The 120525-nt window shown below is 37.1% G+C and overlaps 4 protein-coding genes and 1 non-coding gene across 7 annotated transcripts in view; 2 read left to right on the top strand and 3 right to left on the bottom strand.

Annotated features, from left to right (window-relative positions):
* Positions 1-20013: 20013 nt before the first annotated feature.
* On the bottom strand, positions 20014-20876 carry LOC131435005 (chromatin accessibility complex protein 1). The gene is made up of 2 exons (XM_058602445.1): positions 20615-20876; positions 20014-20552 (listed from the first exon to the last, which is right to left on the bottom strand). Exons 1-2 carry the CDS (start codon positions 20729-20731, stop codon positions 20142-20144), a joined length of 528 nt encoding a protein of 175 aa, XP_058458428.1. The 5' UTR covers positions 20732-20876; the 3' UTR covers positions 20014-20141.
* Positions 20877-27252: 6376 nt separating this feature from the next.
* LOC131437559 (RINT1-like protein) lies at positions 27253-29851 on the top strand. Its single transcript, XM_058606985.1, has 4 exons — positions 27253-28383; positions 28436-28773; positions 28838-29524; positions 29582-29851. The coding sequence occupies exons 1-4, from the start codon at positions 27433-27435 to the stop codon at positions 29766-29768; spliced, it is 2163 nt and encodes a 720-aa protein (XP_058462968.1). The 5' UTR covers positions 27253-27432; the 3' UTR covers positions 29769-29851.
* A 24810-nt stretch (positions 29852-54661) lies between these two features.
* On the bottom strand, positions 54662-66520 carry LOC131434510 (protein kinase 4). The gene is made up of 4 exons (XM_058601259.1): positions 65081-66520; positions 58337-58435; positions 58191-58261; positions 54662-58118 (listed from the first exon to the last, which is right to left on the bottom strand). The coding sequence occupies exons 1-4, from the start codon at positions 65486-65488 to the stop codon at positions 56885-56887; spliced, it is 1812 nt and encodes a 603-aa protein (XP_058457242.1). The 5' UTR covers positions 65489-66520; the 3' UTR covers positions 54662-56884.
* A 17992-nt stretch (positions 66521-84512) lies between these two features.
* The window catches only part of LOC131439313 (mucin-5AC), a 309210-nt gene continuing 273197 nt past the window's right edge, over positions 84513-120525 (top strand). For all 3 annotated transcript variants that reach the window (XM_058610194.1, XM_058610193.1, XM_058610192.1), the window contains exons 1-2: positions 84513-84828; positions 97523-98658. The gene's annotated coding sequence lies outside the window, so the exon portion shown is untranslated. The remainder of the gene's footprint in view (positions 84829-97522; positions 98659-120525) is intronic.
* Trnat-ugu (transfer RNA threonine (anticodon UGU)) lies at positions 102675-102747 on the bottom strand. The gene has a single exon. It is a non-coding gene; the product is annotated as a tRNA-Thr (tRNA).

The following is a 120525-nucleotide window of genomic DNA, read 5'->3' as shown; positions in this document are numbered from 1 at the left end:
CCAAAATGTATGATTTGCTTGGTAGACACACCTTTGCAATTACTTTGATGCTTAGTAATTACTTTGATGCTTAGGTTCATGAATCAATCTTTATTCAAGAGCACAATAATTAATCTTTTTTCAAGAATTACAATTGTAGGTCAACAAAACGGGCGTTATCGTATTATCATCAGGGCTTGTATTGTGAATCCTCAATCGAACGAAGCAACAGCTATGTTCTTTAAATTAATATTCATCGGAACTAAAAGTTATTAATCTAGTTTCTTCATAGGCATCTTCAATATGAGAAACATTCATCAAATGCTAACCTGGTGAAGCATAGGTCTCAGATAGCGGGCATGTTCATGAACTAATGAACGAACGAAGCAGCTTTCCTAGTTTGGGTTGCGCTGTGAATTCTACCTGACATACGAATGTGTGTGAATAGCACAGATGGTGAAACCGACGACACGACCTGCCACTCGTCTATTAAAACTGTATCGTAAATTTAACTACTACTCAGTATTTTGTAATGTCAAAACTAAAATCCCATGAAAATGTCTAAAACTAGCAACCCAGATTGGTAAATTGTTTATGTTTGGACAATAGTTACTACAGTCTTGGTTACGTTTTCTTTTCAAATGAAAAATGTAAATAAAGCAAATCAATTATGTGAGTAGAGCGATAGAAGAAAGAGTAAATAATTAAAAATAACCTTTTTATATGAAAAAGGCCAAAGGTAAATCTTATAATTTCTTCTTATATCGAAATGATTATTTTGTTTTCTTAGACTACGGTCAACCTGAAACCTACTCAAGAAAATGAAACGGCTACGGACAAACGTGGACCGAATTGCCAAGCTGCTTATTACTGAGTCTTAATTTATGTAAGGACCATGGACATTTCTGATGAATTTCAATTCATCTACCATTGCGGTAGTCGAGTCAAGAATATCATATCTACGGTTCTACCGCTGAGTGCAAACGAGGACGTGCCGTCGTTTTACAAAGTGTGTATTTTACCGGATCAGATTTTATCATCTGAAAATTATAAATCATAAACAATGTATAATAGTTGTGTTTTATTATGAAGGGATTAAATTTAAGAGTATTATTGCCATTCAAATCATACTTCTAGTCCAAAAATCTAATTTAAATTAAAACTTAGATCCAGTCTGGAAGATGATAAATTTGGCGTGTTAGATTCTGCTGTACCCACAAACAGAACACAGGTTTCGCTATGATGCGTTTTTTCCTTGGCAAAGTTTTGGAATGGAAGACATCGGCCACAATGACCACTTTTTTGATGTTTTTGTCAAGTTACTTAACTGTCGAAAATGTTCATTCATTTCGGTTGAGTTGATACAACTGATCTTCAGCTGAAATAGTTAAAATTTTTAGATTTTCCTAGAAATACATTAAAATTTGAAGTATTATTTGAGTTAGGTTTGTTGGTTTGCTTCTAACGAAAGAACAATTTATTTGTTATTTGCATTGTTGAGGTCTCTAGGTAACTAGTTTGTAGCAACCAGGACAGTGTTACTCGAGAATTTATTTTATCATATTACCAAGGGGTTATCCAATGTTATGGTAACTGGTGGTGATTCGCTCAAGTACACATTTTGTTCCGATTTTTATTCGGTGAATCCCTTTTGTTAATATTCGTTGCTTCAATTTGCAAGCCCTGATTATCATTCATTTGTGTTTATTTTAAATCAATCCCAATTATAATATTAGGAGAATTGCCGGAATCGGCGAAATGGCCCTTTCGGCGAAATGACTTTCGGCGAAATGGCTTTCGGCGAAATGACATTCGGTGAAATGTCATTCGACGAAATGACCCTTTCGGCGAAATGACTTTCGGCGAAATGACTCTGACCCCTGCTATGGTTATTGTAATTATATCGACTTTCTTTGCAGAACACTATTATGAACATAGGGGACGGGTATAGCGTGATGGGATAGTCGATGCCTTTCACGTAGCCCACCTGGGTTCGATTCCCAATCCAACCCCCGCATATAAGGTCAGAAAACTTTTCTGGCCCGAAGAGGCGAATGACCTTAAGGTTTAAAACCTCTATAATTGAAACAAAAGAAAAACTATTATGAACATTGCGCCTTTTCTTATTCGTTAACGTTTATTCGAATTTGCCGTTTAATTATTATTTGAACAATGATTCTTTATGAAGTATACTTCACCGATTTACTGCTACCGCTCACTCATCGTACATGTAATGTTCGATTGTTCGCTCGATGTAACGTCTTCATGGGATAAGCCTTAACATTTTATGACAACGTTAAAAATGTTTTCAAATGTCGAACACGCAAATCATTTTTTGAAACAAACGAAAAGAGGGAAACTTGTCCATCAAACCAGGGTTCACAGTCGAATTTGTTAAGTTGATCAGCATCAACACCAAATTTTTTATTCCAGCCTGAAATATTTCTGGTCACCAGACAGTTTGTGTAAAATAAAAAAAGATATAAACCCCGCTGAATCGGTGGCTTTCCGGTTTCGTTAAACGAGCTGGCTTCTCCGTTCTGCTGCTGTTAGTTTCATCACTAAATAGCATGTAACAATTGTTAACAAGTTGTAAATTTGAGAACTCAGCAGCACTACCAGTTTAACATCTTTTTTGCCAGTTCAATGGAGGACCATGATGTGCATCAAAAAAGATCGTCAGTTTCTAGTCTATATATTCGTTTATGGTAAAACGTTGATGACTTCATAATGAAAAACATGTTTTAATAATCCGCTTATCGGAGTGATGACGCCTTTCTCATGTTACTCATATTTAATCAGGAATTAGGAATTATAATTATTGGCTCTAGAGGCATGTTCCCGTAGTTATTTGGAGATTTGTGCCTTGCCGTGGCTTCTCATCATTTTTCTGATGATGAGAATGGAAAGATAAAGTAAACATGAAAGAGAATTGTGAAGTGGGTTAGGTGAAAAAAACAGCACAAAACAGAAAGAAATAAATCATTTTGCATCTAACAGATCGGCTGAAAAGTTCGTATCGTTTCTATGAGAGGGCGCCACTAGAATTAAATCCATACCATTTTCAGTTAGTACCAACCTTCAAAAGATACGTGTATAAATTTGACAGCTGTCTGATTATTAGTTTGTGAGATATTGCATTTTGAGTGAAGCTAGTTTTGTTATTGTGAAAAAAAAAATGGAAAAAAAGGAATTTCGTGTGTTGATGAAACACTACTTTTTGATGAAAAAAAGTGCCGCCGATACCAAAAAATGGCTTGATGAGTGTTATCCAGACTCTGCACCGGGCGAAGCAACAATTCGTAATGGGTTTGCAAAATTTCGTACTGGTCATATGAGCACCGAAGACGATGAACGCAGTCGACGTCCAAAAGAGGCTATTACCGATGAAAACGTGAAAAAAATCCACAACATGATTTTCAATGACCTTAAAGTGAAGTTGATCGAGATAGCTGACACCCTAAAGATATCAAAGGAGCGTGTTGGACATATTATTCACGAATATTTGGATATGAGAAAGCTTTGTGCAAAATGGGTGCCGCGTGAGCTCACAATCGATCAAAAACAACAACGAATTAATGATTCTGAGCAGTGTTTGGAGCTGGTATATCGAAATAAAACCGATTTTTTTCGTCGATATATAACAATGGACGAAACATGGCTCCATCACTTCACTCCGGAGTCCAATCGACAGTCAGCTGAGTGGACTGCACGCGATGAACTGAACCCAAAGCGTGGAAAGACTCAACAATCGGCCGGTAAGGTTATGGCGTCTGTATTTTGGGATTCGCATGGTATAATTTTCATCGACTACCTTGAAAAGGGAAAAATTATCAACAGTGACTATTATATAGCGTTATTAGAGCGTTTGAAGGACGAAATTTAAAAAAAACGGCCTCATTTGAAGAAGAAAAAAGTTTTGTTTCATCAAGACAATGCACCGTGTCACAAGTCGATGAAAACCATGCTGAAATTGAACGAATTGGGCTTCGAATTGCTCCCTCATCCACCGTATTCTCCAGATTTGGCCGCCAGTGACTTTTTCCTGTTCTCAGACCTCAAGAGAATGCTCGCTGGTAAAAAATTTAGAAGCAATGAAGAGGTAATCGCTGAAACTGAGGCCTATTTCGAGGCAAAGGACAAATCGTACTACAAAAATGGTATCGAAAAGTTGGAAGATCGCTATAATCGCTGTATCGCCTCTGATGGCAATTATGTTGAATAATAAAAACGAATTTTGGCAAAAAAAATGTGTGTTTCTATTAAACGATACGAACTTTTCAGCCGAACTGTTACGAAAGGATCCTGAATGAACTACAGGTTCCAAAATACACATTTATGTCGTTTTCGCTTGATGCCAAACCTAACCCAGTTTCCATCCTAATAGTTCCGAACCTAGTTTCAACGTTGTTGAACTGAAAATCGAGTCAGTTTCGAACCTGGCTAAATCATCACAGTTTTGTGAAAAGTGTTTGTTTGGTGGAACTATCCTGGGTCAGTTTCAGTTTTCTCAAGCGAAAACGACATTAATAAAAGCTTCTACCTCCGAGAGAGATTTTAGAAAAGCGAAACCATTCTGCAATCCAGGAAGAATGCAGAACGATTCGCAGTATGTAAGAGTAGAAGTGAATCCGGCACCCCATAAAGGATGCAAAACAATTTGTTAAAACCTTTTATGGTCAATACTGAAAGGATTCATGCAGTCCAGGAAGAACGTAGAATCCCTATAACTATAGCTCCTTACCACATTAGGCGAGAAACGATAGAATATCCTTCAATTATAGCTACCCGTACACGGTATGGTCATATCTGTATGGAGAACCAAAAATCCGGAGACGTAGTTGTGTCAATGTGGAACAGTGGATGTACTCAGAATACTGCAATGATGCAATAGACACGTTGACATTTTCAGATTCAAATTTGGTAAAAATGCTGTTGGCTGAGCGCAAGTTTGCAAACTGCACCAGTGGCTGATATGTTTAGATGCATCTAGTTGACAGTTATGAAGCTGGATCTTTGATTTGTGGTACCAGCTCTAGTCAGCTAGTCTGAGATAGTTGATGATTGACAATTTTCAGCATCCGAATTTTCAATGGCCAATGAAATCCCAAATGCATCATATGTCTTATGAGTTCCTGTCTCATAGTCTTACCAAAATCGTTATAGTCGGTGTTCAAGAAAGATATGAAAGATAATGTAGGATATCACACTACGCTTGGCGTATGAAGAATATGAATCGGCGAAGACAAATAGAGTTAAATTCAACTTGTTGAAGAATCTGCCTGACACCGCCAAAAGGAGCTTGCTGAATTTATTCAACGTGTTTTTGAGGGTAATGTAGTCCCACTGGAGATGGCCGATTGGTATGCTTTTCCGTATCCGGAAATTGTTCGGAAAAATGATTCTCTTTCGTCTAGACAATTAGTTCGAGACTAATGGCTTACTTTCAGATACACAATTTGGTTTCCGTAGGGGCAAAGGCACCTGGGGATGTCACATTAGGTATCAGGTTGTACCAAACAGCGATATTGTCCGTGATGGAATACGTTAGGTTAGGTTGCATCCAGTTTGCATTTCCAGGTTGCATGAGTCTCGTAGTGGGATCTCTCATATCGATTGCTAATCAGATGCGATATCTTCTTCGTTTGTTCCCAACCGTGCTCATTTCTTGGATACTTCTAATTCTACTGTGTTTTTCGACACATCCATGAAAGAAGAAATTCGTGGAATTTCGAATCACGTACGCCCCCAAATAATCCCTAATATTTTTTATAATAAATTTAGAACAGTCAACTGTGAAAAGATGTTTTACACTGACGGATCAAACATCAACGACTCCATAGGCTTCGGCACCTTCAATCAAAACATCACCGCTTCAGACAAACTCAGTGATCTGGCTTCAGTTTACGCCACAGAGTTAGCTGCTATTCAGTACACTCTTGAAATCATTGCAACCTTGCCCAAAAATCATTACTTCATTGTTACTGACAGACTAAGTTCAATAGTAAACTCGCCTATCAATGAAGCCCCCCATATTTCCTGATTAATATTCACCGTGATAAGTTCCAACCCACCAACCATTGCCAAATACCATCTGGGGGCAGTATTTCCCAGAGTAGATCACCGTTACCCCAATGCGACATCACCACAACAGTTGAAATTATACTAATTTCAAGTGAATAGATGTTCAAAACTAGAAAATGTCCTCGGCATCTTAGAGTTTAAGCATACTTATAGTATTAAATAAATAAAGTATGAATTTAAAATAATAATTTGACATTCGCTAATTTGACATTTTCATATATTTCTTTTCTAGCACTTGTCAAAGATCGATCCATCACGATGACAACCACTTTCGGATCCAAATTTATCACTCATCAGATAATGAAGTTCTCGAGTCCACATCGGATGCAAACAACTGTCGATTGGTCAGCGTGTAGCGTCTAAAACGTATTTTTTTTGCAACGAAAACAAATTATATTTAGCTTTTAAAGGTATTTTCATAGGAACATGTTTTGAACGTTTTTTGTTGTGATTTTGTTAATTACTCTTTTTTCGCGTGTATTTTTGTTGTTGTAATTATGTTGTTCATATTTGATTCGTTTGTGCTTTCAATCGATTACGTTATAAAAAATATGCAGTTTGTTGAATTTGTAGCTATATATAAAATAAAAAAAGACGACAATAAAGTGTATTTATTTCTTATCGAAAAGTGTCAGTAAAACAATCGCATAAAAAATTGCTTGAATAAAACCTCAGTGTAGTATTTCTCGAAGAACCCTCACACGAATAATGTATTTAGGATAAATCGTTTATAGTGAGCATTACATTATAAGAAAATTTCCTGAGAAAAGGTGGGGGAATGATACATTCTCAAGATTAGCTTGCTGGCATAGTAATTTCTTAGGAAAACTGGTTGTACAGGGTTCGCCAAGTAACTTTTTTGTTTAAACCTGCAATAAAACTGTTACACCCCTGCAAACGTCAATCTATAACATAACGCATGTGTAACACACGTAAGATAAGAAATATACGACTAAGCAAAAGCGGGCACTTTTGCATGTGAACTCCTAAGTGATAGACGTACATCTCTAATCCGAAATCATCAAGAACATAACAGTGACGAACGAGGATTGAATTATATTGGGTTTATATCCTGTTGAACAATCGTTACGGAACTATCCGGTACAACGAGGAAGACTTCAACCCGGAGTGAAATTGATTTTATCCAGGTGAAAAGTGGAGGTTGAAGGTAAAGTTTAGAGAACAAAGTAATTTATTGTTCGCCATTTTATTTTCTCTTTTATATTCTTTTATTGTTGGCCACCATTGAATCAAAGAGAAAGGAGAACAAAAGTTCACAGACAATAGAGTGTACAGACAATTGACAATACTATTTTTTTCTATCGATTGTAAGATTCATTACTAAGAGAGTTTCATTTCTATTTTACAATTAGGAACCATTTTATTATTTCGAAGCAAAGTGGTCGCTGATTGGTGACAACGGATTGGGCAAATTCCCTCCGGAATGCTGTAAAAATAAATATTGTCCACAGTTTTTAAAGCGGTTGTGCTTTGATGCCACTGTCAGCGTTGAATGGTAAAGCAGTTTAATTCGGTAAGCGTTTTCATTTTTATTCCAATTTTTGTTGCTTATAATTATCTATAAAAGATTGTGATAAATGGCTCAGTCTAGTTTGATGACTTCTATTGAACCCTATCGAAGGGGCACTTCCTTTGCCGATTGGGTTGATAGATTGGGTTATGTTTTTGTTGCTAATAATATAACTGACGCCGCAAAAAAAGCACATTTTATTACACTTAGCGGCCCGGCGGTGTACACTGAGTTGAAACTTTTATATCCAAATGAAAACCTTTCTGAAGTAGCATACGCCGATATGATTGGTCGATTAAAGTCAAGATTAGATAAAACAGAATCTGATCTAATTCAGAGATTTAAATTCTATAACAGGGTTCAACAACCCGATGAATCCCTTGAGGATTTTGTTCTTTCGGTGAAACTGCAGGCTGAGTTCTGCTCTTTCGGCACTTTTAAAATAGAAGCTATTAGAGATCGTATTGTTGGTGGTGTTAGAGAAAAGGCCCTCCAACAACGACTCTTAAATGAGGATAATTTATCATTAGAAGCAGCAGAAAAGATTTTAACAACATGGGAGATGGCTAGTAGTAATGCTAAAACATTGAATAACACTTCCAAAGTGGAACATTTTGATACTCAATTTGGGTTTCCTAATAATTCGATTCAAGGGAAAGGTGGAAATGCTTTGGATAAGCTTATAGCAACGGTAGAGTTGGCAAGAAAACAAAATAGCGGGCGTATGCCGATAAAAAGTCGTTTAGGTTTTAGGCCTTACAGACAGGATTACGATAGAAATGGGGGTAGTTATGGGGATGCCCATTCAGCAAAATGGAGGAAAAATCAATATGGACAGCGATCAAGTTATGAGGATCGTGTATGCAGTTATTGTGGGGTCAAAGGTCATCTCAGAAGGAAGTGTTTCAAGTTGAAAAATAATCAAAGGGATTCAGTAAAATTTATTTCACCAGGAGAGAGCGATCAACCTAGCAGCGGTTTGTCGGAGCTGTTAAATCGTATGAAGACGAAGGATTCGGATAGCGAGGATGATCAGGAAATGGAAGGTGATTTACAATGCATGTTTGTGTCGTCAATAAACAAAATAAGTAATCCCTGTTTACTTGATATTATTGTTGAAAACAAACCAATTAAGATGGAAGTAGATTGTGGAGCATCTGTCTCTGTAATAAGTAAAAGCCAATATTTTTCTAGTTTTTCCAAATCATTAGTCAAATGCAATAAAAGATTGATTGTAATCAATGGTTCTAAATTACAAATTGAGGGAGAGGTTGATGTAACGGTCAAAATTGGTTCCAAAGAAGCAATTTTAAAACTTTTAGTGCTAACTGGTGATAATAATTTTATTCCCTTGATGGGTCGTCCTTGGTTGGATGTTTTTTATCCCAGCTGGAGACTGTTCTTTCAAAATTCTTTGAATGTAAATAGATTACTTGAACAAAATGTTAGTGACGTGCTAAATGAGATAAAGCGAAAATTTTCTTCTATTTTTATACAAGATTTCTCATCTCCCATTCGGGGCTATGAGGCTGATTTGGTCTTAAAAGATGAAGTACCTGTATTCAAAAGAGCGTATGAAGTCCCTTATCGGTTAAAAGATAGAGTTATTAAATATTTGGAGAGGTTGGAGCGTGAGAAGGTTATAACTCCAATCAAAACGAGCGAGTGGGCATCACCGGTGGTAGTCGTTATAAAAAAGAATAATGATATCCGTTTAGTTATAGATTGCAAAGTTTCAATAAACAAATCAATTATCCCTCATACTTACCCTTTGCCAATAGCAAGTGATTTATTCGCTAGGCTGGCGGGCTGTAAATATTTTTGTGCGCTAGATTTACAGGGTGCGTATACGCAATTGTCGTTATCTGACAAATCACGAAAATTTGTGGTCATTAACACGATTAAAGGGCTTTTTACATATAATAGACTTCCGCAGGGGGCGTCTTCAAGCGCTGCCATTTTTCAACAAGTCATGGACAAAATTTTAGAAAATATCGAAAATGTTTTCGTATATCTAGATGATGTTCTTATTGCTGGGTGCAGTTTAGAGGATTGTAAACAAAAGCTCTATATTGTTTTGGAACGGTTGGTAGAAGCTAACATAAGGGTAAATTTAGAAAAATGTATATTTTTTGTAAAAGAATTACCTTATCTGGGGCATATCATTAGTGAAGAGGGGTTGCGTCCCTGTCCCGATAAAATCTCCACAATATATAATGCCAAAGCGCCCAAGAACGTAACAGAATTAAAATCGTTTTTAGGTTTATTAAATTATTATAATCGTTTCATACCGCATTTATCTTCTAAACTGTTTTCATTGTATAAATTATTAAGAAAGAACGAAAAATTTGTGTGGAGTGACGTTTGCCAAAGGGCATTTGAAGAGAGTAAAAATTCATTATTAACGGCTAAGTTGCTTGAGTTTTACGACCCTAATAAGCCGCTCGTAGTAATTTCAGATGCTTCTGGCACTGGGTTGGGTGGAGTTTTAGCTCACATTTTAGATGGAGAAGAAAAACCTATCAGTTTCACATCCTTTTCGCTTAACAATGCTCAAAGAGCCTATCCTATCTTACATTTGGAGGCATTGGCCTTAGTGTGCACGATAAAGAAATTTCATAAATATTTATATTGAAAAAAACTTTATCTATATCTGATGAATGTCGATTTAGAACTACTATACACAATGATGGATGAAATTGTTTTCAAATTAAATTTTATTTAATTCAAGTCATATATTTGTTAAATTGATTTAAACAATAACCGATGAAATTGTTTTCGAATGAATTTGAATTGCTTTAGGAGTATGAGTAGATTTTTGAACTTAAATTGTCTGATTTTTGTCAGCTTTCGAACTAAAACTTTATCAGTTATATAGTAATAAGTTAAGGGGGAAGAACTGTTACACCCCTGCAAACGTCAATCTATAACATAACGCATGTGTAACACACGTAAGATAAGAAATATACGACTAAGCAAAAGCGGGCACTTTTGCATGTGAACTCCTAAGTGATAGACGTACATCTCTAATCCGAAATCATCAAGAACATAACAAAAACAAAAACGTTTCATCCGATTTCAAAATTTATTTTTTCATATTAAAGTATAACTTCAGGTTAATCGTGGAATATAATTTCATTCAAATGGCTACCTCGGCTGGCCTTGCAGTACGCCATACGGTCGGTCCAGTTTTTTAGTACATTTTCGATTGTATGCAGCTTTATTTCAGCTATGGCTGCACGAATGTTGTCCTTCGAGGCTTGAATTGTCTCTGGCTTGTCCACATAACACTTATCTTTGACAGCCCCCCAAAGATAATATTCTAACGGCGTCAAATCACAGCTTCGAGGCGGCCAAACGACATCCGAATTCCGACTGATAATTCGATCTTCGAAGACTGTGCACAGAAGATCGATCGTAGCGTTGGCTGTGTGGCACGGAGCGCCGTCTTGATGGAACCAAATGGTGTCCAAGTCTTTCTCTTCAAGTAACGGAAGAACCAATCGCTAATCATGGCGCGGTAGCGCTCGCCATTGACCGTGGCGCCGGCTCCTGCCTTATTTCCGAGAAAAATGGCCCAATGATGTCGCCGGGAGCGGGTCATTTCGCCGAAAGCCATTTCACCGAAAGTCGTTTCGCCGAATGCCATTTCGCCGAAAGTCGTTTCGCCGAATAGGTCATTTCGCCGAAAGTCGTTTCGACGAAAGGGTAATTTCGCCGTAAGGGTCATATCTCCTGCATGTTATGTCTCCTGTATAACTGATGTGGCGCAGCCACATAACCGAAGCCAAGATGGCTCGGCGGCACAAAGCCGCCGACCCGCCGTCGGAAGCGGCGGCCTCTTGCATACAAACCTGTAACCGCCTCGTTTGCCCGGTCTACTCAAAGCTAGGTTTCTTTGCTTTAGTTAGCACATGAACTAAAACGATGTGGCGTAGCCGCATTAGTATTTTTTTCATTTTCACTTAATAAACGGAAAATACCACCTACATTTGCCTGGTAGATACACCTATGCAATCGCTTTGATGCTTACTAGCTCATAGTCAACAAGTTTTCTTGGGAACTACTTTCTGAGGTTCATGAATCAATCGTTATTCAAGAGTACAATGGTAAGTTAACAAAACGGGCGTTAATGCTATCATCTTTCGTTTGTCTGTAATTTAAATCAATTCTAATTACGATTTCAAGACTATTTCAGGATTCGGCGAAATGGCATTCAGCGAAGTGACCCTGATCCGATGTCGCCAGACCAAAATCCGCACCAAATCGTCACTCTCTGAGGATGCATCGGCTTTTTCATGATAACGTACGGGTTTTCCGTCCCCCAGATGCGACAATTTTGCTTATTAACATACCCGCCGAGATGAAAATGTGCCTCATCCAAGAAGATGATTTTTTGGTAAAAATCGGCGTCTTCTTCAAAGTAAAACTGCACTATTTTCACGCGTTCCTCAAGCGTATACAACCATTTTCGTTCAGCGGAAGAATAAAACTGTTTCTGTCGAATCAGAAGTGACATTAAGGTTTTTTTTTCTCACGTTTATTTCATAGGCAATATACATAAGTTTTTCTTCGCCGTGGCATCCACAATACATAGTACTTTAAACCTAATACATGTCGAATATCATATTAGTATGTTGGTATTCATTAGTTAATCCAAACACTATTGTTATCAAGCGAGTTGCTATTATAAATTACAACAAATAAAATACATTTATTTTGTTCATAATCTTATAATTATTTCAGGTTTGTTTGTATCAGTTCGTCTCTTTTATTCAATATCATATAGTTGGCTATTGGTTGAACTCAATGAAGAGAAAACAGTCTAACATAAAATAAAATTTAACTCCAATGGGTTTAATGAAATGGTAAAGAAGTTTCATGTATGTAAGGTCACGACAAGGAAGAATGTCGCGAACTGGGACATTTGATAGTCTACCTTGGGTACGCAAGGAATTTATTAATTGAGATCTGACATCACGATACTCCACGCATGTCCAAACGACATGATCAATATCGCGATAGCCTTCGCCACAAGCACAATGATTAGTTTCGGAAAGTCCAATTCAAAGGAGATGTGCATCTAACGTGTAGTGATTGGACATGAGTCTGGACATCACACGAATGAAATCCCTACTCAGATCCAGTCCCTTGAACCATGCCTTTGTCGATATTTTAGGAATAATTGAGTGCATCCACCGTCCCAGATCATCTCTATCCCAAGAAGCTTGCCAGCTGGCAAGTGTTCTTTGGCGAGTCGTGCTATAGAATTCGTTGAAAGCAATCGGTCTCTCATAAATTTCACCCTCAATAGCACCACGTTTGGCTAAAATATTGGCTCTTTCATTGCCTGGAATGGAGCAATGAGCCGGGACCCAAACTATTGTGATTTGATAATTATTATTCAATATGACGTTCAGGAACTGTTTAATTTTGCCCAAGAAAAACGGTTCATTTTTGCCAGCAGCATTTGAGCGAATGGCTTCAATTGCACTCAAACTATCTGTGAAAAGAAAATAATGGTTTGGAGATAATGTGACGATTACACTCAAACTATAATCAACTGCTGCTAACTCTGCTATACAAACAGATGCAGGTTCTTGAAGCCTAAATGAAACCGAAACATTATTGTTGAATATACTAAACCCAGTAGCCTCTTCAATTCGTGATCCGTCCGTGAAAAACATTTTCTCAGAGTCTTACTTGAAATTTTTTTTTTAATTTCCATCGAGAGTAGGTGTTCCGGGATTCCACGCACTTCGCGCTGCATAGATGTGTCGAAAAATAAAGTTGAGTCAGGGGCATTTAGGAGGCTGAGGCTGGAGACACGGGGAGCGTGCCATTTGAGCCAATTTGTTCTGATTCCTGATTCGGATGAACCAGGGGATTCAGTACCTCACATCTTATTAGTAGTCGCGATGAAAGCTCCCAAAAACGATCTTTCAATGGAAGAACTCCCGCCAGAACTTCAAGACTCATTGTATGTGTCGAATGCATGCAGCCTAAGGCAATTCGCAAACAACAATACTGAATTCGCTCAAGTTTGATAATATGAGAGTTTGCAGCGGAACGAAAGCAAACGCATCCATATTCCATCACTGAAAGTATCGTTGTCTGATACAATTTTATTAGATCTTACGGATGAGCACCCCACCAAGACCCTGTTATTGTTCGAAGAAAATTTACTCTTCGTTGGCATTTCGTTATCAGATATATAATGTGTCCTCCTCACCTGTATTTGGAATCAAACCACACCCCGAGGTATTTGAAAGTCAAAACCTGCGCGATCATTCTTCCCATCATATGGAGCTGGAGTTGCGTGGGATCATGCTTTCTTGAAAAGACGGCCAGCTCTGTTTTCTCCGCAGAGAATTCGATCCCCAGATGAACAGCCCAAACGGACAAGTTATCTAAGGTATCTTGCAATGGTTTTTGCAGATCAATAGCTTTGGGTCCAGTAACTGAAACCACGCCATCATCTGCCAATATTCTTAGGCTGTGTACCATTTCGTGGTAAATTTTAACTTTTGGTTGAAATCTGACACTCGAGTGGTTATTTTGATGTTGTCAAAAATAACCCTGCTCGAAAGCGTGGTTATTTTTGACAGATCAATGGTTATTTTACGACACTGAAAAAAATCGTGCAAAGAAAATTCTAATATCAATTCTTTAGCTTAAATTATTTTCAGTGCAGAATAAACCCAAATAACTTGCCATCCGTCAAATTTTGAAATGGGCTGCAGTTTTAGTTAAATTTAACTATTTGACACAAATAACCACTCAAGTGTCAGATTTCAACCAAAAGTTAAAATTAACCGCGAAATGGTTCACAGGCTTAGTGTACATGGGGTTATGAGACAGCTGTCAATGTCGTGTACATAGAAATTATACAGGAGCGGACTGAGGCATGAGCCTTGCGGGACACCCATTTAGCTAATTCTGATTGTTGCCAAATCGCCATGTGAAAAATACATGCACTTCTCTGACAAAAGGTTGTGCAAATAATTAATTATAACCGTTGGAAGTCCATGTTGGTGGAGCTTGTCTGAAAGAACATCAATGGAAACTGAATCAAATCCTCCTTTGATGTCTAAAAATACAGAGGCCATTTGTTGATTTTGAGCGAAGGCAATTTGGATGTCAGACGAAAGTAATGCAAGGCAATCATTCGTCCCTTTATTTTTCGGAAGCCAAACTGAGTATCTGACAACGAACCTTTCGTCTCGACCCAAGTGTCGAGACGTCGAAGAATAATTTTTCGAACAATTTTCTGATGCAGAACAACATTGCAATGGGTCTATATGAGTTGTGATTGGAAGCTGGTTTCCCCGGCTTTTGAAACGTGCCCGACCTCGCAAGGGCAGATTCTTCACCAAATTGAATTTAATTCTGTCCAACCCAGGAGCGTTATTGTTACTAGACATGAGTGCTATGGAAATTTCCATCATTGAAAAGGGGCTATCAATGGAACCATTGTTTGGAGAAGACTCCCTAATAATGCTATGCGTAGGAACAGAATTGGACAAACTTTCCTCGCAAAATCAAATATCCATCGGTTCGAGTATTCCTCACTCTCATTTCCTACGTCACGATTCCTCATTCGTCTGGCCGTATTCCAAAGAGTGCTCATTGAGGTTTCTCTTGACAAACTTTCCACAAAATGTCTCCAATAGCTGCATTTCTTGACCCGAAGTACGTTCTTGTACTTGGTTTCTAAAACCAAGAATTTTTAAAATTCTGAGGAGTTCCTCCTCCTCTCCTTAAAAATGTCTTGAAAGCATTTTGTTTCGCGTGTTTAGCATCTGAGCAATCTTTGTCCCACCAAGGATTTGGAGGTCTTCTGTTAGACGATGGACCTAGAAATCGTTTGGTTTGGGCTTGTTCTGCGGACTCCAGAATCGAACATACGAGGAAGTCATATTTTTCAAGTGGGGGGAGCTCTTCCATTGAAGTTAAGACACTTGAAATATTACTTTGGTATTTAATCCAGTCAATATTTTCTGTCAAATCATATGGAATATCAATTGAATTAGCAATGCCTTTGTTACTGCTAATTGAGATGATGATTGGTAAATGATCACTACCGTGTAAATCAGGAAATATTTTCCAGGTGCTATCTAGTCGAATTGAAGTCGAGCAGAGATAAATCTAATGCACTTGGACTAGAGATGGTCGGGTATCGGGTATTTTACCCGAAACCCGACCCGTACCCGTACCCGACGGGTTTTTGGTCGGGTTCGGGTAAAAATTTTTATTTTCAAACGGGTACGGGTCGGGTACGGGTAAAAAAAATTTACTGCTTACTCGGGTACGGGTCGGGTCGGGTAAAATAATTTACTGCTTACTCGGGTACGGGTCGGGTACGGGTAAATTTTTTTTTCTGATCGATTACCCGACCATTTGTACTTCACATAAATATGTTTACACGTTGACGAGAATTTTTTATTGCAAAACAGTTGTTCCGAAAAATAAACAATTTGATCCAAGGGGTTTTTAAATTCGCGCCTAGGACCAGACCTGAAAACTGGCATCATTTAAAAAAAAAACGATCAATCATAGTTACGTGAAAAGTTAAGTGAATATTTTACACCCTACTTTTTTATAACATATTTAATAAGACACACTGCCTTAGCTCTAAGATGTTGCGGTCAGACCCTACTTTTCACATAGGTTTAATGGACTGCCATTTTAAAGCTGTTTAATGCACAATCCAGTTAAAATTATTTGATTAATATATAAAATGTAGTGTAGTACTCATATCACATTCAGATACCAGAAAACTGTTATTTTAAATATTGGTTGGAGATTTTCAAAATTGACATATAAATCATTATTATTCTAACCATAAAAACATGAACATTTATTTCAGAAAATCTGCATAGAAGTTCTTCTTATTCTTCATTTCTGGGTGGTGTCACCTCACTTGAAATGACACCGATTGATGGCACAGCAAGTTGAACTATATTGCCAGTTCGATGTCAACATTTCATAAGGGCACATAAACCAATGAGAGTTTCTCTTTGTTTACTTTCTCTTTTGTGAATATCTCCTTAAATTTCACGTGTACCTACAAAGTATTCGTGTAGAATTAAAGACAATATCCCCATGTTTCCAACATTACCAAATATGTAACGAACGTTTGTATAATAACGCAGATATAGTCGAAAAAGAAAGTAAACAAAGAAAATCTGTCAATTGTAAATTAACTCGACGTCAACATTTCAAAAGGGCCTAATTTTGAAATGTTGACGTCGATGTATTTTACGTTCCTTTTCACTGAAAATCTCGATGCGTGACAGTCGCAAAAGTACGAGTGAAAATCTTTTCACGCGAAATGCTCAAATTTTAACCGTGTTCACTTGTTGAGGGTTCCAAGGGAGGTGGAAAAGAAGTTTAATGGCTGTAAAAACCACCAGCTCCCGTTAACATCGTTGGTGTGGGTTTGTGAGGCTTACAAAACGGGCATATTTGACAGATTAATTTAAATCAAAATCATAATTCATTTCGCTTTGTAGTAAAAAAAATGTAACCAAAAAAAATTTCTCACAAATGTTCAAACTACTTACACTTGAAGGACTCACAGTTCACCATTTTCAAAATTGAATTTTTCACACCGGGAATACACGTACATTATTTAATGTTTGGTCAATTCACGTAAACGAATCGATGATACTCTATTCATTTTAGGGGATGTTCGTGATTTTTCAAGTGATTCTAATGTGATTTTTATTTGTGTGTCAAGATAATCAAAAGTCGCACTGTTTCGTAAAAACCATACCTACCCAAAATTGAATACAACGGGTATTACGACATTTTGGATAAATATGCTTCTCGAAAAACTTGAGTAGATATTACTCTCTTTTGTTGACATTTGTAAATGAGTATAAAGTACCAAAGACATTGGAAATCTATTCATGCTTCACAGTGTATTTATATGTTTAAATGTAAACAAGCATTTTAATGTATTTTACTTACAAACTAGAGCCTGATACGGCTCGCTATCTAAAACACTTTATTTTTTCCATCCTAAATTTCGGTAAATTTTTTTACTACTCATTCGGGTCGGGTACGGGTACAGGTAATTTTTAATCGGGTACGGGTCGGGTACGGGTAAAATTTTTTATTTTTTATCGGGTACGGGTCGGGTACGGGTAATTTTTTTTTATTATTGATCGGGTACGGGTCGGGTACGGGTAATATTTTGAATTTTTAATCGGGTACGGGTCGGGTACGGGTAATTTTTTTTGCTGATCACTCGGGTACGGGTCGGGTTCGGGTATAAGAATTTCTATACCCGACCATCTCTAACTTGGACGTGCAGGAGGTTTTGGAAACCGTGTCATGTTACCCATATTCAATACTGTCATGTTGAAATTGTCGCAAATATTATATATTAAAGATGATCTGCTATCATTGTAAACGGAACCCCACATCATTCCGTGCGAATTGAAATCTCCTAAAATCAATGACATTAAGGTTACCAATGTCGAATTAACCGTTAGTTAAAAAAAAAGTTAGATACGCCTCTGTCCTGACCCATCCATTGAAGCATGCGTCGTATCAAAATTCTAGACACATATACCTACTCTACAGTTTGCGATATCAGTCTGTTATTTGGTGTCATCGTACGTGGAAAGAACCATGATTGAGTTGTATGTCGCTCTAGGCGTTTTGTGTGTTTGCCTGTTTTTCAAATGGTCCTGTAGTTACTGGCGCCGGGTAGGCAATATTGACGGTCCCCAACCGTTACCACTGTTCGGCAATGTCTTCGAACAAGTCACGGGCGGAAAACATTTCGGTGAGATTTATGAGGAAGTTTACCGGTAAGCACTTTGCTAAACCATCCAAATGTTTGATTTCGATTTACTGGAAAACTTTTTCTTTTTCAATCGTAGAACCTATCCAACTGCGACATGGGTTGGAGTTTATGAGCTCCTCAACAAACCCGCCATCGTGGTGCGGGATTTTGAATTGGTAAAGGATATTCTAGTCAGCAATGTTCGTCATTTCCACAGGAATTTATTCGACATCGATGAAACATTAGATCCTTTATTCGCTATGAATCCGTTCACTCAAACGGGCGAAAAGTGGAAGCAAACACGGTCTCAAGTGGCACCAATTTTTTCGACAACGAAAGTACGAGCGACGTTTCCTTATATTAAAAGTGTAGCGCAGAATTTATTGGACTACGTCGAGAAAACCCGAGAAACTTCGCCGGATTTTGAGGCTAAACAGGTAATTTCCTTTTCAACATGGAATGAGGCAAATAAATTGTTTTTTTTTCGGATGATTTTAGCTTTGCGCTATGTACACGATAGACGTGGTAGCTTGCTGTGTGTTTGGAATTAACGCCGAGTCCATTACGAATCCGGATTCTGAGTTTCGTCGTATGTGTCTGGAGGTGTTAAACCCGAGTTGGATGCGATATCTGTTTACTATATTCGCACCGAAATTAGCGCATCTTTTAAAAATAGCGTAAGTATTTCAAATTTCAAGTCGTGTTTTGGTTTAACCGTCATCGTTTTCAGCTTCGTTCCCAAGAATATCGATCAGTGGTTCCGGGGAGTCATCAACGAGGTCATGCGTCAACGGAAGGAAGATAAAAGTAAACGAGAAGATCTTTTTCAAGCAATGTACGATTCCTTGTCTAAAAACGGCACCGTTACGGTCCAGGATAATGAAATGGTCGGTCATTCTGTTACTTTTCTCACGGAAGGTTTCGAAACGTCTAGCATATTAATGAGCTACTTTCTGTATGAGGTAATAACAAACAACTGGTCACGTCAATTAACTGACTCAACCGCAAATATATTCTAGCTAGCTTCAAACCAATCCATTCAGGATCGAGTTTTGAATGAAATTGATTGCGTCCTGAAAGAGACGGACGGGGAAATCACCGACGAGGCCGTGCAGAAGCTCAACTACATGGAAAGAGCTATGCACGAAACGTTGAGAATGCATTCGGCAGTTTTCACTTTGTCGAAGATATGCACCACAGAATTCGAACTGCCGCCTCAGTATTCCACCGATAGGAAAAGTGTGTCGATCAAACCCGGAATGACAGCCATAATTCCCGTAAGTGCCATTCATTACGATCCGGAAATATTTCCCGATCCATACCGCTTTGAACCGGATCGCTTTTTGGAGGTAAACAAATCGACTCGCCATCGCTATTCGTTCCTAGGTTTCGGCGAAGGTCCGAGAATTTGTCTGGGTATGAAATTCGCATTGAGCCAAAGTAAGATTGGTCTCGCAACCTTGCTCGCTAAGTATCGAGTCGAATTGTCTGATAAACAACAACTACCGCTTGAGTTTGAGCGGAAATCATTTATGTTGACCCCAAAGTGCGGCATATGGATTAAATTTTCTGAACGCATGAATATAACTTCGGATGGAAACTAAAATGAGCACAGCCAACATTCAAGTTGTAATACGTTTTTGATAATCGAAACAACGTTCCTAAAACTAACTGGAAATATAAAGTCAATTTCTGGCAGAGTGAGGGTTAATGTTATTACACCGTACAAATATTACAAACACTCTAGAACTAAGGCGAATCTCCCGTCTTATGCTTCATCGGTGATTTTTTGTTGCTAATATTTTTCAAATTTTCCTTTTCATCCGAACTGGACGAATCGACCGAGATGACACTGGCACTGTCGTCGACGACTTCCGGTTCCTCCTCATCTTCTTCGGCGGCAGAGGACGAACCGGAAGCTGCACTAGCTTCATCGTCGGTTTCTTCGCCGCTATCTTCATCACTGTCGTCATCGTCGTCTGTGTCCTTTTTGTCCTCCATAATCATTTTGTATTCTTTGACGGTGATTTTCTTCGGTAAAATCTGCACCAGGAATTCCAGTGCTTCCTCCGATTCGACGTATGAGGCCAGGTGTTTGTAATCCAGATTCTTCATGCCCTTTTTGTGCGAGTTTTTAGCGACGTGTTCAATGAACATTTCCTGGAAAAGTTTGAAGAAGTTGACAATTCGGAAGGCATTTTAATGTTTCTGAAATAACTTACCGCAGCACGGCACATGAGAAACAGAGCATCCGGATTAATGGACCCAATGGAAGGAGAAGTTTTCATTACTGTTCGTATCCGACTAATAGGCAATTGTGTTAATTTTTCGTGATCCATTTTGATTCTTCGGGATTATTTGCTGCTAATACAATTATCAAACTAAAGTCTAATTGTTTATTTTCCTAAGATATGCAGCAGTTCAAATTTTAAAACTAAAAAAGGTACAAGTCCAAGCTAGCAAGCGTCCGGCTATGGCGCATTATTTACGTTAGCATTGAAAGAAACGTCAACGCGGTTGGTTTGTTTTGATTGGCAGTGCGTGACATAACGTTAGCAATTTCAATTGAAAAAAATGTACACTGATACAAATTTGCACTGTCGATTGATATGTAACTAGCACTTCAATTTAATATGCTCTTTCATTTCAATACATAACCAAAGCGATTGGTTTGAGGATTTCATGTAAAAATTCACTAAAATATAAGATTAGATTATTTTTCACTTAGCTTTGATGTGTTTTTCCTTTTTGATGTGATGTGTTTTGCTATTGAATCGAACTACATGTGTTAAACTCTTCATTTTATAGTGGAAATGAGTACAGCACAAATGTATGCGCAAAACACTTGATTCGGTCAACAGTTTTTCAATTGAAATCTATAAGGAAAATAATTTGTCATTCATATGAAATTCATATAGAATCTACAGGTTACGATACATCTTATCGTTTCCATGTGCATATCAGATAAATGTAGCATGATTTCCACTATCAACAGTTTTTACTCTCATTTGATGAGTTAAGTGTGAACTGAAACCGAATTTCAGAACTTGATTCTAAGTCGGGATTGGGAACCAAATTCTGGATGTAAGATCAGAAGCTTGATTCTAGATCTGGATTTGAATTTTGAAACTGAATTTTGGAACTGAAATCGAGCTTCAGATCAAAATTCAGCTCGAAAAGTCCTGTCCGAAATTTAAAAAAGTTTCAGAATTCTGAACCAGAAGTATCCAGGAACAGAGCTCAGATCCAAAATTATGTTGTATTTACAGAATTCAGTTCTAAACTGCATTCCAGAGTCCATGTTCTCAGTTCTAGACCTTGCATTCTGATCTAGAATTTGGTTCCAAAATTGAGTTCTACAATTCTAGAAATGTAACTAGATATTGAAGATTTTTGGATAATTTTTCGGACCTGGATTCTAGAACAAAGTTTCTTAGCTGAATTCTGGATAAAAACTAAAAGATCCTGGACCGGAATTCAGTTGCGGATCAGATTTCAGGTCCAGAGTTCAGTGCCGAACAAGAATCCGGATCTGGTATTCAGCTCCAAAATACAGGTTCAGTGATTAGATTAACAATTTAGAATTCAGTTTCAGAATCCAGTTACAGATGAGGGCACTCACCCCGGGCGCAACGTTTTAGGGAGGCGGCAAACCAATCCGCAGAACCTTTATTTTACTCGTCCAGGTCATCTTGGAGATGGAGTTGAATTTTTTTGTGCTCACTAAGTCAACGATTGGGGCCGCAAATGTTATTTTACCCCGGGCACCAAATTTTCTCGGTACGCCTCTATATAACATTTTAGATCCATGCACAAGCTATATGTTTCGCCCATAACCTTCAAATGATAAAACTCATACTTGGAGTTTAAGTGATGGAAGGCATTCTGCTAGCGATGTGATGGAAGACATTCTGCTAGCTGACTTGGATTTTGTGCATTCTTTGTTGGATTTGTTTGATCGTAAGTGTACTTTCTGTTGTGTATAGATGTTAGTTTTTGTGCAATCTTTTAGTTCAGTGTATAATTTGAAATTAGTTCACTTTCAAGAACTGTCAAAAGAGCTAAAATAAAGTTAGAAGATTTCGGATGCTGGGCATTCTCAGTTTGACCGTTAAACCGTATAGTTTAGTTTTTCCATCAAAATGTTCATTCCGAAAGCCTGCTGGAATACTTACCCCTTACCTGTTGCTGGACCTGTTGGAAGTTCTCGCTGGTATACTTACCTAACCCGCTCTTGGACCTTTGATGTTTCCTCCGGTTGAAAGCTGAATTTGAAAGATAAAGTTTTGTAAAGGTGAGTTGAAATCTTAAGAAACTAAAATAGATATTTAACAATGGCGACGAGGAAAAGCGAGTTCATTTGATAAAGCTTTTCTCTCTTTTACGGCCTCAGTTGCAAAAAAGAGTGTTGAAAAGTTACCGTTGTGGTATCGATTTTTCTCACTATTAAGCAAATGCTTTGAATCCAGGTTATCTGCAAATCATACGTTAAAGAGTAAAAAAATATACGTAAGTAGAGTAATACATTTTACAAATTGTTTTCGGGATAATAAAATATTTCGCCATTTTGTTCAGTGGCGTTGGTTTTGCATTGTTCTTTTATTTCAATAATTTGCATGACAATGGAACTATTGTAAAAACGATCATATTAAGAGTGTTTTTTTGTAGGTTTTGGATTTCGACAGTTCACATATATTTAAGAACGCCAAAGGGTGAATCAAATAACGGATCGACGATTGTCGAAGATACAAGAAAAGAGGAAATTTATATACATAATACGACGGCTAATTGGCTGGCGGCTGACAGCAGAAGGAAGTTTGGAAATGCAGCTGAAGTCACAATGGTAAGGGCACATCATACCACTCTATGGGTTGCCAACAGAGATGAATTCATGGGGCCGAACTTGGATCTGACGATTAAACTCTCAACTGGGAGTAGTGATGCAGAAGGCGATGAACGATTGTATGGATTCACGAACAAAACCATGGTGCTAATTAGGAAAATCGGACTTCGTTCTAAGGAGTCGGCGATTGTCGAACCAAGACGATCAATACCTTAGAATACGGCAAGGGCTGTAATCGGTAAGCTGATTTTAAAATATTCTTGGCAAAGGCAAATTTCATTTTTATAAAAGTAATTGATTTTTTCCGTGATAACAACTCGTTCTGAATTTGAGTTGTTAAAATAATTTTTCTTCTAAAAGGGGAAGAGCTGTTGTGTATAGATGTTAGTTTTTGTGCAATCTTTTAGTTCAGTGTATAATTTGAAATTAGTTCACTTTCAAGAACTGTCAAAAGAGCTAAAATAAAGTTAGAAGATTTCGGATGCTGGGCATTCTCAGTTTGACCGTTAAACCGTATAGTTTAGTTTTTCCATCAAAATGTTCATTCCGAAAGCCTGCTGGAATACTTACCCCTTACCTGTTGCTGGACCTGTTGGAAGTTCTCGCTGGTATACTTACCTAACCCGCTCTTGGACCTTTGATGTTTCCTCCGGTTGAAAGCTGAATTTGAAAGATAAAGTTTTGTAAAGGTGAGTTGAAATCTTAAGAAACTAAAATAGATATTTAACACTTTCAATACTCTTGTTATATTTACAATGAACCAATTTCTGTTGCAAATTGACATTGTTTAGTTGAAACTTTAAACTGTAGGGGATATTCAGGAACATTTCGAGCACTCTCGAGTAGTTCTTAAACTCTCAGAGAATAAAAGAATGTGTAGAAGATCAATGTCAACTAAGCTTCAATACCGAAACGGTGATTTATTCAATATTGGGAATACTAATGTGTGTGCCGATTATCAAAAGGATTGCGATTCAAACGTTATCAGCTAAGGTGAGATCATTTGATAATATTGACCTAATTTGATATTCAGTTCAATCGAGACACGGCCTTCCACTCGTCTATTAAAACTGTATCGCAAATTTAACTGCCCCTCACTGGTGATGTCAGAAAGAAAAATTCTCTCAATACTGGAAATAAAAGAAAATTTTTTTCCACAAGGAATAGTTTTTTAAGTACTTGAATCAGCCAGGCAATATACCAAACATTTTTGAGTCTTCTATTGGTCTGAAACAACTCATGCAGGAATATTTCTCTATAATGCTTCTAATCCTACGAGTATGATGATGTCCATGAACAGTACTCCACCTGTATCTAGCAAACTTCAACGTATTATTGATGGCCAAAACAGCACCGTATAACAAATTAAAACCTAAAAAACGTCAGTCGTGATAACATTAAACAACATTTGCATTTTATTATAACAAATCGAGGCATTTGAAGTGATTTTTCGATGATCAATCCTTAATTTAATACTTTTCGAATTATTACCGCCTATCCATTATGCTTCCTAAAAAAAGATTATTGCCTCTGTAACTCCCACCTTAATACAAAGAAATGTAATACGTATCTAGACATCTATAAGTCAATCAAATAAGGATGGATAGCGGTCAGGAATAGTTATATAAAATGCATAAAAACATTACTACAATGACTATTTTATACAAATCTTAATTTATTAACTCAACAACAAATACAATTTTTACAACTTATCGTATTTTAGAATCTTTTAAGCCATTTCCCAATTCATATACTTTATATGTTTGTCGAGTTCGAATTAGGTACGGGTCGAGTTCCGGTTCAAAAATTCGGATTTCAAGTATTCTAACCCGACTGTTCGATTTTATCTAGTTCGGGTTTGGAAGAAAAATTATTCTTCGGGTCGGGTACGGGTAAAACCTTTTTACTTTCGATTGGGAATGTTGGGGGAAGGGGAGGGGTCCAAGATCAAGAGAGTGCTACTCGACCATCTTTAATTTGCACCTGATAAGTCGTCAATATACACCTATTAATATGTTGGTCAACAAGAATGCTTTATTGGCCCGTTTTTTTAACCTGCACTTACGATATAATTTATCATTAGCAATCATCAAAATTAAACGAACGACTACCCAAATTGTTTGTTTATTTATATTGCGGTTCCTTAGCAACTAGTTCATAGCAACTAAACAGTGTTGCTCGAACAATAATGTTTTCATCATTAACGAGGGATCGCTCAATTTGTGGTAACTGATGGTAAATCGTTAACCGACATTTTTCAAGCCGATTCTCCTTCAGAGTGCCTGGTCGTATCGTCGCTTTCATTGTGTTCTAAAAGCATTCTACATAATTTATCTTCTAACGGGATGCTTAATGCTCACTCAGCAACCATGAAAATATTAAGTGACTTTCCAATGCATACACGGAGAAAAAACTATGGTACTATGGTAGGTTACTTCAACCGAATTTCTACATTGAAATTTGCACAAACATGTTTTTGATTTACTTTGACTGACTATGAACTTCGAAATAAACTGAAATACAAGGTTGTTTTTAGCTCCGATTTTAAGGTATTTTCAACAAATATTCGTTTGGAACAGCTATAATGGTGGTTGTTCCAGTTTAACAGTTGAAAACTCTTAGGTAAATTCAACCATACTTCACAACTTATTTCAAACAAAGTTTGGATTACACATACTGAGATTTTTTTCTAAAATGACCAACAAAATAGTGAGTGCAATCATCACTTCTTGTTGATTCAAAGAAAAAATTTGTTGTTCGAAGGAAATGAGAAGTTTTGAGGTAGAACGCTCTATTTTTGGTTAAGGGGAATGAAATGAATTTTATTTTTACGTTTATATTTTACACATAAATACATAGATCCAAGTTTTGTAATTACATAGTCGTAAATAAGAGGTCCCTTCTAAATTATGTAGATCTATAACATTACTATTATTATTTCATTCATTTGGCTTCTCCAATATATGTTTCCGCTCAGTCATTGCAATAACTGAACTTAGTTATGGCGACTTTACGTCAAACAACTAAAATGAATAAATCGTTATTACTATTATTGTATTCAATGTTACTTACTACTACTGATCTAGCTGTAGTGCTTATTTCACACGATTGCAAGTGTTTTTATTTTATATTTCTCGCAGAGCAGCAGAAGCGCATTATCGTCATTGAAAAATATTTCCGTTATTTTGAAAATATCAATGGTATCACTGCATATTGTACTACTTTCAAAAAACAATTCCCTGATTGATAAACACATTTGCACAGTTCAACTAACACTTTTTACAATATAAAATCACTTCAAAAACAATGGAAACTGAGATGACACGAAAACTAAACACAACCGAGAAGAAGCAAGCTAATGATAAAAGCAACCGAAGCAAACTGAAAAACTATTTTGTTTTGACTTAATCGTCAGGTTGGTATTCACCTAATCAAAAATTTAGGTTATTTATACTCAACACATATGTTGATTCAAAGTGATATATTATATTGAACTGATGTGATATGTGCATCATCCAACAAGCTGAATTTTGTTTGGGACAACTTCGAATATGATATAAAATAACCAATTTTTTTGGTGTAATCAAACATTTTCAATCTTACAACAATAATATTAAATGAGTTGAAATTTATTGTAATAATTATTTGGATCAATATGAATCTTTGGTTTGAAACAGATAATTTTTAATTTGACTCAATAAACATTCGACATTTAATGTCAACAATACAATTAGTTGTTTCAAACTAGGCCAATTCCTCTCTGTGTAGAATGATGTTCACGTCATTAAACCATTACGACAATATCAGTTAATAGTTATATGAGAATCACGTAGCTTCCACCTGACAAGAAATATTAATTTAAGTATTAAGTAAAATGCATGATATATGAACAATCCTATTCATTCAGTGGATGAAAATCATGTTTTCAGGTAAGATTACCACGATTTTTTTTAGTGTGCCTTAAAAAAAATTGAGTAACGCTCTACTGTCAGATGTTATCTGTCAATTCCAGATGTTCGTCAGCAACAGAAGTTATGAGGTGTTTACCTGAAAAGTATCAACGAAAGTTTCGCTTTCCTTCGGGTACAATTTTTTAACCGGAATTACAATTATGTTCATGTAGATATTGTCGGCCAATTTAAGTGTTTAGGTAACTCGTTGGTATAAAATTTCTCGCCAGACACCGCCAGCTTAAAAATGACGATCGAAGATCGAGTGATTGAACGCCTGAATAAGGAACTAGGTTCCGATATCGGAGCGCTAGCCAAAAGTGGCGACTTGGTACAGAGTTTGCGAACAGATTTGGATCGCTTTTCCAGGCGACTAACCCTGACGGATGAACAGTGTGCTCCGGAGCTGAAAAATGCACTGCAGTCCTGTTCGCAAAGATACACGGAACTGGAAGAAGCGGCAGACCATCTGGATTCGTTTGAAAAAACATTATCAGAAAAAATTACACGCCATCAGAAACTACTGGAGCAAATTGATGATAAGTTGGAACGGATAAACAAATTGCAAAATATGAAAGAGTATTTTATGATTTTGTTAGATATTCAAAACATTAGCCAAGGGTTGACGTCATCCATCAACGGAAAGGATGAAAACAAAATGATTAGTTTGTACGTTGCATTGAGTGGAAATTTGTCCAACAGCATACTGGATCGGTTGAGTGAGGTGGATGCTCCACATCTAAAAATGTTTGCAAGAAAAACTGCATTTTACTGGCATGATATATTGAAGGATAAATTCTCGAAAGAATTTGAAGCCGTTCTCAAAACGATAAAGTGGCCTAATCTGAATCAAACACTTGAATTGTTCAATCCCTCTAAGGAGAACCTAAACAAACTTGCTGTTCTAGGAGAATATTTGTTCGTTGTAAAGATTCCCGGCGATCAGAACTTGTTGAGCACAAAAATAACACCGTCGATCATCTGTCCTCCGTTTACTTCCCCGGTAGAACTTTTGGTGAAACCGTTTCGATTGCGTTTCATATTTCATTTCACCGGAAACAAGCAAACCAATCGTCTGGATAAACCGGAATGGTACCTGACGCAGATTCTATCCTGGGCCAAAGAGAATCATGTTTTTGTCGGTCAAAATTTTCAAACAGCAGCCCTCAAAGCCGGTGTTACAAATCACAACGTTCGGGTGAGAGTTCGTGTATCGCGTGGGTGTTTATAAAATTCTGCTTCGTTTTCAGTTGGAATTCGTTCGAGGGTTGGTACAGCTGGCTATCGAAAAGTTGGTGGATGACATCGATAGTATTTGTCAGGAGGAAGCTTTGTTCGCACATTTGATCGACGAAGTGCTCTCGTTCGAGCAGGAATTGAAAACCACCTTAGGCTATCCGGGTAGTTTTCCGAATGTCGTAGCAGTTTTGATTCAACCTAAATACCTAGTCAAGTGGATGGCCATCGAGAAGAAATTTACCACGGACAAGATGGACACAATGTTGAAAAGTGAGGACTCTTGGCAGTTTCTGGATCCGGCAAATTTGGACGATATGAAAATTCCCAGATGTGCAGATCAATTCATTCGGTAAAATTGAGCTCTGATTCATGGTTTTCATATTATAATTTGAGATGTTGTTTTTTTCTGGTAGGCTTCTGGATGCCATCAAAGAACGATACTGTGCCCTACCTCAACCTGGTCAGCAGTTGCAATTTTTGGACCTTCAGCTGGAGCTGATCGATAACTTTCGTCGTCGATTGGTTCAACTGCACAACAGTCCCGGTGCGGACAATGTGAGCTCCACCAAGATCCTAAACGCAATCAATTATATCACATCGGTTCTTCGAGAATGGGGTGAAAATGTACACTACCTTCATTTGCATGCCGCCTTGTACGGTCCCAATGCGGACGAGATTAGCTCTGTGTTCGATAAAATCATTGAAGAACTCGAGCATTGGCAGCGATCGTTGGTGAAGGATCTATCGGGGAGGGTAGTTGACGATGTAAAGTCGAAATCTCGCCCGTATCGGCATGACCAGTGGCCAACGATGAACCAGTTGGACACAAAGGAAACATTTATGCTTTCCGCAACGGCCAGCGGAATGTTCCAACAGTTGGTGAATAATTTGCACCAACTCGAGAGTCAACTGTCGGCGAATGTGTTCTCGATTGTGGTCCGATTGATTGCGTTGCAGTTGGATGAGTGGATGATTGACAATATGGTTATGAATACGAAGTTTTCCACCGGTGGCGCCTTGCAGTTTCAGTTCGACATGACGCGAAACATGTTTGCACTGTTCGGTCAGTATGCGCGGAAGCCCAGCTTGTTATTCAAAAGGTAGTGTGTACTTCTATAACCCTGTGATATCGTCAGCATTGACTAGAGTCCTTTCAGAATAAATGATGCTTGCTCGCTGTTGACGCTACCTCTTGGTTCGGCTATGCTTCTCCACGAGACACTGACGAAGGAGCAGTCCGACGAAGTGATTGCCAACATCACGAAGGAGTTGGGTCTGATGATACTGGGAAAATCTTCAACAATTTCGATACTGGAACGACGAAACGATATAGTTAATGTTTAGGTGTGTGTTCTTTGGGGGAATGTGCGGGATGTGATGCTTTAAGATTAAGGTCTATGTTAAAGATCGCAGTTTTTATTAACCGATTGAGCACAAAATTCGAACTGATCTTGGAAAGAAATTGCCTTTGTGTCCGTTTAAAGTTCTATCGTTCTCCGGCACTGGCATTTTGTGAAAAACGGTCTGTTGTTGAATATGTTGTTCTATTTGATTGGGAACGAAGATTCAAACGAAAGCGGCCGGGTAATGTTACAGACATCACTGGAGGATGTGAATACGAATGAAACTAGTATGCTTCTTCTTTTTTTCCGAATATAGATAATCGTTCGTCGTATAAGTTGATTGCGTGAATTTTACTACTTCTACGGCTTCGCTGCCTGAATTTTACTTATTGACGCGTGTAAAGTTTCATCCAAATCGTTACAAGTCTATTTTGACAAGGGACGCACGCAGCTGCCTGGGTTCGATTCCCAATCTCGCACATAGGATCAGAAAGTTGAATGTGCTTGAGGTTAAAAACTTTATAATCTTATATAAACTAAGATTTATCCGATGTTTACAACTGATGAGTACTTTTTATCACCAATTTATCTACATCAGAGCCTGAATTTCGACCATTCAAGAACTGAAACTAACTGCGAAGTCAGTTGCAAAAAGCAGAATCGTAATCCAGATCAAGAAATGTCTAAATATCTATGAATTTAGTTTAGTAGAATTCTCATTTCCGGATTCCTGGCTCTTATTTTAATTCTATACCTGCATAAAAATTCCGAACTTAAATAAGGGCATTAAATTCAGTTCCGAAATCTAGTTAAGAAACCTGTTCCAAACCGTTGTCCGTGTGCGAAAAAGGCAAGCATACACACTGAATTTTCCTCATTGTTTACAAAAGTTTGAGAAAACTAAATTTTTGAGTTATGTATGGTTATATAACACTGTTGAAAGTTTAACCAAAAATTGTTGATCATATTCCTGATGGCATGGAAAAAGAATTACTAAACAGATATTCAGGTGTTTTTGTTAAGACAATATTATTTTTTATTGTTAGATCTCGTTGTCACCCTTCTTCTAGGGGAAGAGGAGCTTTCATTTCCTTCTAGCGAAGATTGGAGGTCACTTTGTCCGTGGCTCATATCATTCATTGCTACATCGTTGGAGTTGTGAGTGGTTTCCGTTTCCTTGTTTTCATTGTTGATCGCAGTCTTGGGTTCATTGCTAGTTGCTCTAGATGCGCTTTGTACATTGTTTGCAGTTGATAGTTGGTGTGATGGTGAAAATGTTTTTGAAACAGAAGCACTGCATTCACTAGTTTCCGTTGTTGAGCGGTTGTACTTGTTTTTGTTTAAAGATATCATTTTCGCTGTTTCAGTGCAAGGTTTGCCGTAGTGTGCAGGTTGTTCACAAAACTGACATGTAACCAGTTGATTTCCACAAGTAATCAGCGTTTTACACGGATGTATCCCGTCTTGATCACAAATGATGTAAGATGGAATTGCTTTACGTAGTTGCATACGTACCACTCGCACGCCATTCCGGATACTCGGGAAAAAAACCGGCATACTTCCCTTTCGATGGAAAGAACTTCACCGTACTGTGACATGTTTTCCCGAACGAACCCATCGCTGGTCTGCGGGGGAAGGTCATGCACGCGTACTTCTATTGCATTGTCCACCATGTAAATAAGGAATTTTCTATTTAACACTAGCTGAATTACCCGGCGTTGCTCGGAAATGTTTCGTGAAGGCAAGGTCGAAGTTGTCCTGCTATACTCCGTTCATGTTCAGATTGCGAATGATCAGTGTCCGATCTCAGATCTCCAAATAATCATAATTTCCATGGTATTCTCCACAAATTGGGTCAGTTTTATATTTGAACGCTTTTGTTAGAAACATTTGAAACACCTTTCTCTCTATAAATACGTTCTTAGTAACCTTCGAGTTTCATATGTATATGTGCTTGTAACGTACTTCCGTACTTCCTCGTCACATTCGATCTACAATACCTTTGGCTTCCATGGCTATGAACACTTGCTACTCCCTCCTCTTTATAAAAATTTTTATGACATCATTAATTGCACAAAATTTTCCATCTGATAATGATTATTTTATAACGAAAGGCTGTTTAACATCATAACTACATTCGTACTATAGAATAACGTTTTTATATAGTTTATTTTACCAAGGCTTTAACCATTTTGGCTGTTCATCGGGGAGGTAAACTTATGGAATAACGATTCAGTTAATACAAATGTTTCTCAATTTACATGAAAAATGCACATTGATTGTGTGATTTCGTCAATTCAGATCAATGTTGAGAATACTTACTCTCCCTCCCTCTTGTGAATATTTTTGTGAATCTCACTTAGTTGCTAGACATGTTCGGGGCACTTATTCCACTCTCTCACCCTCAAAATAACCTTATCATATATTTTGATTTAGCTTCTTTTTTGTCAGTGAACTTACTACAGATTTCCTTCGTGATTACCCTGAGTAGTGTAGAAAGTATCTGTGCTTTTCAAAAAATATCGATTCCCACCTTTGGTACACGTGCCAAACTTGGTGGCGATTCGTTTAGTTTATTCGTAGTTATGCTGAGACTTAAATACACTCGCGTTCATAGGCAGAAAAGTTTATTTTCCCTTAGTTCTTTGAGTTTCCCGGCAAAATGGAACCAGATGCTTTGAAATTATTCAAAGAAAAATACGACCTTGAAATTGTTGCCACTCTCTTGTTTTATAAAAAATGGGAGATTAAATTTTATTTTTAAAAACCCCTCCTTCTAGTCTAAATCTCGATTCTCTTCAAATTTCGTCATCGACCCTCAGGACACTTGCTACACACTCTTCCCCCTGAAAATAAAGAGCAATGAGTATCTGTGCCAAATTTGATAGCAATCCGCTCAGTAGTTCCGGAGTAGCGCCGTTACAAACATTACACTCCATTTTTAGAGGCACTTACTACACCCTCTCTCCACAGAAAAAGTATCTTCAAAAAGTATCGATTCTCGTCAAATTAGATAGTTTTAATGACCACATTTGTTAAGGACACTTACTACGCTCCCTCCCCTCATGGAAATATCTCTGAAGAGAAAAAAGTACATGTACCAGGTTTAATAGCAATAGCTTAAGTAGTTTTGAAGTTATGCCATTACAAACATTACACCCCCCTTTTAAGGGCACTTGCTACATCCACCCCCCATATAGTCATATCTAAGGTATGCAAAATGGTTATACGGTCTTCAAAACGTATCGATTCTTGTCAAGTTATATGGATTTTTCCATGACCCCCCCCCCCCCCCCCTTGTTTATGACACTTGCTACGCTCCCTCCCATATAAATATACTCCCTGAACCATCTCTGAAATACAAGAAGTACCTGTGCCAAGTTTGGTGGTAATCCGTTCAGTAGTTCCGAAGTTATCGCGTTACAAACATACAAACTTACATCCGTTTTTATATATATAGATATAGATATAGACTAGCTGACCCGTCGAACTTCGTCTCTCCCAAAAATTATTTGTTCGAATTTATGTTTTCGGACAACAGAATTATCAAATGACTAAGTAGTTACCGTTTATCTCCATTATTTTTCTGATTACTTATCCCACAATCAACGGAATTCGACACACATTCGCTTTAGCTGAAAATAGCAATATTACCAAAAATTAATGTGAATATGTGAAATACTTCTGTTAAGAAAAAATTGAGCAAATGGACAGATTGTCATCCCATCCTTTGAGTCAATAAAGAATATCTCTCTAATGGCTTCAACAAAATAGATATAAGGTGTCACGCTTCCTCTTGCAGATATGATTCTTGGTTTCGGTAATGGATAAAAAAGCTCACTAACCAGAATTTTGTGTTGATAAACTTAACACATACATACAAATCATTCTGAACAGTCCGTTTTAAGGAATTACTCATACTTTAATGTTCACCCGACGCAACAGAATAAGCTTTGAAGCAGTTCCTTGTACAGTTTTTAAGCAGTGAGAAAGTTTTCTCAGAACTTGTTCTGTATATTCAAGTTGCCTAAAAGTGCCACGCGTACTTTAGGGCACTAATAAAGTGGATATTGTTCAGGTACCAGCCCCGTGCAAAGGGGGGGGGGGGCTAGGGGTTTTAACATCTACCCCCCCTCCCCCTCCCCTCTCTGCCCAATGGAAAATTTTTTAACATTAGGTTCCATGAAAAATAGAGTACCTATTATATAAAAGTGCAAATAACTTGACTTTTCCTTCGAATTTGTGCGTTTTCCCCACCCTTGAATCTCCACCCTCCTTGAACCTCCCCCCCTCTTGAACATGTGCCCCCCTTCTTTTGAACCCTCCCTTGAACCCTCTTTTGAAACCCCACACGGGCCTGTCAGGTACAGTGGAACTTTTGGTTGATTAGAGAGACGTCGCTTAAATTTTAATTTGATTTTGAACTTGCCAAATTGAACATTCTTCTCAGAACTTGAAATATTAAATGGCAGTATAAATCCATCATGATAATCATATTGAACATTCTATCTATATCTAATGGCCACTTATTATGTGCGCTAAATCATTAGAAAGCAAGAAAAATGTGTCAGTTTGACATTAGCGCTTCTATAGAACAATCTTTCCATTGATTTAATCAAACATTTTCTGATTTGCGCTCAAGATGACCAATATTATTTATCTAACTCCATTACATACAAGCAATAAACTGGTAAACGATATCAGGACTTTTTCTCCTGTCTGCAGCGGTTTTCTAGAACAGTCATATGCATTCCGTTATTGTGTCATTTGGCAAGCAATAATTTTGATATCCAATTAAGCACGTGGCTCGAAATGACAAATAACATGAATCAAGTAGGCATGTGATATCTCCACACAAAACATCTCGTTGCGCGCCAAACAATTTGTTCAACGATCTAGTATTCTTTTCTACGACGGCCTAACACTTATGCAACACGTTGCGCGCCAAACATCAATCGTAGATCTAGCAATCATTGACGACTTTTTCAGTGGAAAATTCCATTGTCCATTCAAACCAACTTTATGGATTTTTCCCAATTTTCCGGCAAATTTTCCAATTTTTTTTGATGTACGAACCCGGTAGGGGGAGGACGGGTATAGCGTGATGGGATAGTCGATGCCTTTCACGCAGCCCGCCTGGGTTCGATTCCCAACCCCGCACATAGGGTCAGAAAGATTTTCTGGTCCGAAGAGGCGAATGATCAAGATGTTAAAGCCTCTATAATTAAAACAAAAAACAAAAAAAAAACCCGGTAGGGGTAGAAACTGATCAAACAAAAAAAAAAAGAATCATGTAAAACCGTCCATCCGTTCTTATATATATATATATATATATATATATATATATATATATATATATATATATATATATATATATATATATATATATATATATATATATATATAATTTAAAATATCTACCCTCGCAAAGGGGTTTTTAAAAAGAGAGAACACTTTTCACTTCTAAGGTTAAACTGAAACTAAACTTTATTTTTGTTCTAACTTTACTCTAAGCCTAACCTAGCTAGCTGCCGATCGTGAGAACCCTGTCGATTTACTATTCCCTAGCGCCGGTAACGCGATACAAGATTTGTTTACCGTGTACGTGACTGATGCTGGGGCGACGATTGTTGTTGATGCTGCGGTCTTCATTCTGTGGGAATCTCGATCGTCTGCTATTGGTGACGTTCTTGGGAAACGCTGGCTGTTAACTCCTCCATCCCTTAAAGAAGCACGACCCGTGCGTTCGACTAATGCTGTTGAAGATATTTTGGTTTTATGATAAACGATGCCTAGAATTGTTGTAATCAGGATAACTGCGCATATGAAGGAACCAATTGATAAATGTTGTTTCAATTCCAAAGATTGAAGGTTCTTCCTGTTTTCGATATGTAGGTCATGTAACTGGGTTATGTTGACGTATTTTTCCAAATGTGTTTCTGCGATTTGGTTTGACCTTAGAGGTGCGATAATAGGGTGACGGAATTGAATTTCATAGTTTTCGAATAATTTGTTTCCAATAATGATGGTACAATTGTGGAATGAGACGAGAAAAATGCCTTTCAATTCTTTTTGATTAATTCCACACGTGCTGCTCAATGTAATTTTGTTGGTGAGCGCTTTGACTATTATGGTACCAGGTGCGGGTAATTCATATTCGATGGTTTGTGGCAATTCTGAGAAGGGACATTTTCCGTTCAAACCTCTAATCAATGGTGCGATGCAATCATCTGCACTGATGTTTGTCAATAGTTCTCGTTTACAGATAGTAATTTTGGGCGTTTCTTGGCATCCTGTAGAAACGGCTAACGTCTCGTTTACATGTTTGAAGATTACTTTGTGGTCAATGTTCACTGTTTTGTTGTTCACAGGTAGCGGTAATAAAAGCATTTTGTCAAACACAATAGGCTGTACGTTAGGGATATTGATGCTGATAATGATGTTATCTCCTTGATAAAACGCTGTAGTTGTCAGGTACACGCAAACTTCGTCTAAACTATCAATCTTGAATCCTTGCTTGGTTAGCTTTGCTGCTATGACCTCTAGTTCACTATTTGATAAAATTTGTTTGTTTATTATGTTGACCTTGACGAGTGATAAGCTATTTTCTATAGAATGTAATGAGTTTAAGAGCATATCTAATTGAAATAAGATTGAAATTTTAGTGGATTCAGTTATGATATAATCTTCTTTAAGTAAAATTTTAGCTAAACTGTTCTCATGATCCTTGATCTGATTGTTTACAATATTAATTCGTTCTTGAAAATTTGCATTGATAGATATTTGTTTGTTATTTTCATTTAATAAGCTATTTTCATTGTTTTTCAGTGCATATAGATCTGCATTAATATTTCTCAAATCCTGGGCATCTAAATTTCCGGTGATTAGTTTGATAGTGCTTCCTAACACTTCTATTGATCTTTTTACCTTTCTGTTTCTTGGGAGAAGGCTCATGAATGTATCATTTATCATTGAAAGCTTTAATTCGATTAAATTTGAAAAATCTCCTGTTTTATTGTTGATTCGATTCAACACATTTTTAATTGTAGTAATTGAATTCTGGAACTGGTTTAATTCTATAATGTGCAAAACCTTATCATAGCCTAAACTAATTCTTCCTTCTCCAACTTTCATAATTAACGCACCCGGATTATTCGAAATGTCATGTATTTGAATGAATTGAGGATAGGAAAAGGGAATGAGAGAAATGAGTGCGATGATCCGAAAGTCCATCCTGAAAGAAAGACAAATATTAATTTCAAAGTCTTTTTATGTTTTCTTTGTGAATTTCCCGGCCGGACCTATCGAGGATCGTTCTTTGTTTGTCCTCCATAGCTTCAGTCGGTGAAAATCTTTCTTTAGTTTTCTTTTTGATTCCTTGAATCCTTTTGAAAACTATTTCTTCGTCTGCTATGTGAGGTGCTTCTTCTCTTCCTTTATTGTGGAAGGATAAATTTTTTGATCGTGTCTTATCGTTTGCCAAAATTACCTCATCATAGAAGTTGTCTCTTTTTTCTATCATTTTCTGAATGTCAAGAGGCCGTTCGTGTTCGTCCTTTAGCCCAAAGAAAATCTCTCTCGGTTTGAAACCGGTGGCTGAATGAATCGTGTTGTTGTACAAAGTACAAGCAATTAAGAAAATTTCTTTGTGCGTAAGGTCATTGTACTGGGGCTTTATACATCGAAAGATTTCTGCAACTGTTGAATGAAATCTTTCGACCAAACCATTACTTTCACTGTGATTAGCAGGCACGAAATGCATCTGTACATTCAAATTATTTACCATACCTCTTATGTCGGCTGATCGAAATGCAGGTTCGTTATCACTTACGATAAGCTCCGGTGTACCATAGGTTGAGAAAAGTTTCAGCAGGCCTCTTCTAACATCGACTATATTCCTGGATTTTATTGGGATCAATACTCCGAATCTAGAGAACTTATCTACTGCAGATAAAAAGATGTACGGTTGAGTTAAAAATATGTCAATATGAATTATTTCTAATGGTTTTTTCGTGTTCGGTGTTGAGCCAAGTTTAATTTTGTATGGGTGTCGGTCATATTTGTTTCGATTACATATTTCGCAAATTTTGATGAACTGTTGAATTTTATGCTTCATTTTTGGAAAGTAGAACCGATTGGATATTTGTTTTTCGTTTTCCCAAACTCCTCGGTGGGCTGATTCATGAGTTTGTTCAATGGTGGCACTTTGTTCCTCGAGGGTTTTTAAGTCAACCAAAAGTTTCTGCGTGATGAAAATTTTGAAAGTCTTACATCGACTAAAGTAATTTTTGTATACTATTTGAATCGTATTTATCAAACTTTCGGGACACAATATGCAATTATTGCGTTTCAAGTCCATAAAATCTTTAAATATTGTTATCAATTGGGGGATACCAAATATTAATTTTGTAATGGTTCTTCTATGAACTCTCGGAAAAACCTCTTCGTGAATATTATCTTCTTCGGGGCCAACTTGAAGGATTATTTGATTACTGAAATAATTTAAAGGTTTTTCTGTACACGGAATGTATTCGGAATCATCCGTGTCTGCGGAATGTACTGTTGCGTTATCTGATGATAGTTCATTTTCGTTAACGTTAATTTCTTGAACAACTCTAGACAATCCGTCTGCTACGACGTTTTGTTTTCCAGGTTTGTATTGAACATCGTAATCGAATTCTGCTAAGCTTAAACGCCAGTGGATCAATCTTTGATTCGGTTCTTTTAAATTCAAACTGTAATGTCGTTTTCGTTTTTAAATTGCACTACACTGGTGTAGCGAAAGCTGCACTGAAACCGTTCGTTTTTACCAATTGCACTACACCAGTGCTACACTTTTTCTGCACCGATACCACTGGTGTAGCACTCATCAAAAGTTTGGTGTAGCTCTGTGCAATGGAATCGTTTATTGTAGTCAATGGTTACTGTTTATGTTTTCGTCATTTTTGTTCGTTTATTCATGCCTCAGTGTAGCACTGCACCGGTGTAGTGCAAATTAAAAACGAAAACGCCATAAGTTAACGGTTTATGATCGGTGTAGAGCGTAAATTTTCTTCCATAGAGGTACGGTCGAAAATGTTTACAACTCCAAACGATCGCCAAGAGTTCTTTTTCGATCGTTGAATAATTCTCTTCAGATTTATTCAATGTGCGTGAAGCAAACGCGATGGGTTTGTCTTTACCCAAAGGTCCTTGTGAAAGAACAGCGCCAATTGCATGATTAGAGGCGTCTGTAGTTAAAATGAAGGGTTTATCAAAATCTGGGTATTGGAGTATGTCATTACTAGTGAGGATTGCTTTACATTTTTGAAATGATTTAATGAACTCTTCAGAATGAATGATGGTTTCGCCTTTCCTAAGTGAATTTGTTAAAGGTTTCGCTATTTTCGCAAAATCTTTTATAAATTTTCGATAGTAACCCAAAATTCCAAGAAAGCTTCTAAGTTCTTTTTCGCTCTTTGGCAATGGCCAATTTTTGATAATATTAATTTTGTCTGGGTTTGGCTTAACTCCTTCAGTAGTAACGATGTGTCCTAAAAATGCAACTTCTTTACATAGAAACTCGCACTTATCTAATTGTACTTTCATATTGCATCTAGATAGTGTATCGAAAATTTTTCCCAAATTATCCAGATGTTCTTGAAGACTACTTGAAAAAACGATGATATCATCCATATAGATGAAACATCTTAGGCCAATGTGTTCTCTTAGAACGTTGTCCATTACTCTCTGAAACGTAGAGGGGGCATTCTTTAGTCCAAAGGGCATTCTCAAAAACTCATAGTGTCCATTCTCGACATTAAAAGCCGTTTTGGGAATGTCTGATGCTTCAACTTCGATCTGGTGGAAACCGGATGCTAAGTCTAGCGTAGAAAAATAATTGCATCTCCCGAGTTTATCGAGGATGTCGGTTATGTTCGGGATTGGGTATCGATCATCGATAGTCTTTTCATTTAACTTCCGATAGTCGATTACCAATCGCCATTTCTTTTGACCGGAAGCGTCCATCTTTTTCGGGACGATCCAAACCGGAGAAGTCCAAGGGCTGACAGAGTGTCTTATAATACCCTGTTCAAGCATTTTGAGAATTTGTTTTTGTACTTCCTCCTTATGACAAAAGGGGTACCGATACGATTTGGAGTAAATAGGCAAATCATCTTTTGTTTTGATGCTATGTTTTATTGCGTTAGTAAAGGTAAGGTGTTCTCCTTCTAACAAAAATACACCCTGATTTCTACTGATGACGTTCAACAATTTCGATTTTTCGTCCGAGTTAAGGTGATTCAATCGCAATTGATCGAATAAACGCTGGTTTATCGGCTTGGCAAATTTTGGTGAAGGTTGGGTTTCAAAATTATTTAATTCAAATTCCATGGGTTGACTAATATCGATTCGCGATAACTCGTTCGAACTATTAGTTATGGCTAAACAAGCTCGACTATTCACTGCGCTATACAAGCCTGAGTGCAGGAGTATATTGTTGCAAATAAAAGTATCTTCTGATACTAGGAAATCGCCGTTATTGATATTAACAGGAAAGCTTACGAATTTCGTCTCGTTAGAGTTTAATTGTATTCGTTGAGAATGAGGATATTTTCGTTGCATTTGAATTTTTCCAGAAGCAAATTGAAGTTCGTTACTAGCAGTAAGAATATTGGCTTTCAGCAATTGTAACGCCTCGTATCCAATTAATCCATCGAAATAAGGATGAAAATCAAAGATATAAAATTTCAATTTTTGTGTGCCAGGAATCTGAATAAAGGGGTTAAATTCAACAAATTGATTTATTTTATGACAACCATTGATATTTTGAACAGAGGTTGGCTCGGTAAATCTGCATTTTTGAAGGTTTACGTGCTTGGTACTAATGTAATTCTTGTTTGCACCTGTGTCTATGAGAAATTTTAGTAAGCCTTTGGAAGTGTTTATTTCGATGTAAGGGATGAAATTATTTACGTCGGATGAAAGTCTGCCGCCACTTGATGAAAATTTAGATCATCAATTTCGGCTTCCTTGCTATCGGTTTCTTGATTGGATTCTAAATGTTGGGGGTTTGTTTCGACTGGTGGAGGTTCGTTAGTGTTTTCATACGCAGTTTGATATTGTTGGTTATAATTATCGTAATAATAATATTCATTGGGATCATAGAAATAGGAATCATCACAATTTGTTGGAAATTCCTCTATTTGAAAATGTGGACGGTTCATATAATTTATCTGCCTACTTCTAATGGAGCTATCCACTTCCATTGGAGTTGGCTTTGGTTGTGGGTTTTGAGTCACTCTTTGAGGAAACGGAAATGGTCGTTGTTGGGGATTTTGAAATTGTCCTTGCGGTGAGAAGGAAAATGGTCGTTGTTGCGGGAATTGGAATCGTGGTTGTTGGAAGGGAAAAGGTCTTTGTTGTGTGAATTGAATTGGTCGTTGTGGTGGAAATTGAATGGGTTTTTGTGAAAATGGTGGAAATTGTAATCTATTGTTAAACGGTTTAATGGGCCATTGTGGAGATGAATTTGGCTTTTGTGGAATTGGTGGAGGTGTGCCAAATGGTTTATTTCGTGTGTGAGAGTAATTGCCTTCTTCGATGCATAATCGAAGAGCATCCTTTAAATTTGTTGGGGCCTGAGCCCGGATTATTGGTCCTAACGGATCCTTTAATCCTCCCAAAAATACTTTTAGTCCTAGCTGCTGATAAAAATTGTTCTTCGCTGCTTTCACAGCTGTGTGCTCTTCACTGATGTTTAGCAAATTCACTAACAGAGACACCACATGCGAGATTTTGCTGTAGAATTCTTCTACAGTGTTCACTTGGTGAATAGCGAAGAGGTCGCGTGTCAAAGACACCTCATCCCGTCGGTCGCTATAATGTGTGATTAAATTTTGCTTTATGTCGGTCCAATTCAAATTTGTACCGTACAATTCTAGAATATTGTCTGCTTCTCCCACTATTTTGGTTCGAATTGCTTGAATCCAAACTTGGTGGCAATCTGTTCCAACAGCTCTATTGATAGTTGGCATTAAACTATGGCTCTAATAAAAGAATGCAATTTTATTGGGTTTCCATCGAAACTGGGAAGGTCTCGAATGATCTGGGGAGTCTGGAGAGATTTTAAAATACTCTCGGGAACTCCTGCAGCTCGAGGTAGCATATTTGTTCTAGCCTCGGCAGCTGCTACTTGAGCCGCTTGGGCAGCTTCTGACGCACCTAGAAGCTCCATTCTTAATTGTTGAATTTCGTCCTCCTGTGAGGCGATCTGTTGATTGAGAGCAGCGATGTGCTGTTCCATTTTCACTGATTTGTTTAACTAAAATTAATTTCACTTCACTACAATGTCAATAGCTCACTTTTAGGCAATAGCTAAGAAATGTTAAATGCGTTAAACTTATGTGATAATAGTTAATTAAAAGATTAAAATTACTTACGGTTAGGTTGCGATATTCTCTCGCTGTTAACTAGATGATGGGTCCGGTGCAGCTTCTTCTGGATCTCTTCACTAATCACCGATGTACATTCGGGGATGGCTCTTCGTGCCGAAAGAAATCACTTGAAAAAAAAACCGTACTACAATCCGAACGACTGCGCCATTTAAAATATCTACCCTCGCAAAGGGGTTTTTAAAAAGAGAGAACACTTTTCACTTCTAAGGTTAAACTGAAACTAAACTTTATTTTTGTTCTAACTTTACTCTAAGCCTAACCTAGCTAGCTGCCGATCGTGAGAACCCTGTCGATTTACTATTCCCTAGCGCCGGTAACGCGATACAAGATTTGTTTACCGTGTACGTGACTGATGCTGGGGCGACGATTGTTGTTGATGCTGCGGTCTTCATTCTGTGGGAATCTCGATCGTCTGCTATTGGTGACGTTCTTGGGAAACGCTGGCTGTTAACTTATATATATATATATATATATATATATATATATATATATATATATATATATATATATATATATATATATATATATATATGTATATATATATATATATATATATATATATATATATATATATATATATATATATATATATATATATATATATATATATATATATATATATATATATATATATATATATATATATATATATATATATATATATATATATATATATATATATATATATATATATATATATATATATATATATATATATATATATATATATATATATATATATATATATATATATATATATATATAGAAGATAGATATATAGATTATCATGATCAACACTGTGCACCCCGTTATTAACCGAAGCAAAAGCAATTGCATCTCTTTCACGTTTGAACATAATGTACACACCATTAGACGCTATGTTGAATTGAATCTCACTTACATCATTAACGTTTAGATGCATTCGTTCCTTAAGCAAGATTTCAATTTCGGTTGCTGCTGGTCTAACTTTGCAGCGCTTGAAATTCATACAAATTGAATTTGGACTTGTAGGCCAAGTTTCAGGCTTTGTTAAACCGTATTTGCCCATTTCGTACACTCTTTTGTTCACTGCACTGTATTGGCTTTGTTTCTGTTGTCTCGACCGTAAAAAATTTTCGACTGTGTCGGATGAGATGCGAGCACGAACTGTAGAAATGTAAAACTCAAATCAGTATCTAACGAGAAAAACAGATTTGACAAAAGATATGCGAATACAATTGTGTTATGAAAATCGCAAAAAAAAAAACACTACCGTAGAGACGAGACTCGAACCCGTAGCTAGCTCTTATCCGTGGAAATGGTTTAGCTAATTAAGCTACCCTGCATGTGTAACACACGAAAAAACAGACTAATCGAGGGCTGAAACAACTGGCTAGGTTGTTATAGAGGAGAAATGACAACAAATGAACGTCGTGGCGTCCGAATACAGCTGAACATGATCGGTTCTTTTGTTCAGTTAAACTGTTTCTTCGTGTGTTTCACATGCAGGATAGTTTAATTGGCAAAACGATTTACCCGGACAGGAGCTAACTACGTGTTCGAGTCCCGTCTCTGTGGTGGCTTTTTCGTGGTTTTTGATTACATAGTTGCATTCGCATGTCATTTTTTCAATCTGTTTTCTTCGTAGGATGCTGATCAAGTTAGAAAAATGCGTACTGTAAAATGTACTGTGTTTTCTTGATTTTTACGCCAAATGTACTGTTTTTTTTTGGCAAAAAATTATACAAGCGTTATGTATGATGCTTATTTATCGATAGCACAGAAGTTCAGACGACTTGTTCTTGAGAGCTTGAGCCGAAACGACGCTGCGGCCCCATAGGAAGTGATATCATATCATGGATCATTTTCAGTTACATTATAAAATTTTGTTTATTTACTCACTTATTTTCTCTGTTCTGTTCTAGCTGCTAAGCTTCTCAGCATTTCTTTTTTTGCCTTCACAGGGGGTCCACTACAATTATGATTTGTTTAAATTCATTAAAATTATTTATGGAATAGAATAAATATGATGAATTCAACGCACCACGCGTGATGCAGAAAATAGACATTCGTTTTTTTTTCTTGTATTTTCTTCGTTCTTCTTCTGTAATTGAGATAATTTATCACCATTTCGCGCGAAATACTGGTAATTCAAATGAACATTTAGGTGCACGGTGTGACTAAATTACATCGCGGGCATGAAATATAACTTACACGTAGTGAATTAAAAAGAAAAACTATACGAACCAATTTGGGGGGTCTGCTGCTTGCAATCTACAAGAGCGATGGTAGCAGGGAGCCGCTAGAATGCGCCGAATCTTGTAATAATACTTGTAGAATACGTTTATGTATTGTTTTTTTTTACTGCCGACGAACAAGAAGGATAAAGTGTAATTTTATTAAGTTTTTTTTTCAGCCCTCTATCGGTTGGAATAAATATTGTACAGTAAATTCATCTAATCTGTTTAGCCATTTTTTTTCCACAGAAAAAAAAACTCATCAACAATATGCCGATACTTTCACCGTTTTGTTGCACGTTGCTGCCTTCCCCATAATATGTTGTTATAAAGATTATATATTACGCGTGCTAAAATTCGTAAAACGTTCAGAACTGCTTCTGGTTCTGCACCGCTGCTGCTGCTCAAACACAGAATCAATCACTCAAAAAGTAACAAGACACGACTCTGTAAGACTTATTTCAACGTTCAAGACTATCCTATCTTATTTAAAACTAAGCGATAATATGAAGTAGTTAATGATTCGTCGTAAGTCGTCATGGAATTCGCACCTAATCTGTCGCACCCTGTCGAAGTGAAAGCAGTGACTTCGTTTGGTGTTGCGTTGCAAGATTTGACATCACATCTTCATCATTATCATTGATCAGTAGTAGTAGTAGTAGTAGTAGGAAAATGTCTCACTGGTTCATAATCTAACAGTTAGTGATGTTAGTTGGTAAGTCCTTTCGGATCATTCGACAGAGTTTGATTTACAACACAATACTGATCAGTAACAAACAAACAAACAAAAAAAGAAAAGATCACCTACAAAACGAATGAATTACAATTGTTTTCACTTAATTTGCTTGACTTTTTTCAATTTATGGGTAATGGAAATCAGGCAGTGATTCACATAGCGTAACAGGTAAGTCTACATACTTTTTTTCTGTTTTCATATGTTCTCACTAATACTTTAATAGGGAGGAGTGGCTTCAACTAGCAATCATCTAAAATAGTAAACTCCGAGTTTTCTAGGTAGCATTTTTTTTGTCTCTTCCTAAAAACTCCACATTCTAGCCGTCCCTTACTGAATTCTAATACGCAATTGTGTCTAGCTTTAAATACAGTAATACTACATCCACTAGCGGAGAAGGGGTAGGGGGTTGTGCCCCCTCACCCCCCTCACGCGAAATGTAACTTGGCGATAAATAACACACGTTTGCACGTGTATGTGTTTTAATTATTTTTTTTTGAGCAGCTTTGCATTTCACGCTCACACAGGAAAGAAAAAAACATGGCAGCTTGTCATACAATTAAGTTTCTTGTTAGTAGTTGTAAGGGAGTTTATCACCGAGTTTAACAGAGTTTCCGTTTTTTTTTCTTTGCACAAATTGATTTGACCCGTCAGCAATCAAGTCAGCAATAGTCGAGGAGTTGCATTAGTCCAAAAATGAATAGCATCAGTTTGAAAAAAATCACAAATTTCTGGGCTATAAAATGCTTCTTTTAAAATCTTCACAATATGTTGCAGTGTTTTCTTTTTTTTTTGTATACGACAGTATAAACGTTTCGTTTTATTTGATGTATAAGTTCATTGGGCTTTTCTGTAATTCTAGTGTATGAAATAAACTCTAATTGTCTCATTCATTCCGAATTCGGTTGGGTCTTTTGGGTTACAGTTGCTGGTTTGCTATAATCTCACAATCTACATTTAACGAATAGATTCAAACATAAAAAAAAACTTGTGGTAGGTAATGCCAGAGACATAACCGCGAGATTGACGTGGGACTGCTGTCGATAAGGGGCAGATCACTTTAAACATGTACATTTATTTTGGTAAATTTTTTTTCAAATCTCATTAGTTCTTTGTAAAATGCTTTCCATTCTGAAAATAACCGAAGGTTACCATTACTCCGACTTTCAACACAGTTGATTATTATGCCCTTCCCTACAGCACTAACGTACCGCACCGAGTGCAAATCGCGGCACCCATACTGAAGGGCCATTGGAAGTTGTATGTACACTTATTCTGATTGAAAACATTGAAAATGGCCAAGAGCTAAATGATTTGACCGTAATTGCTGATTATGGCATTCTCATTTATGGCCCTCAGGAATGTCGATTGGGATTTTCGCTCCGTTGTGTTCATACTTAAATTTATTTTTTGCACTTATTTGAAGCGAAAGCAAGGGTGCAAACAATGAACATAATGAATCAAAAGGTCAAAATCATTCGTTCACTTTTCCATCCTTCCTGCAGTAGAACTGCCCACAGTGCAGATTAAGTCAAGACTGAAGCAATTTTGTCATGAACACGATTTACTTTACTATGGGGCGCATTTTCAAAATTTACCCGGTACAATAATGGATAGAATTTAATCCAACTACATAAGTTTTGCTCCATTCGATCGAAAATATGATCAGCAGTTAATGATCAAATTTTCGGTAGTATGAAACTCAAGCTTATAGTTTTAAAAAAGCCAGCACAGTTTATTTTTAAGTATCAGTAGATTAATTCTTACGGAACCTCGGTACGCCACTGGTTGGTTTGCATAGCATTGTTCTTTGTGCATCGATGATTTCGATTATGCATATGAAAGAAAAACGTTGTAAGAAAAACGGCGCTCAAAACAAGCCTTCAGTTCGATCTAAAGAGCTGATAAGCTGATACATTGAATCGATTCACTTTAGTGAGCTGATCGGTTCGGAGCTGCTCACCGGTATGAGTTGTTTCGCACATCTCCAGTTTTTACACTGTCTCATTAATTTGTGTGTTAGAACCTTGTACAATTCACTCAATATATCAACTTATGAGAAAGATTTTAGATATTCAGGAGGGTGAAGAAACTTGTTAGTTTCATCCGTATTTACGTCATCCAGTTATGTCTCTGACATTATCCACCCATTTTTTTTAAGGGTTTTACGTGATTTCGTTTGCACATTTGTCCTAATGGCTACAAAAATAGCAACATACATAATTTTGAGGTTGAAGCTACTTGCTATTGGTTTGCTACCCAAGTAGCAAACATTGTTCTTGTATTTATGTATTTCCCAACTATAACCGCAATGATTGTGCGATTGGAAAAGCGCACTTAGCCACAGCAGAAATTTTTTTAAAGGGAAAACTGCAAGTGAAACTGCTTAAATGAACTTATTGTACAGTCAGTTATTGAACCCGATTTGGACATTAATTCTTTCAGGTTTTTTGAGTTGGTTTTACAAGCAGTAATTATACAGTTTTCTCCGATATTAAACACTGTCCGGTATTGCAGATGAATGTTGGATTTATTTTATTGAATTTGGAAGGACCGATTAATTGAATTTTTGTTCCGATGTCGTTCACTTTTCGGGGATTTATACTCGAATGCAAACAACCAGCAGCTGAATGATGATATTACGACATCCCTAGTTTCGTGAAAGAATTAAAGAAAATGATCAAACATGGAAAAAGTTACTGAGAAATCAAATCTGGAGTACTTCCGGTACACTCTCGTGTTGTGAAATTTTGAAAATGCACCCAGGTGAGTATAGTAAAGACGTAGACCTACGTCGAAATGCGAATAAAACTCGCATTTCCCGAATATAAATAATCGTTCGTGTTAGTTGATTGTGTGTATTTTACAACTTCGCTTCGCTTCCGGAACTGTAACGGTCTTGGCGTTACATTCCTTTTGTGGAATTTGGCTTTTCTGTTTCTACAGACTTCGCAGCCGATTTATAGCGTACAGGATCATTGCATGGCTAGAACTACGATCCTACCGACACTAATACCGTTTTCATTTATTGATCAGAACAGCGTGTATAAACGAACTGAATGCAGTTACAAAATCTAGTTATAGGATCCAAATTCCGAATTTAGCTCTAGCATGCATGCTCGGAATTCGGGAAATGTATTCTGAAAATGAATTCAAGAATTAAACTCTGGTTCAGAAATCAGCTTCAAAATCCAGGTTCGGAGTTCAGATCTAATATTTAGCTCCAGAATCCAGAGCTAAAATTCATGTCATGAATATTTTTCCAGAATTCTGAAGTTGAAATCTTTATCAGAATTCTGGATTCAAATTCCGAGCATAAATTAAATAATTGATTCCAGTTCCAGAATCTTGTCAAGAATTCGGAACTATGAATCGATTCCAGAGTCATAATTTTAATCTCTGAATCTGTAATCTGGAACCAAACTCTGAAATAAAGTTCAGAATAAGAGCTCAGTTCCAGAATCCAATCCAAAATTCAATTCCTGAATCCAGATCCAGTATTCAGAAACTGAATGGTATTACTGACAACCAGTGTTGCCGGTGTCTGTACAGCATTATCGTACCGTACGGAATGCATGTCGGTTCCAAGGATGCCAGCTTTTTTTCAAAAATCTGTGTTCGAACCAAAAATCAGTCTGTGTCAAATCTTTGTACCCTGTCCTAAACAACATTATAGATCGGGATCATTTTGATGAGCAAAAAAAGCTACTCTCAAACGCTCTGATGAATACCCAATTTCGTTGAGTTTTCCCTAGCAGTTTTAGAAGAATTTTAGGAGCACAGGGTTTGGATGAACGGCGCAGTGAATACTTCACGGCAGGTGATATTCATGAATACATCTGCTTTATGAACTATATGTCGCTTTTGAGGAAACGTGAGCCTTGTTATTTCTCTGGAATGGCTGTCCTTGCACGAGATTGGAAGAGAGCGAAAAATGATCACCTATACCACTGTTTCTCGTTCTCTCGATAAGAGATTTTCTAACCCCATAATTCATAGCAAGCCACTACCTTCACTGGACTAGATAGAGCTGAAGATTAAATATTCAGTTTTCGCCAACAGATGATGATGGCTCTTAACTATTTGAATAAAGGTTTTGCTGCAATGAGGACATGTGTTTTTTACAGCTCTCAACAAGCCATAGCCATACGCAATGAATATTTCATGCTGAATATTGATTACAAGACTTATTTTTTATCCAACTGGTTGATTTAAATCCATACTCATACTCAAATTTTGACATATTGTTTCAGTTTATGAATTTGAGTAATCGCAATTCAAACCATGTTCAGTTATGTTCAAAGAGCGTGTACGGCATTGAGTTTTCTATGACCGGTGAAAACAGAACGACAACCCTAGTGAAAAATTGTAGGACAATATATTTCGTGATGCAAACAAAACAATATGTAAGAGCGATTTACACTTGGCATCAGTCAACTATTACCGGCTTGGAACGGTTACGGAACAACATTAATTGTAATATCGTTTTCTCTTGATGCCATACCTAACCCAGTTTCAACCCTAACTGATGTCAAACCGACCGAAGCTAGTTTCGAACTGAAAATCGAGTCAGCTTCGAACCTGGTTTGTATACCACGTTTGCTCAAACCTTCGTTGCTAAGTGCGGGTCAGTTCAAGTTTTCTCAAGCGAAAATGACAAAAGTGATTCTAATGAAGACACATAACGTCAACGTCACGGAACATTTTGACGTCTGGTACGTGGATAATATCCGGTTCAAATAAATTAATCTTGGCATCGACCGAAGGTGATCAATCGTCTGAATCGTTTTTGCTACTGGCATTTCCTGATGAATGCAAACCAATCTCATTTCAGCTGTTTTCCGAAGAAGGGCGAATCTGACATTGACAGTAGATGGACAAAAACATCGAGGAATTTTCCAACTTCAAATCCTATTTAGGAATTATCCGGCCCTCTGTCACGACGCCATCTTGATGAGATCAAAATCGGAACTTCAAAATCAGCTGATTGCAAGTAAACAAACAAACAGCAATACATTTGTTTTACGCGTTTTACCTTCTTTAGTGCACGAAAATTAGTGAATTTTGGGTCGACTCTCTCACAATAACTTGTCGGTTTACCTAAAATACAGCAGGCAGTGTTTTGGGACATCAAGTGGAGATAATTTTCACAATTTGAGAGTCGCGATGAGTATCAAAACATCGCAGTGTTTGGGGCTCGAAACGCGAGGGGCTCAACGTAATCGGTATACTTTCAAATGGCTGGTGCTCACATACCGGTGTCAGATGGGTGGAATTATCGTATATTCTCAGATTAATTTTTGATTAGTCAATGAACTGCTGGTTAATCTTTGAAAGGCATGCAAATTTTACTACTTTCTTTCTATATCTACTGAATAAATCAACATAAAAAGAGTTTCGCCCTTTTTCGATTTGTTCACTTCCTGTATGAATTATGAAATTACGCCCTTGCACATTTTTCAAGAAATCGGCTGCGACTAAGACAAATCTGCGGGTAATTTTATCGTCCTATTTACTATTTCCAGTAGTAAAAGGTTCGGAAACCATCTAAAATAAAGAAAAGGCGAGTGGGTAATGTCAGAGACATAACTGGGTGTCGTGAATACGAAAACAACTGACATGTTCCTTAACACTTCCGAACATCAATTGTATGAATTATGCACGCATTCCCCTTTTTCACTTTTTTCGCAAAAACAAAGAAAGCTTCACTTGATCTCGATTACTGTGAATTTCACACAGCGAAAAGTGCACAAATCTAAGCAAACTGTTCTTGATTTGCAGTAAACTGAGGATATTTCCCTACGATTTGCAAACAACAAATCCTAATAGTTCTTTAGAAAACTTTTAGAGCCATTAGAACGGCTGATATTGTGCAATGCTCTCCACCGTTGTTTTTTTCCCAATGCTAATGACTGACAGCTGTGACGAATTCGCTCTTGTCGAAAGCGAAACTAGCTGTGCAGACGACACAAAACACATCTGCTCATAGGGGCGATAGAATCCAAACTGATTCAATTTTTGTTAGGAGATTTCCTTTTATGTGATTTCGTTTGTAGCTTTTTCACTAATGGGCGGTCCTAACGGCTATAAAAATAGCCGCATTCAGAATTTTAATGTTGATTATTTCATTTCGGATTTGCATAATTTATTGAAAGAAACTATCAATATGCTGAAGGGACTCGTTTCTAGCATTCAGAAAAGTCAAATTGCGTAATTCTCTACGACATTAAACTCTGGAACATTTTTCGCAAAAACAAAGAAGGCTTCACTTGATCTCGATTACTGTGAGTTTCACACAGCGAAAAGTGCACAAATCTAAGCAAACTGTTCTTGAATTGTAGTAAACTGAGGATATTTCCCTACGATTTGCGAACAACAAATCCTAATAGTTCTTTAGAAAACTTTTAGAGCCATTAGAACGGCTGATATTGTGCAATGCTCTCCATCGTTGTTTTTTTTTCCCAATGCTAATGACTGGCAGCTGTGACGTAATCGCTCTTGTCGAAAGCGTGCAGACGACACAAAACACATCTGCTCGCAGTGGCGATACAATCCAAACTGATTCAAGTTTCGTTGAGAGGCTTGTTTCTACCTGATTTCGTTTGTAGCTTTTTCACTAATGGGCGGTCCTAACGGCTATAAAAATAGCCGCATACAGAATTTTAATGTCGATTATTTCATTTCGGATTTGCATATTTTATTGAAAGAAACTATCAATATGCTGAAGGGACTCGTTTCTATCATTCACAAGGACTAAATTTAGGAACTCACTGCGATATTCACCACTTTTCGGAACATTTTTCCCGGACGATTTGTTGTACAGCAGCAGATATTTTGTTCTCTTCCTTAGAACGCGTTCTGATTGGCTGGTGTTGACATGGAGCAAATGAGACAGATTTTTTTAATAGTGTACTATTGAAATACTTCAATGCTTTTGCTATACACGTTTAAATTGAAAAATTTCGATTCTATTGGTAGTTAGATTATATAAATTCTTTCACAGATCACTTAGCTATGAGCTTTAAAAATACGAGAAAGGCAAACGCGCCTTATGAATTATCCTCTTTGATGCTCGTTTATACCAAACATTTCAGAAATGTTTAATTTTGAATTATTTGAGACTATGTCACAAAAATGAAAATTTTATCATAAAATTGTGATCATATTTCCATGTCGACATGTCGCAAGAATTATGTTGATTCATTAGACACAACAATAGATATTCACGATCAAAAACTTATCACTCTCTCAGAGGGTAAATTTTGAAAAGGCACCCCATAGTAAAGTAAGTCGTATTCACGACAAAAATGGGTTGTATAGAGGTACAGTAAAGTAAATTCCGCATAATTCTTTAGGAGTATTATTATGGTTTTAAGAAGAACCGAATAGAAGTCTGGAATAGAGAACTGGACCCTGAGTTCAAGACCTAAATTTAGATCCAATAACAGACTCAGAATCCAGTTTCAGTCGCTGCTGGTTCTCGCCTTGATGGCCAGCAAGCGAATGAGAGATGCGACCTGAGCGTTTGAGGTTGTAACCACGCAGAAGGTGCATTCTCCGTCGCTGCTGGTTGATGATTCCACTCCCACGACGTCTGCTTCCATCGAACGCACGAAAAGAAATGATCGATTTTCGACCACGGTTCCCCTTTCATACGCATTCAGTTGAAGATATGTGCCTGACTACCTCAAAATCGTCGTCCTTGCGCGAAAAACCCAAGCGAAAGTAAAGAATTTTCCGCGTTGTTTTCAAATTTTAAGAAAACTTAATTTTTGAGTTGTTTGTGGTTATCGCACACTGTTCAAAATATTATCCTGAATTCCTGATCATATTTTTGATGAAATGGTGAAAGAATTATGTTGCTACCATTAATACAAGTCGAGATATTCACGATTAAGTTCTGCCCATTCTTCCATATGGCTAATTTTGAAAAGGCGCCCCATAGTAAAGTAAGTCGTATTCACGACAAAATAAATAGTTTCGCCCTTCCTTACTAGCAATTGAAGTATCGCCCTGTTCGTTGGCATGGAACACGGAGGGCGAAACTTACGTAAACGAATGGAATGACAGTTTCGCCCTTTATAGTTCTTTGTATTACTAAGTTTGAGAGTTTTGTAGAATCCGAATTTTTAGGCAAAATTGTAGGATTTTGAAGCATTTATTGGTAGGTGAGAGAAACTCTATTTGTTTACTTTTGTAAGATTCGCCCTTCTTTGAAAATCAGCTTATATGTCAACATAATGCTGTTATGTGTGTGTGTGTGTTTCATCGGCAGTGCAACTGATTATTTCATAGTTTTAAAAGGGCCAATCCAGATTAACCTTACCGTAAAATTTTAAGTGATGACCTCAACATTGAGGCAAATTTAAGTTTAGTACAAGTGTTATGGCATAACAAAGCACGCTACCCATTTTTACCGATCTACTGGAAGTTTGAGTAGATAATGACCTAATTTTGAGTAGCTTATTAAGGGTGATTTTTTAAGAGCTTGAGAACTTTTTTAAACAATAAAACGCATAAAATTTGCAAAATCTCATCGGTTCTTTATTTTAAACGTTAGATTGGTACATGACATTTACTTTTTGAAGATAATTTCATTTAAATGTTGACCGCGGCTGCGTCTTAGGTGGTCCATTCGGAAAGTCCAATTTTGGGCAACTTTTTCGAGCATTTCGGCCGGAATAGCCCGAATTTCTTCGGAAATGTTGTCTTCCAAAGCTGGAATAGTTACTGGCTTATTTCTGTAGACTTTAGACTTGACGTAGCCCCACAAAAAATAGTCTAAAGGCGTCAAATCGCATGATCTTGGTGGCCAACTTACCGGTCCATTTCTTGAGATGAATTGTTCTCCGAAGTTTTCCCTCAAAATGGCCATAGAATCGCGAGCTGTGTGGCATGTAGCGCCATCTTGTTGAAACCACATGTCTACCAAGTTCAGTTCTTCCATTTTTGGCAACAAAAAGTTTGTTAGCATCGAACGATAGCGATCGCCATTCACTGTAACGTTGCGTCCAACAGCATCTTTGAAAAAATACGGTCCAATGATTCCACCAGCGTACAAACCACACCAAACAGTGCATTTTTCGAGATGCATGGGCAGTTCTTGAACGGCTTCTGGTTGCTCTTCACTCCAAATGCGGCAATTTTGCTTATTTACGTAGCCATTCAACCAGAAATGAGCCTCATCGCTGAACAAAATTTGTCGATAAAAAAGCGGATTTTCCGAATGGACCACCTAAGACGCAGCCGCGGTCAACATTTAAATGAAATTATCTTCAAAAAGTAAATGTCATGTACCAATCTAACGTTTAAAATAAAGAACCGATGAGATTTTGCAAATTTTATGCGTTTTATTGTTTAAAAAAGTTCTCAAGCTCTTAAAAAATCACCCTTTAGAAGAGCTCGACAATGAGTGATTTCTCCTCAAAAAAATAGGTAGAAATGATTTTCAGTGTATTAGTTTAATTTTCAAGAAATGTGAATCAATTCTGAATTGGAGCAAGGCGAATTAAGCAGATATATGAAATATTTATTGTGAATCTAAATCAGGTTTTTTAGGCAACGTCCTTACCTCTGTATAGAAAACAAAGACGTAGTTCTACGTGAAAAGCTTGGGTGGATAATGTCAGTGACATAACTGGATGACGTGAACAGGCAAAAAAAAAACTCTCACTTTCAAATACCTCGAACAGAATCTGGAATCTCGAAATGAATGTTATATCTGGAACTGAGTACTGAGGCTGGATCTGGACCGTTTATTCCAAAGTGGGGCCACGTAGAGGTAGTCAAAGAAAGGCGTTGTTACGGAGAGCACGGGGACGAACTTTGGTATTAACCTCACGGAGCAAAGCGGGGCAGTCAATCCTATCATTCAAAATATCAGCTATCATCAAAGCACGCAACAGCTCTCGTCGTACTTGTAGTGTGTCAAGACCAATCACCAATTCCAGACTACTGAGCAATATTCCAAAGTAGAACGAACGAGTGTATAGTATAGAGTCTTCAGGTAATAAATATTATTGAAGTGCTTAGCCATTCTAAATATGAATCCCAAACAGCGAGAAGCTTTCGCATCAATATAGTTAATGTGATGTTTGAACGATAGCTGCTCATCGAGAAAGACACCAATACCTTTGACGCATGTCGATCTACTAATCATGAATCCTTCAAGATAATATTCGAATTTGAACGGTAACTTTTTCCTTGTGGACGTAATGAGTGAGCACTTTTCGGGATTCACTATCATATGATTGGTTTTGAACCAACTCGCAAAGATTTTCAATTGCCTTTGAAGGAATGCCGCATCTTCTGAGCTGCGGATGGTAGGATAAATCTTGAGGTCATCAGCGAAAGAAACTCGTGGTTCATCCAGACAATGATTTACATCATTGAAGTACAGTAAGAAAATCAAAGGGCCAAGATGACTGCCCTGTGGAATTCCAGACGTTGCATCAAATTCTTCGGATAATCAATCATACAACAATCATAATAATTTTGATAGTAAGACGTCGATTGCTGAGTTATGATTGTATCCATTGAATGACGTTTGCACCAAAACCGAGTCGATTTAATTTTGCAATTGAAATATCATATTTATCGAAAGCGGAAGAAATATCTGTATAGATAACGTCCGTCTGCAATCCGTCTGACATAGCGCTTGTTATGTAAGATGTAAAAGATACGCGGTTGGTAGCCGTTGAACGTTTCGGCATAAACCCGTGTTGAGTATCATCAAGAATGAGAATTACTTTTTCGAACAATTTAAGAATTGCGCTAAGAGAATTGATACCGCGGTAGTTGTTCATATCGCTTTGATCGCCTTTCTCGTAAACCGGATACATAAACGATGATGTTGAGTTCTACCCATTCTTGTACTGCAACATTTTTGAAAAGGAGCCCCATAGCAGAGTTACCAGGTTATTTTTTTTTCAAAAATCAGTATAAGTATTTAAACCTACACAACATTTTTACCAGAAAATGATGACTGGGTTTCATTTAAGTGAGAAAAAAAGGTCCCACAATAACAATTCACCTTTGCTAAAATAGATGCACCTAGAAATAAATACTTCTGTTGTACTCAGAAAGTTGATAAAAAGTGCACTGGTAAAAAAGTAACTGAATAATTTACGTAGATTCTGAGTTCCAACAATTATATTTGATCCTGGGTGCATTCTACTAAGAATCCAACAAAACTGCATAAACTCAAATCCTAGGTAAATTATTGTGATACTGTTTAACCAGATATGGGCAGAAAAAATAAAAAAAAAGTTATTTGATCTTATTTCCTGTAAATTTCACTAAATTGTAGATGATTTGTTTTACTAACTTTCTGAGTACTACAGAAGTATTTATTTCTAGGTGCGTGTAAAAAAAAACCGGTTGAAAATAAAAATTCGCGCCGATTCAATTCCGGGTATTTTCCGGGTTTAGGCTACTGTCCTGAACTTGAGGTCGTCTCGCATTTGTCTCTGGCCTAGTGGAATCCAATCGATTATCTACACAACAAGTTGTCTCAATTTTTTAGCCACAGCAGCAACTATAACCCCTATCCAAGACCCCATCCGTTTTTTCCAACAACCGCTTCGAACGCTTACAAATACCCACCATATGTAGTACTCACCTCCGCAATCAGAACTTACAGAAAGAAGAACAAATATAAATGCGGAAGCAAGCAATCCGCCGGGAATCTCTTCTGCACAATCTATCACATGTTCACGCCCGTTCCAACCATTCACTTTGCCACAATAGTAGTTGAGTTCTCGATAATGTCTCCCGTCCCGTTGCTACCATCGACCATGTGGTGATGGTGATGATGGTGGTGATGATGATGGTGATGATGTAGTAAACTATCGTCTACTAGCAAATTTAGTTTATTGTTATCGACAGTTGTCTGTTGTGGTTGCTGTTGCTGTTGTTGCTGCTGCTGTTGCTGTTGTTTAGTTGGTGTCGAAGGTTCCTTCTTGCTGTCAGATTTGTTCCGCCGGAAAAAGTTGAGGCCACTTTTCTTGGTGCTCGTCTTCACCGGCGTATCCGGTGCCGTTTCACTCGTTGTATCTTTGTCTTTGTCCTTGTCACCTGTCGATTTGTCACCGTTGGTGCTGGACGACGACGACGATGAGGATGACTTGTCGCTGTGAGAGGATTTGGAAGATCGGAACTTTGGGAAGAAATTATGGCTGGATGAGTTTTTCGACTCTTTCTGGGGGGTTGCTGGGGCAGCGGGAACCGGTACCGGATTTGTCGGACTAATGGCTGGTGCCGGAGTTGGGGTTGCTTTCAACGAAGTAGGTGATGTAGGTGAAGTTTGCTGTTGTTGCTGAATGCTAGCGGATGGCACGGAGTTGCACTCCTTGGTGCTAGGAGAAGCTGCCGGAGGATTTTCTTTCAGAGGTGACGTGCTTCCTCCCGTTGGCAGTGTAAGACCGTTCAATTTCGAGCCACTGGCCCCGGTAGGAGAGAGCCTCAGACTTTCGGTTTCCTTAGTCAATTCGTCTATGCTGCCGGTGTTGTTATTGGTATTGGTATTGAGCTGCTCGCTGCTACTTGAACAATCGGTTACGTCTGTGGTCTGTGGTTTCTCTGAGTTCGATTCAATGCTGGTACTGTTTGTAATTGCACTTTGTTGATGCTTGTTCTGCAGAAGTTGCATTCCGTTGTGATGATCGTGTGAAATGGGAAATTTCGGCTGCAGTTGCTGCAGACGCACTTGATATCCTTCGTTAATGTCGCGTGGCTGTTGACCCTGTTGATGATAGATGTTCTGAGGTTGCTGTTGGTGTCTTTGTTGTTGTTGCTGTTGAGAGTGCTCATACGAGGGAGCGGTGTCTGGACCAAATTCAGTATAGACGACTAGATTTTCCGGCGGACCACTGTCGACTCGTCCTTTGTCGCGGCAAGCCTGCACCGCACTCCAGACGTCTTTCAGCTCACCCGAGAGATCGCGATCCTTTAGTATTTCCGGTTTTCTGAAAACAAAAAAAAAAACAAACTGAATGAACAGACAAAACAAGAGCCAAAAAATGAATCACTTTACTTACCGTGATAAATGCAAGGTAGGATTCATTGCTTCGACAAACTCGCACATTAGATCGACCAGATTCATTCGTTCCTGTAAGAGAAAGAGACGAAATATTATTCAGATCAGATGGTGATATATTTTAAGGGCGATATGCGATGCACCTACCGGAGTATCCGGGCACTTTCTCCCTGCTTTCTTGAGCACCTCGGGACTGGCCATCACTGCGTACACGAGCGGTGGAGCACGAGGACTGCCGGGGGGAATCTATGGATGAGAAAAAAATAAAGCAAAAGTAAAAAAAACACTCATTAACAATGTAGGATCGTATCTGCAACGTAAGTTTGCTCTAGACGCACGTGGACTAGGCTCACTTGGCAGTGCCCCGCTCGTAAGCCACAGCCAGCCACAAAACAACATCAGAGACAGCAAAATCAAGGTAATTATTGCAAGCAAAATTAAGTTTCACTTTTCATATTATATGAGCACAGTTTCGCGTACGTGGGCTTGCCGGATCGGGGATCTTGTTTTGCCTCTCCGATGAAACTGCCTGTGGTTTTTTTTTTGCATCATCGTCGATTATAGCATCTGCAGTGTTTACTTCCTAACCGATCGTTAGTAGCATAAAAATGTATTTCAATTTCCTAATTCGACTTTGTTTGCTATTTGTTGAACTAAATTAAAAGTGAAGGGAATGGTTTAAATACGTTGCACGTTGGAACAAGGTTGTAGGTATATTTTTGGTTCCAAACGAGTCATTCTCTTGGAATAGGATGTCGAGGAGTTGAACATTTGGGTAGGTATGGGGTCTAGAATTCGCTCTAAATTCCTGTCAAATCGGGAAATCAGTAATCACTAACTTGACACACGGATGATTGGTATTGTAAAAAAAGACTTTGGAACCATTCTAATTGCATGCAACATAGTTTTTGTAATTTTGTAATAATACCAGTGTTGCGAAAATATTAAATTATCAAATATCACCGTTGAAAAAAATTGTGGCCGATTTATCCGCAAAATCAACGTTGATTATAATCACTCGAATGTCGGTTTCACTTCATGCCAAACCTAACCCATTTTCTGCCCTAACTGCTGTCAAACTGGTTGTTTGAAGCCAGTTTCGAACCTAGTTTCAACGTCTTTAAATTGATAACCGGCCCTGGCCCCTCCCGAAATCGGATGTTTTCATCGATTAGCTCTGATACATATCATTTACACATCCTTTTTTTTATACACGTTTAACTTAAGGAGTGTATCGATAAGTAGTTAGCAACATTCAAACAGTTATTACTCTGAAATTGCTTAATTTTTTGCAGCGTGTTTTGCGATGACATGTTTGTTTACATGTCAATAACAGCTGCGCAATCGATTGGTTTCGGTACGGTTTATCGTTTCAATGATGAGTCGAATTGATCCGGAAACGCGAAAGAAAATTCTGCACACTTGGTGCTCAGAAAGTGGTGTCACGTACAATTAAATTAATAAACGGGTGAAAGTGCACCACACCAGTGTCAAAAATATTATCGAGAAGTTCGGTAAGACCCTTTCCATGAAGGATTCGCCCCGATCCGGTAGGAAAACGGGACTTAAAAGTGGTTGAGTACATCAGGAAAAACCCATCGGCGTCGACGCGGGATTTGACCAAGCAGTTCAACACCAGCGTCGGGATGATTCAACGGATCAAAGTTCGGAACTCCCTGAAAACATACAAGAAACAGAAAGTGCCGAAAAAGTCCCTGGTACAGCAAGTTCAGGTCAAAACAAGAGCGCGAAAACTGTATAACCGGATTCTACAGAATAAAGACGGATGCATCCTGATCGACGACGAAACCTACGCCAAGGAAGACTCTCGAGCGCTGTCCGGACCGCAATGTCATACGAAATCGGTGTACCAGGACATGGACGACGCTGACACCACGGTGGCGTTGGAAAAGTTTAGGCAGAAGGTGTTGTACCTGTGGTTTGCGGTCGTCGATTTTCTTCACGAAGGGCACAATTAATGCACAATTAATTAATTGCTAACTATTTTTCGATACACTCCTTAATGAAAAATGGTTTTCGTTCTTTAAAATAACATTTTCGGGAAGCCAAAGGTTAATAATGCAAAAGTACACTGTGAAATAGTGGTTTCTAGAAAGATCAGAGTGGCAAGTGAATTAGCGATTTCAATTTCCCGGTGCGCTAGACTAAAAATTCTCGGTATTTTTTTAACAGGCCCAAATAGCCTATGTTCAGTTTTTTTAAAATACTTCTCTAATTCAAGTTGAAATCTTATATCAAAAAAAAAAACAAACAAAAAAGTTGAGAAATAAGTATTTTTCGGGTATCTGCTTGGAACTACGATTAAAAGTTCAGTCATCCACAGTTTTTCCGAACGTTCATATTCTGAACTAACAGAACCATCCAGCCCAATGTATTCCATCTTTATTTTATCTTTTACTTCGCCAGTAACAATAGGATTAAAACAAGAAACATATCTAGCCAACGGTAAATTAATCTTGCATTTCACTAAGGAATGAAACATCAAAATTCTTACAATTTTCTTGAAAAATCAACACATTTTATTTAAGCTTCTTGCTTTCTTTCAATAATGCTCTTAGGCGCAGCTTTCACATCATATTCGATTATTGGTGGTGTTTTGTAGTTTTCCAGAAATATCATCAGTTATTTTAAAGCCTAATGATGAAGAATTAAATTAAAAGTCTTACAATTAAAATCAACTAATTATTTTTCGAACTATTCAACCTTTTTCAAGACCACCACTGAATCAGTTTTTTAAGGCTGTCTGGAAAATCAGTCCTTCTTAAAACTTATGCAAGTTAGGAGTGTATTCTAGAAATGGGCAAAACCGTTCATTTCGAAGAACTATTGAAAACTTGATAGTTGTACCGAAAGAATTAGAATAGAGAGCTATCATTCTTCAGTAAAGAACTCCAGTTCACTCAATCTTCGAGGAGAACTAGTTCTTTTGAACTGTACGCGCACTGACCATCTCTAGTGTATTCCAATACTTTTTTAGTCTGGTATAGTATAAGGTTAAAAAGGCTGGTGGGTAATGTCAGAGACATAACTGGATGTCGTGAATACGAAAAAACTGGCACACTCCCATCACTTTTCCGAATATCAGTTAGTTGATTGATTGTATGAACTGTGCAAGCTTTCCTCTTTTTCACTAATAGAATTTGAAGCGATACACCTACATTAAAATACCGATTAGTTACATTAAACAGCTACTATTCTACAACTATATACTCCAAACTTGAAATAATTCCTTTTTAATTTGCTGTAGTTTATTTTTATTGAAGCTATGAAGTTCGAAGATATCTGATTCTTCTCAAAATTTCAGTACGAGACAATTGCAATGGCCTGGTCTGAAATGTATCGACGATCTTCGGTATGCAAGAGTTATTTTAATAATAATAATGATAGTAATAATAATGATAATAATAATAATAATAATAATAATAATAATAATAATACAGATTAATCTGTACATATATGTATGTATAAATAAAATACAGATTAACCTGTATATATGGCAACCCTGTATCGCATGGCATATTTTCACACGACCCCATACTAGTATAAAGATGTGTTCAACATCATCACATTCGCTTTCGCATTGCCGTTCGTAATTGAATGTGTTAGTGACGATACAATTCTGCCTTTCTACCGGTTTTCGGTGCCATCTAGCTGACGGTGTCTCGTACGTTCAGAGTAGCTGCTTTAACTTAAATGACGCTATTTCTCACATCACATTTCATTTTATACTTGCTACTGGCAACGGTGTATGGACAGCCCCTTTGTTAGAATTCTTTTCCTGTAGGCAGAACGGGAAACAGTGAAACGATATAAAAGAGAGAGTTAGTGTAGCAGCAGCCAGTAATACTGAATTGGCTGTCGAGCTGTTAACAGCATATTGTGGAATTTTTACGCAGAAACACGCACACAGGAGGAAGAGTAAAGGGCAAGGCAAAGTCCCGCTCGAACCGTGCTGGTCTGCAGTTCCCAGTTGGCAAAATCCATCGTCTGCTCCGGAAGGGAAACTACGCAGAGCGTGTCGGTGCCGGTGCATCGGTCTATCTGGAGCAGTGATGGAGAACTTGGCTGCCGAAGTGTTGGAATTGGCCGGTAATGCTGCCCGTGACAACAAGAAAACGAAAATCATCCCTCGCCATCTGCAGCTGGCCATCCGTAACGATGAGGAGTTGAAAACCCTGTCCTTTTCAGGACGACCACATCACTGTGATAAAGAAATATTTAGGATTGCTTCAAGTTTAGCCAGTTCTGATACGTCTGGAAAGTAGAATGCGCAAATCAAGTGGAAACATTTGTTCTAACAATTTGTTCATCTCTTTCGTTTGTTCAATTTGTTCAACTCTGTTTCGCACGGCATATTTGTATACTAGTATAAAGATGTGTTCAAAATCATCACTTTCGCTTTCGCTTTGCCGTTCGTAATTGAATGTGTTAGTGACGGTGCAAATTAATTTAACTTCCATCTTGATGAATCTTTTGGTAGGAAATATTGAGATCTGAGATGGTTCTCGTGTGTGTCTTGTTTCGGCAATGGGCCTTGCTGGACTTTTTGGCTGCCTTTCTACCGATTTTCGGTGTCATTGTGCTGACGGTGTCTCATGCATTCAGATCGGGAAACAGTGAGACGACAGGTCCTCGATGTTGCTCTCGTGTGTCTTGTTTCGGGAACAGTTGCTCAGCAAATGGTAGGAAAAATGAACCACTCAACTTTTATATGAATGCTCTTGTATAGATTCAGACATCTCGCGTTCTGATTGGCTGGTGTTTTCAGGGGTTAAATCAAACAGGTTTTTCAATAGTGTACTATTGAAGAACTTCAATGTTGTTGCAATACACGTTCAAGTTGAAAATTTTCGATTCTATTGGTAGTTAGATTATATAAATCCTTCTACAGATCACTGAGCTTTCAAAATACGAGAAAGGCAAACGCGCCTTATGAATTATCCTCTTTGATACTTGTTTATACCAAACATTTCGAAAAAGTTTAATTTTGAACTATTTGAGAATATGTCACACAACTGAAAATTTTCTCATAAAATTGTGATCATATTTCCGATGGCATGTAGCAAGAATTATGTTGATTCATTAGATACAACAGGAGATATTCACGATCAAAAACTTATCACTCTCTCAGAGGGTAAATTTTGAAAAGGCGCCCCATAGTAAAGTAAGTCGTATTCACGACAAAAAAATTCTGGAACCGAGGTAGTAAAAGTTGCCAAATTCACACAATCAATCCACTAATACGAAAGAAATTCGGAAGTTTGAAAGAAGCATGTCGGTTTGGTTCGTACTCACGTCCTCCAGTCACGACTGACATTACCCAACCGCCTTCTTGTTACTCACTCACAGATATTTGGCGTTCGTAGTGAACAGAATCGAATGAAATCGGTTCTCGAGGTCTCAAGGTTTAGAAGCTGGTTTTCAGAGTAAGTACATAGTGTAGTACCATTCTACATTTTTGTGGGAAAAACTCGAACTCGATTGAAATACAGTATGGAAAATTTCCCATTCGATCGAAATATTTCGATTCGATCGAAATACAGAATAGGGGTATCTGTCAAATGCCGTATTAAATGTACTCACTATAGTATTTTTTTGCAATATATCATTTTCTCAAAACATGTCACACCATTCGAATTTTATCATAATTGTCTTATTTGTCTTAGAAACGATCACCTGTTGAAATGCCATTCACTTTTCAGTATTAGCAATGTAACCAGTTTTTATTACGTGTGTTCACAACACTATTGTTGATAGGCATTATTACGCTCTGTTAAACTTATAAAGGATCGAATTTGATAATTCAAATGTTTTCAAAAGAAGAATCAAAATGGAATAAAATTAAAAAGAAGATACACACACACTATAATTAGTCGTTTTCCATCATTTTTAATTGCCAACAACCAAACGTGTGGTCTGTGATCAACCAACAATACGTACGCGACAAAACCGAATGAAAATAATAAAATTTATTTGTTCCTTCATTCGGCAGCTTGGAAAATCGGAAGCAATAGTCGTATCTGTGGTTTTTGGCATTTTGCCGATCCCAATCAGTCCATCTCAGCCGATCCCAATCAGTTTTCTCCAACTGCTAACCGATGCGAATGCGGTGAACGATGGAAATTGTCCAACAGCTACACGTGGTTGTAGCCAAAACGGAAAACATTGAAAACTTCCTAGTCTGTCGGCATGATGTGATCGCTACTCGCGCAGAACTGAATTTATTCGACCTGGCCGTGAAGTAAATAGCAATAGTATTGCAATATGTTTTTCAACGGTTTTCTCTAATATATTTTGTGCTGTGAGTTGAGCGGTCAATAAATTCAAAAGTTTTACTTTCATCGAAGTGATGTATCGGTTTCGAAATTTGATCAGCCTAGCCTAGATGGACTCATTTGTATCAGAAATGTTCAGGAAGTAATAAAGTTGCCGTTGCCGAACTTGTACAATCTGTCGTACAAACTCCGAACGCGAAGATACAGCAAATAATGCGAGTAAGTGGGTATCGTATGACTTGATTTCCAGTGCATTAACCATAGAAATGACGACCGTCGAAACTTTTATGTAAGTTAACCAACCGACAAGTATTGAGTCGAGACTCGGTCAGCTGCTCTGGTTCACAGTTTTGTACATTGTTTACTCGCAACAAAGCTCCCGTGTGCGGGAGTTTTGCCATCGCTTCTCATTATTTTATTGCTCATGTTGCGGCGTGGTTTGCCTAACAGCGATTTATTACTTTTTTTCATTAACAACAGAAAGCATGTGCGCGGTGCGTTTTGTTGCAATCGCTGACGGCAGACAGACAACAAAAGAAACCGTTTAGTCTTTGTTGTTAGATGTAAGATGATTGGTTTTTTGCTCGTTTCTTACCTTGCCGACCTTCATCCCACCGTACAGCGGAATCGGTGCATCTGGGTTGTCCGGATTGGCAATCCGGGTCCAGCTGAGCACGTTGATAAACACTTCCTTGCCGTCGATGGTCTTTTCCTTGATGCACATGTGGGGCTGCGGAGGATTTTTGAATGTTCGTGACGCGCGGGATCTTCGATGAGTAAAATTGTTCGGAATGCCATCGATGGTTAAATCCTGCTGCTGGGGTGACTGCGGTGGTCCTTCGCCAGGACTCCCGGGAGGATAGTTCTGCTGCTGCTGATAGTGGAATAAGTCGGCGCTGTTGTTGTTGTTATTGCTGTTGCAATGCTGTGACGGCTGATGGTTAGGAAATTCATGCTTCGGCGAGTTTCGAGGGATTGAAATAGGAAATTCTTGTGTATTCATAGCTATCCTAACTGACCCCTGCCGTTTTGGTTCCTGAGAGCTAGGAAATTAATTTGATTTTGACTTTGTGTCACTTTGCCGTAATCGAATGGTGAAGAAAAACTTCAAATAAACAATCGTACGACAGTGATTTTTCCTCCACACTCGGAAAATGATTCACACCTTTTATCACAACAGTGATTCCGTCATTGGAACGAACAAAAAGCGCAGCACGCCCGACCAGACACCGAACAATGTATGACGAAGACGTCGATGAGCAAGGGAAAGGAATTTGACACACCAAAACTGGATTGTTGCAGCCCCTTCTATTCCTTTCCCCTTTGTTGCTTTTGTCGAAGTTTTCCTTAAGCGAGCATCGTCTAGTTTTTTTTCGCGTGCCTCCTCTCACTGTCCTTAGGCGATCGCTCCGGACTTTCGATTGACACAAGGTAAAATCACCAAAATAGCTGTCTAGCACCAATGAGTTTGGGAAAACTTCAAACATCAATTTTTTCCAGCTTCATTAGCACTGCACACTTTTCGTACGTCTCCGCCCGTCAGTAAACAGACCAGACAGTCCACAAGTTTCTCTTTCTTCCGATTCACTTCCAGATACACGAAACACGTCACAGGAAAACTGTGCCCAGAGTTGCAATAAAACGCATTTAATTCATGGATGACCAACATAAAGCAAACATAGAAATTCCGTGATAATCAATTCCAGCCGAACAAAACATAAAAGCTCACGGTAGAAATAATTAGTCCGGATCTATTTCTGGGCCATTGTTTATTCTATTGACGAAGAAGGAGGAACTCGATTTTTTTTCCGAATGAAGAAAACACCGACACCGAATGGGGACACACTGGGAACGATCACTCGCGAATCAACGACTAGAGGAAAAACTAGCGTGAAAATTTGGAAACAAATTTACGTTTTTTCTCTACTCTTTTTTTTTGTTTCTTCGAGCCCGTCCGCAAAGATTACTGACTGCTGAAAGCACCAAAATGACGACGACTCGTTTGCTTTGAATTTTCTGATCACTGACTGGTGCTGAAAATTTATGCTAGTGTGTTGTGTCAAAGAGGCGAAAACATTCACCAACACTCTTGCACGCAGGTGTGCGAGTGCAGTTCTCTTCCTTCGCGTGCAGGTGGCTCTGCTCGTTGACGGTAAAACGAAACGAACGATATTTTTTTGAGAGGTGGTCTTACGAGGGGTTTGTTTTGTTAGGTGCGTAAAACGAATTCGCTTCATGGAAGTCAACAGGTAAAATTTATTCTCGATTTTATAGATTAAACTGTTTTACTTCCAGCTATCGTTTCGTTTGCATCAATGTCACAGGCGAATAGATGCAAAAACGGTTTGATTAATAGTGATTCTGAACTAAAGACTTTGCTAACTAAGGACGATGCCACTCAATACTAGGTAATCGGGAAACAAATATAAACTCAAGAAAATTTATGTCGATTGGTTACTAGTTTATATAAATCCATTTGCAAGAAACTGAGAATAATTCAAAATGCTGTCTTCTTCTTGTGTGAAATTATGATAACCGGTAGAAATCTGGCTGCATTCCGGCTGCTGTCAAAATTACCCAGGCGAAATCGCTTTTTTGCTCTTCCTTCTTATTTTTTCTTGACTTCATTTGATATTCGTCAATCTTTCATGTACATACAAAAATCCTGCATGTATGTACTGTCATTAGCTGATGCGTCTGTTAATAATTCACAAGAACTTGTATTTTTTTGCATAATAATTAAAATGATTGTGTTTTCAGGTAATTGAATTGTGGATTGCTAAATAAAATCGTGCAATTCTTTCATGGCGACTGTGTAAGTCGGCGAAAACGAAAATTAAACATTGAAATCATAAAACTATACAACATAGCTTATATTGATTAAATTATATTCAGCAAATTCTCTGCACCCCAATAGCTAAATGATGACATTACCAGATATTTTCGAGGTTCGAGTCGGGTAGGGTAGATTTTTATTTTTTTTATCGGGTATGGGTCGGGTTTGGGTTTGGAAGAAAAATTAATCTCGGTCCGGATTGGCACATTGCCGCGAAACTGAATTACCGTTAGTGACATCTGCCAATGAAAAATGGAACCAAGAAAAGGAGGATTCTTTCGAAAATTTTCATATCGGTAGTAGCGATTTGCAACATTTTTATCATTTATTCAATTGTACAAATATATATCTCGGTTGATTATTTATTAGGGCGTATAAGCAATTGACAGTTTCTCTTTAATCACTCTCTCTTTCGATTATTGTGATATGATTAAAAAGATTTTTTATGATTTCACTACACGGTTTGAAAGTCGAAAGTTTCGGGTATCATTTAATGCAAAGAGTTCAGTGATAAACGTGGAAACCGCTTGGTAATTAATAGAAGAGAAAGTAAACAAAGAGAAACTGTCACTTGCTTATACACCCTAATGAAAAATCAACCGAGATATCAGCAATAAAAGTACACTCGGAGTAGAAGAAAATCAATTTCAAAGTGATTACTATTACTTTTTTTAGTGTACAGGGTCCGGCACTCGAAGTGTAACCAATTAAAAAGGCCATAAATTCAGTTTGGAAAATTACTTTTACTTAATTCAAAGTACAAAATGTGTAAAAATAATACAAAATTCAGAATCAATTCACTTTTGCTCGATATGACCACCTTTTGCCTTGACTTGATGACTTGATAGAGCGAAGGAGTTGCTTCGTTTGGCCGAATGTGACTTGCAGGTATTTTGGCCCACTCGCGGACAATAACTTTTTTCAGCGCCTCGAGACTGGTGTATCTTTTAGTTCGGACTTTGCTCTCCAAAATGGCCCAAAGAGAATAATCCATTGGATTCGCATCTGGTGAATTCGAGTGCCATTGTGTGGACGTGATGAAGTTCGGAACGTTGTTTTTCAGCCATTCTTGGTTCACTCGAGCTTTGTGAGACGGTGCCGAGTCCTGCGGAAACGTCCATGGTCTGCCACCGAAATGTTTGTCTGCCCACGGCTTCAGAGCAACTTCCAGAATACTTTCCCGATAATATGTCGCATTTACCTTGACGCCATGCTCGATGAAAACGATTGGAGAGCGCCCATCTGCGGTTACAGCTGCCCAAACCATTATCTGTTGCGGGTGCTGCCTCCTGGTGGCCAATCGATGACTCAAATTCTCGTATGAACGGTCGGTCAAGTAAACCCTATCGTTTTGAGAGTTTACGAATTGCTCAATTGGAAAAATTTTCTCGTCAGAAAATACAATGTTCGGAAATTGACCGCTTTCGGCAAAACGAAGCAACTCCTTCGCTCTCTCAAGTCATCAAGTCAAGGCAAAAGGTGGTCATATCGAGAAAAAGTGAATTGATTCTGAATTTTGTATTATTTTTACACATTTTGTACTTTGAATTAAGTAAAAGTAATTTTCCAAACTGAATTTATGGCCTTTTTAATTGGTTACACTTCGAGTGCCGGACCCTGTAAATTACGATTAAACATGGAAAATCATCAGTAATGTGCAAAATTGGGTAAGGTTAGAAACATTAGAAACCAGTATAATGTTGATTTCTCGTATACTAGAATGAATAGCGATCGAGTACCATTTATTTTGGAAACTTCATTTGTTATTTGCAGGCATTTGAAAAATGGTATTAAACCAAGTTTAATCAAAGACTAACAGACATGACAGTATGAGTAAATTCTTATAAAACTAATTTGTCGTGATGCACTAGTTCCACCTATATTGTACTGCGCGAACTATTTACTATTGGTACATCCCTTGTGTTCTGTAAATTTTTTTTACTAGTTGGTTCCACCTCGTTTGTCAACACCGATCAGCTGCTTGTAGGGATGCCTGATTTCATCATAATATTTGGAAATGAATCGTCACAATAAATTATTGGATTACGTTGATAATATATTTAACTTTTTCGCGATGTTGGAAGGTAACCATTTATTTGACTCAACGATGTTCATCTAGACTATTTTTTATTGTGTTGGTAGTTTTCACCCGAAATGAAGTGGCGGCCGACCAGAAGCAAGTAAATATTGTAAAAAACGAGTACGATTTTGTATTGCATTGGAGGATGAGAAGTAGGCACAATTATGTACCTATAGTTTTGGCAATATGTATTGAATCTGTATCCTGCATGAAATTCGCATGGATGCAATCAATACATTACAGGTAATTCTGTATGAATGGCAACTCTGTTGGTAAATGAAAAAAATAAACACAGTCTAGATGACAGACAGGATATTTTTGATAGGGTAACGTGGCGCCATCATGACATATGCGAGTATTGTCCCAACTAAAGGAATATTCGAAATGACCGTTTATATGGTTAAAGAATCTGATTTGAGTGTCCTGTCTGTTAGTCTGTGCTAACATGTTAGGACATTGCTCTATGTCACAAAGTTATACAGTTTCATTTAGTTTCGTGTTCAAAGTAGATCAAAGATTCTACTGTGAACCGCGCAAACTCAATCGATACATTTTTTTCCTCGGTTTGTACAAACGTCTTTGACATTCCTGTTAAGTTTGAGTGGGATATGTCAATTAGTGTGTGTTTTTGTCAGTCGTATGTTTACGACACGAAAAATTTTTGGCGGGCTATTTTTACTATGGAAAAACATTGAATAACGAGTTTGCTGGACATTTTATGTTTCAAATGAAATTTCGGCTACGGAAAAATTTTGCAGAAGTTCAGGTTTCTTGGAGTCTACTCTATCAAGAACGCAAGTATTTGAGTGCCATAAGGCACGGCATTCGGTGAGATCGTAAAAATTTGCCTCAAGCTGCTCGTATTCACCAAATATGGCCCCCTGTGACTTTTCCTATTTCTAAAACTAAAGTATCTTCACCGGAAAACGCGTCATGTTTCGATCGAGGACATAAAAAGTAATTCGTATAAGGAACTGAAGGCCATCCTGGCCGAGTGTATGGGAATGTACTAAAATCTAAGAACAATTGTATTTTTAAATTGAGTCCGGCTCAAATTTTATCAGAAAGTATCATTGACCCATTTTACAACAAACTTTACATTTATACGCTAAACTTTTGAAGCACAAATGAAGCGTACTTGATATTTTAGTGAGTCTGGAAACTTGAAATATATTTAGAGAAACACATTTTTAAAAAGTGTCGATTTTTAGCAGTGTTTTTATAGATTTTTGTGTATAGACTTTTCTTTTGAATAGTAAAATAACCACAGCAAATAATGGAGCACGGAAAAAGTTATTAGAAAATTACAACTAAAATAATTTCGTAACGATAATGATGTGTGAAATTTGCGACAGCCACATCAATATGATCAAAGACATCATATTAACAAGATATCCAGCTCTCACATTTCCCGAACAAATCATTGGCAACAACATTTGTTGCGAGCATGGCTCCCTCAGGCGAGTTCGCGTCGAATCTCGTACACAGAAGTAGGGAAGAGAAATATCAAATTCGTGCGCGCCAAAATAGCAGCACTGCGCACCCATACAATTGACATGATATGTTGAATGTGACACCGTGCGATGGCGTTGCTGAACTGAAGATTGATTTTGCTCCAAGCTGACACGGTCTGATATGATCTAATCCAAATGTCAATGTGTTGGAATAGCTGTTGGGCGTTGTGTTGGAAAAGCAGTTGACGTTGAGATTTTTATCGGGCAAATGTAAAAAACACAATCATTAAATAACTCACAGCTTTTTTTCGAGTGTTTCACGATTCACCATAATCTGTGAGCGGTGGAATATACAGAACTCAAAACATGGTTGCGGTTCGCACACATTTTTACCCAAAATCACATAATAGACATTCTACTGAATTTTGGGTAGGTATGGTTTTTGCGAAATCGGGTGATTTTTGGCACAATTATAGCTAGTACAAATAAGCTGTAAGGAAGAAAGACGTAGTGCTTCGTCAAAACTATTGAAGATGCTTAATCAGAACAGGCGTTGGTGAATGTATTTTGTTCTCTTATGAAGTTTCTTAACTATATCTTCAGTTGTGTTAGAACACTGGACTCGAAACTAGGTTGTGCTTCTCTTTGCGTAACGATTTTGGTAATGCACACCAAACAAATTTGAATATTACAGGTGACTTAATTCCTCATACGATGTAATTCATAAAGACCTAAATTTTCAAATGACGAAAATTTCATTTGTAATGACTTAGGAGCTGTCCATAAAAGACGTCACGCTTTTTTCGACGATTTTTGACTCCCCATCCCCCCTTTGTCACAAATTGTCACAGAAGCAAAGACCCTCCACCCCCCTATGTCACATGTCACGAATTCAAAATAAATAAAATTCATCTCAATACATTCTCAATATGTATGAGAAACCATACAAATATGAGGGAAAATCGATCTATTACATGCTGTCATTAGATTAAAAAATATCAATAAAACTACAAAATCATCGGAATTATTTTATGATTATCAATTATATAAATTAACAAAAGTATTTGGTTGGAATTGATGAAACATTTAAATCATCTGTTTTATTCCTTCTAGGGATGCACAAATATATTATTTAATTTTAAATCACATCGATCAATATCGGTACTGATCTTCCGTTACACAATGGGTAGTGATTTTGAACTAAAATGAATCTTGATTTATGTAAGTTGAATCATTGGATAATTCGATAAGTTTTGATGTTGGTGGAGGAAAATCACATATGATCAAGATAAGACATGACATGATCTACGTCTGAAATCGTTGATCTCCCGCCCTTTTTCAAATGGAGTACAATTGAATAAACTGCATCAGAATCAGATAAGAGAAATTCTTATGATATACTATTATTAATGCTAGAAAATCAAATAAATGAAAAAATTGTCAGTGCATAACTTAAGTTAAACCGATTGAAGGCATCTTTTTTTTTACTCATATTAGGCAAAATTTATTAATTTCGCTAATTCACTCGCTCCTCCGTGCACTTTTGCTGATCACAACAGAAATGATTTTCTGCATCATTCATTTCCGAATTTACAAGAAGAAGCTTTTACATCAACAAATACACGTTTTCCTATAGAATGTGAACGTTTATTGTGGAGATTTTTTCAGGAAATAGGGCAAAGCAGTCATATAATTAGGTATTTCAAAAATGCGCTCATTGAAAATATTGGACGTCACATTCCAAAAACCTCCCCCCCTTCCCCATGTCACAAAAGGTCACGCTTTGTGAAACACCCCCCTTCCCCTTGTGGCGTGACGTCTTTTATGGACAGCCCCTTAATGTAAAATAAATAGCTTGAATTTTACTGGTATCGACTGTAACTTGCATTCTGCTAGCAGGTGCGATTGTATGAATTTAAAAGCACCTTTTACCAACCAAGCAGATGTATGCTTCTGTGGCTTAGTCGATTAACAGACGTACATGCGATCCAATGATTCTCGGTTCAAGTCGCGGCGGTTGCTATCAGTATTTTTTTTTATTTCAACGATTTCAAATGTCATGGAGTTTTAGACACAATATTAAATGTTCTTTCACGTGAATTTGCGTGCGACGGTCCATTTATGTGCATCTTATATGATGTAACATCACAGGGATTTTTTTAAGTGTGTGATTAGAAAACATCTCGAAGGACATTTAGGATAAAAACCCGAAATGTAAAGGGTACTCCGTCCTCCGCCATAGGAATAATTTGAACCACGTATTTTGTTCATTATACACGTTTTTTGATCAATGTTACTTGATTTTGCATGTATTAAACCAAATTATTTCGTTGACTAATATTTTAGTTTTGATAACAATAATTCTCTTGAAATTCTGCAGTAATACATAATGATTGATTCCTATCAGCTTCCTTTTCGCGTGACTCTCATTATAATAGGGACTCTAATTACTACAACTGAGCCGAAAGCTGTTTTGTAACAACTGATGAAGTTGACGATTTGGAGATGTTACATGAATTTAAAATAAAAGATCTGCTTGTTGGTTCAACCAACTATTCAAACGATTGGTTTGAAGTGGCTGTTACAATTAATATTTTTCCATTGTGAGTGTCTTTGAGATAATCATTCCTTTGAAATAATCGTCACGACGAATGAAATGATTTTTTCAATTGAGACCCCATTAAAAACTATACAGTAAAATTTAAATACAGTTAAATGTTCAAATGTTTCATCAACTCTAGGTAATTTCAGTTTATTAAGGAAATAATAGGCCTGGTTCGTAGCAACGTCATTTTGTCTAAAAAGCTGAGATTAATATAAACACTAAATTCACTGATGATGGAAAAATGTCTTGTTAGAATCAAATTTCCGATAAGAAACTTATCGCCAAAATGTCAACGAGGCATCAAGCAGCATTTACGCCACTTGTCAAACGACTTACAGCAATAACATTTCTAATGGGCAATCTAACGTTGTGTTTCACAGCTAGACGCGTACGTGTGCGAGGATGATTGCAATCTTTCAAAAATGGATGATTGCAATCTTTCAAAATAAAAGGAAAGAACAATTTCCTTTTGTAAAATCAATTATAACTTATTTACAACGTCATTTGTTCAAGTGAAAAGTTAATTTTAGTGTGAGAAAAATCATTTTCCATCTCTGTTATTTTTGCAGCCCCAAGATTCTGTTTTAAACGATTATGTTTATCATTTTCAAATGATTCCATTCTTCGCTTACATCATGGAATGTTACTTGAAGAACCGTACAGATGCGCAAACTGAATATGCGATACTATGATGAGAAATAGTGTAAATTTCTGAAGGAATGAAAAGGATTTTTGACTTCCGTTTTGCTGTCTCCATTCTCAACCAACTGACAGCAGCTAAAATCAAGAATCCAAAAATGCAATATTTCAATTTTGTTATCTGGGGGTTCTCCGTGTGCATTTCAAATTTGTCTTCAAGCAGTTGTATTGAGTAACATTGCACTCTACTTAACACCGCATCTCCACCAGCCTCTCACAGTTTACAAGATCGAAGTTTGAATAACATATGGATCAATAAGTCCCGAGACTAACAATGGAAACATTTTTTTTGCAACATTTTTTTTTATTCATCAACATAAGCGCCTTTTAGGGTGATACAATGGTTCCAACGTTTTTCCAATTTTTCAATAACATGTTTATAAAAAAATTTATCTTTCGCTTCAAAATAAGCTTCAGTTTCAGCGATGACCTCCTCATTTGAGCCAAATCTTTTTCCCTGGAGCATTTTTTAAGATCAGCAAAGAGCCAGTAGTCACTGGGGGCTAAATCTGGCGAGTGGGGGTGGGGAAGCAGATCAAAGCCCTATTCGTTCAATTTCGCCATTGTTTTCATCGACTTGTGGCAGGGTGCATTTTGTTCCATCGAAAGCAATCGCGGCACCCACTTGGAAAAAACCTTTTTTATGCTCAATTTTTCATGAAGGATAGTAAATACACTTTCATATGATATTTGTGTCATCTCAGCAATCTCACGATGCTTCACTTTACGATCTTTCATTATAATTTTTGTCACTTCACTCACATTTTCCGGTGTATCGGCTTCCACAGGTCTACCCGAGTGTTCCGCGTCATTTGTGTCGGTACGACCACGTTTTAACTCGGCGAACCACCGACAAATCGTTGCTTTTGATGGACAAGAGTCCGGATAACATTTTTCAATCCATTGTTTCGCTTGCACGGTGTTTTTACCCATTAAAAACAATATTTTATCAAAATACGAAACTCGGTTTTTTCCATTTTTTAAACAAACTACAAAACGACTTTACTGCAACCTCGATAACTCAGCTGTTTCTGGTCGGATCGACTTAAAATTTTGACCCGTTTCAAGCAAAGGTTAGTACTCTAGAAAGACGTGGTTACTGGTTTACTACGAGCGCCATCTCTGCTTTAGTCTCTGGACTTATTGATCCATGTGTTACATGACAATTAACAAATGCATGATATCCAAACCTCAGATACAAGTATCGTAAAGTTGAAATTGATCGTGTTTCCATTTCAAAATTTTAGTCACATCATACTAAATGTGATGAAATTGATTATGGTGAAAAAATATGTACAAGAACGAGTAATTTGATCGATAAATGTGACTGACTGGTTGGGAAGTAAATGAATCCGCCAAAAAAATGTGAAAGGGGCTGCCCACTTCGCACTTCTCCACTGGGCATATGATCAATGCAGGAAGCCAAACCTGGTTTAGATTTCACCAGCTTTGCTTTAATTCCACCAGTTTGCTTCAACATCATTACCATCATCATCATCATCATCATCATCATCGTTATAATCAGCAACATCTTTTCCGGAAACCCACTCGAGAGGGTTGGCGGCAAGCTCGGCTAATCTCTCGCCAAATCAGAGTCGGACCGGTATATGAACATATGGATCGATTGCCGGTTGCTGATGGATCGCTTTCATTCTCCTTTCGTTATTTTCCTCGTGATGAATCGATCGAATACCGATCACTAGGCGGTGTGGGCAGCTGAGGAACTTACTTACTTATATTAGCATCAGCATCAGCATCAACGGTCCGTACCGCAAACGCATTGTCTAGCCGTTCGTCTTCGGATCAAATGATTTAACGGATGGCGAAGCATGTATTTAAACTGTATAACGTTGGAGTTGGAGCAAGGAAAACCGAGAAATAAAAAAAAAAATAAACGAAAACTATTTGCAACACGCCAGCAGAAGAGCAGAAAAACTGAAATCGATAACGGTTATTGCCCGCGTTCCGATCGGAAAGTCAGCATCAAGAGATTAATTACCGAACTGTGTCAATCGATCAAATTTTCCGCACGTCGAGACTGTTTCTTCCGTTGATGCCCCGTTTACACTTCTGCTGGCCTCCAGCATGCTGGTGTCAGTGTACTGCCCTCTTAGGAAAAAAAACTACAAGGATCAGCCCCATGCGGTTGTTCGAGCCATTGATGTGGAACAAGGTAACCAAAATTTCTAATGATCTACAATCAAACAGTTCAATCAATCGTCACACTTTCGTCACGAGAGTCTGATTAGATTGAACTTTATTAGGAACCAAAACCGAACACGCGAACCCAGAATATAGACTTTATTTGTCGTGATTTGTATTTGTTTTGTAGCCGACGAAATTACACCAATAGCCCAAATGTATGCAATTATATGTTTGTACATTATATGGATATCGATATTTAAGCTGGCGATACGGATATATATTTAAGATTCTTTTCGCCAAGCTTGTGTTCAAGTTTTGTATGCAAGCAGTTATTTTTATAGCGTTTCTCTACCATTATTATCCTTCTGCGATTTTGGTTGAAGCGATAAACTTTTTCTTATTATCAATCGAGTTCATCTTATATAAATTGGAAATTAATCTTATGCACTCCAAATTTACCCTGGGGTAGTTGTCAATTTCTCAGGCGAAACGACATAACATGGAATTTCATCCGATCTTGCATGACACAAGATCAGAGCATACCAGTTAAAGCTTCAAATCGTTTTATGGCACATTTTGTCTTGCTGTCTAGCAACCAGAGCTTAAAATTGTCACGCATTCTCAATGAAAGAAACCATTCCAACAGTCTCATTTTCATTGTTTTACTGTCTCATTCGTAAATGACTAACACCAGAACAAAAGGAAAGAGAGGCGAAGCATTTTCGTCTCTCATAGAAAAAATGAGAGAGCACAATTGCCACAGTCACTCTTTCCTCTGTGACAAGACGAAACCAAACTAACGTCTTCAGGTAGCAACTGCAGAATTTCATTTCTCATTCTTTCATCGATGTATTGAAAATCTGTGACGCTTGGCTATAAAAAGTAACTAAAATATGCAAATCGAAGTAATTACATCCCAGAGCTTCTTTGGAAACCAAAACTACTACAAATTCGAGCACCAACAGTTAAAACTAATTGTGAACCCTTTTTCTGTCGTTTTCAATTCTCACAGCTTTGGTTGAATATCGACACTGCATACTATGGGATTTTCACTGAAAACTGCAAATGACTGAAAGGGCAAATGAAAGAAAAAACACAATTTTGAAACTACTGTCCCGCTTATGTCAATGACTGGACATGGATTTCGTTCTCATAGTTTGCAAGCGAAGCTGAGAGTGACAGTAATTTCTTGTCATTTTCGTCTATTTTTCAGTCAATGAAAATGACTTTTATTAGCTCTGCTAGCAACAACCTACCTCTAGCATACTACGCTTAGGACTGAAACGTAAACTATAATTTTGCTTCTATTTATAGATTCGCGTGCCTCCAACAGCTTCGCTTTTGATTCGATTGACCAATCAGAGCGATGCTTTCCCTTTGATGTATCGCTTACTCCTTCAAAACCGTCGACTATGGCAGGGAAATCCGGTATCCCGGCGATTTTTTGCAGACAAAATTGGACACTGCTAGCTATTCATCAACATTTCAATGATATATAATTAAAATACATGGCTATGTACATTCAAATCAATACGTAGAAATATTTCTAATCAAATGGTGACATAATATTAATAATTGATACAAAATTGACTTAGCTGTAATTATTCGAAACCTGACCACATTTCTACGTGTATTTTTCTTGAGTTTCTGATTTGCACCCCTATATAGAAAACAAAAATGTGTTCCACATTAAAACGTTCAACGGTGGTCCTTCGTTGGTCTAATACTTTGGATCATTGGACCACAGTTGAACGTTTTTTCCTAAGAGGGCAGTACACTGACACCAGCATGCTGGCAGCCAGCAGAAGTGTAAACGGGGCATGAGCCAAATATATCAGCTGACTACTGCATGAGATAGAAGAGTTTGCAAGTCTAGCGACCCGTTTCACACAATCACAGTAGGTTTGGGATAAAGTAAATCTTATGTACATTTCAGACGATCCGGCTTCTTCCGTCACCGTCACCGGAACGTCAGCCTCCGTCAAAATTAGTCAAATGAGTTTTCCCTTTGCGCATTCACACGATCCAGCAGAGATCCGGAACGTCAACGTACGTCAAAGGCAAGCTCCGTCAACATTTCTCCGAAAAAATATTTCGACCGTCCCACGACAAAAGGGCCTAACTGCAAATGACAGTTTCTCTTTGTTTACTTTTTCTTTTACGATTTACCGAACAGTTTTTCTATTTGACGCTTTACTCTTCGCAAAACTTTCAAGGTAAAACTACAAGCTTTCGATTTATATTGCAAACTTTAAAGAATTTGCAATAATGGCTTTGTAATAATCAAAAGAGAAAGTAAACAAAGAGAGGCTCTCATTTGCAGTTACGCCCTTTTGTCGTGGGACTATCGATTTGACGGACTGTGATTATCGCACACATGCACGATTCATATGATTACGGTATTGAGCTGACGTTTGGTATGTACACGCTTAAAAATAGTTACTCAAAAATGAGTAAGATCTCACTCATCTACAGAAAAAGTGGAACAACTCTAATTTAGAGTAACTCCGAAGTTACTCAAATTTGAGTTCTTCCACTGGAAACGATATTTGGGTAAAATCTATTCATTTACTGAGTAATACTTTATTTGTACATGTACCAAAAATAGAGTAACTATCACTCAAATTTTGAGTGAAATTTTATTTCACATATACCAAATTTGCAAAAAATTGCTCCTTTTCTGAGTGTATTGTATTAAAATATTAAGTAATTGAACTCAATACTATATCAAATGGTGGTTGCTTGGAGTAGTGTGTCAATCGTAAATTAACATACATGTCAGTTATGCTCAGGCACCAATCATACACTTATTCCTCATAAATGGCATTTGAGCATATTCGGTTTCATTCTAAAGCACAGCACGGAGTTTATCATTCCGGTTTTTGCAGACACAACACCGTTTGTGTTGAGCGACTCACCCTCGAAATACGCGATCTCACTAACAAAATATACAACCTGTTGCTACAAATGGTTATTACAACTTTTAGACTGATCTTGCGAATAGTAACAAAAAAACGAGTTATTGCGTTAAACTCAAATTTAGAGTAGGAATTACTCAATATCATTGATGATAACTACTCAATTTTTGACGTTTCCATGTATCATTTGAAAATGAATAACTAGTACTCAAATTTTGAGTAACTTTTTCTAAGCGTGTATGTATTCGGTGTCAAGATCCCACTCTTAAACGAAATATACCACATATAAGTAATTAAACTTATCAGTAGATTTGCAAAGTACGTTACGTTGTTAAGTGGAACTAATTGTTTTGTTTTTTCCTCTTTCTAGTTAATGTTGAAAGTTATTTATTCGATTAAAAGGTAGGAAAACAACAGATCGATTGGCTTCAAAAGCTCCCAGATTTTGTATTAGGGGAATAAAATTGTGCGAAACTAAGTTCTTCAAATTCTGCGTGTAAGAAAATGACATGACGGACACGGATAGGAAACCGGATCGTGTGAATCAGAATGACGGTGACGGAAGAAGCCGGACCGTCTGAATCGTACTTTAATATGTCAACTTGATGACACAAGATTAACACAGATGGCCATGGAATGGTAAAAATCTATCTATCTATAATTGTGGCAAACGCTTTACACCCACTCATTCTCAATCGTTGTTAAAAAAATTTTGACGTGCTGAATATCAAATGCTATAATTTCCAGTTTTCGAGAAATATTGCAAATAAATTTAACGTTATTACATCGAAACAACGTTACGTTGCATATGCTAATCGTCTTCAAAATCTTACCACGCAGTTTCCGGTCGACAGTTCCACTCCGACGATTGGCTTGAGGATTCGGAATAGTCGTTTATTTATTTCTTATACCGTTTGATAACGCGTCATACGGCATTTCTGGGCAATTTTAGCTGTTTAGCTAGCTTAGATGCAGACCACAATGGATTTTCCAAATAACTGTGCACAATTTTTTCCCTTCTTTCGGCTTCCATGTTGATTGTTTATAAAGTACAGTCGATTTGCGGAATGTCAAAAATCATTCGTGAAGCTGACAAAATTCCCGACACGTGGGCGCTAAGAACTTCCAAATCCGTCCACCAGGAGCGCCACAGCAAGGCCCGAGGCCCGGAGGGCTGAGTATCATATACCAATCGATTCAGCTCAACGAACTGAGCAAATGTCCGTGTGTGTGTATGTGTGTTGTCAACAAAGAGGTCGAGATCTCAGAGATGGCTGGACCGTTTTCTGCAAACTCAGATTCATATGCAAACAAGGTTCCTGAATTACGTTTGGATCCGACTCCTGATTGCGGAACAACAGGATAATATGTGAAACGAAATTAAAATAATGCAACTCATTTTTTTCGTAGATGGCTGAAACGATCTAAGATTCAAATGAAATCTAAGAACCATCTATGAATGAAATGAGAGGTCTTAAATCCTATAAAACATCTTACTTTTTAGTCAGATCCGACTTTCGGTTTAGGAGATACAGGGTAATTAGTATAAAAATGTCCATTTCACATAAATTAATCAGGTGTATTGGGTTGGCAGATTTGGATAGTCGATTACCAAATAAATTTATTTCAGTTTAAGCAGTATTCGTTTTTGGATTCGGAATGTACCCCCAAATATTAATTCGCACTACAATTTCTCACTCCTCAGGTGAATTTAACTGATTTCGGCTACACCGATTTTAGAATTCCGGTTCCAATATCGAATCGTTTCTCAAAGCTCAATCATTTTCTCAAAAAGGCCAAATTGAACTTTAAAAACCAAAACTTAATTTAAGGACTTAAGGTCCCATACAAAATTGGTGAATTTTATCCGATTCTGGAATTACAGATGATGAGTTTTTAAAATTCATACCGATATAAAAGATGTAAATTGTTTGGCGTATTAATTTATGGCCATACGAATCATTTTAGGTTATGCTAGTTCCTGAATACCGGCTCTGGAAGTACCATAAATAATGACGAAAAACTCTAAAGTGGAACTTACTTCGACATCTCATGGAATGTTCAATCGATTGTCACACGTTAAGATTGAAATTCGATACGATTAGCAGTTTCGAAATTACAGGGTAATGAGTGATTAAAATTTCAATTTGCCGTTTAAAACGACGATAGTTAAAATAATGTCATGAGAACTAAAACACCGAAGAATATCCATGCAAAAAACACATGCGGATTGATAGAAAAAAGTAATCATCTAACTGCTAGGTGGATTAATCACGTTTTATTTGCATGATTCAAATAATGTTTATGTTTTCAGATAATGGAATTGTGGAAGGCCAAACAAAATCGCTCAATTCATTCAATCTTATAACTTCAATGCAATGAACTATGTTTAATTATTTTAAACTTTGTATTCAAATGATGATAATTTATAAAAAATTCTTCATGCATTCAATATGAAAAAAGTATTCTTCATGAGAATTAAGTGTAAGCTCAGTTAAAATTTAAGTATTTCGGGCAGCTCATATGCACTTGTCTGGCAATTACATTGTAAATGTCAAGAAAATTGAATGTTAAGTGCCATACAATTAGAATCAATCTGCTGTTTGTTAGATGGAATCAGTGTAGATATAAATATGTTATTAACTAAGGGCATATTCAGTAGTGTTCGAGTTCTAGAGGCATAATTTAATTCAAATCTGGATGTTGTAACAAGAAAAACTGGCAGCCCTGGCAGTGTTTAATTCGTGTTTCAAATATAGGCAAAATAGAACGGATGCGTCTGCCAGTTAAAAATTTGACAGAAGAATTGTTCGAAAAAATAAAACTAAAACGGCTTGCTGGGACTTCGTTTGTTCCAGTCTCAGTTCTATTATAGATCTCCCATATCAAACTTCCAGCAGCTGAATTTGCTGTAAGCTTTTTCTGCAGTTCATACAAATACAAATAATAATACCCCTAAGTCCCATACAAACGAACCGCCAATGTTTGGTTTACAGCATGAACAAGTAAGCCTAGCAAATATCTCCCTTTAATTGCGATAGTTTGAAAATGTGGAAAGAGATCGTTTCTGGCAACGCTTTATGCTAGTTGCTACGGTGCAAAACAAACTTGTTTATTTATGTTTATCGTTGCTGTATTAAACTGCAACAATCAGTCTAAATATTACCGGCACTAGCACAAAAGATGAAAAATGAACACAAACACCCACGAATCTACAAATATCAATACAATCGAATATACAATCCGCTAGTAGTACATTCGTGGTGGCTTAACCATTCTAGATTATTGTTTAATTTACATTTCGCTTGTAATATTGATTATCAGATAAAAACTGTTTGTTAATTTATTTTTCACTATAATAAACAGTAACTATGGTGAACTTGTTCTTCCCCTTCAGTGTTGCTAGTTTAATAGAAAACTCGTTAAAGTACATTATCACTCTGACAGTGTATCATGACAGTGTACCGCACGATGCAAAATGTGTCCTTGAAAATTTGTCGAAGCATTCCGTATTATAATTTGTATTTGGTTCATATACACTTGTAAGACAATTCGACTGTACGTGTCAAACGAATGGAATACTAAATGTCATACATTTGGAGTTTATCTGATGTTTTGTGGATGGAATTTAGGTGTATTACTAATAGAATTCAACACGATTTCATTTGGATATGATTTGAAAAGACTTACACTTGCAATTTAAGTGTCGAGACAAATGCGGCGAAATTAAGTGTAGTACACTTTGGTCCAACTTGTCGATTTTAATCAGTGTATTTTCAATTATATCAGCTGTTTTTCAAAGAAGGACGAATCTTACAAAAGTAAATAAATCGAGGTTCTCTCTCCTACCAATAAATGCTTCAAAATCCTACAATTTTGTCTAAAAATACGTATTCCACAAAAATTTCAATGTTAGTAATACAAAGAACTATAAAGGGCGAAACTGTCATTCCATTTGTTCACGCAAGTTTCGTCCTCCGTGTTCCATACCAACAAACAGGGCGATACTTCAATAGCTAGTAAGGAAGGGCGAAACTATTTATTTTCTTTATTTTAGATGGTTTCAGAACCTTTTATTACTGGAAATAGTAAAGGAGACAATAAAACTACTCGCAGATTTGTCTTAGTCGCGAAAACCAGCCAATTTCATGAAAAATGCGCAAGGGTGTATCTTTATAATTCACACAGGAAGTATAAAAGTAAACAAATCGAAAAAGTGCGAAACTCTTTTTATGTTGATTTATTCAGTGGATAAAGAAGGAAAGTGGTAACATTTGTGTGCCTTTTGAAGATAAACTAACAATTCATCGACTAATCATAAATTGATCTGAGAATATACGGTAATTTCTAAACACGATTTGAAACCAAAGTCGAAACATTCATCGATGATTTTCTCCATTTGCTGTCAATACTAGATTCGCCGTTTTTTTAAAAACAGCTGATATTATAGATCTTCCATTCCATATACTACTGAGGCTGTGAACCATTTCGCGGTTAATTTTAACTTTTATTTGAAATCTGACAGTTATTTAGTGGTCATTTTGTGCCGAGTAGTTAAATTTAACTTAAACTGCGGCCCATTTTAAAAATTTGACGGAAGGATAGTAATTTGGGTTTATTTTCCACTGGAAATTATTTCAACTAAAGAATTAATATTAGAATTTTCATTGCAAGATTTTTCTCAGTGTCGGGAAATAACCATCGATTTGTCAAAAATAACCATGCTCTCGAGCAATGATATTTTTGACAACATCGAATTAACCGCTCGAGTGTCAGATTTCAACCAAAAGTTAAAATTAACCGCGAAAGGGTTCACAGCCTGAATTTGCTCTTAGTAGAGATAGTAGATAATTAATAGTAAATATGGCGCTTCAAATTTAACTTAATATTTACCAAACAGCAAAATTACAACCAACATCGATCGAATGCTTAAATCACCGTTTAAAATAATGAATTTATTAGTTCACCAAAGGCACTGCTCTACAGGTGCAATGAAACAAATTTAGTTCAACATAATCTCAGTTTACAAATACACGAACTCCTAAGCAGCGCTGATATCAAATCACGATCGTACGAAAGCTTACTCGTTGGACCGGAGAACTGCTCTCAAACCCCGAACTAAAACATAAACAAAACGAAGCCGGTACCGAAGAGCAGCATGGCATGGCGGTTGCTTCGGTTGTAGAAAAAAGCTCCGATGATCGGTCGGTTCGTTCGTTCGTTCGATCGTTCGTTGGGTGGTGGGTTGCTGCAGGCTACTGCCGCTTCTTCGATGCGGGCAAACGGATGGATCAGTTGCTGTCGGAGCCAGTTCACGAAAGGTAGCGCCAAGGAAGGATCGTCGCTGCGCTCGTACGCGATCTCGTCGCGGAATTTATTCGCGGAGCGGAGTTAAATAACAGGAAAATAAAAAAAAAACAATCGATCCCTTCAGCGAGAAGTTAGTGCCTGCTAGTGAAATCCAAATCCAAATCGGCTGAACGAATATAACAACCGTAAAAACAAACGACGAACGAACGGGTGCTGCTGGTTTTATGTGTTTTTGTTTTTTTTGGGAAATGATCAAGCAAGTGATCGTTGTGCTTTCTGCTGTGTGTAGCCCTCGCGTAAGTTATTTTTCGTTTTTTTTTGTGGTCTGTTTATTCCGATGTGAATTTTCTTCAGTGCATGGTTGCCACCGCCTTTTTTTTAAATGACTGAAGAAAACTGTTGTGTGCGACGAGTCGAAGAATTACGGTGTTGGTTTTTTTTATTTTTTATATTTCGGCAAACAGGTTTTTTTTGCTTGATGCGCTGTCGTCTTCGTTTCTGTTCAGGCCAAACGGAATCAGGCTTGTTTTGATGGTTTTGGAATTTCGCGAGAGTGGAATTTTTTTCCCCGAAACGAATAGTTCTTGTCGACGACAAAACAGATTATATTGGTGCTGTTTGTTTTTGTTTTGTTTCTGTGGATGATTCGTTGGATATCTTATCAGTGAACTCGAAGATTTGCTGTGGTGAGAATGAAGTGCGGACGATTAAAATTTATACTATTGTGAAACATAAAACATGTGCAAATCGAGTTAATCTAATGTTTCGAACCGAGTACAAAATGAAACTTGTGAATTATTGCGGTGTTCTTGGGCAATAAGACTGTTGCTTCGTACACAGAAACAGCCACTATCGGACTATTACCATCCTCGATGGCTGGAATTGTTAAGGTCATGTTCTAGAAAAATGGAAACATCGTAAATGACTGTTGTTTCGCATCAAAATTACGCCATATTCTAAGTCATAAACCGTGATATACACTTCTCTTCTTGATATTCCGTGAGCTGAGTCGTAGGAAGAATTAGCAAACTCGACCAGTTTCAGGCTGCGGTGGGTTCAGAGATCCTGCAACGTAATTGGTTTTACGTCTATTAGTTATCGTTCAGTGAAGCTAGAAAGTGTAATGTTTTGGTCAATATTTTCGGACTGTAAAATAATGAGAAAAACATCTTCCAATACTGTGCGAAAATCAAAATTCTGCAGCTTCGCTTCCATAGTTGAAATTATCATAGTAGTTAATACAACCACGTGAAATGCTTCATGCATACATAATGACATTTATGCATCTTTTGGTCCCGAGACTATGACTTGTTGTATTTGTGCTGTTACAGATGTTCTTAATGTTGTCAGCAGAAAATCTGTGAATCGGGGGTTCAAAGGTTCATTCAACTTAAAATAAAAAAAAAGACGGATTGAAACACAACCGGATAACATTAAAATTAAAAAAAAAAGACGGATTGAGACATAACCGGATGACGTGAATACGAATAAAATGCATGAATCAGTTTTTTTGTATGTTAAAGAACCCGAATTCTGGATCTGAAATTTAGGAAACGAATTTTGGAGCCGAATGCTAGAATTGAATTCTGAAACTTAATTTTAATGCTAAATTCTGGAGCTGAACTTTAAACCTGAACTCGGGAACTGAATTCTAAAACTGATTGTTGAACCGATCACGGAACTTGTGTTCTGGAACTGAATCCCAGTTTACGATTCTGGTTCGACACTGAATTCTAGCACAGAACTATGGTCTGGTATGCAGCAGAATTTTAGCTTCAGAATTACGATTAAGGATTCAGTTTTCAAATTCGACATCCAGAATTCAGCTCTGAAATTCAGTTCTAGAATCCAGAATGCAAAATAGAACTGAGTTTTGGGACCAAATTCTTAATTCAGATCCTGGATTGTGGATATATTTTAGAATCGTACACCGGAAATACAACTAAATTTTGGTTCTAAATTCTGGTCCTGTATTTCGGTCTTAAATTCCAGGATTGAAACTGAATGCGGGCTGGCAAATTTGGAACTGAGTTCTGACCTCAATTTCAGTACCAGGATACAGTTTCAATATTCAGAATTCATTTACGAAATTTAGTTCTAAAGTCCTGGTCTAGAATCAAGATTCTGAACTTAATTCCAGATTTCGGTTCCGAAACCCAGGCTTAGAGTCAACTTCTAAAATTTCGTTTCAGTTCCAGAACTCTGCAACTCAAGGTTGACCTTGGAATCTGGAACTGATCTGGATTCTGGAAATCTGGTGTTTGGTTCTGAAACTTAATTCCAGACCCTGAAGTTAACAAACGCATTCAAACCAATACACAAAAATTGAAAAAAATCGAGAAAAGTATGCAAAAATCATTTTCTAATTGAAGTCTGTCTGTCATGTCATTAATAATCTAATAAGAATTGTATGGTGGGGAGCCTAGCATAAAGGGTTAAACGTCTGTCGCGTAGTTTACATGTGTTCAATTCTCTATTCAGCACATTCGAACCGCAGATTCTTCACGTCTCGTCGCCGATTTTTCAGTGCTTAGCAGCTCCAAATGAACTGCTTTCACCACATAGCAATACAATTTGAATCGCTATTCAAGCTCAAAGTTTATTCTACTCTGTGAGCCAATTTTTGGATACTTAAATCAAACCGCAATGTTTTTTCTGATGTTTCTTTGGTACTTGCAATAGAATACTGTTGACTGGCAATATCAGTTCAATTGTATATATAGTGCATTGATGAGTCGTCCCGGTTTCGATGGGTAATGTCAGAAACATTACCGCAGGGTCGGATTGCTGTAAATAGTAACCGGTAGTCAGTGATCTACCAGCTCATAAATCTGGAAATTGGAGATGAAGATTATTTTCAGCGGTATAGTTGAAATATTGGATGGGACGATTGCTTTAAACATTTTTAATTCACATTGAATTCCTTTGAATTAATGAAAAAGAGTGAAATTTTTTTTCAAACCTATTCAACCCTTCACATGGAAAGATTTTTGAAAAATATCGACATGCAGGAAATTACCATCTTTGTTTTTAAATTTACTTCAAATATCTTATTATTTTAACGTTTCGTCTTTGACTCATCAGTGCAGAGCAATTCACATTGAACTGCTTAGTGCTAAACACAAATTTGGCTAACCCCTAAATGACCAAACCTGCATCGGCCAGAAATAGTTCGGCACGTCAGAAAAGACATTGCACTCCGTTGCAAAACAAAAAGTGTTCTGTAAATACCAGAAACTTTACGTCTGCTTAGCGGTTCAAATTGAACTACCGAGTTTAGCACTAAGCAGGTCAATTTGAACTGCTCTACACTGATGAGTCAAATAGAACATAGGTTAACATTTTTTTAACAAATTGAATCAAAAGTGTCTTCTTGACGCGATTTTTGTAGCGTTCATGCCCCGTTTACACTTCTGCTGGTTGCCAGCATGCTGGTGTCAGTGTACTGCCCTCTTAGGAAAAAAACGTTCAACGGTGGTCCTTCGTTGGTCTAATACTTTGGATCATTGGACCACAGTTGAACGTTTTTTCCTAAGAGGGCAGTACACTGACACCAGCATGCTGGCAGCCAGCAGAAGTGTAAACGGGGCATCAGGATGTAATCAACAAAACTTTTTTTTTAGCGAACAAAATCCTATTGTAAGTATTTGATGATAAACGCACACGTGCCGCTGAAACTTGTACTGCATGAATGTTGTTAGTAAAAATGCAATGCCTACTTGTCAAATCGAGTCGCAGTGTTCACCGGCCTTACTCTAGCGATTCGTTAGCAAAGTAAACGTTCTAGCAATGCGCGTACGCTAAATATTACAGGGCTTTATAGTCTTGGCAACTTAGCCCTTTATAAAGAGCTCATACACAGAGAGGAATTGGCCTAGTTTGAAACAACTAATTGTATTGTTGACATTCAATGTCGAATGTTTATTGAGCTAAATTAAAAATTGTCTGTTTCAAACCAATGATTCATATTGATCCAAATAATTATTACAATAAATTTCAACTCATTTAATATTATTGTTGTAAGATTGAAAATGTTTGATTACACCACAAAAATTGGATATTTTAAATCATATTCGAAGTTGTTCCAAACAAAATTCAGCTTGTTGGATGATGCACATATTACATCAGTTCAATATAATATATCACTTTGAATCAACATATGTGTTGAGTATAAATAACCTAAATTTTCGGTTAGGTGAATACCAACCTGACGATTAAGTCAAAATAAAATAGTTTTTCAGTTTGCTTCGGTTGCTTTTATCGTTAGCTCGCTTCTTCTCGGTTGTGTTTAGTTTTCGTGTCATCTCAGTTTCCATTGTTTTTGAAGTGATTTTATATTGTAAAAAGTGTTAGTTGAACTGTGCAAATGTGTTTATCAATCAGGGAATTGTTTTTTGAAAGTAGTAAAATATGCAGCGATACCATTGATATTTTCAAAATAACGGAAATATTTTTCAATGACGATAATGCGCTTCTACTGCTCTGCGAGAAATATAAAATAAAAACACTTGCAATCGTGTGAAATAAGCACTACAGCTAGATCAGTAGTAGTAAGTAACATTGGATACAATAATAGTAATAACGATTTATTAATTTTAGTTGTTTGACGTAAAGCCGCCATAACTAAGTTCAGTTTTTGCAATGACTGAGCGGAAACATATATTGGAGAAGCCAAATGAATGAAATAATAATAGTAATGTAATTTATGTAATTATGTGTAAAATATAAACGTAAAAATAAAATTCATTTCATTCCCTTAACCATAACTAGAGCGTTCTACCTCAAAACTTCTCATTTCCTTTGAACAAATTTTTTCTTTGAATCAACAAAAAGTAATGATTGCACTCACTATTTTGTTGCTCATTTCAAAAATAAATCACAGTATGTGTAATCCAAACTTTGTTTGAAATAAGTTGTGAAGTATGGTTGAATTTACCTAAGAGTTTTCAGCTGTCAAACTGGAACAACCATAATTATAGTTGTTTTAAACGAATATTTGTTGAAAATACGTTAAAATCGGAGCTAAAAACAACCTTGTACTCCAGTTTATTTCGAAGTTCATAGTCAGTCAAAGTAAATCAAAAACATGGTTGTGCAAATTTCAATGTAGGAATTAAATTGAAGTATCCTTCAATATGGTTGATAGTACCAGAGATTTTTCTCCGTGTAGACTTCAAAAGTCAGCTCACTAGAGAAGAAGAAGAAGAAGAGACTCCTCTTCTCTAGAAGAAGAGGAAGAAGAAGAAATATTACAGAAAATTATGTTTCCATGAGTTTTTTATACATGCCAAAAGCTTTAGTCCGGAATTCGGAATCAGAACCAAATTTGCGTTTCATGCAACTATTTATTCTATTGATATTGCGACAAAATAAAATTTCGTTTCAGGAAAGTGTTATAATATGCCCCCCTTAAGAAAACATTGAGATATTTTTAAATGTACTGATATATTTTCTTCGAGAATGTATGTATTTGCAATACGTCTGAGGAACATAATTTTCAATGATTTCGGAAGAAGTGATGAGAATTGATTGATATAAACACATTTTCCAAAACAACCACATTCTCAGTTTTTTCGCTTGCCGTTGGCATAAAGCAACCGTATAATATGCCTCACAACAAATCAGTGGTATGCCCCACAACAATGATGCAATAAGCCCCTTGAAATGTCGTTATAGAAGAAAAGCAGATAAAGAAGATATTCTTTGCATCAGAAATCAATTGCATAATCAATTAATTACAATTGGAAAGCAAATCGAAGGTGGGACATAATGTCCATAAAGTGATTGTTATGAGAAAATTCGTATATCAAAGAAGTGACTTTGTTTCTCTAAATATTTATACTGTAAATAGAGACATTAGCACTGCTGAAAGTTAAATACTAAGTTACAACCGACCATTAGACGTTTTACACGATTAATATGCTTGTTTAGTCGAAGCAAAACCTTACATCGAAAAGCTATCTAATGATATTTTCAGTTTTTTCATATTTTCCAGCAAACCACAACTGCCAAACTTGCATACCAGAAAGATCTTACGAAAATATAATATTAGAGATAAAACTTTTGTTAAGAAAAGTCTTGAATACTTAAAAAAGGAAGGGGGGCGTTTTGGCCAGCAGGGGACTTTTATAACACTTTCCCCTATATAGCAAATATTGTTACGTGAAACTACAAAACTAAATATTCAAATTTCTCAGTGGATTTGTTTCAATAAATATTTTGATAACAATAACAAATATTTTACTTGTGCGTTCCAGTGAATTTTTTGACAAACAATTTCAAAGTACATTTACCTTGCAAAGTCAGTTTAAAATGAACTAACTTTAGAGAATGGCAACAATTGTAGGGCTTTGAATTTATAATCTTAGTAGTTGAAATAAATGATAAGATATTAATTTGATTTGTATGATTTGTATTTCAACTTACGCTTTTGTTTGAAAAATCATACATTTAGCTTTGTTTTTAAGAATAAAATGATGTCTTCAAAATAATAAATAATAAGCCTTGTTTTTGGAACACTTTCCTTCGATTTATGTATTTTTAGCAATTCCAATTACTCACATTTATGACATCCCAATTATTTACAAGCCTTGGTGTATTACTTTTAGTAATATCCAATGATTCGGTACTCTTTTAGTCCGATCAAGATAGAGATAAACTGCATAAAATTTTTGCTGTGAAGAAAACGTGTTATGGAATGTTATTCAGTTTCTAATATTATTAATTATCAATACTTACGTTTAGAATGTTGAAGAGCCACAAAAAACGAAACATAGTAAATAATTCACTTATGAAACGCGTACAAACGTTTTTGTTCATTCACGGATAATAAAATTGCTCTGATTAATGAGAAATAAAACTGATATAATTAATATAAATAGTAAACTTTGCTGTATCATTACATAAATAGTATCATAGATAAAATGAATTAAATTTTGAAAAATGAATCAAACATACAGGTAAAGCAGAAAATCAACTAAACTTTCGTTGATATGCAATACATAGGTGATTAATTTCAACAATAAAATCAGCTGGAACGAATATTTTGGAATCAACATAAATCAGATTTAAAAATCTATTAACTGATTTGTTATTATAAGCAAGATCCATTTCTCTGCGTGATGGGATGAAAAATCCTAATCGATGAATGATTAAAGGAATATTATTTAAACAAGTGGACCAGAAGTCTGTTTAAATTGAAGACAATTTGAATCCCGTTAAGGGTTTTGAATACATTTTAGCAATAGGACTTCAAACCGAAATACTTGATCTATTTGAATGATTCTTTTTTTTTAAATGTTTTTGCGTTTCAAATGAGTGATTGCATACAAAGCAATTCGCTTCCTCTCATTCTGCTACTATCGCAGAAGGCGATAGCACTCAACCAATACCGTTCTATTGACCAAAAGTCTACTTCTGAGCAGCAAACTCGCTTTTTGACAACGAAATACTTCGAAAACTCTCAACAATTTTTCGTTAATAATGAAAGATTGTAACATTTGCAATATTTAACTACCTGCATACAATAAACATCATTTGAAAAAGACATGAACGCAACAAAGATCGATATTTTATTGCATAAACATAACCATAAATCGCGTGACGAAGACACTTTCAATTCGTAATGAAAAGTGTTGATAAAAATTCAGTAAAATTCGACCATCTTCTAAAAGTGGTACTTTGTTTCGCGAAAGATACAGCTGTTTATCGTTTTGCAAAGTTTTGGGAAAGTTGACAAACAACTTAACACAGTTCGGAAAAATAATGTGATTTGACATTTTATCAGATAAATGTGTCGTGTTTCACACAAATTTATATTCAAGAACTTGTGAAATTGTGTGATTGGAAAATTACACAACTTGAAATTGAATGAAATAGAAAAACAAAAGATCGACTGCACCAGCGCAACTTGAATCGAGAAACATTAGATCGCAAAGCACGTCGGTTAATCGACTGAACCACAGAAGCACACATCTGCCGAGTGCAAATTAAACTCGAAGCCTGTTAAATTCTGTACAAATGGAATATTGCGTCATTTGACAAGTTAAGTAGTTATGAACCGCTTCGTTTTGGGGAATTATGTCACCTGTAAAATTCATAATTTTTTTCTGTGAAGTTTTAGGATGCATTACAATAGAAAGGTGTATGCCGTGCTTTAGATGTAGCAAATTAAGCAAATACTTGAAAAAGCATCTTCAACGATTGTGCTTCATGTTCAAATGCTGTATTCGAAAAAAACTAAACTGTAATAGTTATTAATACATTTTTACCTTTTTTTATATATATAAAAAATAGGTATAGAATTCGCTCAAACTTTCGAAAATTTTTCCAAGGCCCGGAGGGCCGAATGACATATACCAATCGATTCAGCTCGACGAACTGAGCAAATGTCTGTGTGTGTGTGTTGTCAACTAAGAGGTCGAGATCTCAGAGATGGCTGGACCGATTTTGATCAAACTAGTCGCAAATGAAAGGTCTCCCCGTCACCCAAAACGCTATTGAATGGTTTTGAGATCGGATGTTTACTTTTTGAGTTATTCGAAGTTTTATGTCAAAATTTTCAGTTTTTTGACAGTATCTGTCACAATTGACCTTGAAAACAGAATATGTTTTCAGACTTAGATTCCGCACGATAATACCTATTCAACAAGCCATAGATTGTTAAAATCCGTCCATTTTTAACGGAGATATCGAAATTTTTGTGTAAACGACTTTTCCCCCTATTCCAGCAGTAGGAGTTTTGAGCGCTGTATGACAAAGCAATGCTTAGGAGCAACGGTAAACACGATTTTTTATTCTGTTACATACAATTGTTTCTAAGTACCAAAAAGACTGTGTACAGCATCCTTTTTCATGACAATTTGCCTCGGACCGATTTTAGCACGGCTCGTTTTTGGCAACATAATCATTCGAATATGACATATATAAACCAGATGTTGGGAGATTTTTTTTTAATTATATTGTTTTAACTTACAGTAATAAATGCTGGAAGAACATAACATCCATATACCATTCGAATCAGTTCGTCGAGATCAGCAAATGCGTGTGTGACAAATAATTTCACTCCATTTTCTCTGAAAATTTCTTTTCTACAAATTCAGATTCATACGAAAATTCGTATGCTCCCAAACAAAGTTCCTGAATTATGTTTGGTTTCGACCTCTGGTTCCGGAACTACAGGATGATATATGAAACGATATCAAAATTGTGTAACTCATTCTTCTCGTAGATGGCTGAACCGATCTAAGATTCAAATGAAATCTAAGAATCATCTAAGATGCAAATGAAAAGTTTCAAGATTCTTTAAAACATCTTGCTCTTCAGTCAGATCCAACTTCCGGTTTCGGGGATACAGGGTGATTAGTATAAAAATGTCTATTCCACATAAATTAGTCAGGTTTATCGGGTTAGCAGATTTGGATAGTTGATAAAAAAAATTAACTTTTTTCAGTTTTAGTGGTATTCAGTTGTCGATTCAGAAAGCACCTAAAAATTTAATTCGTGCTATGATTTCTCAAAGATGTCTTCACTGATTTTCAAATATTTTGAAACAAATGTAAACTATACAGCTATTCAGGTGAATTTGTCTGACTTCGGCTACACCTAATTTCGAATTCCGGTTCCAGTATCGAATCGTTTCTCAAAGCTCAATCGTTTTCTCAAAAACAGCCTAATCAAATTTCAGAAACAAAAATTCAAATTGAATTAAACTTATATACAAAATAATTAGTTTTATACATACATACAAAAATTAATGAATTTTATCCAATTAGGCTTCAAAGTTGTACTCAAAACTGTAATTTATTCGTCATATGGCCATACGAATCGGTTTGGGTTATGCTGGTTCCTGAATACCGGCTCTGGAAGTACCTTAAATTACCGTAAACTCTAAAGTGGAACTTACATATCATGGCATGTTTAATCGATTATCACACTTCTAGATTTAAATTCGATTGTATTTGCAGTTTCGACATTACAGATTAATGAGTGATTACAATCTCAAATTTTCGCTTAAAACGACGGTCATTAAAATAATGTAATGAAAACTTAAACACCGAAGAATATTCATGCAAAAAACACATGCGGATTGATAAAAAAAAAGGTATCATCTCACTGCTAGGTGGATTAATTACGTTTTTTTAACTGAATTTTCCGCAATCATTATTTTTTACTTCATTATTTCATTGGGTCTCAGTTCCGTAACCGGATGTTAGCTTCTTGACACATCACATAAGGTTTGTGGATACGACTACTTTGGAAATTTTTTCCGACTATTTCTCCAAACACCACCTTGTTGTCACTAATACCTTTGGTGTTTTAGTCTGGTCATCAGAATGATTCAAAAAATCTCCATAGGATGGTTTAAGCTCCAGTGATCTTGTCCCTGTGAGTTTTGATTGCAAGGTGAGTAGTTTATCTGAAGGCACTTGTTGATGGCAACCATCGTGATTTACGATTGTGTCATTTTTCCGTACCTTTAGATGTTTTACCAGACTTAGGTCTTGTTGGTCTTCGTCGTCTTCCTGGCCAACCATAATATGGCAGCTTAACACTGTTGATTTGGCATTATCCATGGTTTGCCTTCACAAGACCCTTCAATGTTGCATTCAGAACAATCTTAAAACCTACCTAAGGCCGTGAACCATCTCGCGAATTATTCAAACTTAACTAAAATTTGATAGTTGACCAGTATTTTTTTATCGAATTCTACTTTAACTGGTGCCCATTCCCAAGTTTGACGGATGGAAAGTTATGTGGGTTTATTTCACACTGAAAATAGAATAATATCAAGTGGTATGATTATTGCAATTCAGAGAACGTCAGAAGTACTTCGAGAAAAACTTACTTCGTGTGACATTGTATTGAAACTTTTAATTTTCTTTGACTGATAGAATAAAAAGAAACAACACAATCTAAAATCAGATTTTTTTTCAGTATCGGAAAGTAACTGTTGAGCTTTCAAAAATAATCATGTATTCGAGCAGGGTTGTTTTTGACAACGACAAAATAACTGCTGGACTGTCAAAATTTAACTAAAAGTTAGCATAATTCGTGAGTGGGACCACAGTCTTAAAATGTTATGGAATCTCGTGAACGCGTAAAGGTAGGAAGCCTTTTTTGTAAGGTAACCTCCTTATGAGATGTGTCAAAACTCATCGAAATCGAATCGGTTTAAAATTTCACACACTATGACAGTCAAAGTCGATGACTATTTCTTGGGAAAATTTCCTTCTTCTAGATCTTCAATAAGATGGGACAACTTCAAACAATGTAATTAGAGTAAAAATAAAAAGGGCCCAAGATAACTATCTTGAAGAACACCAGAGTTTGCCTGAGAAAGATGCAGCTTTCTCAGGAAAATCCGGGTGTTCTTCAAGGCAGTCATCGCGGGTTATCGGCAGTTATGTTGCTTACGAGCAGTAATACCCGGAATGCTCGATGATAACTTCGTTTGGGTCGAAAAGCTGTTACTAAACAAAAAAAAAAAAAACGTGATTCTGTTAGAAATAAATCTATAGCTTATTTTCTAATGACTGATTTTATATTTACGTCTGTCGTATTGGTATATAAGATTAATAGGGAATGTGAAATGAAGTCGAATAAAGTTAATTATGCTAAATCTTAATATTTATTGTAAGTAACAAGAGCTCACAATGAGATGCGCACTATTACCCACCTTTCCCCTATGCATTAATTGTAATTCGTGATTCCATAAGTTTAAAAAGTCCATAAATGGTTACTCAACAGTACTTTTATTAAAACTTTGCGGAAACAGCGCTTTTCTTCCAATTTGTCCGCATTTGCTGGATGCCCTTGACTGACTCGCCCCTTCGTCGAAATTACTGCTTTGAAATTGCTCTATATTTTTCGATTGGAAATTTGGAGGGCTCATTGGCTTGGGGACAAAATCCAACTTGTTAGCAGCCAACCACGGCGGAACTAACTTGGAGTAATGACAGCTGGCCAAAAGATGACTTTGCTGCGGGATGTCATCGCCCAGATGCCAACAACCAAATCATGGCCTTCTTCGTTGTCGCTTGTCGGCAAACACGAACTTGAATTTTCGATGCGATGTAAAACTTTTGACCGGGAAGCTGCTCAAAATCGAGTTTGTTTCGTCATCGATTAAAGTGCAGCCGGTCGTGCAAGAGCCTGGCGCACTCTGTTGGCAATTGAATTTGGCTTCAGGTACAGCTTCGGATGGCTACTGGCTGACTGTTTGAAAGTTGGTGTTGTACCTTCTGGCCATATCTCAAATCGAAAAACCGGGGTTGGCTTGAACGCACTTCAACACCTTGCTGTGCAGTTGGCGATCCCTGGTTACTGATATTTTTGTAGGTACACTGATTCGTTTTCACATTTGTTTTTGGCCTCTCCAGCACATTGACGTTATTTCTGAACGAACGCAAATGACTGCTTTGATCAAATTTGCCCATGTTGTTTGTTGTCTATAGAAGTGACACGCCGATTTACTTTTAGTCAGTATTTATCTGTCAAACTGTTTTTTTTATGAAAAACGATCGCCAAAAGGTTGGATTCTAAACTAAATTTCAGTGAGGACGACAAACACACATCTTAAGATGCTGGAATTTATTTTTTGTAATTTGTGTATCAACTCAACATCTAAGTTTTGCGATGTTTCAAGAACTTTTCTTTTAATGTTGTATTAAATATTGACCTGCAACGATTGGCAACGTTCTATGTACTGTTTGAGAATTTTATGTTTTACCTCGTATCGAAGAAGCTTTTAACCCTTTCTACAAAAAATTATTTGATGAAATGATTTCACTTTCTGCTCATTTTACCGCTGCAATCGAATTCGGCTAGCGAGCTCTGGTAGCTCCACCAGAGCCGTATACTTTTTTCAACCAAACTTGTCTTGTAGTAAACATTTAAGTTCGTTTAGGTTTCGGTTTTGTTTTTTTTTTTCTTTATGCAATTGATCCTATTTTCACCATGTTGATCGTTGTTTTCCATACTTTCTTACAGAGTTGAAGCCTTGTAAAAACATCCCGCCCGTGGAACCGTGTGGAACGGAGGAGTCATCGCAGCGGCGGTTCAATTTCGAAGACACCGCCCCAGTGCAATTCCCATACTGCACACACACACAACGAACTGCCAAATGCAGTTACATCGAGCAGGGAAAGCAATCAAGCAAGAAGCAATTGAAGAAAAAGAAGAAGAATAAGAAAAATACAAGTGAAAATAAATTAATGAACGCTTGCAAGTCGGTTTAGCCTCTTTCACCGATCGTTTTTCCTTTCGTTTACATCTGTTTTCGCAAAACGAGTGCATGTTCGTGAATGGAGAGCTGTGAGGATCTTGACCAACGTGCAAAGCAAAGTGGTTGTTGTTTTGTTGGTGGACTGCAGCTGAGTGGAGTAACACCCCGACTGTTCCAGTGTTTGTGTTGGTGTGAGTGAGTATGCGTTTCAGTGAGGGAGGCAGAAAGAAAATAACCGTGGAAATGTGGAAATTTCTACGAGGCTCCCCACGGTAAAGCCAAAGATTGTGACGTGATCGAGTGGATCGAGAAGATGTGCAGATTGTGATAACACATGTTTGGAATTTGCGCAGCTGCCAACGAGTGAAACTTTGCCAGTGGTGTCTGCGGGTTTTGGTGTTGGAACGGCGATCGAAGAATTCCTACGACTGGTTAAATCGAATTGTTCGAAAATTAAGGAAAAGTGAGTGATCGATTGATCACTGCTTTGTTAAACGACTTCACTTTTTGACGTCGGTGTATTGTTGTGTGTTTGAAGAAAAAATAACAACCGGCGACTCATCAGTGCGATAAAAGCGATTAGTGTAAATCGGAATCTAATTACGTTTCGATTGCACCGAGTGTAGCATAGGGCATAGGGCGAACCATTTGAGAGAAAGAGAGAGTGATCCGAAGTGAAGCGATTAATTGAGGGGTTCGCGACCTAACAACGGGTGAGCATTGAAGTTACCGAAGAAGATTGTTGCGTTGATTGTGTTGATCAGTGATTCGGGTGCACAAACAAGCGATGAACTCACCGATGTGATGTGCGTCGGTGCGTGTAGGAAAAGCCATCTCTGAATCCGGCGGCATTAGCCGTGGGAACTCGGTGCTATGGAGATACCTTCGCTGGAGCAGAAATGTAATTATTGAATGTTTGATTCTCTTTATTCTGGTTTGTATTCGAACGAACGATAGAATGACATAGATGACAAAAATCGATTTTTGAAATCGAATTCCTTTTCGTTTTGATACACTAAATGCTTCATTTCAAGCAAAAGAATGAGTAAAGTTGCCATCAATTAGGTTTAGTTGATTATCAGCATCAAATGAGAAACAGAATGCAATGACGAAATTGACATTTTGCCAAACAGTAGCAGTCCATTAAGGCGCTGCTGTGTAACTGCTCTGACATTGAGCTACCCTGAAGCTAAGGGAAACGATGTGTCAAAAGCAATCCTAGTGCACTCAAATAAAAATTTACATTTTTTAAATGACAAATTGAATATATCACGTGACGAAAATAAATGTTATGCGAACATCTCTTAAAATGAATAGAATCATAACATAAGGTTTACGTGACGTTTGGTCACGTCGAAAAATTTGAAAAAAAAATGGCCAACAGTGAGTCCATCAAGTACAAGTAGTTTAAAAATTTGCTAGAATGTTTTCTTAGTTAAAATTTTTTCCTAAGGAGTGTATCGAAAATAAGCTATCCACAAATTTTTTTTTCAAATTATGATAAAAAACGATATTTTATTCAAACTAAAAATTTATCCTTTATTGTACGAGGTTAAACTTGAGCATAATGAAAGCAGGATGAAATTTAAGTTATTCCTGCACGAATTTTCGAACTTTTGATCGAACGCTCTTCATCAAGTTTCGGACAAGTGTTGCATCGCTTTTTTTGGACGCTTGAGCCCAAATTTTTTTGAACTCCTGCATGTTCTCAGCTGCCTTACCAGTCTTCTTGAAGACACTCTTCACTATTGCACATTAAGGTTCGATGGGTCGAAGCTAAGGACAATTTGGTTGATTGATATTTTTCTCAACGGAATTTATACCTTTTTCCGCAAGCCAATTGAGAGTTGTTTTGGTATAGTGGGCCGACGCTAAATCCGACCAAAACAGTCGAGGTGTACTATGCTTCTTATATAAAGGCAGCAATCTCTTCTGGAGATACTCAGATCGATAGATTTCTGCATTTATTGTACCGGTAGTGTAAAAAATGGTTGACTTCAAACCTCAGGAACATATTGCTTGCCATACCAGTACCTTTCGACCGAATATCTCCACTTGAATCGACCTGTCCGCATCGCTCACATTCTCCCCAACGACGAAAGTAATGTATTATGAAGCTGGAATGGTTTTTGAGTCCTCCTTCACATAAGTCTCATCGTCCATCAAAACGCATGCATCCGGGCACTGCAAAAAACGCGAATACAATTTCTCAGCCCTTGTTGCAGCTCGCTTTTTCTGTTCTACACTTAGTTACGAGTTTTTTGCCTCTTGTAGATCTTCAGGTGATTTCGCCTCTTGTTACGCTGGATCATTCCGACACTCGTTCCTGTTTTTTTGGCCAAATCACGTAATGACATTGATTTGTTCTTCATGATTAGAGATACCAATTTCTGGTCCAGTTTCGGGTTGGAAGAACCGGGTTTTCTGCCTTTTCCTGGTAGCTCATCCAAAGAATAGTTTTCCCCAAACTTATTAATGATGGTTTTAACACTCTTCTCACTTAGTCATGTGTCCAGAACCTTAATATTCACTTCCTTTTCAATACGCGTCATTTAGAAAACGCAGAATTTCAATCGCACAAACAAGTAAACAAACGAAAGCTAACAGCCAAACGCACAGTATGCTGTGATCTGAGCATAAAAAACCATCACAAATACATGCGTACAACACAAATGTATGTGGATAGCTTATTTTCGATACACTCCTTACAAAGCAAAAAGAATTGTGATTTTGATTTAACATGTCAACATGTATACCGGTTCTGTCAGCCATACAAACTCACTCTTATCGGTTGCTGGTGGTTTTTACAGTCATTGATCCTCTGCGCTATTTTACTTAAATAAAGGATTTTTTTTCATGGTAAGAATCCTATTGATTCATATAAAAATCTGAGAAAATCTCGACGGGACTTCAACCAATATTTAGAATAACAATTCTCTAGTATCTAAATGAGATATGAACTGATGATAAATGTGAAATGAACGCTACACTTAATTTTATCTATGAATTCCGTAACTTTTAATGGATTTTGCATTGATCGTCTTCTAAATACCAGTCCATTAAAACCTATCAGGTGTACAACTTTGCTTCCGCCGTTGCTTTATTGTGAAAAAGTGCTCACATATGTATTATTCAAAGTGTTGTCCGTCGCTAGCGACAACTTTCTCCCATCTTTCCGGCAATTTTCGGATCCCGGCTCGAAAAAAGGAGTCCTCTTTTGACGCTATCCATGAACCAATCCATTTTGCCAACTCTTCGAAGGATTGAAAATGTTGATCTGCCAGGGATCGTACGGAATATGTGGAAGTCAGAAGGGGCGACATCTGGGAAATACGGCGGGTGGGGCAAGACTTCCCATTTCAGCGTTTCCAGGTACTTTTTGACCACTTTTGCGACGTAAGACCGAGCATTGTCGTGTTGGAGGATGACTTTGTCATGTCGCTCTTGATATTGTGGCCGCTTTTCTTTTAGCGCGCGACTAAGGTGCATCAGTTGCGTTCGGTAGCGATCTCCTGTGATGGTTTCACCCGGTTTTAACAGCTCGTAGTAAATCACACCGAGCTAATCCCACCAAATTCGAATCATAACCTTGGCGCCGTGAATATTCGGTTTTGCCTTCGATGAAGTAGCATGCCCGGGCTTTCCTCATGATTTTCTGCGTTCAGGATTATCGTATCGAACCCACTTTTCATCACCAGTTACGATTCAAAACCCCTTACGGTTTTGTCTTTGAAGCAGTTGCTCACATGCAAATAGACGGCGCTCGATGTCCCTCGGTTTCAACTCGTACGGCACCCAGTTTCCTTCTTTCTGAATCATGCCCAGGGCCTTGAGACGTTTTGAAATGGCTTGCTGACTCACTCCCAACAATTCGGCAAGCTCTTCTTGGGTTTGGCACGAATCTTCATCAAGCAATGCTTCTAGTTGTTCATCTTTGAAGGTTTTTTCTCTTCCACCACCATGTTGGTCTTCGACATCGAAATCACCATTTTTAAAAACGTTGAAACCACTCCCGACACGTTCTTTTACTCAGAGCAGCATCACCGTAAGTTTCTGAGAGCATTCGATGCGCTTCAGCTGCATTTTTTCGAATTGTTACAGAAAAGTAAAACTTCCCGCAAATGGCGAGAATTGGGCACAAAAACAGATATTTTGGAGCGTGAATGATACGAAAATAAGAACAACCTGATATGTGTAAAGTACAGTGGAAATTATTCACATAACTTTTCACGTAACTATGATGTGATTATTTTTTTTGAGTGTAGTCCAATCGTCCACAGATGCTCACTGTATAAATGCCAACTTGAACAATTGTTGGCAGCACCCTCTTAGATTTTTTTGTACATGTAGACTTAATTACGAAAAACCTCTTGGCATGCTTTGTTTTTCCAAAATTTAGCTTGACTATCTTCTGAAATGTGCCAAACTTTTTTCTTCAATTTTTTTGTTCAATTGATTACAGTCGAAAACAGAGTCCACATTAAAATCTGCATTTTTCAGAGGAAAAATTTGCGAATTGTATCGGGGGATCAAAAACCTGTATAGAAAATCTGTACATAGAAGTAATAAGAAATCAAAGCACAACCAAATTAAAAAAAAACTTTACAACACAAATTAACAGAAACCAAAACTTTCCTTGGTCTGAAGTTTATGATGTTGCTAAAATTGCAAAAACGCTGAAAGTGATTTTTGCGTTTGAGCCTCTCGAAATGATGATTTGATGAAAAACTTTTAAATCCAATCGAAATGTGAGAACTTAGTCTGATTATTTTCACTTTCGTTTATTATATATAATACAACCGGTAATCTTTCTTTTTTACTACCTTGCGTTATGACCGAGGCCACTATCTTTCCATCTTATTAGAAGCAATTTGGCAGCATAAGGAATTACGCACAGAAGCACATACACAAAAACAATGCCTCCTGTGAGAATCGAACTCACGACCTCTGATTTACAAGACCAGCGCTCTGCCTACTAAGCTAAAGAGGCCACATTTTTGAATCTGAGTTCTAAATTTTGATGTTAGATTCTGGAACTGAATTCTGAAGCTGAATTCTAAAACTTAATTCTTGATTGCTGAACTGATTACTGAATCTGCGTTGTGGAACTAAATTCGAGACCAGGATTCTGGCTCGGAACTGAATTCTAGTAACGTACTCTGCTTCTAGATTCTACAGCTGAGTGTTAGCTACAGAATGCCGGTTCAGGATTTAGTTGTAAAATTCGGATTCCAAACTCAGCTGCGAAATTCAAAATAATTTAATTCAAAAATCTTCAGATTCTATTTCCTGATTTCAGTTATTCTTCTAGATCGTAGAATTGAATTCTTGAGCTAAATTCTATTCCTGCACTGAACTGAATTCTGAACATGGATTCTGTAGTGTATTTTAGAGCTGAATTCTGGATATACAATTGAATTTTGAATCTGTGAATTTCTCACACCACCACTATACGAAACAACAGCGGCCAAGCAATGCAGAAAATGATGAAAAGTTTATGAAATTGACAATATGGGTGTAAGGGTTTTCAAGGAATATCAACAAACCGGAAGTCGTCATCTTGGATTTAAGAACCACCTCAAACATTGTTTTCTGACATCTACTCATCAATCCCGTTCCGAAAATACCCATACTGTTAGGGGTTTTAAGCAATTTCAATAATCCGGAAGCCGCCATCTTTGATTTTAAAACGAGCCCAAACATCATTTCCTTGCATTTACTCTTCACATCCGTTCCAAAAATAACCATATGATGCGCGGTTTCCACATTAATTACACAAAACTTTTTTTACGAAGTAAATTCCAAATAACGTAAACTATTTTTACGAACCAAATCCCAAATAACGTAAACTTTTTCTATGAACTACCACTTTTTACGAACCCCCGTTTAGTTCGTAAATGGAGGTTTCGGTGTACTCAATGTGATTGTGAAAAAAAATAGAAGATTCGAAATGTCAAAAATCTGCAACGAGCTTTTAAACGAACATCTTGTGATAATTCATACACGGAACGACCGAAATCAGCATTTTCGCGAAAAATTTAGTTGATTTGCTGATTTTAGTTAGTTATTTTTTGAGACAACTAAAAAAATCTTACTTTTGCTGATTTAGATTTTTATTCTCGTTCCCTTAATAATAATAAAATATTTGTTGAAATGACTATTTTTTTAGTTGAATTCACAAATTAAACGTGCTGTCATTTCTTAGCTAAGGCACATTTCATTTCCATTCAACTAATTTTTTAGTTGAATTAAAGAAATATAATGTTGTTTTCAACCAATATGACTGGTTGAATTGGCTTCTGCAATCTGCAGCTATATGGCGCCCTGTCACCGAAACGGTAACACCGTAATGACTACTAGCCACTAGATGGCACACTACTGCCGAAATAATTTCAGACGCGGTTGTCTTTTCTATATTGGCAGGTATAAATACGATGTTGTATTGGAGAAAAAGACATAAACGAAACGTAAACTGTGCTTTCTTCATTCTCACTGAAAACTTTGAGCACTCGGAAAACAGAAACCGAATACAAATAGTACACCGGACGGCGCAGCTCGGAAGGTTTGAAGATACAAAAAAACTTCATCACAATTAGAGTGAAACATTCGAAATTCACTTCACTGTTCCGCGTAAAAACATTATTACGCACAATCGCTTCAAGTGCGCACAAATTCTGAATAAATACGTTTTCCACTAACAGTTTACGACATTTTTACATATCGGTTTAGAAATTTAAATAAAGATATATCGAACACACGCGAAAAACATCAAAACAATTTTCAAGCAGTTTCAATAAGACTGTCCTTTTTAGCTTTTTAATGGATTGTTTTGCTTTGACACTTCTCATGAGTTTTTGGCTAATAAACTTGTTAATAATACCCATTTCAGTTTTGGTTTCTTTGTGCTGTCCTTCAGTAATGATGGTGATAGATAAATAGAAACAAATTTTCTGATTTTAATAACAAAATTAGTTGTCAATGAGAATTTCGTGTTGGATTGAAATATTGCTGGTTTGTGTCCAGGATATTCACCAACTAAACACATTCTCTAAAAATAAGAGTTTTTTCAGCAAAGTAAATTCTCAATTTTTACTAATTTTATAGTTATTTTGGAAATTTTTTTGTTAAAATCAACTAATTCAAAAACAGTAATACGAATTAGGCGCAGAGCTAATTTCGGTCGTTCCGTGTAATCGAGGCATGCCACGGTTTGAAGGTCACGCACAGATCCGACGTCAAAACGAGGTGCATGCACTGTTGATAGTATTTCCATCGCATACTATAATGAATCTAGGTATTTTCCCAAAACACTGCTTTGCAAACGACCGAAAACGAAAAATAAAATGAAAATAGTTACATACGATTGATTCACTACTCTTCTGGCACGTTTCAATTTGCCCTTTCGTAGCGATAAATGGACCAAGATAGCACACGGCTAACGCGCAAAATAAATTGACACTCCCCGTCTAGGTCGGATTCTAAGCTGTTGCAGTGCAACGCAACAACGTTTCTCGTCGGTTTGGTGCGACCTGATAATTCCAGTACCATAATTTGATTGCAACTGCCACACACACACGCGTACAATTTCAAACGTTGTGAGTGCGAAATAACGTCGCAATTTTGTTGTTGCAGTTGCTGTTTGTCGTTTTTTTTGCAACGTGATTTTTTTTATTTATTTATGTTTTGGTATCAGCGCTGATTGCTCCGGCCAGCAGTGGCACAATGCCAGTAAAGTGCCAACCGGACGTGAAACGGTGCCTAGGTTGAGTGACGGTGTTTGACCGATCGCCCGTTGTTCGATTCGGACTGCATCGGGGGTCGTGATGAATAATAGACAGACGATCCAATCGACGAAAACAGTCACTTTACGTAATCGAACGTCCGGGAGTAATATCGTCATCAGCAGCACCAGCATTTCCAGCGGCCGCACCGAGGCGTTGGAATGACTCGAAACTTGCGGAATTTATTTCAGCAGAATCGGAAAAAAAATCAGACTTCGCGGAGATGATTTTTCGTGATAAAGATAATAAATTCAAGTTGATGTGATATTTCATTTAAACACAGTAGACTGGACATGTCACGCGAATGTCGGAATGCTGATGTTGTTGGAAGCAACCGGCGATAATGTGAACAATTTATGATAATTCTATTGAATTTATCGACTCGAGGAATGTCGATTGCTTAGATGGTCATTAATTATTCAAAAATATCATTCAAATTGATATCGAAGTACGAGTTATAAAAGAAATAAGCTAGCAGCCCGTGCTGTAGCATAGATTGAGGCTCGAAAAAAATTAAATCATATCTAAGTTTTCGAAAAAAATTTGTGACAATTTCTTTTCTTTGCAGAATTACTTATTGTCGTCAGAAGTAAGTCGAATCACAAAAGGAATGTAAGACTTTGCTTTCACTACCAACAACTGGACCATTTAAAGCTAGCGATTGACCAGAAATTGCTCAACTTAAAAAGTGTCGTGTTCCATCAGGACAACGCCAGGCCACGAACGTCCCGAGAAGCTTGGTTGGGAAAAATCGATGCTTCCACTAAGTAGTTTGGATCCGGCACCAAACGATTACAGTATTTTTCTAGCATTGCCATATTTTTAGTAAAAAACAATGACTAGAGTGTCTCTTTCCATGGGCTTCCAGAAATAGGCTGCTTTGAAATTCGGTTTATGTTAACTTTAAGATGGGAAAACCCGTTCAGAAGCTTGATAGTTCTACCGAAAGAACTAGTTATCCTGAACCTTTCTTCAGTAATTTTTTATATTCCTACGGGAAAAATACGAGGAAATGAATTCAATTATAGTTAGTTAGTTGTACGTTCAAATTAGTACTCTAGTGTAGTTTTTCAAAACCTTTTCTATAATATTCTTAAATACTGCAACCGATTGTAAATATGAGACATTATTTTATGAATCGAACGGATTTCGAAAAAAAATCTTCTCCTACGTCTTTCCCACTGCCTACATGAGTTCGTTTCTCAACCCCGAAAACAGAGTTAGGAATTTATTTTGATACAGCAGGGTAATAATCACAATGTTAAACCTCTATAATCTAGAGAAATTCAACAAAATAACGAAATTGACAAGACTTATACTACATTTAATGGAACTGCGCTGTAAAATGAGCTAACCAAGCCCGTACACAGGATTTCATTTTGGGAGGGTTAAACAATAAAACATCTAACTGATGATTATTTATGTATCTATTTCTAGACGAACCTTTAGTACCTTTTGTTTCTTGAAGGCGCCAGTGAGGATTCAAAAGAACAAATCAATTAAAAAGAATTTCGTTATCCGAAAGTCGTTACGCCGAAAGTGGTTTCACCGGAAGGGTTTTTCAACTGAATATATCGTGTAGATCATTAATATCGTTTGATTATTAATTACGATAGAACAGACGTAGATGCAATGTAGCATTGCATTCAAGTCTAGCGGTTTCCTCAATAAGAACGGTACTTTTACTGCCCGATAGTGTAAGTTCACGTAAAGTTTAATGTGACAATTCCTCAGAACCGATTTCATGATCTTTCCTCCCCATTTTACCTCTCTAGGCCTGCATTAGCCTGTTGTCGGTTAATCGTTTTGTTCTCTTATGGATCCAAGCTTCATCAATAGTTACCAACCGATACCAAAAATCCAACCGAATCATCACCGACGTAGCCGAACATGATTCCGAAGTGCGCTCGCGTTCATATTTTTAGTCCTCAGTAAACATGTGCGACACTATTTTTCATCTGTAGAATCTTGCTTAAACTATGGTTTGCACACCTAGTGCTGCCCCCTTTGGGTACATGCCTGGATTTAACCTGGAGGCTAGAAGAAACACAAGTAAAAATATTATCTTCCGCAAATTTTGATTCGGTTCTGTTATTCAATTTTCCATTCGATTGCGAAGTAGTAGTTTTTCCGCTAGCTTTACGGAGTTTTTCCGGTAACTGTACGGAAATTACTTATCTCAAACATTTCCACTCTGTCAAGAATATGTGAAATGCTTTAGTTTATTTGAAAGAAACGAGTTTAAGAATATTTTTTTTATTCAACTAAAAATAAACTTTTCATTGTACGAAATGATAGCTATTTATACTATAAACTACTACACATATTCGCGTCTCGTTAGATGCTTATGAGCATCGCAGTTTCACACAAATTTTCAATCCAAAACATGTGAAAACGAATTGTTTCTCCTAGTTCACAGCTCAGTAGGCTGAATTTTACATTGAAATAGACGCAAACTTTAGTTTTACATGTTAATAGATGTAATATTCGGTCATTACTCAAGAAAATATGCCAAGCTGTAAGTTCAAGTCATGTGTAGGTTCAACTTTTTTTTAAGAGTGTACTTTACTTGAATTTCATAACTAAGATTAAAGTTTTCCAATGCTCTAGCTTTTGTTTCATGAAATTCATGAAACATTGACATTGTATTTTCGTCAAAAAATTCATTCTTCGTAGTTGCAACTTTCTAAAGTTTTCATGAATTCTGATAAAATTCAAAAACACCTTGTCTTTGAATTTTATTATCTCCAGTAGTTCTCGAATCGATTCTATTTTTTTACACAATCTTCCTTAATATAGAAGCTTAGTGTAAGCAACTTTATCATTCTCAGTTGTTTTTGTTGAGGGTATCAATGTAGCAAAACTATGTATAATTGTCCCATATCTTATGGGATATCTTATGTTTACGGGACAGCAGAGATGTCCATCTCCTCTGTGTGACGAAGAGCAAGCAAAATTTCTCCCCTCGCACTGACAACTACAACGAGAGCTCTTCTCTTCCACATATATACACCACTGTTGTAGGAAGTGTGCACGCATCATGAGTGCGTTTGTTTATTTCCTTTTACCTCCTCCACTGAATCGCACCAAAGTGCTAGAGCATTGGCTAATAAATTCTCTGAGGTGGATGCAGATACTTTCACAGAGGTGTACACTAGGGTGGGACAAGGTTGTATGGGAAAAATTATTTTCTCGCTCCACCAAACTTTTCGTGTTCCTTTTGGGTCCCATAAGCACCATGCAAAATTTTAGCTCGATAGGAGAAACTATATTTTCTCGCCCGCGGTTCAAAGTTTGTATGGGATTTAGTATGGGAAAACTAACTTATAACAAAAAAATCATCTGGAGGTCACCCTATATATTCAAAAAATCAGCGGGCATGTAATTTTTGTAGGAAATTTAATGAGGAAGAAAACCTTCGAAGACTGTAATATAATCCGACATCTGTAAAAAAAGTTATTAAAGAAAAACCGACACAAGGTCCGAATGATGGCTCATTCCTTAATACAGGGTGATTTTTTAAGAGCTTGAGAACTTTTTTAAACAATAAAACGCATAAAATTTGCAAAATCTCATCGGTTCTTTATTTTAAACGTTAGATTGGTACATGACATTTACTTTTTGAAGATAATTTCATTTAAATGTTGACCGCGGCTGCGTCTTAGGTGGTCCATTCGGAAAGTCCAATTTTGGGCAACTTTTTCGAGCATTTCGGCCGGAATAGCCCGAATTTCTTCGGAAATGTTGTCTTCCAAAGCTGGAATAGTTACTGGCTTATTTCTGTAGACTTTAGACTTGACGTAGCCCCACAAAAAATAGTCTAAAGGCGTCAAATCGCATGATCTTGGTGGCCAACTTACCGGTCCATTTCTTGAGATGAATTGTTCTCCGAAGTTTTCCCTCAAAATGGCCATAGAATCGCGAGCTGTGTGGCATGTAGCGCCATCTTGTTGAAACCACATGTCAACCAAGTTCAGTTCGCCCATTTTTGGCAACAAAAAGTTTGTTAGCATCGAACGATAGCGATCGCCATTCACTGTAACGTTGCGTCCAACAGCATCTTTGAAAAAATACGGTCCAATGATTCCACCAGCGTACAAACCACACCAAACAGTGCATTTTTCGAGATGCATGGGCAGTTCTTGAACGGCTTCTGGTTGCTCTTCACTCCAAATGCGGCAATTTTGCTTATTTACGTAGGCATTCAACCAGAAATGAGCCTCATCGCTGAACAAAATTTGTCGATAAAAAAGCGGATTTTCTGCCAACTTTTCTAGGGCCCATTCACTGATTTGCAAGCGTTGCTCGTTAGTAAGTCTATTCATGATGAAATGTCAGAGCATACTGAGCAAATAATAATGCATGAAAATCATAACCTCAAAAAATCTGAGCAAATACTAATGCATGAAAATCCTAACCTCAAAAAAATCACCTTTTATATCTAGCACCACTGCTGCTAGTGGTGGTAATATGAGTTTAATTTCTTTTATTATGCTACAACGGTTGATCTGAGTTGTTTGATGTCTTCACAATAGGTGCTCGGTGTAGTTTGAAGATTTTTTTAAACTTAAAAACCATGTTCCAAAACTCACTGTAAAGACACACAAAAAACTAACTTTTTTATTTGAAGAAATACAATTTTGAAGTCTTCCACAATATTGTTGATAAACTCAAATACTATAACTTTGTCGAAGACATAAACCATCTGTCTCATATGGTTTAGAAGACATGGACGATAGAAAAATAAGAAAAAGCAAAACTTGGAATCAATGTTTTTTTCATAGTATTAAATGAAATCATCCATATTTTCTAAACCATATGAGGTTATAATTGAAGTTCACAGAAGTGTGCGATCACCATCACGCGCCAGTGGTCACTTGGGTGTATTTAGACGAGAGCGCGTGAGAGCGATTCATGCGAAGAGAATGTGTTTCACTAGCGCCAGCTGCTTTAACCACAAGCACACACTCAACTGCTGTCTATTCGACACTGAGAAGAAGTGCGCTTTCCTCTTTGTGCGATGCTTCGTTTTTTGCATCCTCGGTGTGGACAAGAATCTGACGCCAGCGTGTATCACTCTGGTGAAATGCCATCTCTGCGGGACAGTTAGACTTGAAACGGTAGTAAGCTCCTGTAACAAAGAAGATTTTGTAAAAAATGGAATTGATTCGATCAGTAAAACTGGAAATAATAAATTTCAAACACACTCGTTCAAGAAAAGAATAGCCGTTTGAGGAGACAAGCGAAGAGGCTAGAGGAGTGGTACTGTTTCTACAACTAGTTGACAATGTATTGTCACTTCAACAATATAAACATTAAACTTTAAATGAGTTTCGCACAAAATTCTAATTGAAAATAACCAATAGGTAAAAAGTTACATCCAAACGGGTTGTTGCCGACGCTCCACAATTTTAACTAACTAAATAAAAACAAATTTATCGATCATTTGGAAAACAAATCACAGTAGGCTTGAACTACTACAGCGAGTGGCAGCGATGCCAGATAGTAATAGTGTCATTTCCATAGATTGGCATTGGTGGTGGAAAGCTTTTCTTTTGCTCGCCAAATAAAACTAGTTCCTGTTGATCTCCGTTGATAAATTCAAATTTAGTAGAAAAAAAATCCAATTTCCGTAGATTTTGTCTACAGATCCGTAAGTCCGTAGAAAATTTTCTGATCCGTAGATCTACGGAGATTTCCGTGGCGAGTGGTAAGAATCTCCAAGCGAGTGATATACTCTTAGCAGCCGCTCCCTAATTTTGGGTATAAACCTACCCAAAACCAACTAAAGTGCATCCCCGAAATTTTATGTAATTAGCGTATTACAATAACCGGACCCACGAGTGATGTTCTCAATATTTAAGTAAATAAAAGATTGCCCAAAGGGTAGTCAAGGCAACTTTGGAAATACAAGGAGAGGTGACAAAACTAATTCGATTGTTTATGTCTTTCTCAATCACTGTGAAAACCGACTTTTCAATCGAATGTCAAACACCATTCGGATCAGCTCGACGAACTGAGTCAATGTCTGTGTGCACCTACACTATGTTATAAGAATATTCGGTTCCGGGAATAAGGTGCCAATTGTAAAAAACGTCTATTTCAAGAGTATTTGTTTTTTGTAAGAAATAATGTGATGAGTAGGAAATTCTTTAAATTGGTTAATTTCTCAAGTTTGCAGATCAAGATAGTCTAGGGCCAATTAAACTCATACATATAAAATTTTGATGAAATCAAACCCAAATTAGCAGGACTGATAGTCGCAAAAAATATCCAAGTTCGATATTCAATTCTCACATTAGAAGGTGTTCAAACCATCATAGAAAAGCGTAAAATATCTTCTAAGTTGTGCTCGAAACATGGTGTAGTGTATAGTCATACGAACTGTTTTAAGTTGTACAGAACCCGTCATTTATTTCGAACCACCATTCAAATCGAAGGTGCGTGGAATTGGGAAATTCTTTTAAATTGGGTTTGAAACTGTTTCAGTTTGTAATTCATATGATCCGATACGATCTGATCTGAAATATTGGAAATAGAGGTCAAATTCTTTAAAATGGAACTCACTTCATTTTCTCATATATGATTGAATCGATTTTAACTAACTTAAATCCAAATGCAGTATATAAGTACTATGCAAAAAAGATCTTCAAACTGGTTCCTAAACTTTTTTAACTCGTAGTATTTTGACGAATCTTTCAATAATATATAGGAGATAAAAAATAATATGAGAAAGGCATCATTACATAACTAGGTTGATTAGAACAGGTTTTTTTTACTGAAAACAAAACCATATGATCAGTTTTTGCGATGACTGAATGGAAACATATATTGGAAAAGCCAAATGAATGAGAAACACACAGAAAAGATTATTTTTTGTAAAAAGATACGCTTAGAGACAGGACTCGAACCTGCGTTCTTATGCATTCCGTACATACGCGCTACCATTTCGCCACCCTAAGCCTTGTGATAGACACAGCTCCAACACACGAATGGGTATGATAAAGCGTCCTAATCCTAGCAGCCTCACGACCGATATCCCATATCCATTAGTAGGTAGGCAGCAAGTGATTATAAATATGTTGTCTGATCAACAGAGAAGATTGAATAAATCGTTGAGACCATATAATTTTTTCAAGTCTAATGTACAATGTATGCAATACAGCATAGAGTATTAGACTATTAAAACAGAAAGTGAAAGTCGATAAACGTTGACAGTTTTGTCATTTCCGATCAGGTTGTTCAGATCTTTGCTAAAGATCCCAACAATATTGACCTATATTTCGAATATCTCTCTACGTTTTTTAAGTTCTGTTCTCTTCTTCTAAAGTTTATAAACAAGTTTTTTAAATGCGATGGATGGAAATATCTTAAATAGCAATTTACAATTTTACATTGTTTTTGCATTGTTTTAAAACGCAAAAACAGCTTTCACCGCGTTGTTGTACTAATGTTGGTAAAAATAGTAAGAATTGGTTCATAGTTTCAAAATGCTTTTGTCATTCTTTCCAATCAGTTGTTGAAGTCAATTCCCGGAATAGCCTTCAATTGACTCAAAACGATTTCCCGGGAACGGTCGTTTCAGTTACTGAACAGCCAGAAGTCACACAGAGCTAAATCAGGCGAATACGGTGGTTGCGGAACGATTTTGGTTGAATTTTTGGTGAAACAATCACGATAACGCGACGCTGTTTTTCGAAAGAAATTAGTGATTTTGGAGGTTCCAAAATCACTCAATCTTTTGTTCACTTTTGTTAGGCCCAAATGATCTTTCAAAATGGTTTTTACTGATCCTTCCGATATTCCAACGATCCCAGTGAGGCCTCTGGCTTGTTATCGTCGATTCTCGAGCATTAATTCAGTGATTTCATTAACGTGTTCATCATCAGTTGATGTTGATGGCCGTTCTGGACGTGATTCATCGTCAACGATTTCTCGATACTCTGTGAACAACTTGTACCAATCAAAAACACTTGCTCGTGACATATAATTATTTCACCGAAGGCCTTTTGCAACATTCTAAGCATTTCGGCACACGAAATTTGATTCCGCACACAAAATTTAATGGAACTTCTTTGTTGAATAATTTCACTCATTGTAAATATCGCCGATTGCGCTTTTAATACTCCAGGAAGACAGACGTGGTTCGTCGTCAACTAATGAATATTTTGACGTGACACTTGGCACAGATGTCACTTAGAGTAAAGATATTTCGACGAATAAGGTTTCCGCGGGAAATATAATTCAAAAGTCTTACTACTTATTTCCCACAGTAGTAGAGTGGATATTCAAAGAGAAATATCAGTTTATTTGGTTCGTCTTTCTGGATAAACTGACAATGGCTGATTTCCTATGATTGTAAGTAGAACCTTAAGCAAGGCGTTAAATGAAACCGGAATTATGCATCGGAAATTTACCGGACAAGATCCTTAAGTTTTACACAACCATCCGCTCTTTTATTAAAAAAATAAAAATGTTCAACTCAACACATCGAATGGACGACGAGTTCCAGTAGCTCCGGAGGAAGTTTGATTCTTCGCGCGTGACAAACCGGTACTCATAAATGCTTCAGTATGGAATGTGTCCGAGAAGTTCGTAGTTGCAATAATACACTACCGGAGCTGTTTGCAATATTTACGAAACCATCGGAGACGGCTCTTGAACGGCAACAAACACTTGCTCCGGTGCCCACCCGCACCCGAACCGTTTGCGGGGGCCGTGCTGAAAGAGGCCGCCAACTGTCCATTGTTTCTGCCAACGCCAGTCGGTCTGTGCTGGATCGTTGCCGGTAGCAACCTAGCGGCTGTTTTTTTTGTTGTTGCAAGAGCCGGACTTGGTATTCATACAAGAACGCTCGAATCTTTTGCAACATGCAAGCAACCGCCAAGCAGGCCGTCAGAGTTGGTGGCATCGAGGCACCCTCTGCCCGCCTGCTGAGTTTAGAAACTATGGACATTTCAAGTGCGTTGGTGATGGCAGCGCTCGTGGTTTCGTTGATCGCTGCTTTGCAAACTGTCATCATATTTGGGTCAAATACGTGAAACTTTTGAATAATCGTTTATTGCGCCCGAGGTAAGGTTTTGGATCATACCTTGAAAAGCAGCGGTTAGGAACGATTATTTTTTTGCTGATGAACAAAAAAAATGGGATTGAAGATGTTTGACGTTGAAGATACCGTAGGCAGTCAAACTATTTGTATGAAATTTGATAAACATGTCTGATATCCCGTGTACAAGTTTTCTGTTACTCGGTGGAATATGGCTTGGGCTCACGTAGTTGCGCAACATGAACAAACAATTCCAAATCTGCGGAAAATGCGCGCAACCCCCTTCAAACGAATGCACCCGTGTGGAGAAATCCGCTGGCATCATTTTTTACCACCGAATGACTCCGCGGCTGCACCAACAACGCCATGGCATCAGCGTAGGCTTAGGCGCTGTTACTAAAAGCGAAAATTTAAGACGCATTTTTTATTCGAGGCCTGCTTTGGTAGCAAAGTGAAACGCGTAAGTATTTTTCTGCATGCCGGCCTCGTCGCCAATCGTTGGACGGACGGTTGTAGGTTAAGGGTTTCCTCCGGTCGGTTGGTGGGACAAACAACGCACCACCGAGTACGAGTCGTACTCGGACTCTTCCCTCCTTTCCTTCGCCCTTTCTCGGTGAGTGTGCAGTTCCTATCAAGCTACATGAATGAAGGCTGCTCCGAGCTTTGAATAGAAACAAAGCTCGCTCGAAAATGCAATTCTCAAATCGCAGTCAGTCGCTCGTTTACCCAGTTTGTTTACCAAAGTGGCGGAAAAAAGTGTTTTGGTATCTATGCGTTAGGGGGCTCATGAAAACACATACCTAATGAACAATTCCAGAAATGTGTTGCAGGTAAAAAAATGAAATTTTGCATCCGTCTTCAATATAACAAATCATTTTGCACGAATGATGACGAATGATCCAACTCAAGAGTGACGTTTAAAAAGGGCGAATGATTTTGTAAGCGCTTGTTTCATATCACTATAGCTCGGAAACTGTTGTTGGTAGAAAAACCAAATATACTATATAAAGACTGTCCCAGAAAGTATGGACGCAACCAAAAACCGCTGCCATTTTGCAATGGTTCAGAATCTGTCAATTTTTATGGCTGCGTCCTGTTGTTTACACTCTTCTCTAACCACTTGTGCAGTTGTTTATTCGTTTTCATTAGTTTGTTTCGAAATGCGTTGACTTTCAGCAGAGCAACGTCGAAATATTGTGTACAAATGGTGCACAGAACGCGGATTGTCACCGAGAAAGATAGCAAAAATGGAAGGAGTAAGTGAAAAAGCCGTGCGAAATGCAATCAGGAAGTTCGGTGAGGATAACACCTTTGATTCTTACAATACGATTCTTGCTGGAAATTTGAACAGCATAATCATGGACGACGAAACCTACGTGAAACTCGATTACAAATCCTTGCCGGGACCACAATATTATACCGTGCGAGAAGGGCAAGTGTTAAACCAGTCCGAGACATCGATTGAAGTCGAAAAATTTGGTAAGAATGCTATGGTCTGGCAAGCAATTTGTAGCTGCGGTAAGATTTCGAAACCCTTCATCACCACTGCTTTAATGAACAGCGAAATATACATCAAGGAATGCTTAGGGTCTAAACGATTAAAAAATCATCATTTTCGCGAATTTTTTCCAGAATTATCGTTCAACCAAATGAATTCAAATGTTTTGCATGATGAAAAGCATCATTCGAACAACATTTTGTAATTTTTTTGTGAAAAAATATTGAGAAATAAGTCTGTGAAGAGGTATTTTCGAGAACGCTTCTTAAAAATCATGATTTGCGGTGTCCACTGTATCTCAGCGCAGACTAATCAGAAGTGAACAAATGAACGCAGCATAATTAGAGTCTAGACCTCAACGTTTCTGTTTGATTTTTTTAAATTTTTTATATTTTTGTGGTTGTTCAAATCGAAAGCTACGATTTTTCACGAAAAAAAAACACCATTTTGTAGCTGTTAAACCTCCCCAAAGTAACAAACAACGAAAAGGAAAACATTGGAGTCTGGTTTTTTATACGTAGAAAGTGTATGAAAAATTTGAATAAAATGAATGAAATGAAATTTGAATGATGACTTTCAAAACCTGCTTTCGGGGAAAATGCGTTTAAAGTTTTTGCCTTTCTCTATAGAAAGGTATTAGAATTGCTTGAAAAACCGACTTTCGAACGGAGCCCCGGAGACCCATAGTGTTATATACCATTCGACTCAGTTCGACGAGATCTTTGTCAATAAAATCAATGGAAACAATTAATTACTGCAGGAAGCCCGTAGGGTCTAACATTTTCAAAAAATCATATTTTTTTTATAATTTATCAAAACGAAACATTTCAAGAATGTTTTGTCAAGTTTTGAAATCAATCGAAGTAGAAATCTTGGGCCTGTGCACCGAGTTCTTGCTTCTTCTAAGAATGGGATAGCCATAGATAAAGGTCCATATTTACTAATTAAAACATTCATGTTCAAGTTTAAAACGAAATCTGTTCTCTTAATTTTAAAATTTACTTATTTATATCCTATCCTCTCCTAACTTAGCTAGTTGTAATTTACAGTATGGATTGCTAAAAATCCGGGGGGAGGAGTTAGAACGCGCAGCGTAAATCCGATTTAACCAATGACGTGTCTCGGTCATTGTATTGTATTTGAGTAGGAGAGAGTGAGTAATGTTTCTAGACAAGTGTGTGAGTGTGATACAAAAAGGGGAGGTTGAGAGTAGTCAGGTTTAACTCTCGTGAGTGTCGGTTCGAGTCAGTGTGTTTTCCTGGGTTACTGTTATTCTAGGTCATGCCATATGGCACTGTTTGAGAGAGGTGTAGAGGTGTGGAACGTGGAGAAGCGGGGAAATGACATAACTGGATTGTTTTTAGTTGATATTTGATGCTTACGTTTCCGTGTTTATACTTGTCGTATGAATGCGGTATTTTTCGTTGGACTGAAGTAAGTGCTGACAATTTAATTGTCTTGTGTAGGTGAAGTTTATATTTCAAGTGGGTTTCTGGGTTTCATGAGTGGAAATTTGTCGAGTACGTGTTTTATGGAAATTTGTCAAGTGCGTGTGGTCTGAAGTGTGGGAAAGATTTACTTTTGAATATTTTACATGGTCTGGGATGTGTGAAAGATTTAATGTTACATGGTCTGAAATGTGTGAAAGGTTTAATGTTACATGGTCTGAAATGTGTGAAAGATTTAATGTTACATGGTCATATTACACATAACTTACAGAGTTTCGTTCCAATAGGCTTGAAAATTTCACAGAAAATTCTTCAAATGTTTTACTATAGGAAAATATGAAGAAAATAATAAATGATTTTGAATTCAAAATGTTTTTATATAGAGCAGATCAATTGACAAGTTATTTAATGGTTCTAAACAAGTAACTTTCTTTTCGCCAGTGGTATTCGTTGAGTATAGACTAAGACTGAAGCAGTTGATTCACTTTCAGTCTAGAGATCTTCCAGTTAGTGATTGCGATTTGTTTGTGTAGAAATCCGAATCGCATGTGCTACATTTGATTATATCGTCTTAAACTGCACAACACTCTTCGTACAAGTGTATTCGTATATGCTTTTGTAAATTTAATTTGAGCATATATTTTGAGTCGCATTGTGTAGAACATTGAAAATATCCCTCATTTGGACACCTACAAATAATAAAAATTACAAAAAAGTTCGACATAATAAAATTAGTCTAACATCTTTGTTTCCCTGTCGTTTTAAATCTCCAACCTATTATGCTAGATCGACCTGGATGGTTAGGATTTACTGAGCTTCATTTCAGCTCCATGTTACAGAAGACGTATACGCATATTTGATGTTATCGACTGTAGTTTCACGAAGTACTTGAAGATTATGTTTTGTTTTGATGACGGTAAGACTTTAGGAAACCGCAATAAGCAGCGTTTCTCTCCGTTTTTTTTTTCAAAACGGTACGTGCCGTTGCGGAATTAAGCCGGACGATTTCACTACTTTTTTCAAACTATTTGTTTGTTTATACTGGATTTCCTAGCAACTGTTCGTAGCAACTAAAATAGTGTTGCTCGCTAATTTGATTTTTATTATTAGCAAGGGGTCACTAGATTTGTGGTAACTGATGGTAAATGATCAACAATCACTTTTCAGACCGCTTTTTCTTCGAAGTGCCTGGTCGTGTCGTCGGTTGAGCCTTTTTCAAAAGACAGTCTAGATCAGTGTTGAATAAAAAAACAAGGTATGCAAAGTGACATTTTGGAACAAAGTCTACATGTACAGAAAGTTCTAATTCAATTCTGAGAGAGTGCTGTCAACTGCAAATAGTATTCGCCTTCGTTAGAATCGGTACGATTATCTCCGGAAAGTCAATGTAAGTTCTCTATTAGAGAAACTTTCTGCGGGAGACGGACCATTACCATGTCGAATTACCAAAATTTTAAAATGTTATAATTATTAATTTGTTTTCTTCTAATAATTGTAGGTGAAATCAAATACTATCTTTTCACATTCAGCTTAACTATATGCCGGAAATTCAAACTTTACGGCTATTTTTGCTATTTAATTGAATAATTTTAAAAATAGGAGAATTTTTTAGTTCATTCATCTTTTAAGAAATATCGCAGTGTTTCCAAACCGAAAAATTTGAATATTAAATATAATATTCTAATAAGTAAAATGAATCCTACGTGATGTAACAGTTTTTACCAAATTCTTCCTTCCCTTTCGTCACAAATTGTCACAATATTGTATAAAACCACCTCTTGGTGTTTTTGGTCCATAAAGCGCATTTTCGTCCAATTTTCGAACTGTCGGGACTAGAGATGGGGAAAACTGTTCGTTTTTAACGAGCCGCTCTGAACTTCAATGGTCTACCAAAAAAACTAGTTCTGTTGAACCGTTCTTTCGTTCTTTTGAGATTTTTGTCTGTTACTCCGAAAAAAATATGAGTTATATTTTGTAGTAAACAATTTATTCTCTTTTGCGTACTTGTTTAAACATCGCGAATGTATGAAACTTTTGCCACATTCGTAAAATCCACTGAATAGGATGGAGTACTATCATTGTTTAATAAAGAACTGATTGCCCATCTCTAGTCTGGACCCTGCCAAAAAAATGAAATTGGTTTGATTGAGCGCAAAGGAAAAATACGTGCACCGACGACACGACCTGCCACTCGCTTTGCAAAACTGTATCGCAAATTTATCTACCCCTCAGTAACTCGTAATGTCAAAATGAAGTCTTTCGAAAAATATTTTAAATTGGCAACCCAGACCGATAAGCTGTTGTTTTTCGAATAACAGTTACCGTAACCTTAGTTACGGCTTCTATAATCTAAAGATCTAGTAGAAACGAATCCTGGTGTCATGTACAGAGCAAAATTATATTAACCTAACATGATTGAATGATTGAAGTGGTAAATCAATTGCAATAGTAAGCAAAACACTATAGCTCGCGCAGGGGCTCTGACAGAAAAATGACGACTTGCTGCTAAACAAAAGTGGTATATTGGGAATGAAGCTGCCACTATATTTTGGCTGGACTACTACCAATAAAGATGCTAAAACGTGATGAAGTCTTTGATGTAAAAAATGGATAAAATGCTGGAGAAATCTTTGAAGAGGAGAGTTCTTGAATAACTTTCGAGCCCATCAAAATTAATCATCCATACTGTTTCTGTCCGACGTTCGATAGTAAACTAAAATTTAGAACAGGAGCTAATATGCTAGGACTCTCGTGGAAATAAAAGCTAACAAAACTACTCGAAATTTTGGTTTTAGTTGCATCATTAATTTGGTAAGAAACACATAGGAGTCGAAAATTCTTGATCTTTGACCTGCTTTCAACAGAAATAGCAATTGGAATAATAAATAGAATATGAATAAAAGGAAACTTATAAAACAAACCAGTGCAATGGAATAACATTGAAAATTACGTGACATCAACAAAAATTTCTATCTTTCTTACTCATTAATAATAA

This window comes from Malaya genurostris, chromosome 3 (assembly GCF_030247185.1).
Source record: "Malaya genurostris strain Urasoe2022 chromosome 3, Malgen_1.1, whole genome shotgun sequence".
Taxonomy (NCBI): Eukaryota; Metazoa; Arthropoda; class Insecta; order Diptera; family Culicidae; genus Malaya; species Malaya genurostris.
The sequence above is the reverse complement of the archived record's forward strand: the minus strand, read 5'-3'. Positions and strand labels throughout refer to the sequence as shown.

What these genes read in the sequence shown, in the direction of transcription:
- LOC131434510 (XM_058601259.1), bottom strand. Translation starts at nt 65,488, where the DNA reads ATGAATACACAAGAATTTCCTATTTCAATCCCTCGAAACTCGCCGAAG. An exon ending in GTGGGATGAAGGTCGGCAAG is followed by an intron (nt 58,436 to 65,080) that starts GTAAGAAACGAG and finishes TCTCATCCATAG; the next exon opens with ATTCCCCCCGGCAGTCCTCG. An exon ending in GAAAGTGCCCGGATACTCCG is followed by an intron (nt 58,262 to 58,336) that starts GTAGGTGCATCG and finishes TTTCTCTTACAG; the next exon opens with GAACGAATGAATCTGGTCGA.
- LOC131437559 (XM_058606985.1), top strand. Translation starts at nt 27,433, where the DNA reads ATGACGATCGAAGATCGAGTGATTGAACGCCTGAATAAGGAACTAGGT. An exon ending in TGTGCAGATCAATTCATTCG is followed by an intron (nt 28,774 to 28,837) that starts GTAAAATTGAGC and finishes TTTTTCTGGTAG; the next exon opens with GCTTCTGGATGCCATCAAAG. An exon ending in CCCAGCTTGTTATTCAAAAG is followed by an intron (nt 29,525 to 29,581) that starts GTAGTGTGTACT and finishes GAGTCCTTTCAG; the next exon opens with AATAAATGATGCTTGCTCGC.
- LOC131435005 (XM_058602445.1), bottom strand. Translation starts at nt 20,731, where the DNA reads ATGGATCACGAAAAATTAACACAATTGCCTATTAGTCGGATACGAACA. An exon ending in TTCTCATGTGCCGTGCTGCG is followed by an intron (nt 20,553 to 20,614) that starts GTAAGTTATTTC and finishes AAACTTTTCCAG; the next exon opens with GAAATGTTCATTGAACACGT.